The 144,179-nt window shown below is 37.6% G+C and overlaps 6 protein-coding genes across 7 annotated transcripts; 3 read left to right on the forward strand and 3 right to left on the reverse strand.

Annotated features, from left to right (window-relative positions):
* Positions 1–49,868: 49,868 nt before the first annotated feature.
* Positions 49,869–58,391, reverse strand: LOC134794370 (MMS19 nucleotide excision repair protein homolog). Its single transcript, XM_063766171.1, has 7 exons — positions 58,285–58,391; positions 56,933–57,316; positions 54,670–55,019; positions 52,876–54,330; positions 51,973–52,236; positions 51,228–51,395; positions 49,869–50,494 (listed from the first exon to the last, which is right to left on the reverse strand). The coding sequence occupies exons 1-7, from the start codon at positions 58,370–58,372 to the stop codon at positions 50,291–50,293; spliced, it is 2,913 nt and encodes a 970-aa protein (XP_063622241.1). The 5' UTR covers positions 58,373–58,391; the 3' UTR covers positions 49,869–50,290.
* An 11,682-nt stretch (positions 58,392–70,073) lies between these two features.
* Positions 70,074–70,755, forward strand: LOC134794371 (DNL-type zinc finger protein-like). The gene has a single exon (XM_063766172.1). The coding sequence runs from the start codon at positions 70,185–70,187 to the stop codon at positions 70,713–70,715; it is 531 nt and encodes a 176-aa protein (XP_063622242.1). The 5' UTR covers positions 70,074–70,184; the 3' UTR covers positions 70,716–70,755.
* A 2,172-nt stretch (positions 70,756–72,927) lies between these two features.
* On the reverse strand, positions 72,928–75,674 carry LOC134794372 (docking protein 2). The gene is made up of 2 exons (XM_063766173.1): positions 75,423–75,674; positions 72,928–74,913 (listed from the first exon to the last, which is right to left on the reverse strand). The coding sequence occupies exons 1-2, from the start codon at positions 75,504–75,506 to the stop codon at positions 73,363–73,365; spliced, it is 1,635 nt and encodes a 544-aa protein (XP_063622243.1). The 5' UTR covers positions 75,507–75,674; the 3' UTR covers positions 72,928–73,362.
* A 10,187-nt stretch (positions 75,675–85,861) lies between these two features.
* On the forward strand, positions 85,862–87,195 carry LOC134794614 (U6 snRNA-associated Sm-like protein LSm1). The gene is made up of 3 exons (XM_063766416.1): positions 85,862–86,029; positions 86,104–86,288; positions 86,949–87,195. Exons 1-3 carry the CDS (start codon positions 85,972–85,974, stop codon positions 87,120–87,122), a joined length of 417 nt encoding a protein of 138 aa, XP_063622486.1. The 5' UTR covers positions 85,862–85,971; the 3' UTR covers positions 87,123–87,195.
* A 776-nt stretch (positions 87,196–87,971) lies between these two features.
* Positions 87,972–104,821, forward strand: LOC134794382 (rho GTPase-activating protein 19). 2 transcript variants are annotated; one of them, XM_063766184.1, is made up of 10 exons: positions 87,973–88,371; positions 88,456–88,646; positions 88,915–89,124; positions 89,219–89,427; positions 93,107–93,273; positions 97,105–97,277; positions 98,282–98,427; positions 99,223–99,804; positions 100,601–100,821; positions 104,263–104,821. In XM_063766184.1, exons 1-10 carry the CDS (start codon positions 88,259–88,261, stop codon positions 104,798–104,800), a joined length of 2,550 nt encoding a protein of 849 aa, XP_063622254.1. In that variant the 5' UTR covers positions 87,973–88,258; the 3' UTR covers positions 104,801–104,821. The 2 variants fall into 2 exon arrangements, with proteins under 2 accessions (XP_063622255.1, XP_063622254.1); XM_063766185.1 differs by lacking the exon at positions 99,223–99,804 and having other exon boundaries at positions 87,972–88,371.
* Positions 104,822–142,425: 37,604 nt separating this feature from the next.
* LOC134794615 (uncharacterized) lies at positions 142,426–143,687 on the reverse strand. The gene is made up of 3 exons (XM_063766417.1): positions 143,571–143,687; positions 142,766–143,389; positions 142,426–142,585 (listed from the first exon to the last, which is right to left on the reverse strand). Exons 1-3 carry the CDS (start codon positions 143,585–143,587, stop codon positions 142,459–142,461), a joined length of 768 nt encoding a protein of 255 aa, XP_063622487.1. The 5' UTR covers positions 143,588–143,687; the 3' UTR covers positions 142,426–142,458.
* Positions 143,688–144,179: the final 492 nt, after the last annotated feature.

Consider the following 144,179-nt stretch of genomic DNA (forward strand, 5'->3'; position numbering starts at 1 on the left):
AAGAATAAACTAGACAAGCACAATGCAAACTCGACTCAACACTGAAAACTCGGTTGATGGCTCTGGATACAGGCATTATCAGTTATTTCAACTGCCTGCCTGCTTCACAAATAATAATAATAATAATAAATAAACCGATGTCGAAAATGTTATTGAAACTACTACCTTTTCTGAACTCAGGGTCTTTAAGCTCATAACATACCGCTCCGTATATGTCTTTACAAGCACGTTTGCTGAAAACGAAACATTAATATAAAGCTAAGTATATAAAATATGTTCCTCGCCCGGCTAGGGGATGAAATGGCTCTCGATACTCCAGCGGAAAATATAAATAACGTCGGCAACTGACCTGAGATCCTCGGTAGCCTCTCACACCGCAGGCCGCAGCCGTGTTTTATCAAAAATAATGATAGATTAACTACGTTTAAATATATCTAGGGATTTATATTATATAATATATAGTATATACGGTGTACCCTTATTTTACCGCCAAATTTTTTGCAGAGTTTTGTTATACAGAAAAATATTCATAGAATAATCGAATCGCACATTTTTGTTACAATTAATTCTGTTTCTTCGATTATTCATTTCAAAGAAACATATTTTGTAACTTGATTAAAATTCAGAATTCAAAGATTTTTAAATAAAATAAAAGACTGACTGTAGAATTATTATTCATTGAATATTATTTGTGCGACACTACAGTTCACAGAATATTAATTTCAACAATTATTATTTTACTAAATTACCTTTCACTTACTCGTAGTATTCCTTGAAATTACTAAAAAAGGAGTTTAGGTTACTTTAGAGCTGCAACCTCTAAGAAAATTGACCCTTGCTGGAAAAGTGGGTTAGGTTAGGTTAGAACTGCGACCCCCAAGAAAACAAACTTGCCAGAAAAGTGGGTTAGGTTAGGTTAGAACTGCGACCCCCAAGAAAACAAACTTGCCAGAAAAGTGGGTCAGGTTAGGTTAGAACTGCGACCCCCAAGAAAACGAACTGTTGCCAGAAAAGTGGGTTAGGTTAGATTAGAACTGCGACCCCTAAGAAATCGAACTGTTGCCCGAAAAGTGGGTTAGGTTAGGTTAGAACTGCGACCCCCAAGAAAACGAACTGTTGCCAGAAAAGTGGGTTAGGTTAGAACGGCAACCCCTAAAAACGACTTCCTTCCAGAGAAGCAGATTGCGTTAAATTAAAGACTAAATAAATAAAATTCGACTAAATGACTATTCTGTATATTAAATTTTGGTGAACCGTATTTATAAGAAGTGACTTTTCTACAGATCGATGATTCTGTGAAATTAAATTACATGAACAAATTATTGTTCTTGAAACAAAACTAATGTTTTAAATTTTTGGTGAAACGTAACTAATCCGAACTAAAATTATTTGAAGTAAATATTCTAGTAAAGATTATTTTGCGATTTGAAATTAATTGAAAATTTTTCTGTGAAACGAAAATCTGCAAAAAAATCTTTTGCAGCGCAATTCGGGCAACCAATGTCACTTTTACGTTAGATAGAGTAAGATATCTATTAGATGTGAATTGGATCTCTAAGTCATATCCTGTGGAAATCGTTCACCAGTATGTCCAGAATCGCGCAAATGTCAAATTTGACAGGTTAGATCTTAAACATATCGTTATCGTATCTTGGTGATGTCTAATAGATGTCTATTTCAAAATCCGAATCGGGCCCGAAGTCGCGGACAAAAGCTAGTAATATATATAGCATCGTTCACATTTGGGCTACTGGGGTCACTTTTGAAATAGTAAGATGGATATGGTGATATATAAAAAATCAAATACCTACATAAAAAAAATTTAGTGTGTAAATACGAACTATGTTACCTTAATTGAAATTATGTTTGTGAGATGTAAAAAATGTTAGAGATGGAATATAAAAATGTCAATACGGATAAGCCTTCACATTTCCCCGATTTGTTTATTATACAATGATTAGTGTTTACCTATTGCGAGTTCATACATTCACCATTAGATAAACGCAAGTAGCAAATATATGAATTCAATCAAAATAAACGCTAACTAGTTAATCTATGAAATCAGGCCCCTAATGTGAAGGCCAGCCACACTTATCCGTATTGACGGTGTAAAGACATTCTAGGTATAACACTGTAACACAACACACCTCACACCTGTGTACTGTACATTGTACGAAGTACACTTCCGGGGACGAACAGGGCACACGTTTTATTTCAGCTTCGGCGATGTGTTACCAATTGAAATACATATTGGAATTGAACCTGCTACTTATCTCTTGACTGCAGTGTTTCCAATTTGTGTAGCCCCTTGTCTTTATTTATTTTTTCATTCTGGTTAGGTCATATTCGAATGCGTTTTAGCTTTTATGTTTTTATCTTAATATTTGAGGGTTCAAAGCGTTAAGTTCTCTGTAAATTCCTACAGAAGGTTATTTATACAATTTAGTTATGTATGCAAAGACTCATTTTTATTACTTTTAGGTATATGTAGTTGCAAATACTTGTGTGCCGTTGCTGTATTCAGAATAAATATTTCTACTTTTTATGGGAAATATTTGTAGTTCAGGCCTTTAGCATCTTGACCTTTAGCATATTTAAAATCACTATGGTCCCTGCTTACTTATTTATGCTAAGCAGTAAAATATGAATAGATTCAGCAGAATAATTCCTAATATTAAGATTTTCATTTTCAGTTTTCAATCTAACAATATAATTCTATTCCCACAATCATGTTTTGGGCCTCAAGAATTTGTTTAAAATGGAAATAGGGAAATAACAAAACTTCCTAACGACGTTCGGCTACAACGTTCCGGTCCAAAGTTTGGAAAAATACAAAATCTAAATTGTCCTTGTGTTTGGGACCGTGAAACGTGATTTTGAGGATCAGATTAAAGCGATGAAAATAACGGCTCATCTACATAATGATTTCAGCTCAGGCGTTATTAAGACATAAATTATTTTTTTTATTAGAAATGCAATGAGGTTTATCAATTGAGACTAAATACTTTGAAAGTGGTATAGAATGGTAGAAAGACAAAGTATAGAATATTAGTCTATAATATAAAAAATATGTAACTTATAAGTGTATGGGTCTAATTAGAAGTAAAACTAGAGTAGAGTATGTTCGGAAAGAGAAGAGTCATGGAATGTATTGGGCCCCATACATTCCACGACTCTTCTCTTTCCGCACAGAGTCTATACAGTATACCAGTAGTGGTAGGCTATGCTACACGCAAACCCAATCGCGCAAGTTTTAGCGTAGAGAGAGAGAAAAAACACATTCCTTTCTCCCTCCACTATCCCACCCGGCGAAGAAGTCAATCCAACTATCAACGTCATTCTTTTTAGAGAACGAAGAAGTAGGTAACAAAAGATAACAACATTGATACCTAATCAGGGAAGAAGTGTACGGATTGCGACCTTCCCGGGTAAGGTGGGTAGTTAAATCTCTTCGGCGAAGACAGGATAATTATGATCGAACTTCAGTGAGGGTATTAGAATATTCTGGGACTGTTATTAGATAGACATTAATATACTAATCAAAATAAATGAGTTCGTCAATTCATTAAAATTATTTAGGGCTGTTTGATAGTCGCGTTTGTTTCATTGCTGGCCGTGACTGTTCTCGGAATGTATGTGATTTTATGACTTTTTAATGACTTCGTACTTTGTCAGAGTGTCAATCAATATGGAGCCGCTAGAGATCTCATATTATTGTTATTGTGACAGGTAGGTACGAAGATATAACACAATTTACAAACACTTTAATGTATAATAAAAAAGTGTAGAATGTTTGCCTAGTCACTTCTTTAAATCCGATAGGTACCTATTAGATATTTTTCATGGATTAGTTTTACTTTGTTGTTTGTTTACAATAACAACACGTGATTTAAACATCAAAAATTATTTAGCAACAAAGCAGATTACAGGCGCGCTCGAGAAGTTCCATTAATTTTTTACGTCCTTTGTCGTGTTCCACTAGAACAACAAATAAGAGGCTTACGGCGGATTTCATATTCCGCACCCGTGGCAAGAGTCGCCATGAGGCTGACAGAATATGAGACATTCTTAGTGCCTACAATTACAACTATTTTAATGTGATGGTTAGGTAAATATTTTAAGAAATAGATTTTGACTAAACCATCTTGAAACCTTCATTAATACCTGTATACATTTTACAAACACCCAAAAATATTTTGTTTTTAATTGAAATTGGTTCTATACGGAATCGGGATTACTATTTCATGACATCTCTAATATGTAGTACTAAACTGAGGTGGCTTCCGAATGTAGGAATAACTTTAAAAATTAGGTATTTCAGAATAATTATCGATATTTCTTTAGGTACATTTGGAAAAGCTTACCTACTAGAACAAATCATACGAACTTAATGTGTGGTAAATTTAATCTAACAGAATTGTTCCCCAACCCGTACCCCGAACCCGTTTATCTCAATCGTGATCAATATATTTTATTCCAATTCACTACCCTTTCTGCTAGTTAATCCATTAAGCATCCATCGATGTTGGTCTTCTGCCAAATTACCTTTATTTATTTTCATCTTTCTACAAAACCGTGGTCACCCCAGCAATGAAACACTCTCGTTTCTAATTCTTTCCTTCCACAGACGAAAGGGAAAATTAACCATTACACATTTACCTAAACAGGGTCTTAAAAATTCTTTTGAAACTTTAAAATTATGGTTGACATGTAAAGCGGTCTGGCACTGCACTTAGGTGTTATTAAATGCTTTGTGATGAAAATGAGTTACCGTCAAATTTAAGACTGTGTGCGAAATTTTTCATTTTCACCGTGAGGCAACGTTGAGTTGTATGTATCTGTGAATTCAATTGCTGTTGAGAAAATGTGTCCACTAAATAGATAGCGTATTATTTTTCGTTCCATAATATTACAAGTGAATATGCAAAACTTATTTAGGTACCTAAGTAGTGTTTATAACTTGCGTTGTGTCGGAAAAATAATGTTATACTTAATACGTTATAAATAGCAACTAAACTGTAGTTTTGTTAATATGTGATAATACTGGCATGTTATTAAGTAGGATAACTTTAGCGGTGTATACCTACTCATAACATACTGTCATAACGTCAAAACCAGAATACTTCGCAAGCCTCGAAACGTTTTCCTAAATCGGAAAAAATATAAAAGCATCGCTCTAAGGGTTATGTCAAACGCAGAGGGCTAATTGTGCGGCGAGTCTAAACGGGCGAAAAGGTTCCATTGATACGGGGCTCTTTGTAACTGTTGCAGTGACGTCATGCAGACAGATACAAGATATTTATGACAGTGCAGTGAATCAGGACATTCGTTTGATGTCTTGTGAGTGTGCAGTGTGTTGTTAGCGCTTTTCACAATTGTATAGGTACTATGACTCATCCGCTGTGTATCATCTCTAGTATTTCTACATGTAAAAGCAATAATGATAATGGTTTTGGTAACTAAGGCTAGGAGGCTGAGGAGAATACTATTTAAAGCTATTATTTTTATTAACCCTTTGTCATAAAAATAGTATTTTTTTCTATGCTAGTGAGCATACTACATGAAAAAATTAGTGGCATATTTATAAAATAATGAAAAAAATAAAAACATACGTAAAAAAATATTACCATTTCAACTATGTAGTTTGTCACTCAGCATCATATCATATCACATCAGCGTGTTTTTCGATGTTCTTCTTGGCCAATATTTCATATTTATTACACTTTTCAATAAACACCCACGAAACCTACCGAATATTTAGATAAGTAATATTCAAAACTTAAAATTTGTGCGATAAAATATTTTCCTAATAAGTATTCCTATGTATATAAGTGTTCCATCGTAGCTTTAACGCTAACACCCCGCTTTACATCTCCACAATAAAACAAAGAACGCAGTCAAATCCCTAAATACATATGGATCTAATAGCAAATGAGGGTATAAGGAAAAAAGTCAGTCAAGTGCGAGACGGCTTTATAAGACATGGGTTTCGTAAAAAGAGTGCGAAGCTAACATGACGTGAACCCATTGTCCTTTTTGAGGGACAAGAAGTACTCGTATGTATTGCTACGCGGCGTGACCGAAAATTTCATGTGAACGAATATACGATCTTTACGTTAAGTGAAACTGTCAGATGTCTTTATTGATACTTGTCACAATGACGCACTGGTCACTTGTTTAATTCTAGAGGCGACAACATTAAACAACATCACTACACCTTATAAAACAAAGTCCCCTGCCGCGTCTGTCTGTATGTGCGCGATAAACTCGAAAACTACTGGTCGGATATTCTTGCGGTTTTCACCTATCAATAGAGTGATTCTTGACGAAGGTTTAGGTATATAATTTGTTACGGTTTTGTGTAACCCGTGCGAAGCCGGGGCGGGACGCTAGTATCATATATATTCATATACCTATAATGTAATATTATCAATGGACCTCAGATTGTCACGCTTAATCGCTTATAATATCTTGTCTGTTATCGTGGCTGTCACTTTCTGGTAAACTAGGTACTAATAGTACATACGAGTAAGTACTAGTACCTATCGTGCAAAAGTGATGCCTGGCATTAGGCTTGTTCTTGTCGTACCTTTGTATAATTTTGTCGCATATTGTCGCTGATATAGTTATATCGCACTGTCGGTGACATTTTATCACGAGGCGAAGAAGGATAATCCCCAATCCGCATTGGGCCCAATCCGCATTGGGCTAGCGTGGGGACTATAGCCCAAGCCCTCTCGCGCATGAGAGGAGGCCTGTGCCCAGCAGTGGGACGTATATAGGCTGAAATGATGAAAAAATGATGAAGAAGGATATAATTAGGTAAATTGACAATAGAACCCTAACATAAAGGGAGATACGGTTCCGAATTTCAAAGGCAAACGGCTCAAAATCTCATGCCTCGGCAAGTAGGCTCACGCCTTATTTACAGATATTGAAAACGCGATGAGTTCAAACGTTCATTTGCTGCCTATTGGGCTTATCTATCCTCGTAAGTCCCCGCGTACTTGGCCAAGTACAAATTAAATTCGAGTTATGAACTCTGATAGAAATAAAAGAAAGTTCCAAATTCAAAAGCGCAAAAATTAAGGGCCCCACTGATTAACAGTCCGCCGGACGGTAGCGGCCTGTCAGTTAATTAGAACAACATTTTGACAGTTCCGAACAGCTGACAGGCCGATACCGTCCGGCGGACTGTTAATCAGTGGCCCCTTTAGCTTGGGTCTTACAAGGCTATGTTACACTGTACTTACTAGTTTTTTGTTGGTGATTCAGGAGACGTGAGCAGGACTAATACTGCGCATTTCGTAAATTATAAGCAACACTTTCGTATCAGTATTAGTGAGGTTAACGTTAATTATCTAATCGTGTTGAAAAAAAAAGTTATTAAATTATTTACGACTTGCGTGGTCACCCTAAAATTTAGGATACTAAACTAGCGATATTCTGTGTCAAATTGAATGTCATCACTACAGCATCGCGGTCTGGTTACTTTTGAAAACTCGTATCTCACTCAAGTTTGCCAGTTTATTTTCTTCGTAATCAAAAAGTTAAAGAGGTTTTATGCTTATTAATTAGGTCTTGTAGGGTGACCATGATTGTAGAGGATTAAATTTGCCCTCACCAAAAAGTTAAAAAATAGGAAAAAGTGTGGTTGTTTCACTTAAATACGACGGTGATCGCTGATCGATCAATTATCAGTTACTGGGTGTGCAGGATTAGTCCTGCTCACGTCTCATGAATCACCCTGTATAGTCAAGTCAAGATATGACGTCTTATATGTAGAACATTGGGTTTTGTAAGAAACAGAGTACAGAGCGCGTTTATATAAAAATAAATACCTACATGTCTAGTATAGTAAGTAGTCCTAGTAACAACGGGCAAAGACCAGACATATTGAGCGCAATATTTTAAACCAAATATAGCTTAACACAGTTATTTAATAATTTACCTAAGTAATATTTGCAGGTAAACAAACGCATAACCTTAATACCTTTTCAGTGCCACTAATTACTAATATAATACGTACTAGGCGGGAGCAATGCACCTTTATCTCCGTATTTCGTATCATTGTTTCACCTCCCCCGCTAAGAAGGTGGTAACTCATGAGTCACTCCAATAATTTACGCCGTTTCACTCAAGAAGCGCTCTCCCTTTTTCCCGGGATTCTCGATCCCTTTCCCGGGCCCCTCTCCGGGACTGTAAGCTGCCTTAAACAGAGATCTCGCTAGAAACAAACGTAAAATGGGAGCCAAGTTTATGACACTGATGTTATTTTTATAGGTGATTATGAATGTACCTTGTTCCCATTATTATATTTATTTTAATAGGTAACGAAATATAAAAATAGGTTATGCTTAGGTGCCTACCCTAAATAAACGACTTTAAAAGTACCTACTCCCCAAAGAGTATAGTAAGTATATTAGCTATTCCCACTGTGTTTTCACGAAAAGCATTGCTGATTTTAATGGGGACCTGACTGTCTCTAACTCTGATTGAGTTTTTGTTCATTAGAAGATTTATAAGTATTGTTACACAGTTAGATTTTACAGATTTTTTTAAGATATCAATTGTCATCATTACATGCCATGGTATCCAGCTTTTGATTATTTCAGTTTTGTTTTCTGAAGAAATTAATGTAAACAGTGATTACATTATGACTAGGCATGTTAAATCAGTACGACTTAATAAATTCACATTTACATATTTTATACTGTTCACTTTTCTGCCCTCCTAACGAAAAGTGCAATAACTAGAGTCAAGCTACTTTCGAGAAAAACGCGGTAAAAGATTTTAAATTTGTTTAGTTGATATCTCCATTATTCGTTATTCTTTTTTTAATTGGATGTATATGCGTACAGATTGGTCCCGTGTTTGTCAAAACCCAGTTCTGATGATGGAATCCATGAGGAATTGAGGGAACTCCTCAAATCAAGCATATACATTAAGAAAAGTGACATTTGATGAAGTGGAACTGCTGATGATGATCAGAAGGGAACTTGATCTGTATGTAGTTTTGTGATCTACCTACAAGTCAGTAATAAATCAGTTGTCAATGCAAACGGTCGTTTTACTTGCTATCGCTCCCGGTTCCATATGTATCATCTGGCGACGAGGATGGGATAGATGGTATATTGATAGAAAAGAAAGTTGGGTAAAACACAAAAGTACATACAGATCAGAACTCCTCAACGACGCATATAGTTCACGTTTGACGATTGGTCCTCTTCGTTATGATTGTTAAGCAAGTTAAGTTTTTAAGCCATATTTTTGTCAGGCTCGAGTTCTGATGATGGGTTCCACGAGGAATCGAGGGAACTCCTCAAATCTTAAAGGCATGCGTATAGAGATTTTTTGTATTTTCATCAGAAAATCAAGTATTTTCATTTGAAAACTGTCGCATTTGATGAAGTGGAACTGCTGATGATGATCAGAACAGAACTCTTCAACGACGCATAGTTCATTGTGGTGATTTATCCTCTTCGTTATGTTTATTAAGCAAGTTAAGTTTTTAAGCCACATTTATGTCAAGCTCGAGTTCTGCACATGGGATCCATGAGGTGGAGGGAACTCCCCAAATCTTAAAGGCATACGTATAGAGATTTTTGTATTTTCAACAGAAAATCAAGCGTTTACATTAAAAACTGTCGCATTTGATGAAGTGGAACTGCTGATGATGATTAGAACAGAACTCTTCAACGATGCATAGTTTGGCGATTTCGATTTTGTGGGTTAGGTTAGGATAGAACTGCTACCCTTAGAGAAACGAAGTGCTACTAGAAAAGTGGGTAAGGTTAGGTTAGAACTGCGACCCTTACAGAAACGAAATATGCTACGAGAAAAAGGTGACGAAGTGGATTACTATATCAGTTAAATACCAGCCAATAATGTATATATGGCATTTCAAACTATTTTGAGCAGTCGGTTTTTTTCTATTAAAGATTATATGACATAACATTACAATAACACAAGTAATAAAAAAAATTAACATTTTTTTTTTATTACTTCTGGTAAATAATACTAGTTTTTCATGTCTCACTATTGCAATTATATTATTCGGTAAAAAAATCTAACAAAAATAGGCGACTGATGGATGCTCATGGCACAAAATGGAAACTTATTCCGTACCCTTCGCCCGCAGTGAACATTTTACTACTCATAAATGCGACAACTTGCCATCATATTGCACCGTTATTGGTAAAACTATACTGTCTGTGCCCCATCGTCCTAAACATAAATGCAATAACTTAGTTGTATTGCCTTGTTATTAAATAAACTTATCTTTAAAATATCGACAATCCTAAACATAAGTGTAACAACTTCACTTATTGCGTTTATGATTAGTTATTGGACTAACATTTGTTATCACAATTTTACTAAGCATAAGAGCGATAACTACAGTTATGTCGTTCTTTATAAGTAAATCACAAATTGCCTCAGATATTGCAGTTTTGATAAATAAAAAACATGTTTACGTTACAGATACCTTAAATCTGTCTAAGAAGAAAATATAGAACTCGTTATGCTCAACGCGAATATGTATATAACTCAACTTGACCCAAAACTCGAGTTATTGCACTTTTCGTTAGGAGGGCAGTTTTACTGTATTTACAACTAACATTTTAGCACGTATTACCATGACGAGACCCATAATTTCCATAATTTCTATCCAACGGCTTGGCTGCTGCTCTTCCGAGCACAGATATGAGCGGGCAATCCAAAATGGGTTTACGATGATCTCCACTAATGTGAATGCGTACGAAATTGTTTGCACGCGATTGAGTGGCTCGGAAAACGTTTGTATACCTACATCACTTACATGCCATGTTTACTCGTACCAAAATACAAGTAGGTATTTTATGGTTTTAGAATTGTATTTTCACACACAGACAAACTCAGTCTAAATTTTTCATAAAGGAAAGTAACTGAGGATACTCATAGTATTGTTCTTAATAATAAGTTTATTCAAGCTTAGAGCATTTAGAAAGATCGTAGCTGTCATTTTCTTTACGAAACAGTCTGCCGATTTTTGCGGGGGAGGGGACGTCAAATGTATTGCTATTTCTACATGATTTGTACGTAACGTACAAATAGCCATGTCAGTCCATACAAAAGTTTGCACAATTGTGCAAGTTTTTCGGCAGAGGGGTAAGCTCTTAATGGCCACTCCAGTTACTAAATGCTCTAAGAATTCAAGACAATTATATGTCGCGTGTTCAAAGTCGAAAATGTATTAAAGTACCTATTATATATTTCCAACTCATTTTGGGAAATAATACGGATAATATGGGATTTTTTAGTCGTCAATATTCTTATAATAATAAAGAACTAAACAAACAACACAAACGTAAAAGTAATAATTATTTATATTTCTTCCAGTTAAAATATAAATATCACAGATATTTTCAAAACCGAACAAACGCTGCCAAACATTCCCACTTTACACTGAAAGTTTTTATGTTAACACGCAAGAATTTATGTCGGTATGTCGCTCGAAACTTTTCCCATATTTTCGACTGTGCCGACCTTTGTCCCTTTTGAGAGCTGCGCGCGGAATTCAACCATGAGGGTAATGATGCAACCTCAAACAAGCATAGCCGGGGTCATATCCAGACGAAATAGGAATATCAGTTCGTCGCACTCATAAACATTATATGGGCAGTAGGTACCTACTTGAGCTAACACCGCAACTATGTAATAAGGTTTTGAAGATTATTTTTATTTAAAGTCAGATTGACATTAAGTATACATATACTAGCGTAGCGACCCACCCCGGCTTCGCACGGGTTAACAAATTATACACCTAAACCTTCCTCAAGAATCACTCTATTGATAGGTGAAAACCGCATGAAAATCCGTTCAGTAGTTTTTGAGTTTATCGCGAACAAACATACAAACAAACAAACAGACAGTGATTTTGCATAGTAGTAAGAGTATTTTGCTTGACCCAAATGTTAGTTAATCATTTCGTGTGTTTGTTTGGACTCAAAACACACGCATATTTTGGATCAACGTTAACTGTTTTATGACCATTCATAAAACCAAAAAACTTATTGCAGAGACGTAAGAACGTAAGATCCACCAATGATCATTTATGAGTACACTGAGAGAAAAAACTAACAAAAACACACTTAGAATTACAAAAATAAAACTTAATCCGGGGACAAGGAGAGTCAACTAATAGGAACAAATTGACTTTTGCAATTTCCATTTAGTAGGAAATACAACTTCTATATTTGTAATTTGAAGTATGCTAGAGTAATTTCAGAAATTTGGTTTTGTTATTCCGAGAGGTGCTTTAGCAATATCGGAGGTGATGACGTCATGGGTGAAAACTAACCGTTTTGTAATTCTAAGCGTGCTTTAGCAATATCGGAGACGATGACGTCATAGGTTTTACTAAACTGTACTGCGATTCCAAGCTAGCTGTTGTTATTCTAGAGATAATGACGTCACAGGCAAAAACTAAACTGTTTGCAATTCCTCCGCCCCTAGCAAACGGGCGCCGCGAGAGCATGTCGCGCGCGTGGTAGCTACCCGTCTCTATTTCTGTCTGTATGAATAAAAAAGCATTTGGTAGTATATCTCTGTACTAAAGAGGCACTATAAAAGCCTGTCGAGATATTCTACCCATTCCTTTCTTATTCATACAGTCAGAAAGAGACTAGTAGTTATTACGCGCGCAACATGCTCTCGCGGCGCACCTGTGCTAGGGAGGTTGGAATTGCAAACAGTTTAGATTTACCTTTGATGTCATTATCACTAGAATAACAACAGCTAGCTCGAAGTTGCAGAACAATATATTCCTGTAGACCCCAACTACACAGTAGGTCGCGGGTTAATATGTCCATGGCCCACAATATATCCTAAATTTATTATTTAACTTAAGTATGTTTTAAACAAAGAAGACACGAGACACGCCCGCCCGACATCCGACACAATACTAACTCTAACCAAATGAACGTAGCAAGTAGCTGTGTTGGTATTACAAAACTCGTTTAGTGATTGGTACAACAATGAACATAAACACAACAAGTCTATCTACTAAATACCAGTAAACTTTGTAATGTCGCTATAGTAACAACTGAATTGTTATTTTAAATGGGGTAATGTTATTCCCGCGAACTCGTTTTTTAGATATTACAAAACTATGTAAGTGAGACATTTACTAAAATCATAACTTGAAATCACAGATGCTTTTTTCCAAGTATCACAAACTTTACTAGTAAAAATCGGAGAATTTTAGTAGTAATAAAAATGGATTGTAACAAATACTGAACTTTGTTTAATGCTCCATTTACTAAAGTCTGTTTGCTGAAATTAGATTTAGTATTACTGAGCTGTTTGTAGAAATAAATAAATTTTACAGAAATAGTGAAACTTCCATGATTACTACTAAAACTTCATTTTTTCCCCCAGTACAGAACTGTTTATTAATTCCTGGTGGTGATTTTTCTCTCAGTGTAGGTATTGCTGTTAGTAAATACCTAGGTCTATTAATGGTCTGTAGACCGGGGAGGTGAAAGCGAAGACGAAAAAGCAGGGCGTCAAAACGTAAGGCGTATATTTATGCGGAGGGAGATCCTACAGCGGTACAAACTTTTACTCGCCGAGAAAGACCTAACTTAAGTAGGCGTAAGCTAGGCTAGTAATTACTAACGCACGCTCGGATCTTGCTGGCAACATGCCGGCAGCGGCAGCAGCATGAACATTGAGCAAAGTGTGAACATTCGCTGCTCCAAGGCATGATTTGAATCAACTTTTTCTTGTCACTAGTTGCCATGGTTACGGTCTCCTGGTTCACTCTTAAAATACTAGTTATTTCGTATTTAAATGAACCAAACTTGAATTTTTTGGTAGTTATAAGGCCTTTCCATAATGGGACATCTACTAAGCACGTTTGTAGAACATGGTACAACAGCTCTTCTAAGAAACTATGCTACTAATGTCTCCTGGCTGATGGGACAGAATAACAACAAGAAATAGTTGATCGATCCGGGTACTAAGCCCACGCCACTTTCTGAAACCACAGTAAGAGACGGCTGCTGTGAAATATATCATGTCATGCTGTGCGCAAATAAACGCAACTATACCTAAATAATACCTACCCAGCTGATTGCTGAAACTTCAAGTATTCATCTCGGTTCAAAATAATGACTTCTGAAGATTTTAGTATTTTTTATTACTCATAAATACAATATTAATTTTCATAACTTCTCAAATAATACTGGGACCCTAATTGCAGGGCGGCCGTGTGTTGGGGCCTTATTATTTGATATTTAAGCCGATCAAAGAGATGTCAAGTAGGCTTAAGGTTGGGGGCCTTTTACGGCCTCGGAAAAAAGCACTTGACGTTTTTAAAGCAAATAGCAATCGATCAAAGTACTGTTGGAATCTAGTAGATTAAAAGGATTTTAAATATTACGATATAAACGGACCCTTATTTACAATTGACATTCCAGTCTGAAGGCAGATTTTTGAAGCGTCCGAGTGGTTGAGTTGACGGATTTTCAATCACTTTTAGGTGGGTTTGAATGCTAGTTCACATTAACGAGTTTTTCGTAACTTATGTATTACGTAGTGTACCTCCTAAAATAACTTTTCCCACTAACCTTTAGGTAAAGGAATAAAACATCGTGAGGAAATTTGCGGATAGGTAAATATATAAACTAATGTAATATACCTACATATTCATTTAGACAAACGTTATGAGAGAATATGAGATATAATCAATTGCACGTTCCGAATACAGCAATCGACAGATTGACTGCTTTTACGCAAATTAAAGGCTACCTATAGCTAATAGCGTTCATAGTTACACGGAATCAATTTGCATATTACACCGTACGTCTGCATATTGTCCTAACTTCCTTGCCTTTAACTTAAATTACTTTTCGGTGAAGATCAAATGCAAATTAGGAGCGAGTTCCATGGAATGCATAATGGCATGTGCATCAAAGGAGAGTATAAATGTCTTGAGAAGTGTTTGCCAGATGTAAGCCCCGGAGCGAATATCGTTGAAGGTAGGTACCTAAGCCACGGAGCGGATACCTTTTCAGCTAAATATATAGTACATGTTTGGTGAAGTATATGAAGGATAGGTGTTCGTAATACGAAAAACGAAATAGTATTATATTAGAAGCTGGAGATAATTATGAGATAAATGGCTGTGACATACGGACAAATAGACGGACAGACGCCAGACGGACATGACTAAAGTATAAGGGTTCCTTTTTTATCATTTTGGCTACGGAACACTAAAGACTTTTTAGTGTTTTTAGTAAAAAGTACCTAACGGTAACCCAGTATAATATCATCGTTTCAAATTATTTTATGACGCGTGATATAATATATGGCTCTTTAGCTAAATATTTATTGCACACTAAGTAGATATTACTGCAGGTAATTTTACTGAACCTACGCACGATACTATTACGAATAGAGTTCACGCCACTGTATCTAAACAACACTAAACTTTACTAACTTGCTCATCAAAAATACACTTAGTTGATTGGGTAGTAAAAGGTCAAAGTTTAATAAGCCTCCCACTGCCTGGAATCAAGCCTAATGCCTAAACTGAGGCTATCGCCAATAGATCCGGAATTTCTGATTAGCCCTCGGTCAACTTAGACAAACTTGCCGACACAACTTCTTACATAAATTAGCACTAGAAGCTTCTAAATGCAAGCAACTTAGGGAGATGGCGATGGAATTGCGTGCGATCTAACTTATTCTTAGGCTAACTTCTCTATTAGGTAAAAGAAAAGTGTACCTATGTTAAAGAAAATACGCTCAAGAAAGAGCAATAAGTGATTTAATAAGTTACGGTGGTTTGGATTTTGGATTTCTCCACCATCGTCGATTATCGGATCGCATCAATTACTTTCTAAGATATGACAAAGGTGACATTCGGGTGGCGACTGCAGCAGCATTACTCTGTTGCTACGTTACTGCTGCAGCACTGTCAATTTTCGTGATAAAATGATGTGACTGATTTCCATACTAAAAGTAAAAATGTACAACTGTCTATCAAATTGCGCTTTTTACATCGAAAAATTTTCGCGCTCGCTTCGCTCGCGTTTTCAATTACTTTCTAAGATATGACAAAGGTGACTGTCGGGTGGCGACTGCAGCAGCATTACTCTGTTGCTACGTTGCTGCTGCAGCACTGTCAATTTTCGTGATAAAATTATGTGACTGATTTCCATACTAAAAAGTAAAAATGTACAACTGTCTATCAAATTGCGTTTTTATATCGAAAAATTTTCGCGCTCGCTCCGCTCGCGTTTTCAATTACATTCTAAAATATGGCGACTACAGCAGCATTAAGTACTCTCGGTATTGAGTTACTGCTACGGCACTGTCAATTTTCGTGATAAAATGATATGACTGATTTCCATTCTCAGCTGTAATGCGGCAATGAACGTCACTCAATTTACCAAAAAAATTCAATGTAATCTTGATGACCCTAGGGAGAGGGGGCACCATGGTCTAGAAATGCTTAGGGCATCAAAATATCTTAATCCGGCACTGGTCGTTTGCGGAGTCAAAACGATTTGGGACTCGCATTTTATACACATTTCCATGCCTTCCCGAAAAAAATCGAATCATTCGCGAAAGTCTCGCAACGCATTGAGGTTACAAACGGCACGCGCTCTTCCTCAGGAGTCTGAAGAAGACCACGGTGAGTGGCGCTCTAGCCAGGCAGGCCGCTTCGCTTTCGCTCGCGCGCGTATACCTTACTGTATCGTCCGATATACACCTACTCTGTCGTTAAAATCACGTGTAAAATTATAATAAGGGCGAAAAAGACTATTGATTTTGGAGTGTAGTTTTATTTAGTGGTACCTCAAATATTTTATCTGGTCTACTGTCCTCTAGCATATCCATCTGTAAACTTTACTTCAAGTTCCGCCTCCAGGGGAGAGGGAGAGAAATTAGGATTAGAAATTAGCCGCTTACTGACACAGACAGAATTCCACGCGGGCGGAACCGCGGGCACAGCTAGCCTCTAATATTTTTCTTGTGTAAGGGTTATTTTATGTACTTTTAGTCGTTTTATTTTCACAGACAATAAAATATGACATTGATGCATCAAGGCGGTTTGTTAACAAGGGTCTACCGGTAAACGCGAAAATCGAAATTTAGTTATCTGCCTCTTTATTTATCGCTCGAATATGCAAGAGTGATATAGAGATTAGATAACGAAATTTCGATTTTCTTGTTTCGCGGTAGGCCATGTGATTGACGTGACGTGTGATGCGTCAATGTGGTTTGTTTACTGTATGTGCCACAGAGGTGCCACCTACGCAGAGCTTTGCCTAGTATTCCTTATTACTATCAAAGTCCAAACGTACTTAATGGTCAACAAGAGACGATTTATACCTACTCCCTTTATTATGGTCAGACTAAAGAATCAATCAACATATAAGACACTCGAAAACGTTAGTTGCATAACACCAAGCGGCTGATCTGAATCAAAATCGCGCGCACCCGAGCTGCATACAACGCTGTCATCGCATTGTTCGGTACACGTCAAAGGCCGTCCGACCACTGTTACTTTTTATACTATGCCTGTGTTATCTAAGGGATAATGATGTCATTTGGATGGCAACTGTAGCTGCATTACTGTTGCGATATTAGGATAACATTCCTTTTCTGACCGCAGCTGCACTACTAGTACGAACGCGTCGGTGTTATTGTCAATTTCCATAGTAAAATGAATGGTAGTGCCGCTGTCGTTGGAAATGGACTGTCACCTTTGCTCCAGCGACTTTAGTATCGCCGCGCTATCTGTCAATTTACTTAATAACATGAGTGACGTTCACCGGCGAAGCCGCTTGTTAGGAAACTGACAGATACAGCGCCCGCGTCAAGGCCAAGCAGTAATGACGCAACAGTAATGCGTTACCATGCAGTTACCATCCGAACGTCACCATAAAACATTAAATGTTTACTGCATCTAAGCATTAGTAGGTACCGACAAGAAAATACAACAATACAATTTCTGATAGGTACTGTTTGCTGCTGCCTGCTTAGGTACCTATATCTCAGCTATATGTACCGTGAATATAGCCAACTTTGCCCGCTTTTTTCGAAAAAACACGAATTTCTCAAAAAAAAAAATGACATCGTATGACTTTTTTTTGCTCAGCACGTCCATTGTAATCAACCGCGTCAGTTTACTTGAAGAAAAAATTTTTAAATCCTGTTTTTACCCACTTTTTTGGCGTTTTAGAGGGCGGGCAAAGATATCCGGGGTTGTGGCCAACATTGCCCACGTCAATTTGGTGCTGAAATACAGCTCTTATGATGATGATGTCTAAGAATCACAAAAAGTTTTTGGGAAATCCTACCTTTCCCTGTTAATAACTTCATCATCATATCAGCCCTTTATCGCCCACTGCTGAGCATAGGCCTCTCTTCTAGTACGCCACTTGTCCCGGTCCTGAGCTAATCTCATCCAGAAGTGACCCGCAATTTTCCGGATGTCGTCCACCCAACGAGCCAACGGACGCCAGGCGCTTCTTTCATTTGAAAGCGGCCACCATTAACATTTTAGTCCACCTGCCATCACTCTGCCTAGCAACATGTCCCGCCCAATTCCATTTTAGTTTGGTAATGACGAAACCCACGTCATGCACCTTGGTGCGGCGACGGATCTCGACATTCCTTACTCGATCTTGAAGCTTGATACCGAGCATAGCGCGCTCCAAGGCTCTCTGTGCTACGCGGATTTTATGCACAGCTCCCTTAGTGAGCGTCCATGTCTCGGCACCATAGGTCATGGTGGGCAGGACACATTGGTTAAAGAGGCGAGTCTTCAGGCATTGTGGGATGTTAGCAGGTTTCAGGATGTCCGCTAATTTATTGAATGCCACCCAGCCGAGTTAATAACTTATCGATAAGTATGTAAACTTTTGAATAAATCGGGTGGGCAATGTTGCCTACCCGTTTTTGCCCTTTTCCATACAAGACTCCCCTAAGCATTTTACAAAGGCTAGGGTTGTCACTTGTCATGAATTTGACGTTGTCATTGAACATTTTCCTATCGTTTTGTTTTAGCGTAATATAGCCTAAGATTCAGGTTTATTATTTACTCTCACTAATCTCGTACCATGTCGTCACTTTAGAGAAAACGTGTTACAATAGTTTAATGGCCTAAAATATGAGTTTTGCTGTATTTTTCATGCGTAAAAGGGATAAAACATCTAAATAAAGGATAATAAGACCAATCAAATACAGTATATATTTCAAAACTTACTTGAGTGTACAAACATAACCTTCTTTTACTTGCGAAGTTGGGTAAATTTGTCAAAAGTGACAACCCTAAGCCGTTTTTGGTGGTGGGCAATGTTGGCATCCATAGGTCTGTAAATTACCGAATTACATTGCCCACCGCCAAAACTTTTGTGTGTTTAGGCCTTTTTAGATTAAACCTCAATGGACATAATCTATGCTTCATGTTTTACAACTGAAACCCGGAAATATTTGTCAAAGGGTTCTCAATTTTTTCTACATGCATTCATTTTTTAACAATTTTTTGCCTGCCGAAATATACCCTATATTTGACAACTCGCTGAAAATTCCCAAGTCAAGTTGTGCACATGTTGGGTGTATAGTTTTGTCACAAATTTAACCTATTTTCTGCTAAAAATAGCAGGGTGGCCATAAGTATTTTAAATTTTTCTACATTAACGAATTTGCTTAAAATTGTCGTTTTGGGCAAAGTTTCCCCTGGTGGCAAAGTTGGCTATATTCACTAGTCGAAACAATCTCTAAGAGGAGATTTCTAGCGAGTTTCTAACTAGCCGAGCTGTGTCAAGCCGAGGCTGAGCTCTTCTATAACAACGTATCAAATTGAACGGAAAAGGCCAGCAAAATCTCACAAACGCAGCCGCTTTAGCACGTAAGCTCTTAGACAGATTCCTACCAAAGAAGCCGTATTTCGAAAATTCCGCTGAAATAGTTTTAAACAACAATGAAAACAACTTTCAACCGGCCGACGTACGAAATCCGACGCTACCTGACACCAGTGGAAATGGCTTTTGTTTTCTGAATAAATTCCACTTTACGCGTTTAGTTTGCAACTGGCAAATATCTGACGCTCAAAGGAAAATCGGCTGAAGTGCCGTAAAAAAAGCAAATGAGACTTTTGTTTATTTTTTAATACTAACTATTTTTATAGCTGCCAGTTTGCATGTGCGCTCCTAGTTTTATTGAATACTTTATGCCGTTTAATGCGTTTTTCTCTGTGCTAAAATTGCTGCGCCACAGATGAAATTATTATGGTACAAAGGCACTTCTGTTCTGCAATTTCCCGAACGCTTTCTTAGAATCTTGGTGCATTCCAACTCGAAAAGCACAAAATGGAGCAAGCAACGCGAAATGTAAGGAATGCCGAGTGGGACTGCTTTTACATAATGGCGCTTTTAGAATTTATACTTGGATAAATGTTGCGTTTGTTTCTGTTTCTCTTATTTACAATGGCGGAGAATTATTTTATTAAGTATTTAAAATACAAACAAAAATAATAAATATTTAGAAGAACGTACATGTAGGCATAAAGTTTTATATAACACTAGCTGTGCCCGCGGCTCCGCCCGCGTGTAATTCGGTCTGTGACAGTAAGCGGCTAATTTCTAATCCTAATTTCTCTCCCCTGGAGGCGGAACTTGAAGTAAAGTTGACATATGGATATGCTAGAGGACTGAAGTCCAGTTACAATATTTTACAATTAGGTATGTACCACTAAATAAAACTACACTCCAAAATCAATAGTTTTATTCGCCCTTATTCAAATTTTACACGTGATTTAAACTTAGAGAATATAACCAAACGGAGTGGTTATTAACAGGCGTTCCCCTCTGTCGAAAATAGGCGGCCAATGGTCAACCGACGTTTATCTGAAATGGCTATGTTTACGTTACGTAGGTACACATTTGATGTGCCCCTCCCCCGCAAAAAACGCCAGACTATTTTGTACCGAAAATTATAGACATGGCGTTTATTACTTGGCGTCTTAGTACTTATGGCGTCTCCGTTGGTTATATTCTCTAAGGATTTAAACGACAGAGTAGTAGGTGTATATCGGACGATACAGTAAGGTATACGCGCGCGTGCGAAAGCGAAGCGGCCTGCCTGGCTAGAGCGCCACCCACTCACCGTGGTCTTCTTCAGACTCCTGAGGAAGACCACGTGCCCCTTGTAACCTCAATGCGTTGCGAAACTTTCGCGAATGATTCGATTTTTTTCGGGAAGGCATGGTAAATGCGTATAAAATGCGAGTCCCAAATCGTTTGACTCCGCAAACGACCAGTGCCGGATTAAGATATTTTGATGCCCTAAGTATTTCTAGACCATGGTGCCCCCTCTCTAGAGATGTGCCGCGGAGAATGTTCTCGCTCTCGGAAATTCCTTCTCTTGAGAATTTCCGCACTTTCTCGGGAATGTTCTCCCAGACGAGAAAGTGCGAGAAAGTTCAATTTTTTTGTTAACATTTAAAAAAAAATACTCATAGCCTACTTTCTCATGAAATAAACAGGTACCATTATTATTTAAGTGCATGGAGAACACTTTTTCTTAAACAAATACCTATTTAAAGTTACAGTCTAGGTATTTTTGATTGTATTGATGCAACGTGCAACTCGTTCAAGATATTTACCATGTTTTCAACAACACTTAAGACAGTAATTAACATTCTTATCTTATCTTGCACGTGCAAAGCTACCTGCACCATCAGGGTGTTTTAGAAATTTTTATAACAATGTAACCCTTTGACCACACGTGTGATTTTGCGGAATAGATAAGGATAACCACCCACTCCAGCAATTTCCCCACTCTATTTATCTCATAAAAATTAGTTTACTAATTGTTTACTCAGTGTCGTCAAAGCTAATACACCGAGTAGTTGAAGTTTCGCGACAGTGTTGTTAGGTACATATTCAAAATGAAGAAAAGTAAAGTTTTTGAATATTTCAGAACTATAACGGACGATGGCCGTGTTAAATATGTGTGTTTGTTTTGCGATGCAATGTATACTTGCAAAAATGCGACGAGATTCGTGCGGCATATTGTTTTTAACTGTAGCAAATGTCCAGTCGATGTTAAACGAGATTTTGAAAAAAAGGAAGATAAAGAAACGTACCAAAACAACCACCCAGGATTCTCAGGAGGTCCCGAAAAATGTATAGAAGAGAACTGTGTTAACAATGTTAACATTGAAATGAACAACACATTCAATGAGGTAAGTTATTTTTAAGCTTTCTTGTTTTAAACTAGCTCTTTTAAAAGTTGTAGTTGTAGGTAGTTTCGAATAATATGAAACCAAAAAAATTTAAGTCTCTTATCAATAATACCACTTGTTGTGTTGCGTTATGTAGTTATCTCTCTCTCTCTCTCATCTTATCAATAAAAATAATTCAAATTTGATTAGTCTTCGACTCTTCGTATCTACTCCTCATATAAATTTTGGGTATGATTGTATTTTGGTTGATGAAAGTTTCTAGTTGATTTTATTCCTTTTTTTAATGTGAAATGAATAATTTCCTTTGTGTATTCAAATACATGAGAGAACACATCCTGAAATAAATATTATATTTACTTATCGATTATATATATTGTTTCAGAAAGAAGCCCACAAAGCTCTAGCTAGAGCAGTTTACGTGACTGGTCAACCGCTGTCTTTATTTGAACATCCTTTGTGGAAGCACGCCCTTCAACTGTTAAGGCCAGATTTTAATCCGCCTTCTCGTAAAATGCTTTCAACTGTTCTTCTAGAGGAGGAATACGAAGATGTAAAACGAGAAGTCACAGCAAAAATTGAAGCGGCCAATGTGTTACATATAGCTGCCGATGGCTGGACAAATGTGAGGAAAGACTCCGTCCTTAATGTCATAATTTACACACCGAAACCATATTTTCATTCGTCGATTGATACCCAGAATAACCGACATACGGCAGAATATTTGAGTGAAAAGATAGGTCAAACTATGGAGGAAATCGGTTCTCAAAAGTTTCTTAGCATCATAACGGACAATGCTGCTAACATGAAGAAATGCGGAAAGTTATTGACTGAACAGTATGAAAATACTACGTGGGTTGGATGCCTTGCACACACTTTAAATTTATTAATAGGAGATGTGCTAAAAATTGACTCCATACAAGAAAGTTTCAAAGCAGTCATAGGAGTTGTAAAATCCATTTTGCATTCAAACATCTACAGTGCAGAATTTAAAAAGATAGCAGCCGAAAAATCATTGAACGTCACACTGTTGTTCCCCGTCAAGACAAGATGGGGAAGTTATTTGCATTGCTTAGAAAACTTCATGAAGTCGAAAAGTATATTGCAAGCAATGGTAGTTAATGAAGATAACCGAGACCTGCAAAAACATAAATTACATATATTAAACGAAACCACGTGGCAAAATGTCAAAAACCAGATAACCTTTTTGAAACCGATTGTCAAATGGATCATGATATTAGAGGGAGACAGCTGCTCAATTCACCTGGTGCATCGAGATCTTACAGAAATTGAAAATGAACTGGAAAGCGACAACTCTCAAAATGTTTTTGAAGAAAGATCTTTAACAGATCTGAAAATGAAGTTTAAAGCCAGAAAAGAAAACTGCGTGAAACCTGTTCACCTTGCTGCAGTTATCCTCGATCCGAAAAATCAGGGTGCCACTCTTAATGACGACGAAAACCTAGATGAATGATAATGAATATTGCCCAGAATGACGCAATTCTTATTCGAGAATTATCGAACTACAAGTGCCGAACAGGTCTTTTTGAAAGGTCATTTATTTGGCAAACGGCAGTGAATGTTGAACCGATCTCTTGGTGGCAAACCTTTTTTCCCAAATCCGTTTTGGCAAAAACGGCCCAGAAAATCCTATCAGTACCTTCAACTTCAGCGTCGGTAGAAAGGTCCTTTTCTACACACGGAAACATTCACACAAAGAAAAGAAACAAGCTCAAAACTGAAAGAGCAGCTAAAATATGCCACATATCCCACAACTGGAAACTGATGAATAAACCACAGAAGATAAATCCTGGAGAGCCAGTCAGAACTCATTCAGGTAGCGATATCGCGGAGGATTTCAGTCAAAATGTCGACGCCGAAGCTTCTTGGGACTTATCGTTCGAATTAGAAAATTTTGATTTTAGATCCGTGACAGACCTGGCTGAAGAAACAGGTTCCTTCGAATAGACTGATTTTTATTTCTGTTTCTATTTTAAATTACATAGATAGGTTTATATTTCTAGTTATTGCTGATTCAAATAAAATAATGAATGACCATGCTGAAACTATACTTCGTGCTAAAATTATTGTAGTACTATTTATTTGAACTGTTGATTTTGTTAAATATATATGACATTACGTCTGCTTACATTATTCCAGATTTTTGTGCCTGTAGTTGATTTTTGTGTTATATAATTGTATTTTCCTGTGTTTTTTCACTTTTTATTTTATTGTTGATTTTTTTAATACTAACTTTGATTGTTTTGTATACCTTCTGTACTTTTTGATGATTAAATTATTAAAAAATATGTATATTGAAAGTTATTTTATTAGTATAAAACACCTTCCCCCACCTTGTTATCGTATAGTATAGTTATAAAAAGTAGGGGAGAATGTTCCCGGGAATATTCTCGTGGACAAGCGGAATTTGATATGGTAACGCTCAGACTATTACTTCAAGACAAAGTTACTTTACCGGAACCAATAATACTATATACAGGCGACAATCATTTATGCAAGAAAAGTCACAAAATGTACTTAGTCAATGTGCATTCTAAATAAAACGGATGAAAGAATATGCGAGCAAGTTCTCGAGAACCTTCTCGTGAGAACGTTCTCAAGAACATGCTTGGAAATTTCCCAAGATAGTAGAGAATTTTACCCTTAGAATATGTTGTTCCCTTTTAAATGCGTGTCAATGTATTTTAAAGCCATATAAGAAGAAATACAAATAAACAAATATCAAAATATGTGCAGAATGTATGTACTTTCTCGGATATTCTCGTTGCGGAGAAGGTTCCCGAGAATGTTCTCGCTATGTTCTCCCGTTCGCGAATGTTCTCGAGAACGGCCCATCTCTACCCCTCTCCCTAGGGTCATCAAGATTACATTGAATTTTTTTGGTAAATTGAGTGACGTTCATTGCTGCATTTCAGCTGAGAATGGAAATCAATCACATAATTTTATCACGAAAATTGACAGTGCGGCAGCAGTAACGTTGCAACAGAGTACCTAATGCTGCTGCAGTCGCCACCCGGATGTCACCTTTATCATAAACATCTTAGAATGTTATTGAAAACGCGAGCGAAGCGAGCGTGAAAAAATTTCGATATAAAAATGCAATTTGATAAACAATTGTACATTTTTACTTTTAGTATGGAAATCAGTCACATCATTTTATCACGAAAATTGACAGTGCTGCAGCAGCAACGTTGCAACAGATTACCTAATACTGCTACAGTCGCCATCCGAATGTCACCTTTATCACATCTTAGAAAGTTATTGAAAACGCGAGCGAAGCGAGCGCGACAATTTTTCGATATAAAAAAAACGCAATTCGATAGACAGTTGTACATTTTTACTTTTAGTATGGAAATCAGTCACATCATTATATCACGAAAATTGAATGTCACCTTTATCATATGTTAGAAAGTAATTGAAAACGCGAGCGAAGCGAGCTCGAAAATGTTTCGATATAAAAAACGCATTTTGATAGACAGTCGTACATATTTACTTTTAGTATGGAAATCAGTCACGTCATTTTATCACGAAAATTGACAGTGCCGCAGCAGTAACGTTACAACAGAGTACCTAATGCTGCTGCAATCGCCACCCGAATTTCACCTTTATCATAAGCATCTTAGAATGTTATTGAAAACGCGAGCGAAGCGAGCGCGAAAATATTTCGATAATTTTGGTGCCCCATAGACATGGTGCCCTAAGCAAGTGCTTATTTTGCTTAAAAGGGTTAATCCAGCACTGCAAATGACAGAGGTCAATGTTTTTTTTTTCAAAGTACCCACTTTCGTGGCCATTATTAAGTGCTTAAGGAGGCGATACGTATGAATATGGATTTGATATGGATGCGATTTAATTCATGACGGAGAAAATAAATAATTTTATGCAATTATACGCGTGTTGATATGTGTGTTTATTTTAGCACTACGTAACTATGTAAACCCATTTTTAGTTTTCTTGGTTACTTAATGTTTACTCAGCTCCCCAAAAGATGGCACTGTGCAATGAGGGGCAATTAATTTACTGTCGTTTAATTTTGTTGTATTATTAAATCAACACAATTATTCAATTAAACTTGTTGATATCCGTACGATTGATTGAAATTTTAGAAGAGGGGTCTTCTAAACTGAGAGTTAATTTGGCAAAATTCTTCCTTGGTGGCTTATTTATGTCACATCGTATTAAATTCAGCGCCATACATCATTCAGCGGTTAGTTTACCAGGGTACTCTATAGTATTAGCACATATTTGAAAAAAGTTTGCCCCTCCTTCCTAAGTAGCGCCATACGATTCAGGGGCAAACTTAAGTCAATCGAGTGTTGTGGCTAGGCTAGGCTAGGCTAGGGGGGGGCCCCTTTTAGGGGTTGAATTTTTATAGCCTATAACCTGGCCGAGGATTTTCTCGACAGATTAGTAAAGTTTTCATCAAAATCCGTTCAGCCGTTTTCACGTGATGCGCGTTCAAATAAACAGACAAACAGATAAACAGATAAACAGACAAACAGACAAAAATTCTAAAAACTGTTGGAACGTGTTCTGTTATCAATTCTAAGTATCCCCGGCCAACTTTTTTTCAAATATCTTCCATGTACAGACTTTCGACCCTCTTCAGCTTTATTATATGTATAGATATTTATGTATACGATAGTCTGTATCTTTAGGTACCTATCTAAATAAAAGTAAACAAACAATTCGGTGTACACTTTCGGGTAGTTAATAATATTAATTGGTTGACCAACCAAATACAAAACAGCCTGGATCTGTCATTGAACGACCTGACTTTAACCTACATTATTTGATCATATATCATCCACCCTCAACTGGCGGAGTCATTTGAGGGTAGATTTTGTTTACTTTTATTTAAATACCTACGTAAAGATACAGAGTATAGCTATACCAGTCAGTGATCTTCATTAATGTATTATTTATACACTTTTACCTCAAACGCCTCAATAACCCAGTTTATTAAAATCTAGCATCAAAATATGAAAGAATTTCTCGAAAATTACGTAGGTATTTAATTTTACTCACGAAATATAATATCATATTGACCGGTTGATTTTCGGTACCTAATGGTAAACAACTTGAATAAATAAGAATAATATTATTTTTTTGTCTACAGACACCTCTAAATAACAGCTTTTGGTGATATTTCTCTTTCTCTCTTCTTCCTCAGCGACTGTACACACACTATTCGGCATACGCCTCTCCAAATCGCCTCCAAGCAGCCCTATTTGCTGCTTCTCTCCACTAGTTAGCCTGTAATTTTTTTAATGTCATCCCCGCATCTTGTCGGAGGTCTGTGATCTGGTGTTTTTCACCGAGGTCTCCACGCTAAGCCACGCTTGCTCCGTCTCCTCTCATCTCTACGATATACGTGTCCGGCCCAAAGGGCCGATTTTTGAATTTCGATCGCTCGATTTCGTGTACCTATTTTACAACTAGGCATTTAAATTCTACTAATAGAATTGAAATCGAGTTGTCAATACCACTAGGTTCCAATTTTCGATCGCTCGTATTTCAAAAATTAGCATTTCGCCGTTTTCTACCGTTTTTCGAGTGACGAAATCAAGCGGTCGAAATTCAAATATCGGCCCCCAGGCTTATTTCAGAGTAGCAATCCAATGTTTACTACTTTGGTCCGTCGCCGGATGGCCTCGTTTCGGATTATATCGCAGAAAGATATTGCTCTTTCAATTCAATTCAACAGCGGCTCGATTCGGAAAATGAATTAGATTTTTACTAGACTTCAACAAGTTACGATACGGATAATTTAAAGATATTTGTAAGATAGATATGTCAAATTTGACGTTTCCGCGATTCTGGAGGTCCTCTTGAACGATTTCGACAAGTTATGACTTAGATATCCAAGTCACATCTAGTCGATATCTAATGTAGATCTAGTTGATCTCTAAATCGTCTCAAGATCTTGTGATTATCTCGAAATCCGAATAGGCTTGTAAGCCTTTATTTAACAATCTTATCAACTAGTTTTACAAACTAGAATAGAAACATCTTATTTCTCTTTTAACTTAAAAAAAAAAAAACTATTACTATATTTTCGCTGTCAGACATCGGAGTCAAGATTGTCTAGCTTTCCAGCATATTGCTCTTTATTAGGTCTTAACTTAACATTACCTACAAAGAAAGTATTAACAACCTCTTGAGAATACTGACCTTATCTCCTCCACATGTCCTACAGCTATCAAATAACGATTTAGCCTTGTAACAAAATTGCTCTATCAAACTAACAAGAACCTAAGCACTAATAAAAATTGTCTCCTTCAACGCAATCACACAAATCCGGTCATTGTTTTTCCAAACTCGTACGAAGCCTCTGAAATTTGCACGCGATTCCAACCTATGCAGCTTGATATAAGTCTTAGTTTCCAATGACAACGATTTGAAAATTACAACCTTGTCAAAGTTAACGCTAGAGTTGCCTGCTGTAACAGAGCGTGCTGAGTCCACCAAATGGTCTATAAAAGCCTCTTTGTTCGAATGGAATCGAGCAAATAAGGTTAATTACTAAATAGGTGAAACGGCTTACAGTGTTTGCTACGTTACGGGCGTTCCAATTGCTTTTATAGGGCAGACATGTAAATCTTAACTATCATTAAGGGTAATAAAGAGTGTCTGATAGTACTTTGAAAGGCAGGGCAGGTTTTAAAAGGTGTCTATAGCCACTTCCGTACCGTAAAATGGGGTGAGTAGGGACAAAACTGACGTTCAAACCTCGATAAAACTTTATTTTGACATGTGGCAATCTGATTTTTATACATAATAAATGTTCCAGTCGTTTGAATTTTAGCTTTTTTATGATTTTGTGTAGTTCCAGTTCATAACTTTAAAGATAAATACGAAATAGTAGGAAATCCCAGCTCACTCCGTAGTAGGGGTGAGGCGGGATTTCCTACTAAGGTGACTTTGAAAATTGTTGGATTGACACTAGGATTATGAACATTATAATAGCTTGATTTGTTATTAGAATATATAATTTCTGTCATCCCTCCTCACCCCATTCATAACCCAACTGCCCTCGTAATCCCTACTCACCCCATTTTACCAACGCGGCCTTAAAGGCCGCCAACGCACTTGCATACCCTCTGGTGTTGCAGGTTATGGGCTACGGTAATTGCTTACCGTCAGGCGTGTAGCCTATTTAAAAAAAATGTATGTAGAAATAAAAAAACTGCTAAACGCGTGTCATAATTATAATTATTTCATGATATAAAAAAGGCGAGGGCTAGTAAGCATTGTTGGCCGAAAGTTAATGCAAATTGAAAATGCTGGCCATTAACCATTATAAATTGAATCGTAAACTGTAATCGTCCGTTACGGTTTAAGGTTCAATTTATAATGGTTAATGGCCAACATTTTCAATTCGCATTAACTTTCGGCCAACACTGCTAGTAAGTATATTAGCAATGCAGTCCCAGTGGGTGGTAAGTAGGTACATAGCAATCGCAAGAGTGCAGTTTCTAATAGCTCCTAATTTATAGGCAAATATATCCTGGCATTCCTGGCAAGAGCTATTGTAGACGAAAGCAAATGATTTTTACTAATCAAAATATCCTGCCAAATCTCATTATACCAATAATTTCCGTATCAGAACGCTGCAGTCGATGTAAATTCACGAGAAGTCCCGATATTCGAAACTAAATTGCTCTCATTGACTAAACAAAAGACGTTCTCGGTCCTAGAGGCAATACTGCGTAGGGATGTGGAAGTTTCGTACTCAAAGCTAAAACCAGGTACCTTCGCTGTTAAACTAGCCTTAAGACTTTTATAATCTAATTTTTTCCCTTGGCTCGTTAGGTGGACGACATCCGGAAAATTGCGGATCACTTCTGGATGAGATTAGCTCAGGACCGGGACAAGTGGCGTGGTAGAAGAGAGACCTATGCTCAGCAGTGGGCTATAAAGGGCTGATATGATGATGATGATGATGATTCTTTGCCTTCGCTGAGAAATACGCTGTTAATTTCAGTGTATCTAGTAAAACTAAACTAAAACAACTCTAAATACCTTTCTTCTTCCTCGCGTTATCCCGGCATTTTGCCACGGTTTATGGGAACCTGGGGTCCGCTTGACAACTAATCCAAAGAATTGCCGTACGCACCAGTTTTAACGAAGGCGACTGCCATCTGACCTTCAAACCTAGAGGGGATACTAGGCCTTATTGGGATTAGTCCGGTTAAAATATATTTAGTTACTTGTGTCTAGGTAGGTACTGTACAATTGACTACATTTCTAATTTTCTACTACCACCTTCTGTTTCTTTTTCAAAGTCAAACAGTCCCATATGTTGTAGTCGGAAATAATTAAATCCGTGCAGCTAACTACTTATTTACCTCCTGTAGTTTTAGCCGTTCTGTTCCTCCTATAACATTAACAGATCTCTGATACCTCTTATTTTACAGAAAGTTTACAGAAATAACGTAACAAATATCTCAATCGGATCCTTTTGTTTGACATAATTTTATTGAAAACCAATAAAATTATGATTATGAGGATAATGTAATGATTGTCAGATTATCATTCTGAAACCGTTATTTTCAGGATTTTCGTAAGGTTTTTCTATAGCCATAAAACAAACCTAACCTAACCTAGTATGTTAGGTTAGGTTTGTTTTATGGCAATCCTAAAAAATTACGAGTTTTTGAAAAAAAACAAAATATGACATTTATGACTAACGAAAATGCATGCAAATAATATATTATGACTTAAAACTTTATATGAAATAATAGAGACCCGTATTTCAATACCAAGTATTTTAGTAACGAGTATTTTTTCGCCTCAGGACTAAAGAACCTGCAATCCGGGAAGTCCGGAAGACAAACGTCTCCCCTAATGAGATCTTGCCAGGGTTTCTACATTATTTTTCCTAGAAAAGGAAATCTGCATTAACTAAACAAACTAAAGTATCTTATTTTACAATAGCTACTACGAGTAATACTAAAAATGGACATTTTAAAACAAAGAGTTTTGTTTAAGTATATATTATATACGTATATTCAAGGAAACATCTGTATCTATGCATGTTTGTTCAATGACTGTTTCTTGTATGATTGTTTCTGTGTTATCTCCGAAATATATTAAAAAAAGTAATTAATTGGTGGTTAAGCAAGTAATTATAACATCAGTCTAGCCTAGTAGTGGTATATAATGGCCAAATATTAGTAACGCGATATGCAAAAAAGTTTCTGTACATAATTTAAATAGAGAAAAACTAAAGGGTTTAATTTGCCTCTGTTAATTTGAAAATGTTATGTAGGTATACTTTGTGACTAACCTGTTTTAGGTCTGCAATATTATAAATACAAAAGTAACTCTGTCTTTATGTCTGTATGTTACCTCTTCACGCTTAAACTACTGAACCGAACTGAAATTTGGTATGGAAATAGTTTGGAGCCCGGGTAAGGATCATCATTCCTCGCAGAAGACGCGGGCGAAGCCAGCCACTCGTATATAGGTATCCCGCCTATTCCACTTTTTTATTTATATTCATCAATATGCTATTGTAGTCCCCTAAGAACACAATGTATTATTGTTATAGAAATAAATGAAATGAAATGAATAAGTCATCAGTATCACTATGTTAATGTATTCATAGCGTTCGGAAGTCGCAATCCGACGCAATCCAGTCGGATCCGGTTCGAGGCAGACCTCAAAATTAAGGCGCCTTATCGGCCGGGGACCCGGGATTTATGGCGACCCGAAGTAATATCTTAATTACTTGCGTAAGCCTAGGATGGAATGCTTTGAAAAGTATTAGTGAATTGATAAATATAACTTTTAGATAAAGTTTGTAATGAAAAATTGAATTGCTCTTTGACAAATAGAAGAAAACTTGTGCGGTAACAGTAACAGAAAATTTTGAATTTTTGAAGTTATTTTATAGGTAAACTACTGTACGCTTTAAATATGCAAGATTATTTTAGTAACTACGAGTCATCACGTTTTTTTTTATATTACAGATGTATATTATAAGTGTAATACATATACTGACTTAGGTATACCTAACAACGATAATTTAACCTTCATTTTCTCTTGTGGGTTCTTTTTACTAAATAGCAAATCTATGCGACCCCTAACTAAAAACTAATTTTGATTCGAAATAAATAAATAATATTTGCAACAACCTTTTTTTTCACTGATTGTATAGGTATGGGTACCTACCTATGTTAATTTTATTGGGAAGCCACCCAAATTTGACCTTTAATAAACCTACATAATTAACATATGTACAATGTTAATTTTTCGTACTACTATTTCATCAGAATTTGTTGATAGCAAACACAGCTAATGCATGACTATTGTTCTATTAGAGTTACGGAGAAGATAAAATATTTTCAAGGAAAAACAATATGACAATCAGTCGCATACCATAATAATATAAGGGGTCAACTAATGAACGCCTCACAACACCTATTTGTATCGGCTTACAAATACCAAAGTTTAATATCACACCACAATAGAATAGAATACAATGGGAGTTCGCACCGTTAGGTACGTTAGTTGCACAAGATTTATCCGAACTCATTTAGGGGTAAGTTACTGCTCATCCTGCTGTCGCTACCACGTGGGCAGTGGGCCGGTAAAATGGCACTTCAGTGTGGAATGTGATGGATTTTTGGAGTGATAAAAGTACCGGCGGCCGCGAAAGTTGTTGGAGATTTTATAGCTTTAGCGTTACGGCGACAAGTTATTGAAGTTAAACTATTAAAGTGTGTACAGAAGCTTTCAATTTTTACAAATTACTTAGGTATCAGATATCAAATCGATAACAGAGAAACTTTAAATATGATTTTAAGACAAACTTCACATAGGAAGTGTGCGACAACGATCGACGAAGCCGAAATTAACTAAATTATAGTAAGTATCCTAATAAAAATAAAATTAGCTAATGTAAGCCTTTAGTTATCGTGCGTCTCACCCGCGCCAATAGATGTATGGACTAGTATCTTAGGTAAGTATTCAAATATCATTCTGATGTCAGTGTACGTTCGAATTGGCCTGTATGCCCCACAGTTAAGTAAGTTAAATAATTTTCTTAAAGCTAATTATAAAACAAGCACACACTCATAACTAACACAAAAGAACTAGCATCGGAAAGTTTAGCGCCCATCGCCAGCGGCATTTTACCCCTCACGTCCTAACCACGTGTGCCGTGCAGTCTTTATTAGAACTCTCAACAAATAGCTCGGTTTCGTCTGCCAACGTTTATGACGTGCATATGACACCCTTTGTTCTACTAGTCCTTCTTGCTCGGCTTAATTTAAATTAAGTCAGGAAATGTTGGGGTTTGTCGCTGTTTACTTGGCGCGCGATTGTTTTCTGTTTTGGGGGTAAATCTTTATTTAGCGGGTTGGTTGTTAAAATGGGTAGAATAGAAACAGGGGTTGTCTTACGTTTATTTATTACAGTCTTTTGAATTCGTTGTTACATTGTGCATATACTACTTCAGTCAGGTAAGCTATTAAGCAGGTAAGGGATATATTTCTTGACAAATCCCAGAAAAGAATAGTTGACTGGTTGTCTAGACTCTAGAGCCTTGGTATGAGAGTGAATTGAAAAAATATACCTCATACATTTTGACGTCCAGTCTGGCCTAGTGGTTAGTGACCCTGCCTGTGAAGCCGATGGTCCTGGGTTCGAATCCCAGTAAGGGCATTTATTTGTGTGATGACACAGATATTTGTTCCTGAGTCATGGTTGTTTTCTATGTATTTATTTAAGTACATATTTATATATTATATATATCGTTGTCTGAGTACCCACAACACAAGCCTTCTTGAGCTTACTGTGGGACTTAGTCACTCTGTGTAAGAATGTCCTATAATATTTATTTATTTATTTTATTTATTTATTTATACATCATAGTTAAATAGTTAAATTGATTCCGTCATGTTATTTAATCCGTTTGCATTGCATGTAAGTATGTTGGCGTAACCTGTTACTCGGTCCTACTATTAAAGGTATACATATATGTGTAGAAACAGTAAGTACAATACATTTGATATCATAACACAACATTACCAATTAATTAAGACTCAATTATGGCCTTAACTAATATGTACAACATTATTGTAAACCATCCATTAGAGAATTTATTACATATTTTAACTTACAAACATTAAACTAGGTGCAAACGAGCACTACCAAAACATCAAGTGCACACGCAAGGAAGTCGTTACCGCGAGCGTTTGTCGGCCGGCGGCCATTTTGTTAACATCCCGCAATCCACAAAATGGCGTCTTTGTCCGCGGAACGAGCGCCATTCGCGGCATCCCCGTTATAATGCCTGACTATTCCTTTCAGCTCAAATTGAACGAAAACTGGATATGAGACGAAAGTGAATTCCTTGCGCGAGATGTTTTGTGGAAGAATGGCGGCATTAGGAGTTTCTGCGATTTTTATTTGGTACTAAAGTAGCTTATCTACTTACAGTAAAGTGTTTTCGTAAAATAAAATAAACGGTGCTTCAGACGTAAGTGTAAGCATAAGAGTCAGTGCTTGTGTTACTTTGTGGACCAAAATGTTTAGACATGGCCAATTTGTGACATCAAATCACCTAAAAGCTTATTTTTTCTTCAGGTGCTATGATATGTTATGATAGGTACCTACTATGTTACGTTCCTAGCCCGTATAGGATACATCGAAATCCAAATGCATTTAAGCATTAGCAAGATACAATAAAATTATATTAGTGCGTGCATAGATTTTGAAAATAAACATGTATGTACCTACCTAGCTACTAGTAGGTACATAATTGATTTTCTTCTATGTATTATCGCGTTTAGAATCGAAAACGTGGAAGTCATACTGCCGTATTCAAACTTCAAGTTATTCACAAGAGACGACACGTACTAGATCCATTCTAGATACGTTATAGTTTAGATATCAACTAGTGTGTCGGAGGCATTGAGGTGTATCTGATGAGGCGGCAGCTGCGGTGGTGTGGGCACGTGTCTCGGATGTCAGAAGACAGAGTGGCGAAGCGTATCTTCTTTTCAGAACTCCAGAATGGTAAGCGTAAAAGCGGTGGCCAGTACTTACGATATAAGGATGTTCTGAAAAGACATATGAAGAGATGCCAACTAGAGCCCTCTGACTGGGAGCGGAAGGCAGCGCAGCGGCCCGAATGGCGGCGCCTCATTAATGATAGAGTTAACATTTTTGAGACGGAACGCCGCAGTGAGCTCGACAAAAAACGTGATGAGCTTAAGGCTCGGCCGCCAACCTCAATTTCCTACAACTATGTAGGTGGTGTGCTGACGTGCCCAAAATGCGCTCGAGTATTTAGCAAGAAGATAGGGTACGTGAGCCACCTAAGAGCGCATCAGAGAGTGGATCAGCTACACTCTAATAATACGAGCTAAAAATTGCCTAGTCCAGAGCACACAGTCGCTGGGGCCGAAATCGGTCAGGAAAAGCATCATCATCATCAACTAGTTCTCTTTTGCAGCGCAATTCGGGCAACCAATCTCACTTTTACGTTAGATAGAGTAAGATATCTATTAGATGTGAATTGGATCTCTAAGTCATATCCTGTGGAAATCGTTCAACAGTATCTCCAGAATCGCGCAATTGTCAAATTTGACAGGTTAGATCTTAAACATATCGTTATCGTATCTTGGTGATGTCTAAAAGATGTCTATTTCAAAATCCGAATCGGGCCCATAATTTACTTTACCCTTGGCTTGTGTTCGTAGCTCGAGTCTCGTAGCGCTCGTAGCCGCGTCTACGACGTAGCAAATTCATTGTGTTCTTCCTTTATACTAGGCTGCACCGTTTTGTAAATTAAATACACTTTCTTGGAATATGGTGTACAATTTCTGCAACTTATAGAGAGTAGGTATGTAGGTATATTTTATGCAGTTTGTATAATAAAAAAATTGTTTGGTTGTTCTCTAGAATACACTTCTGTAACGCATCGTACCTTAGAGGTCTTACCTATGTCAAATTTGATCTAAGGTTGAGTAAATATGAAAAACTTCCTGACATTTTTTTTACTGTAGGTATACATATTACATTTTAGTAAAGAACCTACAACTAAGAATGTCTGTGACAGTTTATTGATTATTCCATTCACCGCACAATCCTCAGTTAAATTTGATACCCCCTCACAAAATCAAAACTTTACGACACAGCCGACTTAAGACTGAAGAATACCTTATCACTGCGAATTAGCCGCCACGTGGAACAAACACCCCCCTCTGCGGACTAAAGATAATAGGTAACTGTATCTGATACGGCTCCTAGGGAGGCTTATACGACTCCATTTGCGTTCCCCTGGAGCGCCAGAGAGGGGACGAGAGCGTTTGGTCTGAACATTTTAAGAAACGATAAATGTTACTCGGTTACTCGAAATCTCTTTGTCAGAAGTTTATTTAACCGTTGATCCTGATTTAACAACTTGTTACAGCTTTGATCTTATATTCATACAACCTTGAAGATCGCTCACTTTGATTGGTGCATGCGAAATTAAGTGAAAGACTATCGTCAAGATCATGTCAAAACCAGTTCAAAACGATAACTAATTGTTATATTAGAACCTTCCTAAATAATATTTTACAGTACTTTACCGCACTAGTGCAATAATTAGCACATTATGCAACTATGTCGAAAATGTAAAGGGCCATGTGTACTGTAAAACGTTGTACGATACATGTGCGTTTCCTATTTTTCGCACTTGTATCGTAATGTACTATTAGAAACTGATCATCATAACAGATATTTCAGAGATTTCGACACTGTTATAAGTGTCATCGTCTCGAGGTAAATTATGTGCTGCGAGTTTTTACGTTTAGTATAGTTTTCGACCTTAGCGAACTCGGCGCCGTCGACTGGACAGAAACGGCTTTGGACAGAGTAGCATGGCGGTCTTTGGTGTGGGAGGCCAAGATCCACTTCGGGTCGTTGCGCCACAGCAGTAAGTAAGTAAGTAAGTATAGTTTTCGCATATCAGCCTATCAGACGTATTCAAATTTTAGATATTCGATCTGTTTCCGATATGATACTGTTCTACCCGTATCCAAAATGACGTTTCTGGTTAAAGAAGCAGATGAATGACTAAAATGCGAAGACGCCTGTATATCTAATAAAAGGGCCTAGCCTAATGACAATCTTTTATAATTTATAGCAAACGGCAAACGTTATTAGTTAAAATAAATAATGTTTGGAAATGATCACGTCACTTTACGTTGCATAAATCCCGATAAATTTTTACTTTTTGGCGTTGGTCGATTGTAATCACGTCTAGGCCGATTGTTAAATTAGAACTTTATTTATTTTAGTTCTAATTTAACAGTCACAGTACTCACAACCATACACAACATACAGGGTAAAAGGTACGACAGCTGAGTATAGAAAATTCTCAGTTTTGTCGCTGACTGTACTCTCTCGTTTGATCTCCCGCCGCGCTACGCTAACTACTTGCGGCGCGTAGGCGCAAGATAATGCCAGGATTTCAGGGGTTAGCGTGTGCGCCGATCACTCACTCACGTCTGCCGGCGATACTGTCACTTACAGACATCACTCATACCTAGTTGTGTTGTGAGCAGGACAGCAGCAGCACTGTAACTTTGAGCGATTTGGGATATTTTACGTTGTTAGTACAAACAAGTGCCTTAAGATTTGGTACCTAGGTACTCTAGAGTCAGTCCATGAAAATTCTGCAGCGGATTTGATAGCCCACGCAGTGCACGTGTTATTTTAAACGTCAAACTTCTATGAAATTATGACGTATAAATGAAACTTGCACTGCGTGGGCTATCAAATCCGCTGCAAACTTTTCTTGGTCCGACTCTAATTACATTTACTCTGAAAGTTCAATGCACAATGATAGATGTCATTCGGGGTCCCTTTGTTTGACATAATTGAAAGTCATAATGTAATGATTGCCAGATTATCATTAGTCATAATTCTGAAACTGTTAACTCTTCAGGATTTTCGTAGGGTTATCCTATAGATAAGTTAGGTTAGGTTAGGTTTGTTTTATGGCAATCCTGAAAAGTTACGCGTTTCTGAGAAAAACCAAATTATGACTAACGAAAATGTGGACAAACAATACATTTTGACTTAAAACTTTATGGGAAACAATAGAGAACCATATCTTTCGTTTGGTGAATTTAATTCACGGCTAGCATGGTCAAAGTTTTTTTTGGTTACCAGTTATAGGTGACAGTGTTAACATGCCTTAAGAATGGCCGGTGCGGTGTGGGCTGCGCGCTAAACCGCGCTAACAGCTGGTCGCCATAAAGAGGATCCCTCCTACATTGTTCTTTATGCGTCTGCCGACACGCAATATTGTTAATGTCGCTTTACTCCGTCTGTGTCTCCGGTCCGGAAAATCAGGATAAAGGATGACTCATGCTAGACCGGGCCGGAGCTTCCGGCGCTTCGTTTACTATGGAAAGCACCACGTGATACCGTCATAGAAAATTACATGTCGACGCTTCGGCCCGGGCCCGGGCTAGCCTGAGTCATACTTAAGGCTCTATTTTAGGTACGGTGTAGCGACTAAATTGTGAATGAATGCTATGAATTTTGATTTAATTATTCTCTTACCAAATGAACTAAATACTAGTGGCTCTGTGAGCTGTAGACCTCGCGAGCAGAGCTTTAAATAACATGGTGCTAAGAGCTTTAAATATAGTCAATTAAAATAAAACAATACGAAATTTATGTTAAAAAAATACAATACCTAAGTTATAATATCCCACAGCATACAATTACTGGGGATCGAACCCAGACCCTCTGTGCAAACAGAAAAAGCGAACGTTTACAAACTGAGCCAAATAGTTTTTAGATGGGTTGACGAAATTTAGCTACTCCTTCTCAAATTAAAATTAGTTAAAATTAAATATCTCAATACCTCCGAAACCAGCGAAATAAATTTTCTGAATTTTTGGCCATTTAATCTATAAACATATCTCAAAAAGAAAACACTCGTATGGTACCGATACCACTATTTGTTTAGGCGCGAGCTATCACGACTCCGCCATTTTATAAAAATTCAAAAAACCGGACAGACAAAAAAAAATTATTTAGACATAGAATCCAGTCACAAAATTTCACGAGATTCGGTTAAGAATTGCGACCTGTAGAGGAGAACATCCGGACATACAAAAGCAAAATGCTCCAATCGAAACGTAGACCTTCGCTACGCTCCGGTCAATTAATTATCGAGAGGTTGCCAGTGTTGATTCTAATTTAATAGTACTTACCTAATTAGGGCGAATATTTGAACCTCAATAAAACAAACCAAATACTTTATACCAATATTGTAACAAGAAAGAAACGTAAACTATTCAGTACCGTAAAAGTATAATTTTTTTTATAGGCAGGGGCGTATTTACCCTAGGGCCAGCCTGGCGGACTACATTTTGTTTTTCATCCTTGACTTTTGGGGCGGCGAAACGTATTAGCCCGGGGCGCCAAATATTAAAATACGCCCCTGTTTATAGGGCAAAGCTTTATACTTTTACTGTACTGAATAGTTTACGTTTCGTAATGTTCCTTCAACTAGTTTCAGTTAAAGTAATAGACGCAGTTAGGCAAAAAGAGCCTGATGACATCTTACACGGCAAAATCCATCAAACCATTTGTTTATTATTGCAGCAGGCAAATGAAATAGAAGTTCACAATATACACGTACATTTTTACATTCTTACACCACATCTTAAAGATACAGGATGATTCATGAGACGTGAGCAGGACTAATCCTGCACACTCAGTAACTGATAATTGATCGATCACCGTCGTATTTAGGAGAAACAACAACACTTTTTCCTATTTTTTTTACTTTTTGGTGAGGGCAAATTTAATTCTCAACAATCATGGTCACCCTACAGGACCTAATTAATCAACATAAAACCTCTTTAACCGTAATGGCATTTTGATTACGAAGAAAATAAAATGTCAAACTTGAGTGAGATACGAGTTTTCAAAAGTAACCAGACCGTGATGACAGTAATGACATTCAATTTGACACAGAATATCGGTCGTTTAGTATTCTAATTTTATGGTGACCATGCATGTCGTAAAAAAATTAATAACTTTTTTTTTTAAACGAGACGAAAATTAACGTTAACCTCACTAATACTGATAAGAAACAGTTGCTTATAATTAACGATATGCGCAGTGTTAGTCCTGCTCACGTCTCCTGAATCACCCTGTATATTGCTTATAGGTAATTAACCAAATGCTACTGCAGATAGAGTTGTAAAAAAAACACGCATTGCAAAGTAAAAGATGCGATTGTTTTTTTAGTTTGAAGATATTCGAAGACAAAGACCTAGGTCAGCCTTCCGCACAATCTCGCCGGCCATTGTCTACCGTCGCATGCTACTCGCAGAACTAGATCCACAGATAGCCGCGCAGTAGATGCAGAACAGAATTTTATAATACCTTAAGGGAAAGGGGACAACCGCTTTCCATAAAAACGTAGGAAGTCCTTATTTGCCTCTCTAGATAATTATTTATATATTGTGTGTATAAATATATAAAGGTACCTATCATATTATAATTCGACGTCTAGTAATTAATACCCACAACACAAGCCTTACTGAGCTTATTTTGGGACTAGGTCGATCTGTGTAAAATTGACATATATTTTTTACTGCACACATCAATACAGAAAAAGAATACTAATAATACAGCAATTCAAGTCTCTACTTGAATTGCTGTATTATGCACCTAAAACTTGCGAATGTAATCAATTCATTACTTGATTACATTTGCAAGTTTTTTGATCAATTTAACTTTACAACCCAGTAAGCGTAACGCAGGAGACACAATGGGAACTAGTGAGTGGGTAAGTTGATTAACCTCAAATGAATTCGACTCGCCTCTACACTACTCAGTAGGTACTACGTAAGCAAAGGCAATACAGTCAGCATCAAAAAAGGCTATCCTCTAGTTTACAACGCGTCAAAAGTATTTTCCCCCTCTAATACTTTTAAAAATAGAGATAGTTATATTTATTGGATGCTGTCTTACTTTGGCCATGTTATGCGTAGAGATGATGTTGGTGAAAAGTGGTCGTGCTCGGAAAAGTGGCAGGACTGGCAGGGGAAAGGCCTAAGGGCCCCCCACCAACTAGATGGTCTGACCAAATTAAGAAGGCCACCTCAGGCAAACTCTATCAAGCGGTGAGACTACGGCTGAGAGTACGGGAGACCGATACCGTTGGAGACAAATCACAGGAACTGCAAAACCAAGGGATCACGATCCTCAGTAATGAGGGACTTACAAGGAAGAAGAAGAAGATATCTTAAAAATTTGCGGTCATAACCCTCTGCCATACTTTAATTGTTTTAAGGTGCGTCCAGATTTGAATCATGATCGCGTCCAGGTGAATGCATCGTGAGTGCGTAGATTGCTCCATAGTTCATGGAGCCTTGCATGAATCGTGCGCCTAATTAGTAACTGCAAGTCAAACCTGGCTGTTCACTGCAAAAATTAAATCAAAAATAACTACATGCCAACGAGCAATGGAGAGAAGCTTGCTAAACATAAAAAGAGTTCAAAAAATACCACATATAAATATAAGAGCTGTAACAAAACTAATAGACGCTCTCGAACACGCCAAAACACAAAAATGGAGATGGGCTGGACATGTTGCCAGGCTGTCAGACTCGCGCTGGACCTTGAAAGCTACCACCTGGAAAGGACCTGCAGGCAAACGACGCTCCGGGAAACCAAACAGCCGTTGGACTGATGACATAAATAAAACAGCTGGTATAAACTGGAAATATATAGCTACACACAGGGATAGATGGAAGTCCTTGGAGGAGGCCTTCACCCGATGAGGGGTTCTTGTCCACCACATACTTATAATACTTTGTATATTTGTAATATGTAAAAAATGACTTAACAATAACTAATTCAAAATGACATTATACTTACCTAAAATAAATGCTGACTATATAATTGAATGAAATGTAACGAAATTGGACTTGAATAAAAGGCTTTTTTATTTTTATTTTTATTTATTTATTATAATTAGTAACTAGACTTATCCTCTAGCCGCCTAGGCCAATAAAAAGGTCTCCCGTTCCATCCTTATCATATCATTGACAAATCAAAATTGCATTTGTTTTGGCAAGTTTTGGTTCGTGAGCGGCTGGAGGTTAAAATGCGGATTTTCATCGGATTTGATGTCTATTTGATGTCGACTGTACACGGCCTTCTAACTATTCCAGTGAAACAATTGATTAATTCAGTCGAAATTACCCCTTTGACTATCACGATGCCGTCAAAGTGTACGCGGCAGGCACACGCACGCTTTCAAGGGATAAAGGTGTTAGTATTGAGTACATTTGATCTCTAATTTTACTTTAGCCCGTTACGCTACTAATGCAGAGTTTGTAGTGTTACCTTGGTGTGTATACCTTGGTAGGTATATGTGTTAACAGATATATGAATTTGTTTTTCTAGCAATCTATGTAAGTAATGCAAAAAGACCTAACCATCATGCAGGGTGTATTTTTATTTTAATAATTTGAAAGGTACCTACTTAATAACTTAGTACCTTTCGGAATGGTACTTAATAACTTCCGTTCCGTTGTGTGAACGTCCGTCTGTCAGCAACCAGTAAAAGATAGACATTTGAAATTATTACTCAGTTTTCTTTTCTATTTAGTTCATATAGAAGTGACTGTATAGTTAATCACCAATTTACAATGTACCTACAATAAAATAATTGTAATACAAGTTATAAACCTTCAGTAATTACAAAATAAAACAGCAGACATGTTTTTGATGCGTAGCGATTAAAAGGTTAATTAACAATGTCAAAAACGAATATTCAGAAAATAATAACAGCAGACAGATTTCGCTTTAATTATCCAATTACCTGATGACTCATGTGAGCTTCGCATTGCGATTTCATTTTGATTTAAATGAATTCAATAGGTAGGTATGTATTTTTAAGTTATAGGTAACTCAGAAGTACCTCCCCACTGGAACATTAATAATAGGTACTTTTTGTATCGTTATATATAATCGTCAGGGTACAATTGGGCAAAGTCGTAAAACGTGACCACTATAATGTGCTAATGTGACGCGGTGGCCAAAGCTATATTCAAAAGCCTAAGTTGCTTATCAGATCTATATCAGTTTAATAAAAATAAATTATATTTCTTTTCAGCCACTATAAACAAATAAATCATGGTCAACATATATTTTTTTAGAACATTGCCAAAGATGGTGTAGATGTGACGAAGTTGTTGTAGGTAAAGTACCTAACTTTAAACTGTAAATTTCAAATATAAATTGTTTCAGAAAAATAAGTACCTAATCGTTTAAAGATCTGAATGTTATAACATGGAAAATTGGAATTAAAACTTACGATACTAAATCATAAATATTTTATTTGATATCCATTCAGTGGCAACATAATGAAACCTTACAATTACAAAGACCTTTCACGATGCCTGTTCAAATACTCACATTGAAACCATTTTCCTGAGCAATTCATTAGCTGTGTAACATTTCGTAACATTAATGACGTATCACAAACCCGTTGGTCGTCTCAAACACGGTCATTAAATACTGTCAACGTCACATATATATAAACATTTATCAACTGTGACACATTGGAATAAGGTCGGAAAATGTATACTGTGTCTAAGACTTAGCGCCGGACATGCGCTGTATTGGTTCGGAGCTAGGACATACATTAGTGAGTCCCGTGAGACATCAAAGTCTCATCATTTCTCTATTAGAGAAGCACTCGAATGTTGTAATTAATGCCTCCAATTATGTTTTGAAAACCTTCAATGCTGACTGCATTCAATTTTCTGTGGGAAGCTGGGAAGTACCTAATGAAATTGTTGGTAGAATACTTCTCGTTGGAAGACTTCGTTTTATTGCGGGATGTGGGAGAGTTGTTGTTTGGCTTGGTATAATTATGGCTGTAAACATATTTAATACTTATTTTTGTTTCCGCGAAAACTAAATGCTTTTAAAATAAATCAAGCTGTTTTAATGGGCTGAAATAATAATAATTTTAGGCTAGTAAATATACATGGACGTGAGATTTATCTCGACCACGAAAAAGGTTAAGTTTATACGGGCATTTCTCGGAAGGGCCATTTTTACGTATACAATGCCAAAAAATGGTTGAATTTACTGTTCAATAAATCTGAATTAATTGAGGCATGATCTTCAGCCTATATCCTGTCTGGGACACTATCAAACTACATATTTATTTATTGCATATTTATGTAATTCAAGAAAAAAAAAACACAAATGCGAAAAATGATGTTCGGTGGGAGTGTCCACACCCAGATTTTTGGAAACAAAAAATTATTACTCAAGATGTGGCCTTAGATCGGAGTTATTATGGGTATTCACGCAAAAGGTATTAGTTAGCTTATCATATTCTTTATATCAAAACAATGTGTTTCTGGTTTGCTCAACTCATTAAATAAAACCAAATTTAAGATGTGTCCCGTACTACCGGGCTAGTGACTGATTTTGGTGTCATTTGCAAAACATGTCGGTACTCTTACAAAGTTATAGACCAGGAACTCAGTAGCTCAAAGAGTAGAAGTACGGTCACAATATAATAAGGTGATTTTTTTACATAGATCAATCAAAGCATTATTACATTAGCTGTTAACAGTCTGACAGGCCTATTCGGATTTCGAGATAATCACAAGATCTTGAGACGATTTAGAGATCAACTAGATCTACATTAGATATCGACTAGATGTGACTTGGATATCTAAGTCATAACTTGTCGAAATCGTTCAAGAGGACCTCCAGAATCGCGGAAACGTCAAATTTGACATATCTATCTTACAAATATCTTTAAATTATCCGTATCTTAACTTGTTGAAGTCTAGTAGAAATCTGATTCATTTTCCGAATCGAGCCGTAAGTATGTATGTTTGTATTCTCATTACGTATGTTCTACCTTAGCGTCAAAAGTACTACTCTGATTTTGATAAAACTGACATCGACTATAATTATTTATCTGACTTTCAAAAAAGTTTGAGTTCTGCTGTCTTTAAGCAAAGTATAGTTATAGTTTCAAAGTTTTTAGCACCTTAATGACAAGCAGGAAAGTCATAGTAGAAAATACCTGAGTGTTGTAATTTAATAGGTTGTGTAAACGATCATTAATCATCTTGCATTGCATTACGAAAAACAATTGAACTTTCACGATATTTTTACGAAAGTGATTTATCAAGGGTTAATCTAAATGACCAACCATTGAAACTACTAACACATACTCGTAAATCACGTAAGGCAACTGAACCTGAAGCCTTTGCTCACTGACTCAGCAAAAATGTGCGCACTGTGAGTATATTTTGACCTACCCGTTCAGCATCCATATTTCCTCCCACCTTCTCTTTCTAAATTGATCTTAATGAGTTGACTAATAAGGTTGACTTTTGAAAGGTTACTGTATTTGTTACGCACTTTAGTAATGTAAGTAGAACTATATTTGCCCGTTAACCCATCTGTTCGGTGAGCCGAGGAACTCGGTCGCTACGGCCCTGCGAATGGATAATTTCTAAAGCTATAACTACACGGGCCCTATGATAATGTTTACAGGACCTAGCGCACATTCATTAAGGGTGCTTATACAATGTTAACTGTTACCTACCTTAAGTCCGGGGCTAATTGTTGGAACAAAGGTTAATTGTTGTATAAAGATAACAGGCAGCCACGTCACATTAAGCCGAATATGGGCAATCAGCGGAAATAATTCGTATAGTTTTGAATATTGGTATAGTTATACCTTGTGGTATACAGATAAACATACTAAAAGTCCTTGAGGGTGGGGGGTGCGCTGAGTGAGTGGGGGGGGGTCGAAGGTACCTTTTTCATACTTTTGCTCATATTATCTCGAATATCTGTACCTACAATTAGCATTATAATTACGTCGGACACAAGTTTTAACACAAAATTTCCTACAATTTTGGTTATGTTTACCTACTTACTCTATAGCCACCTCCTATCTCCATCATCAGATCAGCTCGATGGTACCATAATATTATATTGTCACCCGACTTACATAGGTATGCAACGTAAACATTGATAAATTAGTATAGGTAGAGGTATCTTACAGTAAGAATCGAGTCGTACTTACCTATACATATATGTACTACTATACCTATACATCGCCCTGCATCGTCAATTGTTATCAAAATCCAACCGAGGGAGGCTTAGGTACAGCAACCGGGATAGAACGCCGTAGATACAGATAAAGGTAGCTAGACAGGGGGAGAGTTGGGTAATGACGATCACGCCAAATTTGCTAAGTTTGAAAAAGATAGGGGAAACCATTAAGTATAAGGTAAGACTGAACATCCTATTGCCATTGTATTGATTGATAGCAACTATATTTATGTAGGTATCTTGTTTTTAATTAAAATTAAATTTATTTTCCATATTTCATCACGTATTTTGTTTCATCTGTTTGTTAAAAAGGTTTATTTTTCACGCCTCCCAGAGGTTAAATTATGTGCACTTTATCGGTGTTTCTGTACTTATATTGCTTGTTGTATGTATTGTTTTTCTTTTATCATAGTGTACAATAATGAATATCTGAGTTTAGTTTTGAATTACATTCCCAAATTGCAATAGGGTATTTTCCTACTAGTCAAATCAGTTACTTTTTTAGAACTGTCAAAACGATTTGCTAATATGGAATTTATATGAAACATTACATCCTGACGTCACGGTCAACTCACCTACCTACTTTTTATATCCGATTTAGGTATTAAATAGAACTTGTGTTTAAAAATAACTCCTACCTATCCGTGTTTTTCTAATAATTCATAATTATCTGGTGCTTTATTTCATGCATGGTGTAAAATAATTTATTTTAAATACATACAGTATAATACCCTATTGCCCCAATCTCCCCTAGACATGTCTCTGAGACTAGTGCCTGGACCCTTCGCGGGATTACGCGGACAAATCCTGCCCACTGATGATTCAATTTGAATTTGCATAGCGTCGGCGTTTAGCGGATGGACGTGTTTACGCAAAAACGGAATGTTTTTGTAAGCGGGTTTGGGCTTAGAGCGCTAATGGATGTTATAGTAGCTTAGGAATATTTGGGTTTGGTTAATACAGTTACGTACTGAATTTGAATTAAACATTATACAATTCATTAATTATACGTAGCGCAGGACCGAGAAAAGTAGCGCTATCTGGTGTGAAAGCCAAAAAAGTCTATTTAAACGTTCCGATAATTTATATTTAACACAAAATATCTACGTACCTAATTACCTAGGTATAGAAATTTATAAATTCACCATTTAATTATTTCAATTAATATTAGATATCCTAAATCTAGAAAACGTTATCGCATTTTAAACCTTTAATTAAATCTCAGCTGAGAATAGAATGCTTTGACCCAACAGTAGGGTGATTCACTTTTGTATGGAGAAAAAAAAGTTGTAATATTTTTCCTGACTTTGCTCACCAATGGAGTCTCCCCAGACTAAAAACTATCTATTTCAATTTTCAAAAGAATCGAATAACGTTTAGAGGTTGCACAAGTCGAAAAGGTAGAGTGAGAACCCCATACATTGCGTGAAAATGAACTATGTTCTAAAATGACAAAATATAATGAACTGCATGATACTAAAATCGAATGAGAAAACTGAATTTTGCGTCTAAAACACGATAAAAGCACTTTTCCTTTGGAAACAGGTGGAAAAACTGAAAAATCTTAATTAGAACATTTATCGAGTAACCAAAATCCAAGTTTACTACTAATTTTAAAATATATTTATATGTAGAAGGTTCAGTATCACACTACTGTCCGCTTTGATGGTAGCCGCTTAAACCATTTTCTACCCTCCGATGTAGAGTCGTTGGTTATTTGAAAAATCTTTGTTTATGATGTGCAACCTCTTAATGTTGACCGATTTTAATTTTTTTTAACGTATAATATTTTTTTATCAGTTAGAACAAGAATTCGAGCAAAGTCAGATGAAAATCGAAAATTCGGAAAAATGAAACACCCTACCCAACAGATTAAAAACCTAGCCCTTCATTAACATGATGAAAAGAGCGCGAACCCCACGGCAATATCAGCTTATGCAAATTTATATCAAATGGTTAGCGGGCAGAGATTTGTCCAACTAATCCTAGGGAGCTCAGTACGGTTACCATCAGTTTGTCACTGACATAAACGCCGTCGAGAACGTAATTTACTTTCTATACATCTCGCTCGCACTCGCATATTAGTGCAAACGGGATGTATAGAAAGTAAATTACGTTCTCGACGGCGTTTATGTCAGTGACAAACTGATGGTAACCGTATAGATCCGAATGCGTAATGACGGTTACGACGCGTAGCTTTTTGTTAAGTTTTGTTATAGTAGTTTTCACATAAGTAGTATGGTACTCATGATCAAAGAGAATTTGAAATAGAGGAATATTATCAAAGTAAATTATATAGTCAGTACATTTACTGCCATCTTTCGACACAAATGATGAACACTTTTAGAACGCCATTAACTGCGATCCTTATTTTTTCAAAGATATGTGTTAAATTTGTAAAATGTCAAAAAGTATCGCCATCTAGTCGAGGATAGGCCAAAGGTATGGTGCCATATTTTCGAGAGATGGCGCCATACCTTTGGCCTACTCTCGAGTAGATGGCGATACTTTTTGATGATGCATGCATGAAAAAATAAGGATCAAAGTCAAATGGCGTTCTAAAAGTGTTAATCAATTGTGTCGAAAGATGGCAGCAAATGTACTGACTACATAATTTACTTTGACAATATTCCTCTAGTCTAAATTCTCTGTCATGAAGAAAGTTATCGTCCTCATACAATTTATTGCTCGTAAATTGCCAGCGTGCTGAGACAGGGAGTTGAAAAATGTTTCACGTAGACTTTGAATACAGAAGTTACATATGTCTTTGATACAGGTGACCTAAGGTGTACTGCCTACTCGATGGTAATATATAGGTATTTAACACATTCAATACCACTAAGTGCTACGGGTTACGCTCGTAGCGCGTAGCCACGGTTTCGTCGTATGTAGCGCGTAGTCGCTACGAACAGTGTACCCGACAGTCGGGTTCTTGGTGTTGAATGTGTTAAAAAAATACGTACTACAAATCATACTACTTATATAAGAACAATAGTTAGATTTATCGTGTTTACTCCAGTCCTCCCGGCTCTTCACGTCATTCCTATTATTTCAATTCGCTTTCGCCTCGGAATCATTACGGACCAGTCGCTTCTTTTCGTCAAGAGATGGCGCTAGGTCCAATAACACGTCGTCACAGAATAAAGAATAGTACTCTGGTACTAGGGTACTATAGCGTACTAGGTACATACAGAAGACTCACTCTCTTAACAAAACGCGTCTGTTACGATCATGACAGATATTGCCGCTAGGTGGCGACAATACCACGCGCGGCTTATGGCTGGCCACCAAAATTGGTGTGGAACGAATGTAGTTTTAGATGTACCTGTTACAATACGACGAAATCGCGGAGTGAGCCACGCCTGACGTCGTTTGAATGTAAGCCGGAGCATGGTAGGGTAGGTGGTGCGCTATGTCGAATACAACTTGTCTATCCAGATTAGTAAGGAAAAAAAATACTGTGCCGTGATAAAATTTTATTTATTTCTGTATATTGCTGTAACAGTATTATATAACATTTTTGTTTTTTGTAGGTACATTGCTACTATTCATACATTACAATAATGAAAAGCCCAGGCTATAAACGGTACAGTATATTTGCCATAAGGTACACACTCATCACATATATAGGAGATTCGGAGCGGCAAATGTACTTCAAATATCTGAACGTGCATTTTAACAATAATGTTTCAAATAAGAGAATAGTTAAATACCTAACTATTAAAACTTTTAACTGAGAAAAGAGTTAAAGTAACATTAAAACTTAACTGAATTCCAGGTGCAGTGCTGGATAAGAATTAAAAAAAAAATCAAAGAATAAATTTTAAAAATACTCTTATCGTTTTTACTCTGGCCTCATCACATCATTTCTATTATATTATTAATTCAATTCGGCTTATCCTCCCCTGGCGCGCCAACGAGGAACCATCTTGTGCGAGCTTTAACGGCCATATGACGGACGAGTCGCTTCTTGTCGTCCAGAGATGGCGCCAGGTCCAACAACACGTCTTGTTTGAACGGAAGCAGGAGCATGGTGGGGTAGGTGTGCGCTATGTCGAATAGGCATTGGAGACTTTTTATTCTGACGTCCTGAAAATAGTTGAAAATATTGTTAGGTTAGTTTAGTCTTAGGGTTTGTAAATATTTTGGTATAAGGTTTTTTCTCGTGCAAAGGCAGTAATAGAGACGCATAAAATAGGTAGCCGCTTTGATTATCATTATCAACCCGGGTTGTCAACTGTTACAGCATTTACGAGGCGCCGTCATATATTTTAGCGCCTGATAGAGGCCTCGGGTGACCAGAGGGCTGGCCAGTATTTCGCGCAGCGCATTAGCTAGCTATACAGCGAGGAAATGCGGCTTGCCTTCTGGGCACCCTGCCCGTTGACGGCGATTTAGGCCAATTTTTTTACCTATAGGTAGGTTAAGTATTAACTTAAGTAGGTTTTTGTTTATTTCATTTAGTTTTAATAAATAAATAATTTGTTTTAGCGGTTAAAATGAAGACTTCAATGTTACACTAATTTATGTCTTTTGTCTATGTTTTTTGTGAATTCTATAAATCTTTCTTGTGTACTATTAACCCTTTGAACGCCACCGAGCGAACGATCGGGCGCGGCGCGTTATAATAAACCTTGTTAGAATGCACGAAGGTTTATATTGGGCTGTAGAGTGTAGCCGCACGTGTCAGTAGACCGCTTTGGCGGTCAAACGGTTAATCTTTCCCTAAAATCAATGTCTATTTTCATGAAAAAAAATCTTATGTACTTTTATCACTGACTGCACACATACCATCAATTTCCTAACAAACAAAATATCTCACCATAGACTTAGCATATTTGGACAAGTTCACCAGCCGTGGCAAAATGGTCTGTATGCTATCAGCCACAATAATATGTTTCGCTTGCACCAGATCCGACAATACATCAGTCATGACGAGCAACAGATCCTTGTTGTCGTATTGTAGGGAATCGATCACTAGGGGTACGACCTGCAAACAGTAAGGTAAGTGGTAAGGTAAACAACCTGAAAATCGGAATGTATTATGTGATATTTGAAATTCGCAGCAGTTTAATAGTAGTTTATGCGATTGGTACACAATGAAAGGCATTAAAATACAAGTGTGGGTTTATGAAATGAACGAAGTGAGTTTTATAATAGGATCACACAAATATGTTAATGCCTAATTATATATCGTTACATATACTGCTTCTATATATTATAAGCTCTCCATGATGTGTTCAGAAACCGTATGTTATAACCGCCATAGCGGCATTTGATCACACACTATACAAAACAGATTATCTTTATTGTCGTAATTTGCGGTTTTTGAAAGAAAGGGTTATATTATTAATTTATTATATACCGAAATTTATTTCATTGAAAAAGTCAGTAAAAAGACAAATAAATAACTAATGAACTAAATACATCTATGAATAATACTAAATTAAAACTAAAAACCCTAAATATATCTAAAATAAAACAAGGAATATAAAAACTACTGAAAGAGGCCTCCCCGCGCTCCTATTTATTATATGTGTGTAGATAAAAGTATAAAAGAGCCTTACCTTATCCACGTCACTATTAAGTACACTCTTAGGCGCCTTCGCCAACACATAGGCCCAGCTAAGTAATACATTTTCCTTCATACCCTCCGTCACTTTTATCTTACTCGCCAAAGCAGAGAAGCTCTGGTACATCCGCTGTTTGTATAGTAAGCTTATTCGGCAATGCTGCTTAGGGGTCAAACGGTCGGGGCCGTCGGTCATTATAAGATGGATCGCTTCGGCGCTGGTTAGGCTGTAGTCTGGTATTGATAGGACTTTTGTTATCTGTAAATGAGCATTAAAATTTTGATTAAGTTATGATAGTGACAATAAAGATGATAAAGTTACGATACTTATATGCTGTGCATCTTGATGTTTTACATTCAATTCTACATCTCAACTTCATAAAACGAATTGTGTACATGTAACATAATTATCCACTTTTTATACAGTTAGTATGGCGACATGAGTACTTAAATTGGGGCTTACTGTACATGGTATAATACTGGAAAAAAAACCGGACAAGTGCGAGTCTGACTCGCCCACCGAGGGTTCCGTACTTTTTAGTATTTGTTGTTATAGCGGCAACAGAAATACATCATCTGTGAAAATTTCAACTGTCTAGCTATGACGGTTCGTGAGATACAGCCTGGTGACAGACGGACGGACGGACGGACGGATAGGGTCCCGGTTTACCCTTTATAAAGTGTAATTATAAAGTAACCCTAATTATAAAGTGTGCATTCTTCATTCTACAGCTCTACACTAAGTTAATTCTTGAGTACTATGAGGGCTATTAGACTATGATGCACTGGACGTAGCAAGAGATGGCCCCCAACTAAGCATAATGACACTCAAGATCGCAAGAAACCGTTGTAGAGATCCTTGGGAAGCTATTTTCCTGAAGACATGATCAAAACTTACCTTTTCTAACCAAAACTGGAACAAGTTACTTCCTCTCAATACCAATGCTTTAGTTATCCATCCATACAGCATTATAAGTCTTGGGCACAATTTCTCGCTATCTCTATTACAAGTTGCCAAGTGATTCTTCAATTGATCATATAAAATATCGAATTTTTGACCATATTCTGCTTTGTTCATAAAATGAGCTACCAAACTGCATGCTTTTCTTCTAATCTGTTCGTCATCAGAAGATAACGACAATTTCAAACTTAACAACATTATCTCAGTAAAGTTAGTCTCAAAAACTGTTAGATGTAAAGAGTTATACAAAGATTCTAAGGTGAGGAAGTAACATTCTTCGTTTTTACATTTCTCTAAAACCGTTTGTGCGTGTTTCGCCAGTATATTACATTGTTTCTCTGCTGGCAAACTGGCTACCGTCGTAGAAATCAAGTTATATCCATGGGTTAAGGAGTCTACTCTGTTTAAAGGCTCATTCATAATCCAGGAAAGTATGGAGTCTATGAGACCGTGGTCACTCTCGATTTGCGTCAACTTCTGGTCACTGTACAAACTTGCATTGGACATCGACTCACTTAGCGCCTCTACAACATTTAAGGCCTCCTGGTCTTTTGATGTGATCAATTTCAACATTTCCTCTATGATTACTTTCGTAAAGTCATCTATACTTGCCAAGTTTGAGAGTAAATTCAGTCGTTTTCTCAAAGCAGTTTTGTCTTGAGTCAAATTTTCTAAGTCACATTTCCCTTTGACCACCAATGCCATGATAGTTTCTGGGTATTTTCTAGCTAAAGCATGAACTGCCTCCACACTTACGCTTAGAACATCATTCTCTTGACTATATTGGATATTATGAATCAATACTTCCACAAATGGCACAATTAGTTCTGTTTCTATGACTTTTTTTACTCTTATCATTGTTTTGAAACCCACTATTTGGTATTCCTTATCAGGCTGGCTAACTGCAGTCAAGCATAACTGAGGTATTTCAATGACCTGCTTTTCAATAACATCTAGCACCTCCCAATGTACCGCCAGATCATATAGATCGCCTAGAAACTCTAATGTTGCTATTTGTAGTTTCCGAGTTTGGTTTAATTCGTAAAATGCCAGAGCAGCGGGTATCATCGATTTGGTTATAAGAACACAAGATTCTTTTGAAGCATTCGCAGTTGTTAGTAGTACTCTAGTAGCTTGAACAAACTGTGCGACTGTGGTTGCCTCAGCTATGGCAGTTTGCATGGAGATAAGTATTCCTTTAACAAAATTCTCGAATGATTGACTTGTGTTAGAAGAAGTTGCCAATTTAGCAACTAAGGCTGATAATGCTTGGTGGGCAGCCATTTTTAGTTCCTCGTCAGTTTTGTGAGATATTTCCCTGTTCAGAGAAGACCATAAGGCTTTTAGGAAGGGGTCATAAGCTTCTGAGTGGAATATCTTACAGCTTTTCTCCTGGAAAATAGGAAAATAAATTTTAACCTTGACATAAAATGATGAAATTCACTGCATTTACACAAGAAAAACGGTACAAAATTGGATGAAATGCAGAATGAACATAAGTCATGTTATAAAATTGAGAACATGTTTACATCTTCATGTATTTGTTAAATAGCTGCCAAAACGCGAAAAAATTCTTACATCATTGATACCTATATCACTAAATATACATACTTGTTTATCCACATGGCTCAGCTTGGGCAACCAATGCGTCCAGAATCGAGCTTATTTTTATGCACAATTTTTCTTGTTTAACAGTTGCATTTAATATCAAATTAAACAAAATAAACTAACCAATAGCTTCAATGAATCAAGTTTGGCCAACCTTAAGCCGGAATCCAATTTTTCTATCAACAAAACCAAACAATGCTCCCCGAACTGTGGTATAGCACACAAACATGGACATAGTTCATCCGCTAAGTCCTGTCTGGATACAGCTGCCGGATCATCCGGTGACGGATGAAAATCTATCGGATAATAGCATGAGATCACTTCAAACATTTCTTCCACTAAATGTCCAAGTGGTATATGTCTCAGGAACGTCGGCAGAAATCCAAATAGGAACAGTAAATTACGTGGGTCCCTCTCTCCATCCATTGCTGATATGAATCCATAGACAAAGTCTGGCCCCAATGTTTTCATGTCTGAAAAATAAATTTACATTTGACATTAATTGATAACTGGGGCCCATTTGTCAAATGGTATTTAGGCTAATATTATTAGTCCACAAACTGTTCAATTGTACCATTCGAGAAATGGGCCCCTGGTTTTCTCATCCTTCTTGTAAATTATACTGATGTGCATTATCAGATTTAGAATAAGTAAAAGAATACACAATTATCATTAGGTACAGTTTCTGATGAGTATATGGTATATTGTAATACAACTGTATCAAATCCTTTGCTGACTATTATTGACATTGTGAACTACAAAAGTTAGTAAGCAGGCATTAGTTTATAGTAGTGTCCGACCGAAGGTTCGGTTTCGGTTTCGGTTTCGGCCAGTTTCGGCCAAAAAATCATGTTTCGGCTGTAGTTTCGGTTTTGGCCAAAAAACGGCCGAACCTTTCGGCCGGGCCGAAACTTACGAAATGGTACTTAGTACTATGAAACTAAACTATGTGACAAAGACCAAAAGTTGGGGAATAAGTAGGACAACAATATTAATATGTACCTACATATACTGATTCATGTATAGGTACAGAAATTAATTGGTTTATTATCAAAACACAATTCCACTTATGAGGGCGCCACTAGACGCAGTCTTAAGAGGCTGTTAATACCTATAACGCGCATATTGTCTAATTGTATCGGAGTAAATGAGATAGCACTGTCGCATGTTACTGGGCCTGGGCAAAGGAATAATAAGAAAACTCATCATCTTCCTCGCGTAATCCCGGAAATTTTGCCACGGCTCATGGGAGCTTGGGGTCCAATTGACAACTAATCCCAATAATTGGCGTAGTCATTAGTTTTTACGAAAGCGACTGCCATCAGTCAGACTAACCTTCGAACCCAGAGAGTAAACTAGGCCCTATCGGGACTAGTCCGGCTTCCTCACGATGTTTTTCCTTCACCGAAAAGCAAATAGTAAATATCAAATGATATTTCGTATACCTATAAGTTCCGGAAAACTCATTGGTACGAGCCGGGGCTTATACCTGCGACCTTCGGATTGAAAGTCGCACGCTCTTACCGCTAGGCCACCAGCGCCCAACGAAATATCTCGCTTTTTAATACAATGGACATTGGTTGGAGTCTGTGCTCAACTACTTATCCTGAAGCCTGAAGCACGGCTTTGACTTCGCATGAAAGTTCGCCTCACTGGGGCACTTCGGACTTTTAGGCCCAGGTGAAGATCGGTACCCGGCCTTGCTATATTTCAACAAAAAATTTCGCGCTCGCTGCGCTCGCGTTTTTGCTTGACCCTGTATCTACATGTTAGCTTGACTGGTGAATGAATAGAGTTAGACTAAGAAAATTCCGCAATTATTTTGATAGCATACGCAGTACAACTAGTGCAAATGATATTTATACGTCATAATTTCATAGAAGTTTTAACGTTTAAAATAACACTTGCACTCCGTGTGTTATCAAAATCGTTGCAGAATTATCTTGGTCTAACTCTAGTAATTTTCTTAAAAAACTGCTTAAGCAACATCAATTTCAAGGACATTGGGTGTTGAGTTGACAGCCCCATAATATGTGTGTAAAAGCAGTTTTATGACATTTTTTCAACGATTTCAACAAGTCTACAAAAGGTTCGGTTTCGGTTTCGGTTTCGGCCGAAACTAGAGCCAAAGCCGAACATTCGGTTTCGGTTTCGGTTTCGGCAAAAAAACATGTTTCGGTCGGACACTAGTTTATAGATGTTTTTGATGTAACTTGTTGCAGAAATTATGGTTTGTTTTAGTATTAACGTAAAGTATGTTTGTGACGATGCTTGGGATTGCATATATGTTTTAAAGTATTAAAATTAGAAGTTATCCTCATCAGCACAACATAAATTGATTGGATGTATAAAAATAATTAAAGTTAAAACAAATTGTAATACTTACATTCAATATCTTTCTCTAGTAACCTCCTTATAATCAAATAGATATTCTGCCTGTCTTGTCTCACTTGTGACTGGCATGGCACTTCTCTAAACAGTACAGTAAAGAATTCACCACTACTCTGCACATCATAGTTCTTCATATCAATGATAGCCAAAAATCCTTCCAAAACTGATGGTATAACTCTATGGTTATCCTTTAAACGGTCTATATAAAATTTTGTTATATATTTAACTTGATTTTCCGATAAGAAATCTCTTGGTAATTCTTTTAAGATCTTGGTATAGAATCTCATTCCTTTTTCGCGATTTTCCGGTTCTTTGTTTGTGAGGATTCCAGCCATATTTTCAACAAGGCGTGTTATGTCTATGTGAGAGGACAATATGTCTAAAAAAAAGTTATTATTAAATACATAAAGTTCATGGTATAATAATATACTCCGCCAGATACTCTCTTCCCGTATTTTCGTGGTCACGTGACTGACACAAGCCTACGTCATCATGCGACAGCACTATATGATAATATGCGATAGCGCTATATAAAGTGGCAATGTTATTGTGACATAGGCTTGTGTCACTCTGGGAAGAGAAGACCATGTTTTATTAGACTATGCATAAAATTCAAACATGCAGTTAATGCTTATAAGAGATTTAAGTAACTGGAGAGCAGACAGGATTCTAGAAAATGTATATATCTTACAACAATTGACGTAATTGAATTATTAAATCATAATACATACTATGATCCAATATAAAAAGTTTGTTAGGAAAATATTTAACCAATAGTCGAATATTATAATTATGATAAGGAACTGTTTATATCTGCCAGGTCATGAGGCCAAGGATTGTGTAAACAGAATACCCCCTGTTAGCAAACAACAATGATAAAATAAATAAACCAAAACAAATAGAATTATAACTGTAGGATTCTTCATATTACTTTGATTTTTAACCGACGAAAAAAACGGAGGATGTTCTCAAGTCGACACGTATATATATATTTTTTTTTATGTATGACCACGCATAACTTTTTATTACTAACATTAACGTTTATTTTTATAGTTTTATTTTTCTTTGTACCTACTAATACTTAATTTTGTAGACAAAAATATGGATACCTGCGGGCTCAGCACGGTTCCATTTTTATCGACTATCACTATGCGCGTCCCTTTCGCACTTACATACTTGTTAGAACGTGACAGGCATGGTGACAAGGGATAAAAACGCGACCGTGCTAAGCCGCCTGGTGTCTGAAATAAAAATATTTCATTTCATTTCATTCATTCATAGTAGAAAATTAGGTACTTACTACTTTAGATATCAAAGACGGAAGCATATCGTAATATTTAAACTTACCAGTAATAATGCTCGATGTTTTAGAAAATATGTCCTCATTCTTTATTATTTCATCAGACAAATCAGCTCTAAACCACACAGAATCCATATTGCTGAAAGGAAAGCAAGCAGCAGTGTTTGCAATAGTTACTTTTTTTAGGCACCTATTGTGTTTTTATTACACTGCTTTTCACATTTTCTGGTTGGAATTTCATAACGTTGAAAATCGTAAAGAATATATAAACTTATTTAATTTTTCATGATATGAATCTTCAATTAGTTCAATTTTTAGGTTATGTTAGATTTGACCGATGTTGCTAGAGCATTTCTCGCTAAATATACGAAATACAGAAGAAAATGTAAACTTCACAGCAAGGCCAGCTCAGCCCATCGACACCCCATACTATGATAAATTAGGAACGTACTTGTTACCAACATTGAGACATAGAAATAATCTTATCGAATTAAAATGACTGCTGTTGCATTTTGGTAGCACATACCATACTTGCTTTTAACTAGGGCTCCCGGTATCCGTGTTACACGCCGAAACGAATACCCGTGTTCTTAAGACCGGCGGTGCTAAGAACACGGTTTACACGGAACCGCCGGGATCCGGATACGTATCCAAGAACCGTTCCCAAGAAACGTTTCTCAGATACGTATCTCCGTTTACACGGGTACTTAAGACCGCCCGAACGGATCCGAAACAGTTTGAGCCAATCAATGCTCTAGCTCTGGGTATGCAAGGTCTAGTATTGAATGTTGACTTCAGATGAACTCGTTTAGCGTACGAATTTTTTTTTTAATTATTTATAACAGTTTTAACACATGTGTTAATATAACATATTTAACCAACTATACAATACAGGGTTATTTTTGGACCGTTAGCCATATTGTGCGAGGTGATTAGGTAGGCCATACTGAACAACTTTTTGTATGGGACCAACTCCGAAATCACAAAAATTTTTTTGGCCGTTTCCTACATTTTGGTCGAGTGGATGTCGATGTCGACGTTTTCCATGGGAAGGCCAAATTTTTTTGGGATTTCGAGGTTGGTCCCATAGAAAAAGTTGTTCAGTATGACCTACCTAATCACCTCGCACAATATGGCTAACGGTCCAAAAATGACTGTATATGAATGGAAGTAGGTGTCCCTATTCTATATAGTCTACTATTTTTAATTTTGAACTAACTCGTCCCTAGTTTAGAACCTTAATTAGGGTTCCGTACCCAAAGGGTAAAACGGGACCCTATTACTAAGACTCCGCTGTCCGTCCGTCCGTCCGTCCGTCCGTCCGTCCGTCTGTCACCAGGCTGTATCTCGTGATCTGTGATAGCTAGACAGCTGAAATTTTCACAGATGATGTATTTCCGTTGCCGCTATAACAACAAATACTAAAAACAGAATAAAATAAAGACTTAAGTGGGGTTCCCATACAACAAACGTGATTTTTGACCGAAGTTAAGCAACGTCGGGCGGGGTCAGTACTTGGATGGGTGACCGTTTTTATAGATAATGGTACGGAACCCTTCGTGTGCGAGTCCGACTCGCACTTGGCCAATTTTTTTTTACTATTATTGCTTTTAAGTTAATTTCATTACATATTACATTTCAATCAAAGAAACACATTTTATATATAATGGTGTAAGTTATATAGTTTCGCGAAGAATAGGTATGCAGACAAATACTACCTACTACTACTTTGTGGTTATTTGTTATTTTTATCAATTACCTAACTGTTAGATTAGTTACTAATCTATACCAACGAAGCAAAAAAGTACAGCGGCATTTGAAACGCAGGATTTCACGCGAGAACCATAAAAACCCATGCTACCTTGGTTACCTTGCAATTATATTGCTAAATACATTAAGATAGATCTCAAAATTGGTAATCATTCATGTTGACTGGAGTCACTTTCACACTAGTGCTCAGGTAATAAATGCCGGCCGGTGGCGTTCCATTCATTAGAACGTGTTGTTTTTCAATACCCTTTTGTCTGATATCCCCGAAAACATGTAGTCCCAAACCATTATCAGAACTGCCATAGCTAATTATAAGCTTTATGTCGGTGTAATAAGGAGAACCTGTCTACACATATATGAAATTGTAACAAATGCAGCGGCTAAAATTAAAGAAGCATATGTATCTAAGCAAATGAACACGAAATAAATATGACTTTTAAGATATTGTGTTTAGGTAAGTAGGTATGACTCCAGTTCGCCACTTAGTCGGCCAATTCGTAAAATACAGTCTTTCCAAGTTACTTTAATTTAAAATCGTTTTGTTGTTTTGTTGCTAAAATTGTAAATAATATTTATTAGTACAGTCTTAAAGTTCATTTTATATGATAATAAGATAATGAATTTAAGAAAAGTCTTACTTTTCATAAATTCATACTAAATTATATTAAAAGTTGTAAATACATTACTTATTGGCAGATACACATGATTACAGTGTAAACTCTTTATAACGTCACTCGTTTTAATGACAAACTCCTTAAAATGTCGAAATTGCTTGACTTTGGTTGGTTTACCTTGTTTTCTATACAGTAATACACTCTATATATCGTCACGCTCACTCTATTTAACGACAACAATACGGCATAATACATCATTAAGAAATACTTTCTAAGTTGCCGAAATTGATAAAAACTGCAGCTGTGTACGTTTTTTTGTTTGCTGTTTTGTTGTTTTATTATCTAGCACGTGTTTACTTCGACTGACGTACCGGAGATTCTAAGAAAATTTGTCTTTTGTTTTTGTATGATCAACTTGCACATGTTTACCTCGGGCACTAGACTTTTGACAAGATGTTACACGTTATAAATTAATAGGCGTTGTTATTTGTATGAAATGAATGTTCTTCTTGTGCAAAATGTGTCCTAAGTATATTATAAACAGATACATTAGAATATTTAGAATAGTAAGATGACCTTTTTATTTCACTCCATTTAACAACCGCTCTCTATACTTAACGTCGAAAAATCCGCAGTCCCTTCAGTGTCGTTAATGTCGCTATATAGAGTTACACTGTATTTATTAATTTTTACATGGTTTACTATAATAATACTAAGATGTCTGGCTTACGTAACTTAAAAAATATACATTTCTTATTGACAGAATATATTCGTAAAAACTCACCCATACAATATACAGAATACAAATAATTAAAAATATAAGAACTGTTTAAAAATATGCAATTGGTAAGAATATTGTATACTTACCTACCACCACCTACCAGATCATGCATGGCCAGATTTTAACGTAAAGTCTTTATACTCTTTATTGCTTTTAATTTTTTTTAAGCACTTTAATTTTATTGCTATCAAGTTATATTAATAAACCATAAAGTATTAGTATTTGAAGTCTTATATAAAATACTATTTTGATAAGTAGCATAGGTATACTGTATTTCTAATTTTCTACTCGTATTGCAACATTGCAAGCAAAAACTACCTGCTCAGAAACCGTTTATTGAATTTCGACTCTATGAACCACGGAATAAGGTTAAATATGACAGAAACTCGTCATGAATCTTGCGTCTACTTGTTTCTATCTCTTGAGTACGCCGCGCCGGTTCGTTCCTTCGCTACTCGTCAAGGACGTGTCCGGAGCCACGGGTAAATAAGATCCGTTTCTCCGAATACCCGTTTATCCGTGGAGACGGATCTTAATTACACGTTTCTTAATTACACGTGCGGAACGGGCCAGAAAACCGTGTACGTGTTATTCGGAAACGGGTATTCGAAACGTGTAAACGAAACACGGACTCGACCGCGAGCCCTACTTTAACATAGACGTATTATACTTACTTTTCTTTAGGTTGGTATGATCGGTAGTAAAACGTCAATAACGTCATTTTAAATTGTCGTGAACGTGGAAATACGTAGTTATTTTTTATTGTAATTTTGGTAAAATAACTTTAGCTGTTATTTAAATGGAGGCCAAATATTTAAGGAAATTTGTGTTGGGCGTGTAAGAAGACTAACTACTGACGTATTTTTGGCCAGATTTCCACTTGATCCGAACAGGTCGGTAAAATTTTCATTTTTTACTTTGAGTCGTTAACAGTTACTAATTTAATTAGTTCCAATTAGTTTTAGTCGTGTACAATCCATGATTAAAACGAAAATATTTTGTGAATGAAGTCTTTTTAAGTAAAAAACTAAGTAACCTAAGACACGAATAGTGTACGACTAATTTATCGATAATCTCTTTATTTCAGATGTCCATTATGGGCAAAGCTAACAGGAAATGAGGATTTGGCGTATTTATTTACCTATTCAAAAGCTGAATGGAAACAAGTTCATTTGTGGAAATCATTCTCCATCCAGTGCCTTCAATAAAAAGGGACCAGATTAAAAAAGAATGCGCGCGAATTCAGCATATTGTAATATGCCTACTTGAATAATAAACTATGTTATTTTTATCATGTAAAATAAAATTGTTTATATAATGTTTTTTTTTAATCCACGTGATTCTCAGAATGTACTGTTACAGTAGTAGTACAGTAAATACAGCAGCACCTATCGCAATTTATCGATATCGATAAACAGTAGGTACTGGAAGTGTCGAGCCCTAACGTAGTTTTTTTTTGTGTTGGTAGTATTAACATGTATTTGGTGTGTTTTTTTTTAACAATTATGGCCTGGATGCGAGTTATTTAAGCCTGTATTTGGTGTGTTGGCACAATGTACGTTCATAATTTGATTCAAGGCTTGTTCGAGAGTGCCGACTCTTAAAACGTAGTGATTTAATTCTCTTTGGGCCTGCTCACTTAATAAGAAAGTTATGTCCTCTTATAATTGCGCATGTGTGCGCTTGAAGCTTCTACGTGTGCTTTGGCCTCCTAGAAAAAGTTGCCAGTAATAAAAATAAAAACATTTTTCTACAGCAACATTGCTCCCAACTCTGATTTAAATTTTCACGAATTTTTTTACATTATTAATCATAAAACGGAACTTAAAACACTTAAAACTTAATTACACGCGATTAAGTTTTATAATGAATATTTGCTTCCAACTATCTTTATCAATGTCCATAAAATATATGGAGGGTAGACTTGTACGTCTACCCACCATAATAAAACAATATATTTGTCAATTACTCTGTCCAACAACTGCTGTGGTTAAAGTTCATAACGAAAATTTTATTTATTAAATCTTTATATAATAAATACAACGTAGCGGTACTACCACTTAGGACTCTATAAGTCTGTACAGTCTATCTCTACTTAGATTACAGCAATGCATATAGAAAATGTGCTAAATGCGGAGCAACGGCTGTTGAAGATACATATTTGAGTGAAATTTACCGCTTTAGTGGGTTCAGAAGGAACCGCGTCATAATGCATCTGGAAAGCGTATTAATTAACCGTGAAGAAATGTATGAATACAAGTTGGAAATCTGTGTAAAATGCCGTGTCCGTGTGTAAAGTTTAGTGTATCTGTGTGTGTAAAGTGCAATAGGTAGGCATGCCTAAAGTTATTTGTATTATATTAAAAACTTTGTGAATGCGCTTTATTAATGTCTATTTTTTTATTAAGTTTTCAGGTTTAATTTTCAGTGTATATTTCTATTATGTAAAACATTTTTTAATAAATAAAATAATACAATGTTATAAGTACGAGGCTCTGCACATGACTGGTTTTCCAGCTACCTAACAAATAGACAGCAATCGGTTAAGATTGGGGATTCAACAAGCAGCAGATCTCACATCTACTTCGGCGTCCTACAGGGCAGTATCCTCGGTCCCTCGCTTTTCATTACATACATTAATGATCTTCTTCAAACCACTATCCCAAACTCTGAATTCATCTGCTATGCTGATGACACTGTAGCTCTTTTTAGTGGTAATACTTGGGAGGAAACATACTTGTCAGCTGAGACAGGACTATCATTAGTATCGAAATGGTTGGATCACAATCTTCTCACTCTGAACATGAACAAAAGCTATCACATCCCATTCTCAAAGACTTCAGTCTCCTCTGCTCCGCTCACATACCACCTAAAGTTACATTCCTGCGATACAAATAACTTAAACTGCTCGTGTGGGTCCATAAGCAGATGCAGCACCGTCAAGTATCTGGGCCTTATCGTTGATGAACACCTTTCTTTTAAACAACACTTGACTGGTCTATCGAAAAAAGTGAGAAAACTGATTTATTTAGTGAAACGGCTGCGGGACTCTTCACATCGAAATGTCCTTCGCGTTGTCTACCAAGCCCTGTGCCAATCTGTTTGTATTGCAGTTTGGGGCAGCGCAGGTAAGACGGCACTCCTCGAACAAGAGCGTGCGCAGCGTGCTGTCATCAAAGTCATGCTAAGAAAACCTTTTAGATTTCCTATCGACTTGCTGTATAATGAAACGAGGATCCTCAGAGTCAGACAATTATTTATTTTCAGCGCAGTGTGTAGAGTTCATAAAAGTATCACAAATTTACCGACAAGAGATCTCATAATGAGCATACGTATATATAGAGTCCCGGTACCTGCTGTCCATACATCTCACGCCAAGAGGTTTGCTTCTCATATGCACCCATTTGTGACGTCCCACGGTCAAAGGTACCTTATGGCGGGTATGGAGTTATGCATATCCCAGTAATCTACAATAAATAAGCTATCGATAACACAAAAGATCAACCTTCTAGGTTGCGTAGTTACAGAGATATGATTTTTTGAAAATAATGTTGTGAAATGAGCAACTTTATGATAGAGAAGTTTTAAGTTTAGCCGCCTAAAAAACTATGTTCCTGAAGTAAGTTACATAGTTGAGTACAAATAATAATACCTTATATATCTGAGATTAAAAAAATATTGCGACTTGTTCTGTAATGGAAATAGAAACTTTTGATATCGACTGATTTATGTGTATACTAACCAATCTCTTGAAAATAAAGTTTTATTTCATTTTCACGATTGATTGCAATGAGCTCTCAAGATTTAAATTTTATCTATTAGAAAACGACACTGACAGACAGTTTAAGCAAAAAACAATACCGATTTAGAGGTGAAAATGTATTTTCTGACTTTTTCATATAAAATCACAAAATTGAATATTTTTACTTTTAATGTGACACACAATCAATTTTTCTGAGCACATATGAAAGAAATTCTGTCATTCAAATGAAATAAATCCTAAAACCCCAACTAAATACTATATTTAACCCCTTATGCCACTTTAAACTTACATAACAATAACAGTATTTGCTCCATACATTTACGAAAAGGTACCTTATGGAAATAAATCTAATAATACATCACTACAAAATATCAATCATATTACAGTTTATCTTTTATGAATAGAAAATATTAATTTACATTAAACTGCCCCAAATTTAATTAGTTCTTCGTCATAATAATCTTAAAAAGTCCAATAATTTGTATGTAATGAAAAGGTACCTTGTGATTAAGTTACATGATGAGGCATGATGATGATGGAACAGTTAGGATAAACTAATAATATTTTGGGGTTAAGATGGTATAAATCGTCTATTTCTTATCAATAATATATTTCGGTTGCTATTGAAGATAAGCGGCATTGAGGTTCAATGACCTCAGATATTCCATAAGGTAATGCGTCGGGTATTGGCATATTTCAGCAAACCAATGGCTGATTTACTGCATGCGACCAAACCAAATGAAGATTATTCTAGTTAAGAAAGACTTGATGAGAGTAACTTTGGTATAATAGCAGGCTACTTGGATTTGTGATGTCGGTCTATGTACGGTTATAATATTTGCGAGGCGCCCCAACCAGAACTGAAATTATCAAATTAGTTTTGCAGAATGCTAATACAGTTCTCTACCAAACTTCTTTTCCCGTATTGACTAGTTTTTTTGGGAATTTTCAATCTTTTTTCCATAAGGTACCTTTTCTACTAAACTCTGAGACGACATTACTAGGCTTATAACTAACTTATAACAAAAATAAAAACAGGTAAACAAACGTTACGCATTAAGGTTTCAGATCACACAATAAAAAAAAATTGAGCATTTTTTCACCTCTTTACAAAACATTTCATATCTCCGAAACTAGAAACCCTCATAAGGTACCTTTTCCTGTGGAACGTCACATTTATATATAACTCTGTTTGCAAAATTATCGATCTAAAAACATGTACCTTATCAAATGGTAAATCTAAACTCAAAAAATGGCTTGTGACCCTATCCTACAATGATACGGAAAATATAATACGTTCTTATGTTTAGGTCTGTCATCATCTAGCCCTGACTCAATCGCTCTCCTACACCTTTCACACACACACACCCACACACACAAACACATAATATACACACCCTAAAAGCATACACCTTATCACCCTCTCCCACACATCATTTTAATTAGGTTTAGTTACTGTTACCCACTCTTTTGTAAGCCCCAAGATACAGGCTCAGCCTAGTTTGGGGCTTACCGGACACCTTTGTGCATGCGTATTTTATTATTATAAATAAAAATGATTCTTATTCTTATGTTTATTCTTATTCTTTATTCTTACATAAATATACCTTTTATTTAAGTCAATTGATAATACCACAAACAAGGGGTAATATTTGCATCTTTCATATATTTCGTGATATGAAGATAACAAATATGTTTATCAACAAAATTATTACCTACCAATACCCGCCAGGCTAAATTGGTTGTCAACTTTAGTTCCATTGGTACACAACGAAGGCGCCACTAGTATAAACGTATAAACGGAAGGGGACATTTTTTTGTATGGAGTTACCGTTCTTCTCCTAGTGAGTATTATATTCTTTGCTTTACAGTATGACTAAAAAAACTTAAGTGCGTATTTATTAAATTGTTACAAATTAAACCTTTAATAGTTAGTATACAGCAGAAATTACAAAAAGATATAAAATCTTTATTAATCCTGATATTGACATCTTTTTGAGTAATTTAATTAGTAATATAAAGAGTGGTCTAAGTCTAAACTGCTTTTTTATACTGAAAAATGATATATAAGTAAATATTGGCAGTAAGTATGACTAACATACCGAATGTTTGTCAAATTTTATCAATAAGCTAGCTTTAAAACTATCTGAATAGAATAAAATAAACCCAAAAAACTCGAAATATAATCACCTGGCAACACTCTTATTTTTTGTATCATTTATTTCAGAATTAATAAATTATTCCATATATGTACACTTAAATAAAACTTAAACTCTATATACATTTACAACTAAATACACTTAAAAACTAGGTGGACAACATGTGCATCTGGTTCCAATAGTAATGGAAGGGACTATCATCCCGTCCTGCCACTGTTTCCAGGAGACTGTTGGGGCTACCGGCGATACGTCTCAGCAGGGACGCGACACGTTTTCGCATTATCGCGTGAAAGCCATCCGTGCGCGCCTCCGCGAACATGCCTGACGCACTGCAATGCCGCGGGAGCCCCAACAGCATCCTGAAAGCGTTGTTATATTGGACGCGCAAGGCGCTGTAGGTTTTTTGAGTATAGTTGATCCATAGACAGCAGGTGTAAAATGACTGACAGTATGCCCTAAATAGGGTAATTTTAACGTTTTTGTTACACCTAGCAAATCTGCGGATCAACATGTTACTCCTCACCGCCAGCGCCCTGCGTTCCCTTTCAATGTCCTTGTTGTCTGTGAGGGATGAAGTAACCCAGTGCCCCAGGTATTTAAATTCTTCAACTATCTTGAGAGGAGTGTCGCCAAGTTTAACCTGAGGGGTACGCGAGTAGCTCTTAGTACCCGCTTTAAAAACTAACAACTCACTCTTCGAGGCATTGTACCTGAGGCCATGAGAATCCGCATACCGCTCACATATCGTCAACAGGTCTTGTATGCCACTGATTGATGGACTCAGCAACACCATATCGTCTGCGTAGCTTATGTTATTTATAAATTTACCGCCCACTGAGCATCCGACCATGGCATTGCTGAGCTCACCAATCAGGCGATCTACATACAAGCTGAAGAGCTTAGGTGACGTGAGCCCCCCCTGCCTCACCCCGCACTCCAACCTGTAAGCATCAGACAATGAATCTGCCCACTTGACAGCATTATATTGATGATCATACCAGTACTTGAACATTTCAATTAGCTGACCTGGCAATGTCGTGTCCTCATGCAGTTTTTGCCATAACTTTTCATAGGACACCAAATCGAAGGCCTTGCTTAGATCAAGAAAACACCCGTAAACGGGAGTTTTCCTGTCCGTGTAGTATCGGACAGTATGCTTGAGACAGAGAACTGCCGCCTCCGTGGACAGTCCGCTCCTGAAACCAAACTGTGCATCATTGAGGCTTATGTGCTTATCCAGTTGTTTGTCAAGCATACTGTCCAACACTTTTGCAACAATAGTGGCCAACGAAATGGGTCTGTAGTTCTTAATATCAGAGGCGTCTCCTGCACGATTCTTAATAATAGGGACTACTACTGTCCTTAACATTTCGTCCGGTAAATAGGTGTGGCTTACACAAAGAGAGTATAACATGGCGAGTACCCTAGGTAAATGAACACCAGCATATTGCAGATGTTCAATACTCAGGGAATCGTGCCCCGGCGACTTGCCCCGCGTCATGTCCCCTACCACTTTCGCTACTTCTTGAGCAGTGAAAACAATAGGTGACCCGACCGACGCCTTCCCTCTCTTAGGCACAACCCCTACACTCCCGAGTGTGGCCTCGACCTTGAAATGGTTTTTAAAAAGGTTCGCGATCTTGCCCGGCTCACTAATTCCCTCTACACTCGCCGGAAGACTCGACCTAGGCTTCAATTTACTAGTGGTTTTCCAGAAGCTAGAAAAGTCCTTACTTGCATGGTGTGTTGCTAATATATCCATTTTTATTTGCTCAGCGTTATCTTGACACCATTTAAGCTTTTGTTTGAAGATTTTTCTAGTTTCCGTCATTTCATTAAAGGAAGGTCCGTACTTGGGCTTTCCGCTTGAAACCCAGGATTGAAACGCAAGTCGAGCCCTCGTGTGAGCGTGTCGCACATGCTTATTCCACCCGACCACACACTTCTTTTTATTATTTTTACCTACATTACAGGTACTAGTTGCTGCACCTCTAAGAATGTTAACAATATTACTATACAACTTATCAATTATTATTCTATGTCCCATGTCATTACATAATTCATTGCTACATTTTATAAATTCATTTGGAAAGTCAATACATTTTAAGTGTTCATTACAATAATTTTCATACAATTTAATTTGGTGCATATTGCGTTTGCCCCATAAAACATCATTAGATTTTTTGTTAAAAATTAAACTCTGTGTACTAATCCGTTTAATATTACATAATACTTCTAGTGGATAATGGTCTGACCAAAACACGTTATAGTTCACTTTTACCTCTCGAACACACTTCAAGGCCGCTTCCGAAACTAAACAATGGTCTAGCCAACTTTTAGTGCCATTAATATCACTTAAGTAAGTATAAGTTTCCGACGATCGGCCTAAAAATTCAATGTCTGCACATTTCCACTTTAGGTCACTACAAAAGTTTTCAAGTTCTATACCAAATCTCCTACCGGGGTGAGCGTTAAAATCGCCCAGCACGAACACATCATTAATTTGGCAATCCTCCGCTATTGCAGCTATCTCCCCTAAGCACTCTGCGAATTCTGATAGGCAGTCTGGCGAGTCCGTAGGCATATATACCGAGAACACTAAAACTTATATTTAAATATTAAAGCTCATGAAAAAAACGCCAAAAATCCAAAGTGTCACTTAGCTTCCGAGCGGGTTCTTATGTAACTGAAACAGATTACATGATAAGTTTGATAGTGACAGCTGTCAATGTCAATAGTGTCACGAGAACGAACGACGTGTTTGTCGCACGCAGGCAGCATTTAATATATTTTGTAATTTTATTGGTAGTGATGCAATACTAATATTCCTATCAAAGAGTGAAAATTAATTCTATTAAATATGTCGCACAAAACTTTAATAGATTTCGTAGTGAAATACCACACGCCGCGGTTATTAAACAACATAGTGTTCTTTCCGAGCAATGGGAATTCATATTTTGGAAGACGTCTGGTTGTCCCTGCGAAAACGATAGCTTCAACAGCGGTATCTCCAAGGAACTTCAGCACAACTAGCACCAAGTTCACAGATGTACAAGCCGCCGAACAGATACAGATACAAGGCAAATTCCAATTAATGTATACCTGCACAAAATGTAATACCAGAAGCACAAAGTTCATCACAAAACTTGCCTACTACAAGGGAGTGGTGATCGTGAATTGTGATGGTTGTGAGCACAGACACCTGATTGCTGATAACTTAAATTGGTTCAGTGATATGAATGGAAAGAAAAACATAGAAGATATCATGGCGGAGAAGGGAGAAACGGTTCAGAAGATATTGTCAGAAGATCTTGAGTTTATTGCAAACGAAATGGTCAAGAATATAGAGAAACCTGAAGCTGAAGAGTTAGCCACATTACCAAAACTATGAAGAGATAATAAAATTATGTAATCTGCAGTTTTCTTTTCCAACATAAAAAAATGACAATATGATATATTGTATTGCAAGTGATTTGTAATAAAGTTTTTATTTAGTATTTCGGAATAAAACAAATATTAGAATACTGTTGTAATTAAATTTATTTCAGTTAAATTAATATGCTGGTCTACATGTATTCTTTACTATTGTGGTTTAGCAACTAACTAGCCAACAAACTGTTTTACAGTTTGGCGAAACTTTAATTATAGGTAACACTGTACATTGTTCTGTTAAAAAAAAAAAAAGATCCAATTAACTCAATACTAAAACTTATAACTAGTATCAGAGCATAAGTTGGTTATTAAATGAAAATGGTGTGTTATTTATGTTCTTAGTTATGTAATTTAGAAAGACACATGCTTTTTAATTAAGGGAAATAAATAATACAACCGAGAAACTGGATTATGATTTTATTTATCAATATTTTCAGTTTATAAAATAAGTCACAATAATATGGCTTTAATAAAATTATACATAGACTATAATGTGGTAATGTACTTGTAAAGATAATCCTAATAAAATATTGGTAACACTGCATTTTAAGATTTTTAAGGAAACTTATATGAGATTATGTAAAAAATTTAAATTAATGATGAGCAATGATTTTTATCACATTGATTTTGGCATCAGGTCTGTGACGTCTTTAACTATTGGAAGTAGTTGTGTTGTCCGTAGGTTGAATGGCTTGTGTTTGTTTGTAGGGTGGATGGATACTCTACCGAACACCGTCTATACATCACCGACGATCTTTACCATACTGGCCGTGTGTTATCCAACCTCGACACTGGCTGAATCATCAAGCCCTGATGGAGCCATAATACACAAAAATTGATTGAGGTGTAATGAAAATACTGATTATTAACTGAATTTTTTAAAACCGGTCTGAGCCTAGCAGTGTGTTGATAACAGCCACAGATGATATTAATAATCCAATGGTAAATTGGAAAGGATGCTTCTAACTTGCTTGGATGTTGTACAGTCGCCATCAGATATATCGGAGCGGCCAAGGTGTTCACAATATCTGAACACGCGCTCTAACGCCCTGACAATAGAGGCGTGTTCCGATATTTGTGAGCACCTTGGCCGCTCCGATATATCTGATGGCGACTGTACTTGTTGCAAAAATGTCAATATAAAGCCGGGTATTCATTAGGCAACATTTGTTAATAAACTGTTTATGAATTTGATCACCATGTTTTGCAACAAGTTTACCGTAAACACTGTTTCTGAAACTTAATGCCGGGTATTCATTAGGCAACATTTGTTAATAAACTGTTTATGAATTTGATCACCATGTTTTGCAACAAGTTTACCGTAAACACTGTTTCTGAAACTTAGCAGTCCACACTAGTTTAGTTGTTGCTAGGATGTCGCCCGAAGAGGTAGTACTATTTCCATGTTTCTAAACTTGCGTCACACACGTCCACACTCGATGACATCTGTTTATAAACGTTTATAAACTGAATGTTTCGTCTTGCTCTCCACCTAGAGTCGGGAACACAGCAACATGTTTATGCAACAATATTTCATCATCCTTGTTTATAAACATGTTTACAGAGGTGATGAAACATCGTGCAACACTGTTTATAAACAGTCATTAAACAGTGTTTATTAACAAAAGTTGCCTAATGAATACCCGGCTTAACAGTCCACACTAGTTTAGTTGTTGCTAGGATGTCGCCCGAGGTGGTATTACTATTTCCATGTTTCTAAACTTGCGTCACACACGTCCACACTCGATGACATCTGTTTATAAACGTTTATAAACTGAATGTTTCGTCTTGCTCTCGACCTAGAGTGGGGAACACAGCAACATGTTTATGCAACAATATTAAATTTCATCATCCTTGTTTATAAACATGTTTACAGAGGTGATGAAACATCGTGCAACTCTGTTTATAAACAGTCATTAAACAGTGTTTATCAACAAAAGTTGCCTAATGAATACCCGGCTTAACACACAGCATCCATCCATCTCTTTTATTTCAAAATGAGATAACTGATCTGACTCAGTGTTACCAATAATCTGATCTCTTGACATTTATCCTTAATTGCTCAATATAGATCTTTTATGACACATTTAACATTAATGATTTCAGTGAAACCTAAATTAAATACTGAAACGGGTAATTAAATACTTTTTAAGTGCATGATCTTTATAATAATATGCATATAGAAAAATATGGTAAACTAATACTACATTTAAACATAAAGTATATTGGCACCAACTGGTAGACTTGTCACTGTAGAATTCTAGAAATAGTCCTTATACTAAGAGCAATAAGGCACTGTCTAATCACATGGTCTGTAAATCAATATCTTATAAGGAAAATAAACATGGTGTGTCATAACACTTACAGTTATATACATTGACCTATAAAATGTATAAGCACTTAACTAAATTGTGGAAAGTACAAATTGGAATGCAAATAGTAATTTCTCGTCATTTTAACTACAATTCGTAACATATACATTATTGAATATTTTCATCTAAAAGTTTACCCACAATAATCTCTTCCTATTCGAATTTCTGGTATAAAAATTTTCAGTCTTAGTGTATAATATTCGCTGTAATAATAATAACATTTTAAGAGTAACCTTACACCCTTTTTGGACGGCTAATAACTGCATAGTCAGTCCCATTACATGTGTTATGGTTGATCTCTTCCAAACTGACCTGATTCTGCAGTGCCTGGGCTTGTGCAGCAGTGGGTACTTGAGGCCCTGGAGCATTCGGTTTCCGTATCATACCATATCCTAGATGAGAATCATCAGCCAGTCTTGCAGTCTGCATCACATTCTCCACTTCATCATAATCATTCCAAGTATCTTTACTTTTTTGATCCCCAGGAATCAATGTCGTTGGACGGGCTTCAACCTTCTTATACTTAGCAGACTTATTCAACTTACTTGTAGAACCAAAATACTGTAGTCTGTCATAGTTCTCATCCTCCGGATCAACCATTGGACTTGGTAACAGTATAATTCTTGAACCTTCTGGCCCAGAAGTGTTCAAATTATCTTGTGATCTTGATATAAGTTTCATGCAGTTAGGGTTGTCACCCAAATTAGGTGTGAACTCAGTGTGGTCAGGGTCTTCAATACCAAGAGTTTTCCAAGCTTCACTACGAACTTCCACCTTATCATATGGCACAGAAGGAGGACTTGGGTCTCTTTTCACTTGTTCAATCGGCTCATAATTCTCAAGTTTTTTATATCTGCCGAAATCTATGCTCTCATCTGTTGAACTACATAACTCTTTCACAAGTGCCTTGGGCATGTTGATAATTTTCCTTGGGGGTTTTTGTGGCTTAGGCTTCAATGCTGGCTTAGGCATTAAGAGAGGCGCACTATCTCTTTCGGAGAATGAGCTTTGCTGGCTTGAAGGTGCAGTTTTGAATGAAAGAGAACTCAAGCTTAAATCATCAGGCCTGGCAGCCACTAAAGGACTCCTAGATCCAGGGAACAAATTTGCACCGGCCTGTAAGTTAAATTCACTGTGTTCTGGACTATTCAAGTCACTGCCTATCATCTGCTTCATGGTTTTCATCTTCAATGAAACACACTTAAATATCTCCGATTGGTTAGGATGCTCCAGATGGAAGATACCTTCACCAGTGTCACATTTTCTTCCTGCCTCAAATGTGAATTTACCCTGTCTATAACCATAACGTCTTATATATCTATATGGCCAAGTAGCATACAGCTTGTTATCGTTTACATCTCTTAAATCAATGGCAGTCGTAGTGAGGAGTAGCAGGTACCGCATCGGCTCCAGACCACACCTTATTGATGCATCTGAAGGGCACAATTTGACTGAGAATACTCCTTCTCCTGACGAACAGTAGAGGTCATTGTCCTCATCGCAGCGAACAGGGCTTGTGTCTCGGCCTTTAAATGCTACAGACTGCAGTGCTTTCACCCATTCTAATGTTTCCAATTCTGATTGAGCACAGAATTGCTGGGTATGTGACTTAGTAAGTACAGTGATAATGTTTGGACTAGAATGTGTTATCTTAATACAATTCTCAAGGGTAATAATCTTGGGGATGGCACCTGTGTTTATGTCATCCTTATTATCATATATCTCTAATCGCTCAATACCCTGCTTGCTGGAGTTTAGCAGCAAACAGTACTTTTGTTGTTGTTTCTGAAAACAAATGAAATCATATGACAATTTAATATCTACAATTGACCGTAGTTATGCAGAAAACGACCAACTCAATTTTTTTATCAATGCAGAAAGCGACTAAAGCTACTGAGTTAGGGTGTAAGTCACTTTGACAAAAATAAAAAGTTGGTCGCTTTCTACAGAACTACGGTCAATTAGTTATTAAGGAAAATACAACACCAAATTAATATCTATTATTTCCTTTTGATAATAAAGGAAAACTCAATAACTAATCAATTCAAATACTTAGAAATATATTAAAATCGGTGAACTTCTGAACAACATTTGAGATTCGAGTCGAACAATATTTAGAACAGGTAATCGAAGTCTGAAACTACAAGGCACATTGCGAGCCACCTGTGACTCACAACCCAGTGTCGTAACGTAGCACACTATAGATTCCGCGTGATTCACTCACGCAACTTACTTCGTAACTTCTGCATTATTAAACACACCGTAACCGCAAAAAAAAAACAAAAGTTTATTACCTTCTTAGGAAATTTACTAAACACATTCCCTCCGGCGGGAGGGAACAACAAACAACCGGATTTAATTTCGTCGTGCTGGTCCATTTTATACGTCACTCAAGCTGTTTTGCAAATTCGTCGCAAATCGGCGGGTATAGTAAAACATATCAATACTATTCAAAGGCTTGTCTTTATTGGTATCTCAACGAAAATAAAACCCGTGCGCGCAAATACCGTTCTGTTGTATGACAGCCAGAGCCAGCTGCAGTTCTGTCAAAAATGTGTCGCCATTGTTCCTGTTTGAGATACTGATTTTTTGTTGAAAGTTAGTAATAGTTTTGTTAAAAGTTTTTAATAATTTGTAGTTAAATTAGCCAGAACAATTATTTCTCGCTTTTATATCCTTTTTTTTCATCACAACATTCAAACAAATATCGCAGCAATTATATCAAGTCCTTAAACATACCTAAAAAAAACCATTAAGGCGTTTTTAGGGTTCCGTAACCAAAAGGTAAAACGGGACCCTATTACTAAGACTTCGCTGTCCGTCCGTCCGTCCGTCCGTCCGTCCGTCCGTCTGTCTGTCACCAGGCTGTATCTCACGAACCGTGATAGCAAGACAGTTGAAATTTTCACAGATGATCTATTTCTGAGGGGCTACCGCGAAAACCGAAATTCGCAAATTGCGGGGATCTTACTCTTTTACTCCAATGAAGGCGTAATTAGAGTGACAGAGAAAAATGCCCGCAATTGACGATTTTCGGTATTGGCGGTAGCCCTACTGTTGCCGCTATAACAACAAATACTAAAAACAGAATAAAATGAAGATTTAAATGGGGCTCCCATACAACAAACGTGATTTTTGACCAAAGTTAAGCAACGTCGGGCGTGGTCAGTACTTGGATGGGTGACCGTTTTTTTTTTGCATTTTTTTTCCGTTTTTTTTTCATTATGGTACGGAACCCTTCGTGCGCGAGTCCGACTCGCACTTGCCCGGTTTTTTAGTTTTCTCAAGGGCCCAACGTTTTCTGTTCTCTTTCACGGCGCAGCAACTAGTATCATTTCACTCATCGCTCTTTTAAAAATGCCGTTTGTCAAAAAAGGACAACCATACTGTTGACAAGATGGACTTCAAATCAAGTGTTGCCTTTTTTGATGCGCCCAGGCTGTGTATGTGTGCGTAAAAGCGTATATGTGTGCTCATGATAACCCTTCAAGTGGCGCCAGCGAAAACGCGAAAAGTAGTCAAGTGGCGGGGCCCCGGTGGATGGTCAGTGCAGATTAAGAAAATTTTACAAAATTGACGATTTAAGCTTTTCTATGTTTGAAAGTATATTAAATCACATATTGTTAGAATCAGCGTTATATAGGCTATTTGAATATAGCAATTAAATTATTCTAATGTTTATACATTTGGCCAGACCTAATCAAACTCCGGAAGAATGACAGTTTTACAGCTTCCTTGTTAAAAATGACTAACACCATAAAACTAATTGATTATTGGAGGTAATTGCTATTTAATTATCAAAGGAAGACTTTTATCTTTAAGATTTAATAAATAAAAGAGACCTAAGATATAATTTCTTTTACAAAACAACCTCTTAAAAAACCGGGCAAGTGCGAGCCGGACTCGCGTACGAAGGGTTCCGTACCATAATGCAAAAAAAACGAAAAAAAAAAGCAAACAAAACGGTCACTCATCCAAGTACTGACCACTCCCGACGTTGCTTAACTTTGGTCAAAAATAACGTTTGTTGTATGGGAGCCCCATTTAAATCTTTATTTTATTCTGTTTTTAGTATTTGTTGTTATAGCGGCAACAGAAATACATCATCTGTGAAAATTTCAACTGTCTAGCTATCACGGTTCGTGAGATACAGCCTGGTGACAGACAGACGGACGGACGGACGGACGGACGGACGGACGGACGGACGGACGGACGGACGGACGTACGGACGGACGGACAGCGAAGTCTTAGTAATAGGGTCCCGTTTTACCCTTTGGGTACGGAACCCTAAAAACGATACTGACCTCGGACTAGGCGGTGGCTCCCGAACCAATGGTCCTCACCTACAAATTTTATACCAAGTGTTTTTGTGTTTCTTATGGTATGCTACCCTTCTCTAACTCGCTACCTAATTTTGGGCGCTAGAAGAGCGTAACTATACTTAAATGCGTTCAATTTCACCTCTAAATACGTCAACACCTCATTAACCACTCACTGGTGGATGACAGTTTACTGGTTTTCACATCGACCATTCACGGGTTGACCGCCACTTGAAGGGATAATGAATATATTATAATATAATAAAATAATTCAATTAATGCGAAACACCTATTTTAGTAGGTATTTATGTATTTTAATTAAATATCTGAACTTTCCCTTGGTTCTCTGCTGGGGCGTGATTATAAAATTGTGATCTGATAACCACAATAAAGAATAAAAGCGTTTTTGTTCATTTTAGGTATCGTTAAACCTTTGAGGTAAAATTAAAATTGCAAGAAATGTCGATAGTTTATCGATATGACTTTATCGACATGGCTACAGCAAGGTGGGCCTCATTGCTATAGTGTAAATAACATTATTTGCGGTATTTGACACATTATGACTGACGTATATAGAGATGTAACCACAGATTAATAATATGTAACTAACGCAAATCGATTGTCACAGCAAGCGATTACGATTGGATGGCACGTAGACTGAGGTATCGAATTGTGACGTATAATGAATTTTTATTTGAGATTTAAATAAAGCTAGAATTATATGGTTTTCCCGCAAGCTACCGGTCGGTCGGTGTATTTAATACACCGACCGAGTAGGTCGCACCCATTGTCAAAATTGAAACTAACTGGGGATCTATTTTAAAGTTTATTTATGTTATTTCTGTGTCAAATTTGTTGTCTGTTAAGTGTCGATAAATATATCCATATTTACAGTTAATTATCCACCTTTTCCTTATTTTTATTAAAAGAAAAATGAAAAATTCATATCGATTTACTTAGACGACTACCGATTCATAACGGTGGTGTCCGGCCAACCCTAACATTAAAAAAAAAAAGACGTAGAACGTAAACGTTCGCAGTGCAGTTGTTTTTCTTTGTGATTTCGATGTGCAAAACATTTTACGTAGTATTGCTGTTGTGAGTGACAGACGTCAAATACCGCAAATAATGTTATTTACACTATAATCGTACACTAAACAAAAGTGGCAACAGTGACAGCTCGCTGAGACGGGATCTCTATATTATATTAAATCTATGAGTTTTCTTATTCACTGTTAATAAAATTTGAAGTATTGTAATCTCTACAGAAATATGGAGTGTAGAAGTACACTCTACCTTCCATATACAGAAACTTGATTTTGAACCATGAATCTAGGATATACCTGGATCTGGCATGAGTGGTGGGGGTAACTGACAGAACGGGATAGTCTTATGTATCTTTCAGTAGGAGTAGCAGCGAAAGAGCTATTATTGTTTGTCCTTGTCACAGTCTCACATTTTATTTGTTCCCCACCTTTTTTTTAGTATGGATAATGGTGGGCAACAAATGAATTTGACCAATCACAGTGTCGCATTTGCGTATGTTTTGTCCCTCACGGAGGCACGCGTATATCACTTCTATACGATCCTACCTTCTAACATACGTTTCGATGCTTCGAGCAACACCGGCTTCCGACACGTTTCAATGACAGTAAATTATAACGTATATGTAACGTATTCTTTTCGTTTCTTATTTGCCACATGTTATTGCTAAATATGGTTCATTAACAAACAATAAAATAAAGGCGTTTTACCTTACAATAAAACGCTTATTAAATACTTACCTTATTCGAAGCCTACAAACATAATGAGAGAAGCATTTCCGTTTCCAAATAGTATCAGACATAATTTGACTACATTTTCCGGTATCCCTACCACCCCCTCCACTGCCAGCCTGGCGAGCCAGACATCTTGGATGGAGCTGCTCGTCCCTTGCCTCATTGCGGCTCAGTATGCGCCAGGCAGGACTTATTTTGTAGGCTTCGAATAAGGTAAGTATTTAATAAGCGTTTTATTGTAAGGTAAAACGCCTTTATTAAATCCTGTACCTGTATTCGAAGCCTACAAACATAATGAGACGTGTTTGTTATCGCCTGGCAGTGAAGGTAAAACGCTAATGTGATGACAAGTTAGCTAGAAGGACACTGGTTTGCGAAACCCATTACAATCATTATATACCAATGGGTATATAAAATTGCAAGCTCTAGGTAGTGGTAGGGTGACATAATTTAAACCATTGTGTAATCAATAGAACATTTTTATTTATTTAATTATTGTAATTTAATAGGCACAAATTACTTTTCACACATAAATAATTTCCTGTGGATATAAATCATAAAGCGTTATGATATGATCATGAACAATTAAACAAATTGCTTAAATTGACAATATTTTCGTCACGTGATGGATGATTTGATTTCATTATTTCTCGACGATAAAACAATCTAAATGTGTCTCCTGAACGCCAATTTCCTTGTTCTAGAATTTTATCTATTGGAAAATTCTCTAACCAATTCTTGGAGGCTACTGCTGCGCGAACACTCCCTGGTGTAGCCTTAATGCCGGCGTCACGTAATAAACTCTTTACCCAACCGGCTATTACAGTCCGTGAAGCGGCCTTTGGAGCATTATTTACAGTAAGAAACAGATTTTGACTCTTACAAGCAAGACGTCTTTGTTGTGACAGTTCTATTAGTCGTTTTATCCAAAAAACTGGGTTGACGGCAGAGCACTGTGTGTTACTAAGAAGCTTCCAACCTGACTGTCTATGATCTGCAGAGTCAGTCTTAGACCCGAACCGAGGCCAGAAGGTGATGCAGTCTTCGGATTCAATCATGTGTTCGGGGTCTATTGATAAGAGTGTAAGGTCATGGACCCTTCTACCCGAGCATAATAACAACAAAGTGGCCGTCTGTCTAGCCACATCGAAAAAATTATCGGATTTGATATGCCTAGAAGCCATAAAGGACACTAAATTTGAAACATCCCATATGGGTGGTTTTGGATCTCTAGGCTTTTGCAGGGCTATAGCTTTCAGAACTTGCTTAACAAGTTTGTGCGAACTTAGTGCTTCCGAGCTATTAACGTTACATAGCGACGACACCACTGACTTATGCACTAAAATCGTACTGTATGCAAGGCCCTCTTTTTGAAACAAGTCCGATAAATAGCGGGCTAGCTGTGACCCAGAAGGTGCGGAATAATCGATATTATTTTCTTGAGCCCAGCGGCACCATCTATTCCAAGCAACCGAATATGTTTTTATAGTTGAAGGACGCCAACCCGACAATAGCAAGGACTTTTGATCTCTAGACCAGCTTTCTAGGTCCCTCGACCACCCCCACACTTCCAGACCTCCAGAGTCATTTGATCTACTTTCGGCGGAGGAAGACCGGTGGCGACATCGACTAGCACGTCTTTCAGGTTCCATATCGTGTGTGGGGGGCCCACGGCTCGACTCTTCAGATCCGCGCGCCAAAAGACTCTCTCCCACCTGGGGACTACCATTAGGTACACTCCTTTGGCCTGATTTAGGTGGTGTAGGATTTTGGGTATCAAACATGGGGGTGGAAAGACCCATGCTAGTTTGAAACTCCACGTTAGGCTCAGAGCGTCGCAAAATAGCGCCTGATTGTCGGTCTGATCCAGTGAACAGTACGCCGCTACAACATGCGCCGTCCGGGACGCAAACAGGTCGATTTGAGGAGTTCCCCACTTGCGGAAGATTGGTGACGTGGCTTTTGGTAGCAGATGCCACTCGGGGAGTACCTTGAGCCTTGAAAGGTGGTCGGCTTCGACATTGTATATTCCTGGAAGATGATAGATACGTAACTGAATGCGAAACATATCCAGAAACTGGTATATCTTGTAGGTTAAGGTCATAAGCATGTCCGACCGAGTACCGCCTTCGTTTCTCAGATATGCTACCACAGTCCGGTTGTCGCTCTGAATCAAAAGTGAAGCGTCGTATAGATCTTGACACTGATTTAGCTGCAGAATTTTGAGAATAGTCAGTAGTTCTTTTTGGTTGCAGTGTAATTTCTTCTCGGCTGCAGTCCAAAGACCCGAGAAGTGCGCATTGTTCAATTTTCCTCCCCATGCGACATCCGATGCGTCGGTTGTCAAATAATGCGTTGGTGGAGGGATCTGCATAGGTGATGTGTTCCGACAATTGGCCTTCCACCAGTCCAATTCGGACAATATTTCGCTGGGGAGCAAAACCCGCTTCTTCGGGTTTTGACACAGAAGCTGGTTGACTCTCTTCTGTATGAGACGAAAGTTTAGGCGACCTCTCGGTACTACGAAGCTTGCAAAGTTCAGCATCCCTGCTAAGGATTGCAGTTCTTTGAGATTCGCAGCCTGTTGGTGAACAAGTTTTGTTATGAACCTCAATATTTTGAGAACTTTCTTTTCGGGAAGACTCTTCTGGTCTGTCCATGGATCCCATATTATACCCAAGTACTCGAGGCGTGTCCTGGGACTTAAGATGGATTTTTCCCAATTGATCTGCCATCCTAGTTCTTGTAGCAGTTGCGTCGCCATGTTTATGTGGATCTGGAGAGTATGTGGATCCTGGTGAGCTATTAAAAAATCGTCCAGATAAACTAGGATTCTCAATCCACGCTCTCTCAGTACTTGAGCGATCCAATTTGTAACTGAAGCGAAAACTTTTGGTGCCGAACTCAAGCCAAATGCGAGACACGTCATCTGCAGCAGCTGGTTTTGGTAAACAAGGCGCAAGAACCTCCGATGACTCTTCACAATCGGGATATGAAAATATGCTTGAGACAGGTCTATCTTTGCAAGCCAGTCCCTGCTTTGTACAAAATCCTGTATTTTGACAACATTTATCAGGCGGAACGATTCGGTTCGGACGTAGAAATTCAGGGCCCGAAGGTTGAAAATGGGCCTCTTGGAGCCATCCCCCTTTTCCACCAGAAACATTGTTGATAAAAAGCTTGGACTCGTGGTGGCTGCCTCCAAGGCGCCCTGATCTTTCAATTCCTGAATCACCGCAGACATTTCCGGCGATGCCTGTGTTGCATAGTTCTCGTTTTGAAGCGGTGCTATGAGAGGCGGTTTTGTTAAAAAGGGTATGCGATAACCCTGAATTATTTTTAAAATGAAAGGCGGTGCTTGTAGATCTTTCCATTTTTTGTAAAAACGTTGGAGCTGTCCTGCTTGGAAGGGCCTCGAGTCAAAAGCGCCTTCGCTTATTAGATTTATCCTTGTACGAAGGGGATGCGCTCCGCTTATTGCCACGGGTGTCGCGCCCGTTCCTATTAGGTCGCCAGTTTCGGGGACGATAAGTGGTGTTATCGCGGCGTTGATTTGCCCTCTGATCCCCACCATTGTTTGTTCCTTGCGCAGGACAATGTTGGCAGTTGCTGGGACCTGGTCCCTGCGTGGGATAATGACTGCACATACCCTGCGCGGGTGTGTATTGAGGAGGGCCACGCCTCTTACTTGAATATTGATAGCCTTGCGCAGGCATATTAGCAGCAAAGGACCCCTGCGCGGGGCGATGCACATTTCCACTGCTACCTGCTTGCGCAGCAGGGGCACTGGTGGATGACCTTGGTTTAGGCCAAAAAGCCTTGCGAACGCCTCCAGCCTTCTCGAGTGCGGCTGCGAAAGGTTGAGGATCAAACAGGTTGGTAGCAGCAGGTGGAATTTTCCGTAAATTGGACTTGTCGAGCGGGTCCCGCACTGCCCGCAGTATCAAGTCCCTTCTCTGTTCAACTATATCAGCTCGGTGACCGCACACAAGTTGTAAAGCATCAACGGACACCTTATGAAACTCACCTGTATCGAAAAGTCCTTCTAGTTTTTCTTTGATTGATGCAAACGTCAATTGACTATAGCCCTGTGCCCAGTCAAGGAATTCACGAATATTGTTCTCAATCGTTTCTTTTTGCTTTAACAACGCAAAAGTAAGCGCAGCGTACGATCGCTCTGTATGTGACAATGATTTAGATGTATCATAAGCTAGCACTTCCTCATTGGTTTCTAACTCCACAAAACCGGGAGAATGCGTGTACAGTTTTTGAACATCCAGATAACGCACATCGGTCCACGTTTTATTAGTAAAACGATTTAATTTTTGCAAAGCTTCGAGATAACTATCGGGTGTTTTTGGAATTGCAGGTGCTTTTACGCTAGTTTCTAAATTTATAGAAAACTTTGACTGGGCAGGGGCGTCCGCGGCAACTTGTTGATCGACAACAATATCATTACCAACATTAGCATCGGCCAACACGTCGTCATACAAATCGCCAAAAACATCATGATCGATAAAATTTAAATTATCGGCTGGCGGGTAGTTTGGAGTGCTGCTAACAGGACGGCAAAACAATTTACGCAACTCGCTTACCTCCTTTGCCAGTTTTTTCACCTCATTGTTTGAATATTGATTCCGCCTTTTATGACGACGTCTTTTCTTTGCAGACGAATCACTGCTCGAACTTGATGACGAACTCGAGCTTTCCGAATCATTCCTTTGTCTTGATCGATTTCTCACGGGGTCCTTACCTTGACCACTCATTGTTGCTGCAAGCAAATCAAATTAAAACAAAAAGCACAATCTTAAAATTTCGTTAGACCGGAAATGTAACCGTTAAAATTTTACTTTTTTAAATATCGAACGGCAATAACCGTTATACAATACAATACAATACAATACAATACCATTTATTTCTCTCATATAAGCTTACAGTAGTTTACCAATTCGCTTACACGGTAAAATAGAACTTATGACACATTAACAAATTATAAATTTAAAGAAGTAAAACTCAAATACAGTGACAACAAAACAAATAGAAATATAGAGCAGATAGGAAAACAAATACAAATAGCGGCATAGCCTTAAACAAAGGTAAAAATTTAATATTAACTATCAAGTTCAGTATGGTTTAGAGCAGACATGGTGGCTTTGATAAATTTCCCCAACCTGTCAGTGAATAAGTCGGCATCCGGGACCTGGGTGAGTATATTATTTATTAGAGAGATGGCTCGAGCGGTGGGCGCGTTTGCGGCATGCACAGTGCGTGTCTCAGGGCTCGCCAGGAGGCGCCGGCAACGCCGTGCGGGGCGCGCGCCGCCAGTACTCGCACCTTCCAAACGGAAGCTCGGCGTGGGAACTGCTAGACCCACACGGCCCAAAATAGTGGGATTGTCGATCCCGCCATGGATCAGGGTATGGTAATGCACTATTAACATCAGTTTTCGTCTGAGCTCCAAAGTATCGAGGCCTACCATTCCCAGGACAAAGCGGGATGGAAAGAGGTATGGATAGTATCCATAAGTCCGTTTATAAATGTACCTAGCGAATTTTCGTTGAACTCGCTCAAGCATGAGCCCATACTTTGTTTCGTGCGGGTCCCACACGATGGCTGCGTACTCTAATCGGCTCCTAACATATGCGTAATAAAGTGTTAAGGCTATTCTGGTGCTAGAGAATTGAGAAGCTATCCTTATAACGAACCCCAAAGCTTTACAGGCATTCTTACACGTCATCGTCATGTGTAATCTGAAGTCGAGTTGTGTGTCTAATGTCAGTCCTAGGTCGCGTATCTCATGTACCCTGTGCAGCTCCGTGTTACTGAGGTAGTAAGTCGCAAAAATAGGGTTTTTGGCTCTAGTGAAAGTAATCACCTTACACTTTGAAGTATTAAATGGAAGCCGGTTGTCTTCGCTCCATTTTGCCACTGCGTCAATATCACGTTGTAAAAGTTTGGAGTCCTCATTGCATTTGATGTCGAGAAACAATTTCATATCGTCTGCAAACATTAGACATTTAGCGGCACTGACGACCTTCGGCAAGTCATTAATCATTATTAGAAATTGTGTAGGACCTAAAGTACTTCCCTGGCTAACTCCTGAGCGAGTGAAATAAGGTTGAGAGTCATATCCTGCTAGACGTACAAACTGACTACGATTATGCAGATAACTAGCGAAAAAGGTGGTTAAATGCGGTGTGAACCCTATTGCAGTGAATTTTTGGAGTAGAATATCATATAAATTATAGAACACAATAGAACTAAAGATTAAATTAAGAAATTTAATGATACTATACGTTATGAACGGTTTATATTCAAAAAGACTTTGTTCTCTGGGTCAAGACGGGCACGTCTTAGACCACGACCGTTCACGTTGGGAAACAAAACGCTAATGAGGCAAGGGACGAGCAGCTCCATCCAAGATGTCTGGCTCGCCAGGCTGGCAGTGGAGGGGGTGGTAGGGATACCGGAAAATGTAGTCAAATTATGTCTGATACTATTTGGAAACGGAAATGCTTCTCTCATTATGTTTGTAGGCTTCGAATACAGGTACAGGATTTAATAAACAACATAATAATACGTCTCTTAAATGTCAAAGTGACACTGACGTTGCACCGCATCGCGAATATCATTGCGAATATCCCGATCCGGATTCCGGTTTTTAGAAGTGAAACATTATTAGAGGACTGCAAAAGTTTAATAATTAGTATTTAGTATTATTAGACAAACAAGCATTTTCAACGAATATGTCGAGTAACGTTAACCCCTTAGCGGGAACGGCGCATTTGTTAGACGAACTGGACAGTACGTTCTTTGACTACTATTTTGTACTATTATTTTTGCACATTGTTTGTAATCAATTTTCTTGTTCCATGAAGAGAAACTTATGGTCCTTCTTCGGGATGGTCGCACACTGATTGGATATCTGCGCTGCGTGGACCAGTTCGCGAATCTAGTTCTACATAAAACGATAGAACGAATTCATGTGGGCAAAGAGTATGGTGACATACCCCGAGGAATATTCATCGTAAGGGGGGAAAATGTGGTTCTTCTGGGTGAAATTGTAAGTTGCAATAGGAGTTGACTCAATACCCTGGATATTTTTACATTCAAGAATCTTATTTTCTAATTACTTGACACTTTCTTCAATGATACTTCAGTGAAAGTCACATCAAGTTATTCTCTTATATTAAAAATCAGACCATTATTACATTTTTGGTTGCTTTCTCTACATACTAAAATACAAAGTTTGACAAACTAAGGTAGTATTTAGAATTTGAAAAAAGGAAACTTACATGAATTTGAATAAACATTTAGTTGATTAAGAAATGTCGTAATTTAAATAAGTATGAGTAAAACTATTTATAAATGTAGGTAATCTAATGTTACTTTAAAGGTTCCGTCACACAGGCACGTTTTCCGAGCGGGGTGTGAGCGTTTTATATGTAAAAGCGGCCCGCCCCGCTCACGCCTAGCCCAGAAAACGCACCTGTGTGACGAAGCCTTAAATTTCTAGGTTCTAGTTGTACCTACATATTCTTTATCTTACCTTAGTAATATAAAATGTGTCTGATAGCACTAAATTAAATCAGGATGTGGGGAATTAATTAGGTATAAGGAAAAAGTGCAAATATTTCATTCTTGCCAACATTTTCTCCTTAATCAGCTCCTTTTCAGCTTTAATCCTTGCCTCATTTTCAGAAATATCTTTTTTAATTTTCAGGATAAAGACAAAGAAGACAACCTCCCGCTAACAGAAGTGTCGGTAGACGACATCCTAGATGCTCAAAGAAAGGAACAAGATGCCAAAATAGAACAGCAAAAGTTGCTCTCTAAAGCACTAAAGGAGCGAGGACTGAATCTACTTGCGGATCTTGGACATGATGATATGTTTTAACTGTCCATTCCTTTATACCTCTATACTTTAATAAGACTTATCGTTTATAAAATAAATTCGTTATCTTTATTTACTTGTTTTGTTTTTTTTTTGTCCTCATTTTTTTAGTTGCAGTTTACAAACTGAATAAAACAGGATGACAAAATGGGCACGGTTTATCTGTATAATGAAGCAATTTTACTCTAGAAAATTTCAATACTTTGAGAAAATTGAGATGCCTATAGTCTGTATCTTTAGGTATTTAAATAAAAGGAAACAATTTGTAAATTTTCAGGTAGTTGTAAGATTTATTGGTTAACCGACCAATTACAAAACCGCCTGGATCAGTCACTGAACGTCCAGACTTTAACCTACATTATTTGATCATGTAATGTTTTCACCTACCCTCAACTGGCATAAGGAGCCTAATACCTAAAGATACAGACTATAGTGGTAGTGTCTACTTAAAAAAATACGGGCAAAATATAAAAATTGCCCGTTTCACGTCAGCTGTTAGGGTGATATTCCACCTGTCCAATGTCTAAATTTGTATTTGTATCTCATATTTTGCTTAGTGAGAGAGAGAGACGCAATTGGATATTGGATTAGGTGGAATACCAACCTTAGACAGATATTACAAGATTAGACTGGCAACATATAGCGTTTGACAACAGCTTGACCAATCACAAGATACGTGTTGACCAATGTTGCCAGTAAAGCATTGAAAACCGCAAAAATGTGCAAAATGGGATACCAATTTCCCTGGATATTATTATGATACAGGTATTTCAAATTGAAAATAGAATTTTGAATGGCTATCTTATTATTTTGGTTACATTTATTTAGATTTTATATATATTTGTTTTAATTTTACATATTTGGAGATAAAAATGATAGTACGTAATAGTTTCAGAACGTCGTTTGGCCGTTGTGACAAACTTGACGTTTGAAAACAATGAAAACGGGCGCAAACAGAAAGGAAAATACAATAAAATAATAGCGTATTTATTATAGTATATGTTTGTTATACATAAACAATTCTTATACAAAAGTATCCTTTGTAAAATATAAGTGATATTGCGTAAAACATGTGTCAATTTACGATTTTACCGAACTGAGTAGTCTTGTAGACCATGTGCAAAGTTTAATAAAATAAAATGGGGTCCCCAGACGAATTACTGATAGAAAGACTGCGAAAAGAGAACTTAGATCAATTCCTTACTTTAGTGCGCATGCATCTATCCTTTGTGGTAGACATAAATACAGACGAGTAAGTAGTTAAAAGAAAATATTTTCAACGTGTTTTCATCTGAATAATAGCAATTTTTACATTGCACTTTTATGTTTATTCCAGTGTTGATTGTTCAACTGATAAACCAAAGCAATTTAGATGGAATTTTCATAAGAGGATTAAGAATTCGGCGCCCAGTTCTAGTCAACAGAGCAATGGCAGTGGTGCAAAGATTGGTGCAGAACCAAGCTCCATTACTGAGGATGGTATCCTGAGGCTCAACGAATTGATTGATTTCTTGTCATTGCCAGAGAGTAAGCATATTTCATTTATAACTATAGTTTTGTATGCATAACGTAATATTATTAAATTGCACCATGACTACTGAATGCCCAACTTATTTTAAATTTCAACCAAATTATGGATTCTTTGAAAATAAGTTGTAATTGCAGAATATTATTAACTTATGTTTTTAAATGCAAATTTAAAACATCCTAAACTTACTAGTTCAGTGTTTCTATTTCTAAATCTAAATAGACCCCTGTAGATATTATTTCCAGATCAAAACTTATCAAATTCTAGATGTAACACAAGAAGGCATATTCCGCCGCACGGGCTCCCTCACGAGACAGCAAGAGCTGAAGCAGCTCCTGCTCACTGGCTCAAGCCTCGGGCTGGAAGAAGGCAGGTTCACGGTGCATGACTGTGCGTCAGTACTGAAGGGCTTCCTTGCTGAGCTGCCGCAGCCGTTACTGATGGATCAGTATTACCAGACTTATTGTACTTTAGCTGGTATGTTCTTTTGTTGTGCAGTTGAGGTTTTAAGAGTCTCATGAGTTTGGCAAAAAAACACAATTTTTAATTATGATTACCATTCTGTCCACAGCCCAATATCCCCCAAACCTGGAATCATCAGAGCCCAAGCTCCTCACAGCCCTACAGCTCTTACTTCTACTCCTGGCCCCACTGCACCGCAACTTTCTACAACGGCTTCTTACCTTGCTCACACTGGTGGCGGACAATGAGGCTTCAAACAGAATGTCGCCAGACACACTGGCTACTATGTTCACACCGCACTTACTGTGCCCAAGAAAGGTGAGTAGGGATAACTACCTGATCATTGACAGGTGTCATTCTGAATCCCTAACAACGTTTGTCCTAAAGTCACTTGCCCTAACTGGTTTGTCGTAATGGACACATGCCCTAACGATCAATTGTCATAATGATTATTTTCCATAATATAAGGTTCTGAAAAATGGTTAGGTTTTGGAACTTGCTGCCACAAAAGTAGGTTAGTTTAGGGTTAGAACTGCGACCCTTGCAAAAAAGGTAATATGCTTAATAACATTAGGATAAGTAATCAATAATAGGGAAACCAAAATTAGGGTTTTTAGTGTTAGGACGACTGATCATATTAGGGACTGCAAAGATAGGAGAAAAGACTTTAGGGATTCAAATATAGATCCATCATTGACCCTTTAAAAGTATAAACTTGGCCTAAGCTTGTTACAGCATTATAGGTCTTGCTTCATTGCACAATATTTTTTTTACAACAGAAATAGAAATAGAAATGGTTTATTTGGTGTTGAAATACATGCTTAACCTATAATACATCTTATTCTAGTACAAGACACCAAAATGGATGCCACTCAGCATATGCCGATGACTAATGTCCTTAGCCATGGCGCTGGTTTTCAGGGCAACCAATTTAAATACACATAACAAATATAAAATAAAGCAAAACAAAACTTAATGCAACATATGGGAGAAGAGATGACAGTTGAGTTAATTAAATGACAACAGTACATAATTCCGTGCTTGAACAATTTGGAAGTAGAAGTATGTGTTTGTAAACATGAAACGAGCTTAATAGCTAAAAAAAACAGCTTCCTACCCTGCTCACACTGGTAGCAGACAAGGAGATTTCAAACAGCTACTATGTTATGTGAGTAGGGCAAACTACCTTGGCCCTTTAAAGTACAGCCATTTTTAGTGTACCGCCAGGCGTGGCTCACTCCGCGATTTCGTCGCTTTGCTACAGGTAGCTAAAAGTACATCCATGGGTTTTTACCAAAGCGCTCAACTACATCTAACCTACTTAATATTGTATCTTTGTTAGCGAGTAATCTGGATCAGAAGAGACAAGTAGATGTAGCTTATTTTGATTTCTGCAAGGCATTCGACCGAGTTGACGGCGATATCCTACTGAGGAAGCTCTGTATGAGCGGGTTTTCAACCGATTTGCTCCAGTTTTTGGCGAATTACCTCTCAAGCAGACAACAATATGTTTGCTACGAGGGTTCTAGGTCCACTCCTTTTTTGGTTACTTCGGGCATTGGACAGGGGAGTAATCTCGGGCCTCTCTTATTTCTCATACTTGTTAATGATCTTCCGGCAGCAATTAAATTCTCAACGTGCTTGCTTTTTGCAGACGATTTAAAATTAGCTCTACCCATCGAAACTGGTAACGATAACAGAATGCTACAGTCAGATATAGACGCCGTTCACACCTGGGCCCAAAAGAACAGCCTCGGCCTCAATGAGGACAAATGCACTGTGATGTCTTATACGCGAGCGCGCCAACCTATACACTGCATATACAAAATGGAGGGAAAACCACTGAAACAAGTCAGTGAAATAAAAGATCTAGGTACATGGTTTCATCCTCAGCTCACTTTTAACCAACATATTGTAAAGGTCTGTAATGAAGCCAGGAGATGTCTGGGATTCGTTATACGGCAGGCAAAAATGTTTACAAACAGGCACGCTATCAGCATTTTGTACAACGCGTTCGTGCGTAGTAAGCTGGAAACTAATGCTTTAATCTGGAATCCCCATGAGCAGCAGTATAAACTTCTTCTGGAAAGGGTACAAAAACCATATGCACGTTTCCTATATAAAAAGTTATATGGTTACTACCCATACTTATATCCAACTCTTTTTATACTTGGAATGGTGGACTACACATCGCTGGAGGCTCGGAGGAATACCTATCTAATTAAATATTTCCTTCGGCTTATACGGGGAACACTAACTAATCCTGCCTTACTCTCCCTGGTAGCAATTCGGGTACCCCAGGCCTCCACCAAGCTATTACGCGCTCGCAGCCGCGGCTTCTTTGCCGTCCCGCCGGCCAAGACGCGTGCTCTCTCTTTCTCCCCGCTACATCAAGCGATGACGCAATTAAATAGCATCTTAAACAGCGATAGCCAACTTGACATATTTTACACCTCTGAGAACCAATTTCTGACAGCATCCAACCGTTAACTTGAGTCAATAGTGGCGAAAAGCTCCATAATACTGTAAATCGACATAACATTATAGAATTAGAATTTTTGACATTTTGCTCGTGTACCTGTTTTTTATTTAATTTATAGTAATTTATGGCAGGGATGTAACGGATGTGGTTTTATCGGAACCGAAAACGAAAACAGATGTTTTCAATTTAGTTTAACGGAACCGAAAACGGAAACGGAACCGAAAACGGAAACGGAACCGAAAACGGAACCGGAACCAGAATCGGAGCCTGACTTTTTAACGATGTAGCCGTTTTCCCCTTTCTAGAATAAACCTTCAGACAAAGTTTACACTTAGCCGTGTCCCCACTAACTTCATCAAAATAGTTCCAAATCGAACTTGATTTCGGCTTCATTGTGCGTTTTTTTACGAACTAACATTCACCACACACACTACATACAGTCACTAGTCAGTACACAACAGAAGACATCCGATTTTAATTTTAATAACACGAATAAACCAAAATATACAAACATAATACAACAAATTAGCGTAGCCCGTGGCAAGCGGGGCGATGAGTGAATGACTGGTATGAACCTGTTTGTTTTTGATGTACGCCGCAGCGGCGCGAAGCATTGACATCCGTTATAACTTCCGTTTCAAACATAACGGAACCGGAACAGAAACGGATGTGTAATACCAAACGGAAGTTCCGCCTTAACGGAAACGGAACCGGAGCTCCGTAACATCCCTGATTTATGGTAATTTATTTTTATTGCAATTGTAATTAATTTTATCCCCCATGTAATATTGTAATTTAATCCATCTTAATTGTACCTGTCTGCATGTTAGACATAAGTAACACAACACCGATTAGTACGTAAGGTTTAACTGTTAGTGCTAATTGTAAAATAAAATAAACAAATAAACAAATCCATTCCGCCCCAATGTTAAGGAAAGCCATAGCCGCGCGTGGCGCTGTCGCCACCTAGCGGCCATATCTGTGCTGATCGTAACAGACGCGTTTTGTTAGAGAGTGAGTCTTCTGTACCTAGTACTATTATTATTTATTCTGTGGTACCGCACAAAACTTTGTTCGCGGTACACTTATGGCATCACTTCAGTCTTGCAAATCAGTTATTTTTTATTCAAGTCAAAGAAAAATACATTTCATAACATCTATAAAACTCGCTTAACTGTGACGTTTAGATTTACATTATATTTAATTTAATAATTGATTATTGGGCCCTGTTATGCTAGATTATGTTTTTCAGTGGTATAAGAACCTCAGAACGTCAAGTAAATTTGTCGAGTGACTTGAAAAGAGAGTCGCGTATAGCTCGCAAGCCACGGTTTGCTGGCGTCTGTACAGTCACCTACAATAATATTTTACTCTAAAGGCCGCAGAAATATGTGACACGCTCTTATGGCTCTACAAATAAGATAGTGTCAGATATTTTTGCGGCCTTCGTCGTGTAAATATTATTGCCGGTGACTGTATTAAATTAAGGTTTTAAACCTATATTTCTGTTTCCAGTTATCGCCCTCGACGTTCCACACGGACGCGATAGCGCTGTCTCCCTTGATCAGCTTCATGGTGCGGCGCTCGGGCGTGGTGTTCCTGGCGCCGCGGCAGCTGGCCACGGACGCGCGCGCATACTTCACGGCGAGGGAGGCCCGGCTCGACGAGAGCGTGTCCGATAAGTAACTACATTTTTCTCAAAAATGGACGGCAAAGTTGACTTTGCCGTTTAAAAAATAGGTTGCGAAGCGCGTAGTTTATGGTCAGTCAAAAATTAAAAAGTTAAAAACATTGCAGTCTCGATTTTGGGACTGCAATGTTGCATACAAATTCCATTATTTGTCGAGTTCCAAACTTTTTAAAAGTTGAAATGGCCATATCAAATGAAGGCACAGGCCCATTAAACAGCCAAACAGATGATTAGTACCGCGACTATTTAGCTGTCTCAAATAGGTTGGCGTATTTTCGGCAGAAAAATACACTTCTATTTTTTTATTAAAAAAATAAAAAGGCGGCAAAGCTAATTTTTTCAATTCTTTCTACTTTTTTCTGTGAAAATATATACGTAAGAAAGTTGCTTTTGTAAAATATTTCTATGATATTTATATTTCTTGCACCATTTTTGAGAAAAGCACTATATATGACTCGGCTGGAAGGCTACTTGCTGGCTTCGGATTCAATTAAACGGACTCCCAAGGTCGTCCGTTTAAAACGAATCCTCAGCCTGCAAGTAGCTACTTCCGAGCCTCGACAATAATGTACTATTAAAGGTTCCGTCCCACAGGCGCGTTTCCGGGCGGGGCGTGGGCGTTTTATATGTAAAACGCTCACGCGCCGCCCGGAAAACGCGCTTGTGTGACGAAGCCTTTAGGATTCCATTCATGTATGGTCACCCCCATCCTAAACCTATTATTGAGCCTTCATCATCCATCTTACGAGAACAGTTGAACACCTAAGGCTGGTATTCCACATCCAATTTCTTGGTGCAATGTGTATTTGCGTCTCACATTTTGTTTAATAAGAGAGTGAGACGCAATGCACATTGTACAAAGAAATTTTACAGGTGGAATACCACCATAATTGATGAATATTAACAATTTCAGTATTGCTCTATTGACTCTATAATGACAAATTAATATAGTAATAAAATTAAGGTTGTCTCTATAATGATTAAAACACAAAACTCTTACCTAACCTGTGTGATGGTATGGTGCTCTTAGGCCCACTTGCACCACCCCACTAACCCGGGTTAAGCGGTTAAACCATTAACCCAGTGTCATATTGTACTGGTAACCAAGGTAACTCCAGGTTTAAGCGGTTAACCCCGAGTCAGTTGAATGCTGCAAGTGGGCCTTAGAGCGTAAGTTTGATTCGCATTTTTCGCAAGTTAAGGCTAAAATGTGGAAATTGAGTGTGAAAGTACAATCTTACAAAATCGACAAGTTTTGGAAACAAATGAAACAATCCACTAAACGCATTGTGCATTACGTTAGGTGCTCAGTGATAAAATAGTTATTTACGATACAAGTGCGGAAAAGAGGAAATTCGAAACGAGTGGCGATAAATTAAAACACGACCGAAGGGAGTGTTTTAAATCGACCCGAGTTGAGAATTACTGTTTCGCACGTGTATCGTACAACGTTTTACAGTACATTAATGCCCCTTTAAACTTTTGACATACGCACGGAAAGTTCTGTTTCCCGCACTAGTGCGGGAAAGTAGGACCATATGTACTGTAATAGTATTTTATACAATCGTGATATAATAAAGAGCTTTTCAGTCGAGTACCGTGTTTAGGCAACGAAGCTTGGTGAGTTGCCTAAGGTACGAGATTGAAAAGCTAGGCTATATCACTATTGTATACAATACTTTTTCTACGAATCAACAATAATAATACTTTAAACTAGCTAGTAGAATCATATAGGTAAACAAACCAAAAGTATACAGCTAAGATACGCGACCAGCCGCGATACCTTCATACTCGTACGCTCCCCGGCCGCGGCCCGGCGGGTTGGTCAACGACACCTTCTCGTAACTCATGACGCCCTGGTACTTGCTCCTTGCAAAATTCAATTTTTAAACAGTTTTTTTCTCGATTTTAGCCACCGTAGCCTATGGAGACTAACAAGTAACGCTAAGTGGTTTTCGTAGTGTATGGATGTTCCTATATTAAGGGTGTCACATGCGCGTTTCTGACTTATGCAGCAATTGTTTCTACAATACAACCTAAAATAAATACACTACCTTAAACTAGTAACCACAAAGCATAAAACAAATATCGCGAAAAACTTCATTGCAAACCGGATAGTAAATGCTTGGAACAAATTACCCTCTGAAGTTGTGAACTCTACAAGCGTGAATCAATTTAAAAATAGACTGGATAAACTATCTAAACAGTGAAATCGTGCTAAGTGAACTATGATTTAGACGCACCAGCATCAGCTGCCTGTCTAAAACGAAATAATAATAATAATAACCCCGAGGGGGCAGCTTGTGGCGAGCTGACGGTGAGTGGCGACACCGCGGACCCCTATTCCAGAGGGCACTTTCATCTGGCCCTCGCCTCTGTGCTTGCCTTGACTGGCCGGCCAGAGTGGAGTCGCAAGAGCGGGACCTATGCTCCAGGTTGGAAGTGTAAAATGTCATAACGCCGGCGGCCTGCTGAACGGATTACCGGGATCTGGCTACCGCAGACTCACCTCTCGACAACCTCACAGCCACTCCAAAGTGTTGTCTTGTTGTCGCACTGTGCGTGCGGCCATTGCGGGGCCCACTCAATGAGTTGGCGAGTCACCACCTGTCTTATACAATTTTGAGACTGATTGTCACGGCAGGTGTCCGCTAGTCTCCTCCCATAGCCCGATATCCAGTCCATCCAACATTCAAATCAATAGCCTATGACCTTGGTTTCCATCGCAGCACAAAAGTGCTGCACTGCAATAGTCTTTGCACCTGGCCGGGAACATCTCCGGATGTATCACATTGTGCGTTCGGAGATGATATCCGCCACGTGTATCCCTTGCTTTTAGATTAAAGTGTCTTAAAGGGCCTCTTCGCTGTTGGCTTCGGCCGGGACCCCATGGTCCCGAGATATGGAAAAGACATACAAATAATAATAATAAGCCCGCAGGGCAGCTTGTGACGAGCTGTTGGGAAGTAACGACCCCACGGACCCGAGTGCTCCCGAGAGTCGGTCAGGGTCTCCGTCTCCGGCGTGTCTTCGTCGGTCGGAGTGGACCCTAAGGGGACCCGTAGCACTCAGCTCTGGCTTGCATTCATTGGCCGTCCAGAGAGGAGTCGTTAGAGCTATATGCTCCAGGGGTGGAAGTGTTAAGGGGCATAACGCCGCGAGTAACTTCGGAGAAAGCGCAGCACCACCTCTCGACACCCCTGAGCCGCTCACTCCGGTGTTGCGCCTGGCCGTCTTTACGATGGCGCATCAGGTGCCCATCTAACGAGTGGCGAGTCACCGCCTGCCTCGATAACACTGTATAACACAATGTTATGGCAGGTGTCCGGAACTCTTAGCAATAGCCCAGACTTATTTTCCACCCAAATTTAAACCATAGACCAGGACTCTTTCCATTTTTCTATAATAGCTCCCAATGCCTGCTGAAACCGGTTTACGGGTATCTATTTATGTACCCGTGAACGGGTTCCAGCAGGCGTTCTACATGACATCAAAGCTCTCCAAACGGCCTCTACGTGTTGGATCTATATCCCCACGCACGCCTAATAAATGACCGGGCTTAAAAACCCGAGAGTTTGCAACGGAGATACAAATAATAATAATAATAAATAATTAATTTGAGCTATGGTTTTGTTTTGTCCTCTTGACCGCGGCGAGCTGTGATTGGTTAATTTCATTATAGTTGACTAAACTGTATCGAAATGAATATTATAGTTGAGTTGCAAAGCCATACATTAAAAGTACCCAAATGCAGTTTGGTATACGAAATCTTAATTCAAGAATTACAGTCGACGAGTAGAAAAATATTATATTAACCTTTCAGAACGGCAGCAAATACGGTGTACACATTCGTGGACCGAGGTCGAACGGCAGCAGAGAACTCGTCCAACCCTACCGACACAGCCTTAGCACAGTTATACGCGCACATACAAGCCCTACCCGAGTCTACACACAAACGACGGCTCATCAAACACTTCAACCGGCAGAATGGATATGGTAAGTTAAACTTATTTATTTATACCATATTCACATTCGTATCTTCTTCTTTATTTGTCATGCCCTAACGGTAGTCGGTGACCACCTTTGCCATCCTTTGCCTTTGCCACCTCTCTCCTGCTTAAGAGTAGGAGAGTGATGGCAAAGGCGATTCTTGCCAGTATGGCTGCGTTATCAGCCGGGTCCACACAGAGCGAGCTTACGCTAGGCAATTTCCTCGCGCACAAAACGGCCAGTGTAGACGTGCCTCGGCCGCGCGTGGCACGTCTATTTTATAATAAGACATTCGTATGAATATTTGTAAATTGTGCGTATATTTGCAGGCGCTTTATAAACAGTTGGTGTATGATTGCGTGAATGTGTAGGAGGTTATGCGAAGGTTCAAGGTTCGCATCCTTTTATGTATGTAATTTTAAACTGACAAGACTTGGAAAATAACTTTTCATGTGGCGGTGTGGTCTGGGATGCTGGGATGTGCCCCCCATTTCTCGTTAAATCTGCCAGAGGAATTTGTGCCCCGTACACTTTTGCTCACCCAAGTAGGTACTTGTAACTGTTAGATAAGGTCAGCGCAGGACCGGTAAAGTTGTGGGAGGTCCTTGTGCGCATAAAATAATGTACCCCAATTATTGCCCAACCAGTCGGATCAACCAATTTAGATGATTATTGAGCAATTCTCAAAAAGTTTCACATCACATCTTAGATTTCTATAAAAATTGGTACGCTGGTAAAGTATATGAAGCTGAACAACAGAAACATTCCTTTTTGTTACCAGATTTCCTTACACATTTGGTAACAAAAAAGGAATGTTTGTTAGAAACTTTCTGGGACATTTTGGGAAATGTGGTGGAAGTTGTTCAGCTTCATGTACTTTACCAGCATACCAATTTTTATAGAAATCTAAGATGTGATCGAAATGTACAAACTTTTTAAGAATTGCTCTATTGCACCTCACCAGATTGCACCACCAGAGTTTTGTACCAGACTTATATCTCTATTTACAGGCACACCAATACAGATCCAAAGGACGGGCAAAGCCGCGGGCTCTAGGAGTTTCGGCGACTCCATCAAGAGGCACATTTTCAACAAGGGGCTCCTAAACAAAACGCCGAAGAAAGGATCCGGCTCCACTATCAATTCCATTGAAGAGGTATGTTTAAATCGTAGTAAATATCGATCTACTAAGTTAATAAATGAGACGTCACTATGACATTCATACTTGTAAACTGCGAAACCGTATGTATACTGAGCGCTATACTACACAGTGCACAGTGGCATTGATCGCCGGCATCATCGGCGGGGGAGGAATATAATTATGCGAGTGCGATAGAGATAGAAAACGGCGGGTCAAAGTACGACAGTCTTCGTGCTTAGCGTCCTTTACAACAGACTATGTTATGACTAAAGGAGTCATAATAAACTTGCACGCAACTGAATATGCGGTGGCACTCTCATAATTTGCCGCGACGTACGAGTATATGTTCTATCTATTAGTTGAGGTGATCTGGGGGCCTACCGCGAACCACGTTCGACGTGTTGCCTCTTTGTCGCACTTGTAAATTCGTACAGTAAGTGTGACAGGAAGGCAACACATCGAACGCGGTTCGCGGTAGGCTCTCTGTACATTTGCAACATGGCAATTCGAAATGCCACGGATATTTCGGTCTCTGATTATTATCTAGTAGGCACCAAAAGATAAGCAATGCTTATACGTACTATGCACTTGTATCATCAGCATCCTTTGCTTTTGTTTTGTCAATAATAACTGTTTAAATTGATATTCAAAAAAGTAAAATGAATAATTAGTGTTGAAATAAACTAAATATCATACAACATTTTTGAATATCAACTACTAACATTGTGTGTTCGCATTGTGATTCATCCCTCTATCTCTCTCTTTAACTTTCCGCCCATAACCCGCATCTAACGCATGCCTTATTTCCAGAAAAAGAAACGCCTTGATGACAAAAACGAAATGCTACATAAGAACATCGTTCTCAAAAACCTGGCCCATAAAATCGCAAGTTCCGAATCGTTGGATGATGATGATTACGATTCAGACGCTAGCAACGAAAGTACGTTATCCGAAGGAGCGATTAGTAGAAGAAAGAAAACTAGTCCCAAATTCGTATCGGAACCAAATTTAAGCATGATAGATTGCGAAGAAACGCCTAAAAATGCTAAGAAAGCCTCTAGACTATTCCGTTCAAAACTACTATCGGCATCACAGAATATAAACAAGAAATACCAAAAGCGGAACACAGTTATAAAAGGCACACCAACTTCATGTGTCTCATGTTTCGATGAGCAAGATTCAGAAAATGATTTGTCATATGACAGTCCGATCAAAGAGACTCCAAAGAAAAGGCCCAATGAAGAATATCGGTTGCACTATTTGACGAGCACACCAGGCATAGCGGAGGCACCTATTATAGAAGACTGTGCCACGCCTTATACAGTTAACTTTAGACGGGCCTCGATGTCTCCTATAACGAAATCTACGCAGAAACTGTCAAAGGCTATGCAGGTTTGTTTGCATGACTAACAACATTGTTTAATGTTTAGTGCAGCGAGGAATAATGACATTTTTAACCTGTTTGAGAATACTACTTGAAAATTAAACCTTATGCCAATGTGAGAAAGACTGACGTTTGCTTGCTATTTTATACTTTATTCCTCGCTGTTTCATAACCATTGTGTGTCCGTGTTTGTTACTGACTTCTCAATATTCTCAAAGTTATCATCTTTCTATTCTTTCTTTGTCTTTCATAACATCATAATTATTTTTGCCTTTTGTTACTTTCAATATTATTTTTTGCAGCCATGCCTTATAGAAAAAAAGCTAGAATATAACACAAAATTCGAAGCTTAGATTATGATTTGTTGGATACTTGTTGACAGCTGAAGTAGATGACATAACTGAAAGTTTTGTCAACTTTTGACAACCAGAGTAACCGTAAATTCAAAACATGAATTTGTCCTAGATTTTACACAATTTTACACATCTAAGGGTGGTAGAGTTAGACCAAGAAAAGTCTGCAGCGATTTTGATAGGCCACGCAATGCAAGTGTTATTTCTCACTCTCACTCTCTCATTAAAGCAAAATGTGAGACGCAATACACATTGGACAAAGAAATTGGATTGGATTGGATCACCCTTATCTAATACACTCTATGAATCTTTAAAGCTAGGCAGATTACTCGTTTCGAGCGTCCAGATCAAGTCAACCGTAGCTAGCTTAATGTAACGAGATCGCCACGAACGAAGCGTTACAGACCAGTCGTCTACACCATCATCTGACAGCATCACTGACATGTTGCAGGAGTCCATAATGACGCCGCGGTCGCGCAAGCCGCTCATCATCACGTGCGAGCAGCGCGACGCGGCGTGCGAGCGGGACGCCGCGTGCGAGCGAGACGACAGCGGGCCGGCGACGGCGGAACGCGACGCGGCGAGTGAGAGCGCGCTGGGGTTGGCGCGGGACAATGACAGCGATTTTGTGTCGTCGGACGATGACACGAGGTCTACGTTCTCTTGTGAAAGGTAAGACATTTCGGTTGCACGGTTTGTGGTTTAACTGACTGTGCCATGTGTGCATTCTTATAGTCTGACAAAAAAGAGTAGAAATTAAAAAGTGGCAACACTGTAGTGTCGTCCCGTTTTCTTATACAGGGTGGAAAGGCACGACGATCCTTCCCGGAAGTATTAGGTCGTTTAAGTGATACAGAGACTATTGGTAATGGTAAGAATCGTTAATTGAGTAAAAAATAAAAATTGCAAAAATACTACTTTTTAACTGTGGTGATAACCCTATAGCATGTGCACATGACGGCTAGATTAAGGATCTCCGTCGGGAAAGCTCGGGACTTTACACTTTTTTCCGATCGTTGACAGTATCGCAATGATGTATGAATGACGCATAAATGTCAAATAAATCAAATGCATGCAAAAATATTACAAACAATTTTATTACTTTCTTAGATAATTACTTTTTTCCAATATTTAATACTATCTTCTTTTCACATACGGTGTTCAAATGTACCTCCGTGTATTACAACGCCGCCGCAGCCCGTACCCGAGTATGTCGATGCACATGCGATATAGTGTATGCTCTTCGTCATTTATCCTCCGCAGAAAGCACCAATTAGCCTTTGTCTCATTTCGTCCGCAGTTTCACATTCCGTTTGGTTTGGTACACCATATCTTTTACACAGCCCCACAAATTTAAATAGCCACGAGCATCTAACATTTTTATTTGAAGAATATGACATTCAATAAGTATAGTTCAATGAAAATTTAATTTCAAACATCAGACGTCTTGTCTATTTCCTACCACGCAAGAAGGTTTGTTAGTTTGGTATTGAAGAAGTATTTATTCTTGATTTATTCTTAGTATTTCATTTTTGCAAGTTCATTTGGTGCAACTAACACAACCTACATGTATTTTTTTATTATTTTAAATAGTTTCCAATTATTCGAAAATAATTTTGTGAAACGTGTTAAGAAACTAAAACCTTTTTATCAGTCAAGGAAACCAGAGATATTTATTTTGAAAGAGGTTGTTGTTGTTGTTATTATCATAACTACTTTATTTACAACTGAATAAATTCACATTCTATGTTCAAAGTGGCCTCCGTGCATAATAATGCAGGCTGCAGCCCGTGCGCGAGTATGTCGGTGTACCTTTGCTAATATTCGCTCTCGAACGTTTCTACGGCGCAGGCTGGCGAAAGCAATGGTTAACCTTTGCCTCATTTCTTCGGCGTTGTCACACTCCGTTTTGTACACTATATCCTTGATAGTCCCCCAAAGAAAAAAGTCTAGAGGCGTCAGATCCGGAGATCGTGGTGGCCAACGATGCGGTCCGAACCGGCCGATCCATCTATCTCCGAATTCGTCGTTCAGGGCTAGCCGCACTTCGTTAACAGAATGGGCCGGTGCACCATCTTGCTGGAACCATACTTCTCTACGCTCGGCCACTGGTAAATCGTCAAGGTAATTCTGCAACTCCGTATTCAACAGTTCCAAGTATCCAGCTCTGTTCAAAGTTGGAGGCAAAAAAACAGGTCCAATCAGTGTATCCCCGTGTATTGCAGCCCAGACGTTAACGGACCACCGATATTGGTGACCCGAATGTCGGTATTCGAACGGATTTTCTACTGCATACATATGTTCATTTCGCCTATTCCACATGCCGTTACGGGAAAACAAACTTTCATCGCTCCAAATAATGCGGCGGATGAACAGGCGATCTTCCTCCAGTTTATTTAAAAGCCAACGGCAGTATGCTGCTCGTACAGGGCAGTCCCTGGGCAGCAGAGCTTGAACTCGCTGAATGCTGTAAGGGTGAAGACGTGCACGTTTCAAGATTTTGAGTACTGCGGTATGAGTTAGGCGGAAATGTCGGGCTGCCTGCCTCGAACTAGCCCTTGGATTTTGCTCGAAATACCGCAGCACTCGCTCTTCAAGTCTTGGTGCAATGTGAACTACACCTCCTCCCCGTTGGTCGTTTTGGCCCGTTCGTGGTACTATGGGCTCATTATTTGCCACGCGATCAATGGCCCGTAAAATTGACATACGGCTAGTTGGGTGTGGTGGAGGATATCTTTGTCTGTAGCGTCGTAACGTCTCGGCGGCATTATAATTACACTCCCCGTATAACATAAGCAAATTTAGGTAATCGCGGGCTCCCAAGGGCATTTTGGAACTAGGTTTTATCGCGTAATTTGCAATTTGTGGCACATTTAATTTCAAACATCAGACGGTCTGTCTATTTCCTACCACGCAAGAAGGTTTGTTAGTTAGGTATTTAAGAAGTATTTATTCTTGATTTATTCTTAGTATTTAATTTTTGCAAGTTCATTTGGTGCGACTAACACAACCTACTTGTTATTTTTAATTATTTTAGATAGTTTCCAATTATTCGAAAATAATTTTGTGAAACGTGTTAAGAAACTAAAACCTTTTTATCAGTCAAGGAAACCAGAGATATTTATAAGACGATTGCGTACTTTTGAGTGGTTGTCAATGTCACCATTTGAACTGTCGTTGTAAACAATGTTGTGGTTAGTATTATTAATATTAAGGAATAACATAACTATTTCATTCAAGTATTGAACAAGTGGAACCACTAAGAAAGCGAAAATCCTGCAATGATTCTTACCGTGCTGTAAGCAGACCTAAAAATGGTTAGATGGCAACAAATTAGCATAATTTCCTGTCGAATACTGATTGTTTACAAGTAAGTTCATTGACCCTGTCACCTGTTAGGGTTAGAACAAAGTAGTTTTTTGCGTGGATGTTTAAAAGGTCATAATTTAGAAACGGTTGCCCATATTAACATAGTTTCTATGGAGAAAATATAGAGCTTAGGCTAAACTATCTCCCATTTCCGGAAAGGATCGTCGTGCCTTTCCACCCTGTATAGATTGATTTGAAAGGGACGACACTACAGTATTGCCACTTTTTAATTTCTACTCTTTTTTTGTCAGACTGTACCTATGGCCTCTTTGTCCTTTAAATATAGCGATTTACATATAATATGTACTGTCTACTATAGTTTGAAATTCACCTCGTGTTAGATTCATCATCCAAATCTGTTTTAGGTTTTGCTTCTTGCTACTCTAAACTCATATCAGATCAGAATTAGAATTTTAACAGATTTTGAACTTGAAAACTTTTTAATTTTTGGGTCAGCCAGAAGGAGCAATTAAGTATTCATAGGTGTCCTGGGCTGGGCCCTGACCTGTGTCAACAATAAATTAGTTTCACTGTTACATTTGCGAAAAAATAACTAGAATTTGACCAAATATGACCTCCCCCAGCCCTAACCAAGCTGAGCCCACATCCACATTTGTAAGAGTCCAGCAATTTATTTAAGTTTCTGTCATGGATTCAGTGACACACATGACACAAACACTCTGCACAATGAGACAGGGCCCAAAAAACCGTTGTTTATAAACATATTTACTTATATCTTTGCAGATCATTGACATCAATACCCCGTTCCCGAACGTTCGACGGGCGCTCCCTGTCCGCCGGCGACATCAGCCCGCTGCGCTCACACGCCACCCGCTTCATCCTGCGCCACCCCCGACCCGCCATCGACGACCTCAACGCCACGCTAGAGCCCCCAAGGATAACACTCACTCAAGAGCGTGCCCGGTCACTCACGGAACCTTTCCGTGAGTACCTCCTCGGCAGATCCGTACTAACCGCTACCCCCATCGACTTATCCATACTGAACACTTCCAAAGATAAAGAAGAAATATCCGATTCTCTCCTATACTGCCTCGATGGCAACGTTCCGTCGGATCTGACGTCATCGATCGGGAATCTGGCCGTGAATAATGAATCGCTACGATCTCCACTGAAAAGTGTGAACGTAGTTGCCGAGAGTCCGAATAGAAAACGGGCCGGTTCGCTAGTTTATAAAGATGAAGAGGTCGGTGTAAAGAAAGCGCTGGTTGAAAAGGAGAATGTCGGCGAAGCGGTTTATGAAATCAGAGAGACTGATCTTTAGATAATTTTAAATGTATCCGCCTCCTAATGTTGGCATTGTGATAAAACAGAGTTAGTTTTGCTAACTAAGATTCAGAATACCGAAAGTGCCTTTTATTATAGAGGCGCTGGTTTTTCTTAAGTCTCCACGAGGCTGACGGTCGTGGACGTATATATAAATACGACAGTATTTTAGCGCTGCTTTTTAAAATGCGTTTATTTTACTTTTCACTTTACCTGATTCAGGGACCATACTTTTATATCCACAACGCAGGCTTCGTCAGGTAACCATCAAAGCCTCATCAATTCATGAATGACTAGATATGATATGACAAGGTAAGAACATTTTGTGTAAGTACTTCAAGGATTTTTAGGAGGTTATATTTTTGAAATCCGGTATAACAGGAATCTGATAAATAGGTAAAGCTGTAAAATCTTACATCTAGTAGCCATTTACACAATGGGGTATTTTGGAAACGAGCGATTTTTTTTTGCATTCAGCTGTATATTTTTGTATTCACCTTTAGCTATGTGAATATAAACTTTCTTATAAAACTACTTTCATCACTATATTCTATTTGTTTATAATTTTATACTTTAAAAAAATATCGTTCTGTTTCTTCTCTAATTTCGTTATATGGATATCCGTATATTTGTATGTTCTTATGAATCGTTACTGATGACAATTCCAAATTATTATTTTAGTTATTACTATAACTTTTTTTTACCTACACATGCGAGAGTGAGATATACAAAATTGGTCGAAGTTTGAAAACATAATAAAATTCAAAATGTAGTTTCAAAAATTCCTGATTTACGTATTACCTCATCGTCATCGTGCTTAGGGCCCGATTCGGATTTTGAAATAGACATCTATTAGACATCACCAAGATACGATAAGGATATGTTTAAGATCTAAACTGTCAAATTTGACATTTGCGCGATTCTGGAGATACTATTGAACGATTTCCACAGGATATGACTTAGAGATCCAATTCACATCTAATAGATATCTTACTCTATCTAACGTAAAAGTAACTAACAGGCCTATTCGGATTTCGAGATAATCACAAGATCTAGAGACGATTTAGAGATCAACTAGATCTACATTAGATATCGACTAGATGTGACTTGGATATCTAAGTCATAACTTGTCGAAATCGTTCAAGAGGACCTCCAGAATCGCGGAAACGTCAAATTTTACATATCTATCTTACACATATCTTTAAATTATCCATATCGTAACTTGTTGAAGTCTAGTAGAAATCTAATTCATTTTCCGAATCGAGCCGATTGGTCGCCCGAATTACGCTGCAAAAGAGAACTAGTTGATATCTAAACTATAACGTATCCGGAATGGATCTAGTACGTGTCGTCTCTTGTGAATATCTTGAAGTTCGAATACGGCAGTTATTAACTAGCACATTTTCATATTACCATTTTATAAAATCCGAAATTCATCAAGGTGGCTTTGTTAAGCGTTTTTTTTCGGAATTCAAGTAGATATTTGAGAATCAGGTAAAACGTAAATCTGCTGTTTTTGAAAAATCTTTTCACCGGTGCATAGTTGTTGCGTCTGAAGAAAAATTTTTTCATCAGACGCAACAACTATGCTAGAGTTTCCGCACAGACTCTACATGACATTTTGCAATAAACTCGTATAAGTTTTGATATATTAGTTATTGTAAATAAATATTTAAAAATAATTATAAATATTGACCTGGTTTGCATCTCACTCTTTTTAAGAAATGTTATTATTTATTAATCAGCCTTTAGATTAAAAACAATAAACATAAGACATTTTTCTATAAAAATGTAGAAAGGTATGTATTTAAACATACAAATTGAACATTGTAAGTCAATATAACATGTATATTTTAGTTAAATTGTTGTTTTATTAGCTATTTATGAAATTAATACTTAGCATAATAATGTGATAACTGATAACAAAGAATTGGCTATGTCCGAAGTTGGTGGTGAGCGAAATGCCAGCGTCGACAACGCATGACGCGGACGTGGTGAAAATATGAACTTTCGTGGGACGACATCTGCCAAGTGCCAACTTTACTGTCAATAAGCTATTGCTTGCTTATAGCTTAGACTCTAGAGGGTATGAGCCACACCCAGTACACCCACTAGGGCGGCGCCGCAGTCATGCACGGAGCGATTAGTCTAGGAATTCTAAAAATAGCCAGTATAGACGAATAGGGTAATTAGCCAGTAACTGGCTGCCCGAAACTAAACATGAATTCTATTCACCTATAAATAGAATTCATTTTAGTATAAGGTGGCCAGTTATTGAAACCTTATACTAAAATGAATTCTGTTTATAGGTGAATAGAATTCACATTTTAGGTTAGGGCGGCAGTTACTGGTGAATACCCTAATAATTTAAACATCTATAGACCGAGTGGACCGACCGCTTAAATGAGTCCTCGCCTGCGCGGTACGGGGGCGACGGGGTAGGACGACTAAGGGTAGCGGGGAAGGTGCGGGCGGCAGGCGTACGGCGCTCATCATTTAATTTAAGCGGTCGGTCTATTAGACCAGCGGTGGAACAAAAATGGGTTTTGATAACATTAAAGTTTTTTCTTTTTTGATATGTTATTGCATGCATGTTAAATAACATTTATGTAAAATATTAGAAAATTATAGGTGGAGCGTTCGGCCATATTTAAATATTTCAATTTTGCTAAATAACTATGTAAATATAAAATTAAAGTTACAAAAAACTGTAAAATGTTCAATAACACTTTAATTTATTCACAATATTCGGTTTTTAGAAATCTGGAACAGCTGCTTTCTGGTGAACGTAAAAACACGAATTACTTTGTCAATAAAGAATTAAAGTAGCTGATATTGTAAAATTACGATATTATCTATCAACTTAGTATACTTGTAAAAAATTAGAAATGTAGACAATGTGCTTGTCTAGATATTGATTTCTGGTTAAGCAGTATAGCCAATATTGAATTAAAGTTTGTAGAGTTAATATTACACGGTCATAATAAAGATCTTAGTTCCCACACAAAATATTAGAAATATAAAATCACGGCGACACTAAATACTGATACGTAAGTATGCATTCCGCGCTTATATTGAGTTACATTTCAAACGCGCGGCGTTTTCGCGCGCCGCGCTGTGCGCCGTGACAGGAGGCAGCGATCGACGGTGGCGGGCTAGCGATTAGCGCGGTGCCCGTAAAAAATACGCAAAACGTTTATAAAATTATTATCAATGGTAAATAGTTATATTGTTAATAGTAGGTACACTAATGGAAACTTACCTACACTTATTTATTTCTATATGTACTAGGGATTGCCCGCGGTTTGGTTTACGTAGAATTCGTTATCGTGTTAAGTATAGAAATAATAGATACATTTGAAAATTATTTTAGGTGCATTGTCATACAGATAACCACCCTTGTTAAAGTATTCTTCAAATTCAATAGACAGGTGTCATTTCAATATAATTTTGCGTAATTTGGCGCTTTTAGGTTATAAATGACTAGTGACATATATTTTTTGTTTAAGAGCGATATCCGATATATATATCTCCGATAATATTTACTTTATCATTTAAATCAATTTCAAACTAACGTTATTCAATATTTATCATTTTAAAGTCAATTTTACCAACCAACTGAGCTTTACGAGTATACCTACGGAAACAACTCAAAATTTGCATCAAATTAAATGCCACTCTTCTTATCCGTTTCGAACAATCAAGAGGGCCTTTACGAGCTGATGTAGTGAAAATTTTATTTAACCCTCGTCCCTTGAAACCTTCACTACGCTCGAGGTTCAACTTTACGAACCACTCGCTACGCTTGTGGTTCAATTTTAGAATGTTTCGCTTGTTTGGGTATCAATATTAGCATGATTAATCAACAAATTTTCCCCTTGTAAAACAAATAAATAAGGTAGGTGAGGTGCAGGCATATGAGGCCCGGCGGGTAACAAGGCCCAGCATTCAAAAATAGCAGTTGCTCCCTATTATTCTGAATTTGTACTTGTTGCTAAGAAGATCCACTGTCAGTGCAGGTAAAAAGGTCCAGTCCCGGGCCTTATTGAACGTATGAGATGAAATAATAGATTAAAATATTTTTAGATAATTTTGAATATTTTTAATCTCTCATTAATAAGGCCGATTTGAAGAAACTTCTATGAAATTATGACTTATAAATAACACCTTCACTGCGTGGGCTGTCCAAATCGCTGCAGACTTTTCTTGGTCTAACTCTAATAATTTTTCACTTGCTTTATTGACCTAAAGACGTTTTAAAGAATCAAAAAGTCTAATAACATTTAGACACTTATACTTTTTAAAGGCAGTAACTACTTACTTATATAGGTAACTTTTTTTATTAATACATAGGTAGTTATTTACGATAGAAGTGCGAAAAATTGAAATTTTGCAACGAATGACGAATTTTAAAACACGGCCAAAGGGAGTGTTTTAATGTGCTTATTATAGCACCGGTGTCGTAATGTAGCACCAGGGCCCTATTTCACCAACGTGACATTGTTGCTGACGTCACAGGCATCCATGGGCTACGGTTATAGCTTACCATCGGACGGGCCTTATTCCTGTTTGTCACTATCATTGTATTATTAAAAAAAACTTTATTATATCGGCAAAAAACAGGTATCTTTCTTGTTTATGATGATAATGATGACAATTGACACAAGATTTCAAAGAACTTTCGGTAATTCATGACAGTAAATGAGTTCTGTGTCGGAATTTCGTGACAACTGTCGTATTTCTTGTGACAATTGTCCAAGTCCCAGCCCCCCCTTTGCTACAGTCCAACCCGAAAGGCACCTTAGGTCGGCGCTTACGTCATTATTACCGGCGCCCTATTAACTAATGAAATGAAAATGAAATGAAAAATATTTATTTCGAGCAACTATGGACTCATACAGATTTGTTAGTAGACTTACGTTCCTAATGTTAGTACCTAATTAACTATTACAATATATATACACTGCTGGAAACATGCATTTCGCAGCAGTGTCTCATATACGGGCAGTCAAGTCTGTCCGCTATCACACACAGGATAGGGTTGGGGCTGGCCCGCACCCGGCGCACCAGGGATGTGCATCGTGCAAACTAATGCGGTGCTACGCGACGTAAGCGCCGACCGCCATATTCAACGTGGTTTGTCACATAGTACCCTGTAAAGGTATGATTCCAGGGATAAAAAAGATGTTATAACGTTATCCAGCGTATAATGGAATTCATAAAAGTTTTTCTTTATAATTACTACAAGTAAATTTGTTCATATTTGCATATTATTAAAAAGGTAAATGAAAAGTAATTGAGTAATTTAATTACTAATTAATGTAATCACAATTGCAAATTACACAGAAAAATCAATTACATGTAATTAAATTTTATGTAATTAAATTACAAACATTTTAATTACATGTAATTAAATTACACGAGTAATTAATTACATGTAATTAAATTACACGAGTAATTAATTACATGTAATTAAATTACACGAGTAATTAATTACATGTAATTAAATTACACGAGTAATTAATTACATGTAATTAAATTACACGAGTAATTAATAACATGTAATTAAATTACACGAGTAATTAATTACGCCCAACACTGGTTGGTGGCAAACAACCACACCGCTCGTCTGATGGTAAGCGGTTACCGTAGCCTATAAAGGCCTGTGACGTCAGTAACAATGATGTCGACAAATGTCGCACCTGTCACGTTGGTGAAATAGGGCCCAGATGTACAGTAAAAATCATGTTAAAAGATAATACTAACTGTTACGAAGAAATATTTATACTGTAAAAAATTATCCCACCAAAACATTTTCATGTAAAATGTTGCTAAGACGAAACCATAAGCCTAAGACTCGCACTGTTAAAAAGTTATCAGATCTCTTGTCGAGCCAAGCTTCAAACTCCTTTAGTCAAAATATGTGGCTTGGCTGTTTTGCTACCGCCACATGGGCATAAGGTGAAAAACTTATTATAATCATTATTTTTAGGGTTCCGTACCTCAAAAGGAATAAACCCTTATAGGATCACTCGTGTGTCTGGCTGTCCGTCTGTCACAGCCTATTTGCTCCGAAACTACTGGACTAATAAGTTGAAATTTGTCTATAACCCAAAGACATACATGTAAAGTAAATATGTAATATAAATTTAAATAAAGGGGTCACTTTTGAGATGAATGATAAATAGAAGAAAAAAAACTATATCTTTGTTATATATCAAATGAAGGGGCTCATTTTAGAATTAGAATCTCAAATATTTTTTTTTCATAATTTTAAAATAAATAGTTTAGAAGTTATTTAAGAAAACAGGCAAAAAATTAACATTACCCTTATCTCCGAAACTACTGGGTCTTTTTATTATGAAAAAAATACACATATTAGCTCTTTACCTATAGATGACAGGAAAACCTATTAGAAATGTGGAGCTAAGCGTGAGCAGGCCTATGGAACTCTCTGCGCGAGCTCGGATTAATACCTACGAATCTGCTCCCGTTCACGGTAGAAAAGCAAGCCAGTTGGTTGCCACACGCGCTCACGTACGCACGTCACCGCGCGCCGCACTGTCAATTTTTACGATAGTTACACGGACGGCGGGATTCGGGAAATGAATTAGAGATGCACTAGATAAGAAATAGTAAAGATATGTAACGTTCCACGGCAAAAGGTACCATTGCCCCGACTGAATATTGGAGTGGCGATAATAATAAGCGTAAGCGCCAGCCGCCATAAGGTACCTTTTGCCGTGGAACGTCACATATCTTTACTATTTCATATCTAGTGAAGTCTAACGGCGCGATATCTTAAAGTTCGAATCGCGCGGGTAGTAGGTACCTACCTACTATTGAATTTCTTTAATTAAACATGTAATGTTTAATATGTGTGACAAATGTATAGATTTAGATATCTATCTATTTGAAATAGGTAGTAAATTTTTAATTTATTTTGGTAAATGTTTATTTTAACGACAGTAAGTTTACACCGGAAAGTGCCTACTCATTTTTGCTCTGGTTAACTTATAATTAATTACCTTTATTCATGGGGTTTCTATTATTTTTCTTTACTACGTAACATTAATCTCTATCTGGTTTTAAATTACACGAAGTTTTAAAACTAATTCTTGCTGGGATTATTGCGCGGTTTATAAAACGGCGTAAACACTGCGGTTACTGCAGGGACATATGACCTTTTAAAATGACTATTTCGCAAACACTAAAGCATAATCGGAATATTAGGTATAATTTAAGATTTAGCTTTCCTTTTATTTCACTCCTCTGTTTAAGTGGGTATTTATTTATCATTTCTAAGCGTCAGCAACCCTAGCGTTGTGCCGGTGCGCGCGGTGCGGGGAGCGGCGCGTTGAAGGTCACTCCATTGTATTTTTGTGTAGGTATCAAAACGGTAGGTACTTGCGTTTTGTTTGAGAGATAAGTATCAGTTCGTAAGAACTATTGTATAATCTGTGGCGTGAGTCGGACTTAAGTACTTAGTTTTTGATCCGATCCCTACGGGTTTTTAAAAGACATTTTACTCACTTTTCACTAAAAAAACATATTGTTAAAAATTGTGTAATGTACGGAACCCTTGGAACGCGAGTCCGACTTGCACTTGGGCGGTTTTTTTATTATACATACAATAGTTCTTGTAGAAACGAAACGGCCGAGCTACATACTTTGACTAAGGTGTAGAGCTAGTGAAGTTAGGGTTTGTAGAGTTAGAAGCTTGGCAAGAGATCTGATAACTTTTTGACAGTGCGAGCCTTATGGTTTCGTCTGGGCAACATTTTACATCAAAATGTTTTTGGTGGGATTTCACTTCTTTTTGTAAGTTGCTTATGACAATCTTCCATCCCCTAATTTAAAGGGTTGGGGGTGATTTACTATTAAAAATCCTGAAATAAGTATCTGGGGGCATCTGTTACACAATGTACTTCTTACTGATTCCCCATATAAACCCTTCACCCCGTAAGGGTAAACTTTGGGGTTGAAATCTGCCTTCAGCCCGTAAGGGTAAACTTTGAGATTGAAATCTATTCTATATCCTTCCCCATAACAATACCTATCTACATACCAAATTTCAACTAAATCGGTTCAGCGATTATTGATTCCCCATACAAGATTAAACTCCCCCATCATCCCCTTAAGGATTAAAAAATTCAAGTTTTTGAATTTATTTGTTGTTTGTGTACTAAAACTATCTTACATATCAAATTTCAGCTTCTTAGAGGACTTCAGGAAGTACCCTAAAGGTATTGATAATCATCAAGTGAGTGAGTCAGTGACGAAATCGAAGTTTTTAGATATGAATAAAATCTAAAGTATAAGAGCTATGCAATTGATATGCTAAATAAGTCCGAGAACTTTGTTTATCTAGTATAATCCAACCCCAAGTTATGAGGGTTCCAAAAAACGACGAAGCGCTTCGAGAAAAGGTAGATAGTGCCCTTGCGCTTTGCTCGTCTTGGCGGGGGCACTGCCGTGCCCCCAGATGTTAAAACATAATAATAATAAAGCTTTATGTTTAGTGACTTTAGTTACCTACTATTTTCGCGTAAACTAGACAATTTTTATATATTTAGTTAATAAGGCCCAAAAGAATTATTTTTAACTTATTATAAATATCCTCTTGTTGTGAAGTACCAAATATTGTTATTTGTATATGTATAACTCTTAAGTTAAAAACAATAAAATCTGTTATTGTCTACTGTCAAAATTTTTATTTTTTGCCGGATTAAGTAATACCCTGCTAGTGTTCAATAAGGCCCACAATAGGACTTTTATAAAAGGTATATTTTCCAAGAGTATCGTAATATTTTTATAACTATTTTGGTATAATGAAGAAACTTCAATAAATAAGATACCTATTTGAGTGAGTTTTTCATACTTAATATCCAGTTTATTAAAAAAAAAAACATTTTAATTTAAGGTGGGCCGTATATAGGCATATACGGCCGACACGGAATATACAATAAGGTGAGGTCACTTACCTTATTGTATATTCAATATGTATACGTGTAATATTGAGCAGTTGGTTTATAATATACATAATATGATATTGACGTTGAATAGGACAGGACATGACAATAGGAACCAGAAATAGGTATAGTCGGTCAAACCAATTTGTCAGTAAATAAAAACAAAAAACTATATTCATCCTTTTCTTTTGGGTGCTAGTACTAGTGTAAGTCAAAGATAGTATGATGATTCTCTCTATGTTTGAAATGAGACAGTCCTTTGACAAACTATGGTAAAAAATAGTTGTGAATATCATGTACATTTTTATTACAATTTCGAAATTCAAATGTTCTTCCTAATCAACTCGGCCACTAAACTAACTGATAACTTGGTATCCGATCCGCTAACTCGGCGAATGAATCGCCAATTCGCCAACTCTCCGAGCCGAGTCAACGCTATCAAACTGCTACTAAGGCCATTCAAAAATAAACCTTAATTCGAGAGCCCGAAGGTTCTTATATGACAAACAATACATTATGACTTAAAACTTTATGGGAAACAAAGGGACCCCTTTAATTTCACGTAATGTCCGCATCTAATTTATATATGTCCACAGTAAACAAACAAATGAATGATAAGAAAAGACAGACAGTGCTGTGAGCGGCAGGTGGGGCGAGGCGAGGGGCGAGGTATAGGTAGGCTATGATAGGGTCTCGGGCGCCGCGCCGGCGACACTGACGGACCAGCGCGGCGTATGTATGAATTTCGCGCCTTTTTAAATATATTTTACTATTACAATGCAAGCTACACACCGAAATTTCTTATTTTCCATAATATGGCTGCGTATATTATTTTATAGTAATAGACTTATTTTTACAGACTCTAATTCAATATTAGATATTATAGGACAAAAAACGCATATTAATTCTAAAGCATATATCTTATTCTTCTAAATTTTTAGCTTGCCTATTAACTTAAGAATTTAGATATGTTGTTGTGGATTTATTAAACTTTAATTCAATATCGACAAAATAATAAGCTAATTTGTAGTTTGACTAAGAAGCACGTTAAAAAAATTTCTAATAATTTTACATTATAAAGCGTCATACATATTATAAACGATGGAACTTAAACATTGCACTTTAATTCAATATTAAAAAATCATTACTAAAAATATATAAATACCTAATTTATATCTAACGCTCGTTCTAACTTTTCGTCATATTTTACAAATATGCTTAAAAATATGTCCCATGTCAGATAAGTATCACTTTTTCATCTTTAGAATTATCAAAACTTTTAGTGCAAAAATCCGGTCCCACTATTGGTCTATATATAGACCAGCGGTGGAACAAAAATGGGTTTTGATAACATTAAAGTTTTTTCTTTTTTGATATGTTATTGCATGCATGTTAAATAACATTTATGTAAAATATTAGAAAATTATAGGTGGAGCGTTCGGCCATATTTAAATATTTCAATTTTGCTAAATAACTATGTAAATATAAAATTAAAGTTACAAAAAACTGTAACATGTTCAATAACACTTTAATTTATTCACAATATTCGGTTTTTAGAAATCTGGAACAGCTGCTTTCTGGTGAACGTAAAAACACGAATTACTTTGTCAATAAAGAATTAAAGTAGCTGATATTGTAAAATTACGATATTATCTAGCAACTTAGTATACTTGTAAAAAATTAGAAATGTAGACAATGTGCTTGTCTAGATATTGATTTCTGGTTAAGCAGTATAGCCAATATTGAATTAAAGTTTGTAGAGTTAATATTACACGGTCATAATAAAGATCTTAGTTCCCACACAAAATATTAGAAATATAAAATCACGGCGACACTAAATACTGATACGTAAGTATGCATTCCGCGCTTATATTGAGTTACATTTCAAACGCGCGGCGTTTTCGCGCGTGGCAGGAGGCAGCGATCGACGGTGGCGGGCTAGCGATTAGCGCGGTGCCCGTAAAAAATACGCAAAACGTTTATAAAATTATTATCAATGGTAAATAGTTATATTGTTAATAGTAGGTACACTAATGGAAACTTACCTACACTTATTTATTTCTATATGTACTAGGGATTGCCCGCGGTTTGGTTTACGTAGAATTCGTTATCGTGTTAAGTATAGAAATAATAGATACATTTGAAAATTATTTTAGGTGCATTGTCATACAGATAACCAGCCTTGTTAAAGTATTCTTCAAATTCAATAGACAGGTGTCATTTCAATATAATTTTGCGTAATTTGGCGCTTTTAGGTTATAAATGACTAGCGACATATATTTTTTGTTTAAGAGCGATATCCGATATATATATCTCCGATAATATTTACTTTATCATTTAAATCAATTTCAAAGTAACGTTATTCAATATTTATCATTTTAAAGTCAATTTTACCAACCAACTGAGCTTTACGAGTATACCTACGGAAACAACTCAAAATTTGCATCAAATTAAATGCCACTCTTCTTATCCGTTTCGAACAATCAAGAGGGCCTTTACGAGCTGATGTAGTGAACATTTTATTTAACCCTCGTCCCTTGAAACCTTCACTACGCTCGAGGTTCAACTTTACGAACCACTCGCTACGCTTGTGGTTCAATTTTAGAATGTTTCGCTTGTTTGGGTATCAATATTAGCATGATTAATCAACAAATTTTCCCCTTGTAAAACAAATAAATAAGGTAGGTGAGGTGCAGGCATATGAGGCCCGGCGGGTAACAAGGCCCAGCATTCAAAAATAGCAGTTGCTCCCTATTATTCTGAATGTGTACTTGTTGCTAAGAAGATCCACTGTCAGTGCAGGTAAAAAGGTCCAGTCCCGGGCCTTATTGAACGTATGAGATGAAATAATAGATTAAAATATTTTTAGATAATTTAGAATATTTTTAATCTCTCATTAATAAGGCCAATTTGAAGAAACTTCTGTGAAATTATGACTTATAAATAACACCTTCACTGCGTGGGCTGTCCAAATCGCTGCAGACTTTTCTTGGTCTAACTCTAATAATTTTTCACTTGCTTTATTGACCTAAAGACGTTTTAAAGAATCAAAAAGTCTAATAACATTTAGACACTTATACTTTTTAAAGGCAGTAACTACTTACTTATATAGGTAACTTTTTTTATTAATACATAGGTAGTTATTTACGATAGAAGTGCGAAAAATTGAAATTTTGCAACGAATGACGAATTTTAAAACACGGCCAAAGGGAGTGTTTTAATGTGCTTATTATAGCACCGGTGTCGTAATGTAGCACCAGGGCCCTATTTCACCAACGTGACATTGTTGCTGACGTCACAGGCATCCATGGGCTACGGTTATAGCTTACCATCGGACGGGCCTTATTCCTGTTTGTCACTATCATTGTATTATTAAAAAAAAACTTTATTATATCGGCAAAAAACAGGTATCTTTCTTGTGATGTTTATGATGATAATGATGACAATTGACACAAGATTTCAAAGAACTTTCGGTAATTCATGACAGTAAATGAGTTCTGTGTCGGAATTTCGTGACAACTGTCGTATTTCTTGTGACAATTGTCCAAGTCCCAGCCCCCCTTTGCTACAGTCCAACCCGAAAGGCACCTTAGGTCGGCACTTACGTCATTATTACCGGCGCCCTAATACTAATGAAATGAAAATGAAATGAAAAATATTTATTTCGAGCAACTATGGACTCATACAGATTTGTTAGTAGACTTACGTTCCTAATGTTAGTACCTAATTAACTATTACAATATATATACACTGCTGGAAACATGCATTTCGCAGCAGTGTCTCATATACGGGCAGTCAAGTCTGTCCGCTATCACACACAGGATAGGGTTGGGGTTGGCCCGCACCCGGCGCACCAGGGATGTGCATCGTGCAAACTAATGCGGTGCTACGCGACGTAAGCGCCGACCGCCATATTCAACGTGGTTTGTCACATAGTACCCTGTAAAGGTATGATTCCAGGGATAAAAAATATGTTATAACGTTATCCAGCGTATAATGGAATTCTTAAAAGTTTTTCTTTATAATTACTACAAGTAAATTTGTTCATATTTGCATATTATTAAAAAGGTAAATGAAAAGTAATTGAATAATTTAATTACTAATTAATGTAATCACAATTGCAAATTACACAGAAAAATTAATTACATGTAATTAAATTTTATGTAATTAAATTACAAACATTTTGATTACATGTAATTAAATTACACGAGTAATTAATTACATGTAATTAAATTACACGAGTAATTAGTTACGCCCAACACTGGTTGGTGGCAAACAACCACACCGCTCGTCTGATGGTAAGCGGTTACCGTAGCCTATAAAGGCCTGTGACGTCAGTAACAGTGATGTCGACAAATGTCGCACCTGTCACGTTGGTGAAATAGGGCCCAGATGTACAGTAAAAATCATGTTAAAAGATAATACTAACTGTTACGAATAAATATTTATACTGTAAAAAATTATCCCACCAAAAACATTTTCATGTAAAATGTTGCTAAGACGAAACCATAAGCCTAAGACTCGCACTGTTAAAAAGTTATTTCAAATTTCAAAATTATTTATTTCATGTGATTTAGGTACACACATAGCAATACACAACAATAAACAATAAACTTACAAGAATTACACATAAACACAACATCTCTCTGTGGTCGCTCCCTCATGACTGAGGATCGTGGTCATCGGTGGATGTGGATGCTCCACACCTGGTCTTTATGATCTGCCTCCAACGGTGCCTGTTCATCGCGTCTCTGACAACCGAGCAAAAGTTGGTTGAGGATGGAGCCCCTTTTAATTGATCGCTCCATCTTGTTGGAGATCGTCCTCGGCTTCGTTTGCCCTCCGTGTTTCCAACAATGATCAGCTTTTCAAGGCTTTCATCTCCCCTCCTCATTATGTGGCCGAAGTAGGACAGTATGCGCTGCTGGCAGACTGTGGATAGGCGAGTCCGGACACGAAGCTGTGAAAGGATCGATACATTGGTGCGCATGGCGGTCCAAGGTATCCTCAACATACGCCTCCAGCACCATTCATGTGATTTAGGTACACACATAGCAATACACAACAATAAACAATAAACTTACAAGAATTACACATAAACACAACATATACACATTAAAATTGACACAACATATACAGTGCTAGCCAAACTCTCAATTTTTGCTACCACTGTATCACACTTGTAGGGGAATGTAGTCCCTCACAGTGGAGCATTATGGGACAGTCTGGTTTTTCCGCTATCATTCTCAAGATGGTGTTGGGACTGTCCCGCACCCGGCGCACCAGGGATGCGGCGCGCACACGCAAGGTCGCCTGAAAACAATCGACGCCCGCCTCAGCAAACATCCCTGATGCGCTACAGAAGCGAGGCAGTCCCATCATCACCCGGAACGCGTTATTATATTGGACTCGAAGGGCCCTATAAGCCCGTTGCGAATACTGAACCCAAAGGCTGCAGGTATACAGGGAAGTACAGAACGCTCTAAAGAGAGTGATCTTTACCCCCCTGGAGCAACCCGCAAACCTTCGTGCTATCATATTTGCCCGCACCGACAAGGCCCTTCGTTCCCTTTCAATATCTATGTCGTCCTTGAGGTCGGCCGCAACAACATGACCTAGATATTTAAATTGGGTTACTCGGTCCATTGGACTGCCATTAAGATATATTGCGGGAAACTCTGAAGACCTGTTGCGGCCGCTCTCAAAGACTACATATTGGCTCTTCTTCTCATTTATCAGATCTCTTGTCGAGCCAAGCTTCAAACTCTACAAGCCCCTTCACTAACTCTACACCTTAGTCAAAATATGTGGCTTGGCTGTTTTGCGACCGCCACATGGGCATAAGGTGAAAAACTTATTATAATCATTATTTTTAGGGTTCCGTACCTCAAAAGGAATAAAACTGAACCCTTATAGGATCACTCGTGTGTCTGGCTGTCCGTCTGTCACAGCCTATTTGCTCCGAAACTACTGGACTAATAAGTTGAAACTTGTCTATAACCCAAAGACATACATGTAAAGTAAATATGTAATATAAATTTAAATAAAGGGGTCACTTTTGAGATGAATGATAAATAGAAGAAAAAAAACTATATCTTTGTTATACAGGGTGGAAAGGCACGACGATCCTTCCCGGAAGTATTAGGTCGTTTAAGTGATACAGAGACTATTGGTAATGGTAAGAATCGTTAATTGAGTAAAAAATAAAAATTGCAAAAATACTACTTTTTAACTGTGGTGATAACCCTATAGCATGTGCACATGACGGCTAGATTAAGGATCTCCGTCGGGAAAGCTCGGGACTTTACACTTTTTTCCGATCGTTGACAGTATCGCAATGATGTATGAATGACGCATAAATGTCAAATAAATCAAATGCATGCAAAAATATTACAAACAATTTTATTACTTTCTTAGATAATTACTTTTTTCCAATATTTAATACTATCTTCTTTTCACATACGGTGTTCAAATGTACCTCCGTGTATTACAACGCCGCCGCAGCCCGTACCCGAGTATGTCGATGCACATGCGATATAGTGTATGCTCTTCGTCATTTATCCTCCGCAGAAAGCACCAATTAGCCTTTGTCTCATTTCGTCCGCAGTTTCACGTTCCGTTTGGTTTGGTACACCATATCTTTTACACAGCCCCACAAATTTAAATAGCCACGAGCATCTAACATTTTTATTTGAAGAATATGACATTCAATAAGTATAGTTCAATGAAAATTTAATTTCAAACATCAGACGTCTTGTCTATTTCCTACCACGCAAGAAGGTTTGTTAGTTTGGTATTGAAGAAGTATTTATTCTTGATTTATTCTTAGTATTTCATTTTTGCAAGTTCATTTGGTGCAACTAACACAACCTACTTGTTATTTTTAATTATTTTAGATAGTTTCCAATTATTCGAAAATAATTTTGTGAAACGTGTTAAGAAACTAAAACCTTTTTATCAGTCAAGGAAACCAGAGATATTTATAAGACGATTGCGTACTTTTGAGTGGTTGTCAATGTCACCATTTGAACTGTCGTTGTAAACAATGTTGTGGTTAGTATTATTAATATTAAGGAATAACATAACTATTTCATTCAAGTATTGAACAAGTGGAACCACTAAGAAAGCGAAAATCCTGCAATGATTCTTACCGTGCTGTAAGCAGACCTAAAAATGGTTAGATGGCAACAAATTAGCATAATTTCCTGTCGAATACTGATTGTTTACAAGTAAGTTCATTGACCCTGTCACCTGTTAGGGTTAGAACAAAGTAGTTTTTTGCGTGGATGTTTAAAAGGTCATAATTTAGAAACGGTTGCCCATATTAACATAGTTTCTATGGAGAAAATATAGAGCTTAGGCTAAACTATCTCCCATTTCCGGAAAGGATCGTCGTGCCTTTCCACCCTGTATATCAAATGAAGGGGCTCATTTTAGAATTAGAATCTCAAATATATTTTTTTCATAATTTTAAAATAAATAGTTTAGAAGTTATTTAAGAAAACAGGCAAAAAATTAACATTACCCTTATCTCCGAAACTACTGGGTCTTTTTATTATGAAAAAAATACACATATTAGCTCTTTACCTATAGATGACAGGAAAACCTATTAGAAATGTGGAGCTAAGCGTGAGCAGGCCTATGGAACTCTCTGCGCGAGCTCGGATTAATACCTACGAATCTGCTCTCGTTCACGGTAGAAAAGCAAGCCAGTTGGTTGCCACACGCGCTCACGTACGCACGTCACCGCGCGCCGCACTGTCAATTTTTACGATAGTTACACGGACGGCGGGATTCGGGAAATGAATTAGAGATGCACTAGATAAGAAATAGTAAAGATACGTACGTACGTACGTACGGTGGGTGACGTTCCACGGCAAAAGGTACCATTGCCCCGACTGAATATTGGAGTGGCGATAATAATAAGCGTAAGCGCCAGCCGCCATAAGGTACCTTTTGCCGTGGAACGTCACATATCTTTACTATTTCATATCTAGTGAAAACTAACGGCGCGATATCTTAAAGTTCGAATCGCGCGGGTAGTAGGTACCTACCTACTATTGAATTTCTTTAATTAAACATGTAATGTTTAATATGTGTGACAAATGTATAGATTTAGATATCTATCTATTTGAAATAGGTAGTCAATTTTTAATTTATTTTGGTAAATGTTTATTTTAACGACAGTAAGTTTACACCGGAAAGTGCCTACTCATTACCTTTATTCATGGGGTTTCTATTATTTTTCTTTACTATGTAACATTAATCTCTATCTGGTTTTAAATTACACGAAGTTTTAAAACTAATTCTTGCTGGGATTATTGCGCGGTTTATAAAACGGCGTAAACACTGCGGTTACTGCAGGGACATATGACCTTTTAAAATGACTATTTCGCAAACACTAAAGCATAATCGGAATATTAGGTATAATTTAAGATTTAGCTTTCCTTTTATTTCACTCCTCTGTTTAAGTGGTTATTTATTTATCATTTCTAAGCGTCAGCAACCCTAGCGTTGTGCCGGTGCGCGCGGTGCGGGGAGCGGCGCGTTGAAGGTCACTCCATTGTATTTTTGTGTAGGTATCAAAACGTACCTACTTGCGTTTTGTTTGAGAGATAAGTATCTGTTCGTAAGAACTATTGTATAATCTGTGGCGTGAGTCGGACTTAAGTACTTAGTTTTTGATCCGATTCCTACGGGTTTTTAAAAGACATTTTACTCACTTTTCACTAAAAAAACATATTGTTAAAAATTGTGTAATGAAATGAAATGAAATGAAAATCTTTATTTCAGGCAACTAATGGCCCATACATAAATACCTTAAAACTAGCATACATATTATATAAAAATATATTTTATAACTAAACTTTAAAAAACTAAACACCACATATCACATTATGGCTGCGATGCATTACGCAACCCCGCAGTGTCAGGGAGCCGGCCGCGGAACCGCCGAAACTTGACACCCTTCGGCCAAAACTCCTCCTAATGTACGGAACCCTTGGAACGCGAGTCCGACTTGCACTTGGGCGGTTTTTTTATTATACATACAATAGTTCTTGTAGAAACGAAACGGCCGAGCTACATACTTTGACTAAGGTGTAGAGCTAGTGAAGTTAGGGCTTGTAGAGTTAGAACCTTGGCAAGAGATCTGATAACTTTTTGACAGTGCGAGCCTTATGGTTTCGTCTGGGCAACATTTTACATCAAAATGTTTTTGGTGGGATTTCACTTCTTTTTGTAAGTTGCTTATGACAATCTTCCATCCCCTAATTTAAAGGGTTGGGGGTGATTTACTATTAAAAATCCTGAAATAAGTATCTGGGGGCATCTGTTACACAATGTACTTCTTACTGATTCCCCATATAAACCCTTCACCCCGTAAGGGTAAACTTTGGGGTTGAAATCTGCCTTCAGCCCGTAAGGGTAAACTTTAAGGTTGAAATCTATTCTATATCCTTCCCCATAACAATACCTATCTACATACCAAATTTCAACTAAATCGGTTCAGCGATTATTGATTCCCCATACAAGATTAAACCCCCTCATCATCCCCTTAGGGATTAAAAAATTCAAGTTTTTGAATTTATTTGTTGTTTGTGTACTAAAACTATCTTACATATCAAATTTCAGCTTCTTAGAGGACTTCAGGAAGTACCCTAAAGGTATTGATAATCATCAAGTGAGTGAGTCAGTGACGAAATCGAAGTTTTTAGATATGAATAAAATCTAAAGTATAAGAGCTATGCAATTGATATGCTTAATAAGTCCGAGAACTTTGTTTATCTAGTATAATCCAACCCCAAGTTATGAGGGTTCCAAAAAACGACGAAGCGCTTCGAGAAAAGGTAGATAGTGCCCTTACGCTTTGCTCGTCTTGGCGGGGGCACTGCCGTGCCCCCAGATGTTAAAACATAATAATAATAAAGCTTTATGTTTAGTGACTTTAGTTACCTACTATTTTCGCGTAAACTAGACAATTTTTATATATTTAGTTAATAAGGCCCAAAATAATTATTTTTAACTTATTATAAATATCCTCTTGTTGTGAAGTACCAAATATTGTTATTTGTATATGTATAACTCTTAAGTTAAAAACAATAAAATCTGTTATTGTCTACTGTCAAAATTATTATTTTTTGCGGGATTAAGTAATACCCTGCTAGTGTTCAATAAGGCCCACAATAGGACTTTTATAAAAGGTATATTTTCCAAGAGTATCGTAATATTTTTATAACTATTTTGGTATAATGAAGAAACTTCAATAAATAAGATACCTATTTGAGTGAGTTTTTCATACTTAATATCCTGTTTATTAAAATAAAAAAACATTTTAATTTAAGGTGGGCCGTATATAGGCATACACGGCCGACACGGAATATACAATAAGGTGAGGTCACTTACCTTATTGTATATTCAATATGTATACGTGTAATATTGAGCAGTTGGTTTATAATATACATAATATGATATTGACGTTGAATAGGACAGGACATGACAATAGGAACCAGAAATAGGTATAGTCGGTCAAACCAATTTGTCAGTAAATAAAAACAAAAAACTATATTCATCCTTTTCTTTTGGGTGCTAGTACTAGTGTAAGTCAAAGATAGTATGATGATTCTCTCTATGTTTGAAATGAGACAGTCCTTTGACAAACTATGGTAAAAAATAGTTGTGAATATCATGTACATTTTTATTACAATTTCGAAATTCAAATGTTCTTCCTAATCAACTCGGCCACTAAACTAACTGATACCTTGGTATCCGATCCGCTAACTCGGCGAATGAATCGCCAATTCGCCAACTCTCCGAGCCGAGTCAACGCTATCACACTGCTACTAAGGCCATTCAAAAATAAACCTTAATTCGAGAGCCCGAAGGTTCTTATATGACAAATAATTATGACTTAAAACTTTATGGGAAACAAAGGGACCCCTTTAATTTCTCGTAATGTCCGCATCTAATTTATATATGTCCACAGTGACCACAGTAAACAAACAAATGAATGATAAGAAAAGACAGACAGTGCTGTGAGCGGCAGGTGGGGCGAGGCGAGGGGCGAGGTATAGGTAGGCTATGATAGGGTCTCGGGCGGCGCACCGGCGACACTGACGGACCAGCGCGGCGTATGTATGAATTTCGCGCCTTTTTAAATATATTTTACTATTACAATGCAAGCTACACACCGAAATTTCTTATTTTCCATAATATGGCTGCGTATATTATTTTATAATAATAGACTTATTTTTACAGACTCTAATTCAATATTAGATATTATAGCACAAAAAACGCATATTAATTCTAAAGCATATATCTTATTCTTCTAAATTTTTAGCTTGCCTATTAACTTAAGAATTTAGATATGTTGTTGTGGATTTATTAAAATTTAATTCAATATCGACAAAATAATAAGCTAATTTGTAGTTTGACTAAGAAGCACGTTAAAAAAATTTCTAATAATTTTACATTATAAAGCGTCATACATATTATAAACGATGGAACTTAAACATTGCACTTTAATTCAATATTAAAAAATCATTACTAAAAATATATAAATACCTAATTTATATCTAACGCTCGTTCTAACTTTTCGTCATATTTTACAAATATGCTTAAAAATATGTCCCATGTCAGATAAGTATCACTTTTTCATCTTTAGAATTATCAAAACTTTTAGTGCAAAAATCCGGTCCCACTATTGGTCTATATAACCGTGATTAGTGATTACATCCGACAATAATGTGAACGTACCTATTTTTAAACTTATGCAAATACCTACATTTACGAGTATACATTGTCGCTAGTAGCGTAGTATGCGGATAAATAAAATAACTTATTTCAGTGCAATGACGTTTTAAAATTACAAACAAACCATCATAATAGGTACATAAATACAAATGACATGATATAATTCACACAACCGAAAATTAATCACTCTTATGCTGGGGCCACACTAACGGGAAACGCCGTTGATTCGTTACGGTCAGGATCACCACAATCCGTCACCTATAACAACAAAACACATATTATAGGTACATTATGCAACTAGGGGGGTACGTAAGTGAAATATTGTAAACGAGAGTCTATACCTAGATTCACGACAGCCGCAAGCTGGATTGAATTGGACTCGAGTTTGCAATATTATGACCCGCGGAGTTGCACACAATGTTTTTCGTCACACTTCCGAACTAAATTTTTAAGCGAAATAATTCATAAATGCGGTGACATTTCAAACATTTGTCCGCCATATTGTCATTTTGTGACAGATTAAGTAGGCATCGAAGAAACAGACCCATCCGGCACTCGGCCACGATTTTAAATTGTGTAAAAATATTTTAAACGGCTATTTAATTCAGTAATCTAATTAAATATATTTAAACATAAACATAAAAAACCGTCCAGGTGCGAGTCGCAGTCCGACTGTCGGGCTCACCCACCGAGGGTTCCGTACGTTAACTAATTTTTTAATTTTTTTTAAATTTACAGTTTTCAGATTTTTCCCTGTATTTGTAGTGTAAGGCCATATTACTTGCCTAATTTCATTGTTCTAGGTCAACGAGAAGTACCCTATCAATTTAGATTCCATTGAGAGTGTCGAAATATACGTTTTTTGCGGCATAAACGGCCGTATCTTTTTTTTTAAGGTCAACTTAGTAGTTTGATTTTTTCACAGCTTCAAGGGACCGTAGACCAGGTCTACGGTCTACTAGACCTGAGTATATTAGTGTACTTACCTTGACTTTAAACAAATACCTATTTTATTTTTATCCTACTTGGTTTGTATGATTTAGTGGCAAAAAAAAGCTAGGATGGGGCGACGAGAGTTAGGTACCTATAGGTTTTTTTTTGCACAATCCGCGGGAACAATATAGGTCTTTGTCCTATAGTACTTACACCTGCATGAAATAAGATCTTTTTCGAGCAAGTGTGATGAATATATTAAATAGTATTAAGATAGTTAGCTAGTAGAAATAGTATTAAGATAGTTAGCTAGTAGAAATAGTATTAAGATAGTTAGCTAGTAGAAATAGTATTAAGATAGTTACCTAGTAGAAATAGTATTAAGATAGTTAGCTAGTAGAAATAGTATTAAGATAGTTAGCTAGTAGAAATAGTATTAAGATAGTTACCTAGTAGAAATAGTATTAAGATAGTTAGCTAGTAGAAATAGTATTAAGATAGTTAGCTAGTAGAAATAGTATTAAGATAGTTAGCTAGTAGAAATAGTATTAAGATAGTTAGCTAGTAGAAGTTAGGTACGTTCTCACTCTCAAAAACGTTGGCAGTGAATGCGTTAATATTCATGCCAAGTTTCATGGAATTTCAGCATGGCATGCCGTTTTAAAATGAGAGCGTAACGTCGATTGTATGGGAGCGGCGTTTTGGCGGCGGGTTAGTGTGATTCTCAAAGGAGTGTAGGAGAAAGAAGTTTGAAGTGTTACGGATATATAATTAATATTATTGCTGTGCTAACGATACTTTTTTTTTGTTTTTTTTTTTATATTATAGGACATTTCTTACACAAATTGACTAAGCCCCACGGTAAGCTCAAGAAGGCCTGTGTTGTGGGTACTCAGACAACGATATATATAATATATAAATACTTAAATACATAGAAAACAACCATGACTCAGGAACAAATATCTGTATCATCATACAAATAAATGCCACGGGCGTAGCCAGGTTTTAGTATCGGGGGGGGGGTTCAAGAAAATAAAACGACTAAAAGTACATAAAATATTCTATGAATGTTAATATTCTGAACTTTTCGGGGGGGGGGGGGGGGGGGGGGGTTTGAACCCCCAAAACCACCCCCTGGCTACGCCCGTGATAAATGCCCTTACCAGGATTCGAACCCGGGACCATCGGCTTCATAGGCAGGGTCACTACCCACTGGGCCAGACCGGTCGTCAACTTTTGAATCCCCTTTCTCATTGCGGTCGAACAATATCTACACTGACAGTACATCAGTCATACCTGTGCAAAGTATCTAAAGCCTGGCTGACCAGAAATATATATGATCACGCGCCATGTTGAGAAATTTCACTGGAACAATTTTTTTTCATACTATACTGAACTGTCACCTAATAACTGAGAATAACAGCGCCCTCTGGACAATGATCATTTAAAACTTCCGCGTTTTGAACACATATTAACTCACATTTATTTTATAGACGGGTCTAACGCGAAATTTATTCAATTACCTTTATTTACCGACATTTCGACACAGGTTTCACTGGTAAATAAAGGTAATTGAATAAATTTCGCGTTACACCCGTCTATAAATGTGAGTTAAAATGACCATAATGTTATATTACTGGTCAGACTTTACATAAATGGTATTTTGCTGCAGGATATTACCAAAATTCCCAACGAAGTAATATACTCCAAAACCTATGGCGAAACCAAGGATGTAAAACCAGACGCAGAATTTAAAACATTTCTTTTTAAATTTGTGGAAACATCTCTCTCGGAGACTGCACCCACTAAAACAGAGAAAAATAAATTGGTTAGAAATATGGTATGGACACTATCACAGAATAAATAATAGTACTAGGTTCAGAAGACTCACTCTCTTAACAAAACGCGTCTGTTACGATCAGGACTAGGGATTGCAAACCGGATTGATTTTCAATCCGGCCGGATCCGGCCGGATTTTGGCCTCAATCCGGCCGGATCCGGCCGGACCGGATCCGGTTAGGTATAAGGATATTAAAGTTAATTAAATGACATATTTTTCAAGTTTTATGCGTTATATGAGAAACAAAGGGTATTTTTACAAATGTATTCATAAAACAACAATTTGACATTAATAAGAAATATTTTTTTAACAATAAAATAACACTAAGTTTTAAAAAGTGTCACATAGTCAATCTCAATTTAAAAATAAAATTTGAAATCTAAGTCATTTATTAATTTTATTATATTTAATCATTCACATTCTGCTCAAATTTATACGTTTACAAAAAAAAAATATAAATTTGATTAGATTCCAAAGCCTGTTAATGGGATAATTATGGGATGGGAAATGGAACTCCTTGAAAGGACAAGTTTTCGTAACTGTTCTTTGATGGAATTATTTGTAAAGCTGACATCCATTCTAGTAACAAGATATTTTACTTTTAACCAAAATTGTATGAAATGCGCTCCAATATTATCTTGCTTTCATTTTTTATCCGTGAAAATAGTGTTATAGCCTAAATCACAAATAAATAAATAATTCATGAATAAATATTTGGGGACAATTTTATACAGATCGACCTACTCGTAGCAGCAAAGCTTGTAATATGGGTACTAGCTAGCTCTAGGTAGTACTACTAGGCGACGATATATATACGTATAGTATATTGATAAATACATGCTTATATACGTAGAAAACACCCATAACTCAGGAACAAATATCTGTGTTCATCACACAAATAAATGTCCTTACCGGTATTCAAACCCAGGACCATCGGCTTCATAGGCAGGGTCACTGAATGGTCACTACTCACTAGGCCAGACCGGTAGTTACAAATGCCTTCCATGGCATCTCCATCCTTTAATTTTTACTTCTAATTATTTAAGTAATCGTCGTATCGTGCCGATTCGTGCCACCAACATGAAAGGAGAGGAAATCCTCTTCTGTTCTCAATCATCGTCATATTAAATATCTTCTTATTTTACTAAATTTGGATTTTTTCATTCGTTCTTTATTCTGTTTAACTTCTTTCTTCTATCCGTCGCCTTTATCTCACCTAAAACGCGCAGTGGGTGCTGCGTGCGGTCTTTTTTTCTATTTTCCCGGATCCGGTCCGGATCCGGTGATTTCAACCGGATCCGGTAGCTCCTAAAAAGTGCCGGATCCGGCCGGATTACCGGATCCGCCGGACTGGATTGCAATCCCTAGATCAGGACAGATATGGCCGCTAGGTGGCGACTAGTGATCCAAAAGACTCGAGCCTTTGGAGCTCTTTTTTTAGGGCTCGCCTCATCTCTTGAAGCCTAAAAGCCTATTTAGCTCTTTAGCCCCCAAGCCTAGTTCTATTTAAGAGCCTAGACTCTTGGGGCTAATAACCTTATTAAGCCCCTAAAAAAAAAGACTATTTAGCTCTTTAGCCCCCGAGCCTAGTTCTATTTAAGATCCTAAACTCTTGGGGCTAATAACCTTATTAAGCCCCAAGAGTCTAGGCCCTTAAATAGAATTAGGCTCGGGGGCTAAAGAGCTAAATAGCCTTTTAGGCGTCAAGAGATGAGGCGAGCCCTAAATAAAGAGCTAAAAGGCTCGAGTCCTTTGGATCACTTGTGGCGACAGCGCCACGCGCGGCTTATTGGTGTGGAACGGATGTACTTTTAGCTACCTGTAGCAAAGCGACGAAATCGCGGAGTGAGCCTCGCCTGACACTATCCATGTCCTAACAATGTCCAGATTTAGTAAATACGCTGTTAGCGTGCGATTCGTTATAGACGGAGAGCTAGCTACGGAAATAGGTTTGCAATTTATAGAGCAACGAAACCCCTCTAGTACTATAATTCTTAATTCGGGCGCCTGGCAGTTGTTCAGCGGTGGGTGCGAGAGATGTCAAATAAATTGAAGGTGTACAATTTATAGAGCTCTGAGTTTGGTGTGATATAATAGCTAATTATGTATTTAATTCGAATACCTATAACATTGCCAGGCATTTTAATTGGGGGAAAAGTAGTGCCAGGTGACGTCCAAGTTGCGTAAAAAAGTGCCAAGTCATCTCATTTACAGGGTCAAAAATTTTTACAACCCCTTTGTTGCCCAACGACTGTCACACCCACCGCTGAACAGCTGCCCGGCTCCCGGATTTATTAATAATGATAGTATGACATACTAACTAGAGGGATTTCGTTGCTCTATAAATTACAAACCTATCTCCGTAGTAGCCTATAGTTCGTTTTTTTTTAGCATTAGAAAGAACTTGAAAGAAGGTAAGCGATCTTGACACGTCTTTTATTTGAAAAACGCTTTATAAAAATCAGTAACTATTACTTATGAAAGCAGAAGAATATAAATGATCGTATTAGATTCATAATTGTTACATATTTGCCTTAACTTTTATTTTTAAAATGTGTTTTTCAATTAAAAGACACATCAAGATTGTTTACCTTATTTCTAATGCTAAAAAAAACGAACTATAGCTCTTAGTCCATTTAGCTGGTTTGTTAGTGCACGACACCTTGCATTTTGTGACTATCGCTGAAACTTGGCATAGTTGATTGTTAGTTGGTCTTGAGCAGATACAGACCGGGAGCCGTCGAGAGCCACCTCTCATTTAGTGGGGAGGAGGGGGGAAGTTCGACGCTGCGGCGCTTCAGTTGGAGCAACATTTCTCTAAAACTATACCTATTAGGGCATGTAATATATCATTTTCGGATAAATTGAGGATGAGGAATCTATTTTTAGATTCCTTTTTTTAATATTGAACCTAGCGAAAAAAAGTAGCACTTATTTTATATGATATCTGAAACAGATTATTTACGTAAAAGATATATTTTTGCTGTGGGCTACCGTTTACGAGTTATTTACGAAAAACAAAAAAAACGATTGTAGAACAAATTATAAGTAACTTTCCCACCTTTATAATAATATTTTGCATTGAGACCACTCGGCCCGTTTTTTTGAAAGAAAGAGAAAGTGCATTGTTTTTGTTTTAAAAATAGACTCCTCATCCTTAATTTATCCGAAAATGATATATCACATGCTCTAATAGGTATAGTTTTAGAGAAATGTTGCTCCAAGTGAAGCGCGGCAGCGTCGAACTTTCCCCTGCCCCCACTAAATGAGAGGTGGCTCTCGATGTCTCCCGGTCTGTATCTGCTCAAGACCAGCTAAGAATCAACTGTGCCAAGTTTCAGCGCATTGTCTCAAAGTGCAAGGTCCCCATACAACGGTGTGCACTAACAACCAGCTAATTATAGTATTTAAAATGATCATCCCTGTGACAGTTCCTTCAATCTTCTTTTAGTAGGACTAATTAAAAAAAAATGTTCAAGAAATATGTTTTTACTGTATTGTCATTTATTAATTAAATGTTACATTCCCAAAATCGATAGTCCATAGTCACTAGTCATTGACATATATCTAAGGACTGGCCTTTCATGTTATAAGAATGGGGCATGAACGGGGCCAGTACAGCGGTCTGACACCGCTACAACGCGATTGGTTGATGAGTTCACATCACGCGCGCGATTGGTCGCAACTAGATGCGTTAGACTGCACGATTGGCTCGAATTTGTGAGTGACACCGCTGAGCTAGTACCATTTTTAGTGCCCGTAAGACCCGTCCGTCGTACACGTCAATGTCACTAGTACTGTTGTCATCATTCAACGCGTTAGGTGCCAAGGTATTAAATCGACACGGACAAATTAGCAAATGTATTACACAAAACCACAGAATAAATAATAGTACTGCCGTACAGAACGGAAACTTCCTACAAAACCGAAGTTTGACAGCGGTTCAGGGTCGAATCATGCTATCCCTTTCTTATATATGGCACTACCCCTTTCGGCTATTTAGGGTTGTCAAAATTCAAGTGATTATCTTATCTGTGGTCGTGCACGCAAAAGGAAGTCAAGTGGTGTCAACCCTAATAATTGCTCGGAGCAATGCTGAGCCGAGCGGAGCCGAGTTTAGCCGAAGTTGTGGTTAGTGATGGTGGGAAAGTGAGGTCTGATCCACAGGGAGGACGTATGGGCGTGGCGCAGGGATAATCAGTTTCAAATTTGCTCTTTTCACTGCTTTTAAACGACCTGCCCGAGGCCATAAAAGCCGGTGAGGTACTAATGTATGCTGATGACGTTGCTGCGATTGTTACTGCTCCGAATGGAGATGGCGTTGAAAAGGCGTTGAATAAGGCAGCGGCGCAGCTTGCTTATTGGTTCAGAACCAATGGCTTAGCTCTCAACCTTAAGAAAACGCACTTCATGCAATTTAATTTATCTGGTCGCCAAGCAGCGCCGCTGGCTGTTGAAATCGATGGAACGCTGCTGGAACAAACCACTGCTACAGCTTTTCTGGGTTTTGAGATAGACTCGGGCTTGAAATGGGATGGGCATGTAGACAAACTGTGCAGCAGAGTAGCAAGCGCGTGCTTTGCCCTTAGTAGAGTTGTTGGGTCTGTGACTCCGGAGGTTGCCCGCGCGTGTTATTTTGCCACAGTTCACTCCCTAATACAGTACGGGGCGGAACTCTGGGGACGCTGTGCCGAGTGGGAAAGAGTTTTTCGCCTCCAGAAACGCGCCATACGAACCATCTCACAAGTATACCGCTAGATACTCCGGCAAAGCAACTGTTCACTAAACTGGGCATTCTCACTTTACCCGCAGTAGTAATAATGCAGGTGGCGGTGTACGTGCGTGAACACCTTACGTACTACAAAACGAACGCAATGGTACACGAGTACAATACGCGAAACGCTAACAAGCTTGTAGGTATTAGCCGCAAACTTGTGAAGTCGTCCAAGTTAACTCACGTTATGGGCCCCACGGTCTACAACAAGTTACCAAGCATTGTAACTGAGGCCACAAGTCTGCATATGTTTAAGTGCCGCCTAAAACACTGGCTTATTGAGCGCTCGTTCTATAACTACGATGAATTTTTAATGTATAAAGACAGTTAGTCCATATACCAACATCCTTAAGTGTAATTATGTATGGCTGCTATTTAACTGATCACCAGATTTAGTAAAATTTAATACCAAAAAAATATATTTTACCACCCTAAAATAATAAATGATCACCAAAATTATAACCCCATTCTAATGTGAAATGATTACCAATTTGATTACATTTTGCTATCCTATTAAAGGAAATGACACCAAACTAATCATTATTAACCCAAAAATAGTAAATGATTATCAAATTTCAAACCCCATTTTAATGTGAAATGATAACCAAATTTTTACATCTTGCTATCCTATTAAAGAAAATGAGACCAAAATAATCATTGTAAACCCAAAAATAGTAAATGTCCACCAAAATTGTAACCACATTTTAACTAAAACTGTGCAAATATTTAATATATCGTTATCCAATTAAATTAAATAATCTACTTCGTCACCTTTTTCTAGTAGCATTTCATTTCTGTAACAGTCGCAGTTCTAACCTAACCTAACCTAACGGGTTATTTCCACTAGTTACCACCAAGTTCTTACCAGTGGTAACTACTGGGAATTTTTTTCCCACCTTTTACCACTGGTGACTACTGGGAAAAAAAATTCCCACTAGTTTCCACTGGTAAAAGGTGGGAATATTTTTTCCCAGTAGTTACCACCAAAATATTGTTAGAATTCAATACTAATAAAAACAGTATAAATAGTATAGTATAAATGTAGCGTGCTGTAATAAATAATTATGTGTCAGTTAGTGATTCAGTAAACTGCTTTAAAAGTGATCAAAAATATTAAAACAGTGTTACCGGTATAAGTGTAAAAACTAAAATAGAAGAGTCTCATTCTAGTTAAGTAGAAATTAACTTAGTATCCGGATTAAATTTATCTTATTAACTGTAAATACCTGATGCCCCTCTGGTAGAGTGTTATTACCATCCCGCTAGCGTGGGTGTTTAGGCATTCGAGCCAACCAGCGTAACATGACCGAGCGATGTACTACCCGAGCGTAATTAGAATGCGAGCCTATGCTGGTTAGTCCGAGCAGTCAGCCCATCCGAAGGGCGCTCTAAGCGGTTTTAATAACAACCATGCCTTTTACTTATTTAGCTTGACTACAAATTATGAAGACCTACATATTCCAGCTCTGCGTCGTGTTATAATAGAACGAAATGAAGTAGCTGTAAAAAATAAAACGAAATCAGTTCTGTCGGTTTTAGACTGATTTGTTTGTTCATTTGTATAAATATGTAATTCAATTTACAGTTAATAAGATAAATTTAATCCGGATAATAAGTTAATTTCTACTTAACTGCAATGAGACTCTTCTATTTTAGTTTTTACACTTATACCGGTAAAACTGTTTTATATATTTTTGATCACTTTTAAAGCAGTTTACTGAATCACTAATTGACACATAATTATTTATTACAGCACGCTACATTTATACTATACTATTTATACTGTTTTTATTAGTATTGAATTCTAACAATATTTTGGTGGTAACTACTGGGAAAAAATATTCCCACCTTTTACCAGTGGTAACTACTGGGAATAAAAATTCCCAGTAGTTACCACCAAGCCGAGTTGGTGGTAACTAGTGGGAATTTTTTTTCCCAGTAGTTACCAGTGGTAAAAGGTGGGAAAAAAATTGCCAGTAGTTACCACTGGTAAGAACTTGGTGGTAACTAGTGGGAATAACCCAACCTAACCCACTTTTCTAGTAGCATTTCGTTTCTGTAAGGGTCGCAGTTCAAACCTAACCTAACCCACTTTTCTAAGTGGTAGCATTTCTTTTCTGTAAGGGTCGCAGTTCAAACCTAACCTAACCCTAGGACTCCTAGGAGCATTTCGTTTCTGTAAGGGTCGCAGTTCAAACCTAACCTAACCCAGTTTTCTAGTAGCATTTCTTTTCTGTAAGGGTCGCAGTTCAAATTTAACCTAACCCACTTTTCTAGTAGCATTTCGTTTCTGTAAGGGTCGCAGTTCAAACCTAACCTAACCCACTTTTCTAGTAGCATTTCGTTTCTGTATGGGTCGCAGTTCAAACCTAACCTAACCCCCTTTTCTAGTAGCATTTCGTTTCTGTAAGGGTCGCAGTTAAAACCTAACCTAACCCACTTTTCTAGTAGCATTTATTTTCTGTAAGGGTCGCAGTTCAAACCTAACCTAACCCACTTTTCTAGTAGCATTTCGTTTCTGTGAGGGACGCAGCTCCAACCTAACCTAACCCACTTTTTGTCAGCATTTCGTTTCTGTAAGGGTCGCAGTTCAAACCTAACCTAACCCACTTTTTTATCAGCATTTCGTTTCTGTAAGGGTCGCAGTTCTAACCTAACCTTGACCACTTATCTGATAGCAGTTCGATTCTGTGAGGATCGCAGTTCAAACCTAACCCACTTTTATAGTAGCATCTTGTTTCTGTAAAGGTCGCAGTTCAAACCTAACCTAACCTAAATTTAAAAGTGGAAAAATTACTGTCTTGGGTGAGACTTGAACTCACGGCCCACTGGTGAATTTCCAATATGACTTGGAACTCCGGTAGCCATTTCAGAAATGTAACGCTCTTGCGGTAGATGTCGCTAAGGTCCCCTTGACCTATAATATGGTGGAAAGATTTGCTGGCTATAGATGAGGTCTTGGTGGCGCTGGAGTATCGATCCAGAGGCCGTGAGTTCAAGTCTCACCCAAGACAGTAATTTTTCCACTTTTAAATTTATTCTAAGCTTAATAGCATCGTTCGCAGACGTTTCTGCTTGTTAAAAATTAAAATTAACCTAACCTACTTTTCTAGTACCATTTCGATTTTGTAAGGGTCGCAGTGCTAACATAACCTAACCCACATAACTGATAGCAGTTCAAACTGATAGCGGTTTAATCTACTTTTCTAGTAGCATAACGAAATGCTACTAGAAAAGTAGGTTAGGTTAGATAGGTATGCGGTGCGGGGTACGGGGGGTTGAGCGGGAGGGGCTACTAAATTTTGGCATCATTTTACTATATTTGGTAATATGTATACATTTTTTGGTAATCATAGTGGTTTATTTAGGTGAAAATATCGCATTAATTTGGTCTTCAAGATTTGGTGATCATTAATGATTTTTGGTGATCATTCAATATATTTGGTATCTGAATACAATTTGAAGTGCAGTCGTAATTAAAACGGTGGTACCTACTTTTGTATTTTTAGGCCTTATTTTTTTGGTGTTCAGTAATTTTTTTTGGTAAGCATGATTTTTTTATTTAGGGTACCTAAGTATTTTTTTTGGTCATTATATTTGTAGCCATTATTTATTTATTATTTACGGTACTGACTTCAATAGTAGGTACTATTATTAGGTATGTGTTATAATTTATTCGGATGAATTCGTGAAGTGACTAATTATGGTTGTATAATTGCATATTTTTACTAATATTTTATTTTTATCATATTGTGATCTAATGTTAACTCAATCATTTTACAATACTGTAATCTGTTGGGAATCATTATAATTATCATCTTTGACATGTAAACCGGTTTTTTCAAATAAATGACTATGACTATGACTATGAAGTCAGGAGTTTCGCACCCCTGACAAAACTTACTTTAACGTATGGGCAAGAAGGTCGTGTTTACATATTTTTGTCAATTTATCCGTGTCGATATTTTAATACCTTGACGGTACTATACCTCTAGTATTTTTCAAACACCAAGGATACGGCGACAGGTAGTCATATCCTATCCATAGGTATAATTTATAACCTTAAAACGCCAAATCTCGCATAATTGTACGACAATGAGATGACATCTGTCTGCGTACCCTCCCTGTTTGAAAAAAAAAACTATAGGTAGAGAACGCGAGCTTTTTGCATACAGACGTTTGCCAAATTTGGACCACTCTCTGACGAAGCACACTAATTTGATGGCAGTTGGTGCAAAGTTGGTAGGTAGATACCTACCCAAACTGGATTTAGTTCCTAACTGTTTGCTTTACGGCACGTAGAAAGGCGCTAACATTTAGGTATGTTTGCGAATTATCAAAGTTAAAATTGTAGATGTAGACACTCACCAATCACCCGGATCCATATGTAAAAACACGCTAAACGTCTCGTCCCCTTGATTTATCTTTACAGTTTTGTCGCCCATCCCGTACTGTTTATCTATGGCCTCTTGTAAGTAATCGCATTTCCTAAAAGCCTTCTTTCGTGCCTTCTCATACTTGCGTTGAGCCCTTAAATTGTTTTTCTCAAACTTTCTCTGTTCCCGTTCCAGGCTCCTTACAAATTTCTTACGTTTACGTTCTTCCTTTATTATCTTTTTGTAGCATATACATTTGTCTGTGTCGAATGGTGCTTTGATGTTGGGAGGTTTTACTGAAGGGATAGAGGGTGGTGTAACTGGTTGCGGGGCTGCTTGCCTCTTTTTTCTTCCTCCCCTCCGCCCTCTTGGTTCATCATCATCATCGTCGTCATCATCATCAAATGCTATTCTTTTCTCCGATGCTTCTATCCTCTTTACTAAAGCCTTTTGGAACTGGATATTTCTCGCGTGCCGCTCTCTTTCTTCATCTACTAGTTTGTCTATACACGTGCAGGCCTTTTGAGGCCTTAATAATTTGTTTGCACATTTTGGAGGTTGCATAGAAAATTCGGCACTACCCGAGGTCGATAACATCCTACAAAAATTAAGTGAGTAAATAATACTAGAATAATGTTGAAATACTAATTTATTAAATAAATGTTGGTTACCAACCGTTCACTTTTATCCATTTGAGCCATTTCTTCAGATAGTCAATTTCGCTAAATATGTACCTACTTAATTATGAACACACATCCGTTATTAGTCTGATCTTATTTATAGGGATTGCTTAAGTTAATTCCTCATTTCTGGTGGATTTATTTATCCTTTACAATTCATTAAGTTTCTGTACCTAGTATGTAAAAAGCTTTACGTCTTTTCATAATTTTGTCTTTTTTAATCAGGCCTTGTCTTACTTTATAGCATTTGAGCATCTAATGTTTTCATTTAGTGCTTGAACAACATCTGCTTACAAAAGCTCACTTAGCTGTTATTTAATACAAATATGTGACGTCCCACGGTCAAAGGTACCTTATGGCGGGTATGGAGTTATGCATACCCCAGTAATCTACAATAAATAAGCTATCGATAACACAAAAGATCAACCTTCTAGGTTGCGTAGTTACAGAGATATGATTTTTTGAAAATAATGTTGTGAAATGAGCAACTTTACGATAAAGAAGTTTTAAGTTTAGCCGCCTAAAAAACTATGTTCCTGAAGTAAGTTACATAGTTGACTACAAATAATAATGCCTTATATATCTGAGATTAAAAAAATATTGCGACTTGTTCTGTAATGCAAATAGAAACTTTTGATATCGACTGATTTATGTGTATACTAACCAATCTCTTGAAAATAAAGTTTTATTTCATTTTCACGATTGATTGCAATGAGCTCTCAAGATTTAAATTTTATCTATTAGAAAACGACACTGACAGACAGTTTAAGCAAAAAACAATACCGATTTAGAGGTGAAAACGTATTTTCTGACTTTTTCATATAAAATCACAAAATTGAATATTTTTACTTTTAATGTGACACACAATCAATTTTTCTGAGCACATATGAAAGAAATTCTGTCATTCAAATGAAATAAATCCTAAAACCCCAACTAAATACTATATTTAACCCCTTATGCCACTTTAAACTTACATAACAATAACAGTATTTGCTCCATACATTTACGAAAAGGTACCTTATGGAAATAAATCTAATAATACATCACTACAAAATATCAATCATATTATAGTTTATCTTTTATGAATAGAAAATATTAATTTACATTAAACTGCCCCCAATTTAATTAGTTCTTCGTCATAATAATCTTAAAAAAGACCAATAATTTGTATGTAATGAAAAGGTACCTTGTGGTCAAGTTACATGATGAGGCATGATGATGATGGAACAGTTAGGATAAACTAATAATATTTTGGGGTTAAGATGGTATAAATCGTCTATTTCTTATCAATAATATATTTCGGTTGCTATTGAAGATAAGCGGCATTGAGGTTCAATGACCTCAGATATTCCATAAGGTAATGCGTCGGGTATTGGCATTTTTCAGCAAACCAATGGCTGATTTACTGCATGCGACCAAACCAAATGAAGATTATTCTAGTTAAGAAAGACTTGACGAGAGTAACTTTGGTATAATAGCAGTCTACTTGGATTTGTGATGTCGGTCTATGTACGGTTATAATATTTGCGAGGCGCCCCAACCAGAACTGAAATTATCAAATTAGTTTTGCAGAATGCTAATACAGTTCTCTACCAAACTTCTTTTCCCGTATTGATTAGTTTTTTTGGGAATTTTCAATCTTTTTTCCATAAGGTACCTTTTCTACTAAACTCTGAGACGACATTACTAGGCTTATAACTAACTTATAACAAAAATAAAAACAGGTAAACAAACGTTACGCATTAAGGTTTCAGATCACACAATAAAAAAAAATTGAGCATTTTTTCACCTCTTTACAAAACATTTAATATCTCCGAAACTAGAAACCCTCATAAGGTACCTTTTCCCGTGGAACGTCACATATGTATGCAAATATGCAAAATTGTGAGCTTTTTATAGATTGATTCTGGTTTGATTTGTGTTCTTTATTGATGTTGTATGTGTAATAAGATATCAGAAACTACCACGAATTTTATTATTATTTCTGAAATCTAAGTTACTTTATTTAGGTTTATTCATGTCACTGTGTCACATGTTATGTCATTTGCGACCATAGTCAAGTCAACAAACTAGTAGATTTGTTAACTTCACAGAGTTTTTAGAGTTCCGTGGCAGATTGTAATGCTGCCTTTCCACCAAAGAATCTTTCCACTGAGGCGGAAATGCGCGGAGATCCATATCTCTTCTTCTTTCTTTTCGAGTGCCAGACTAAGCAATATGTATAAATATTATGTGACATTAAATTGATCTTTATAACAAATAAGTAGCAACTGATAAGTTAACCAAATAATTTGCAAATAACGAACATTGTAATAGATTTTAAGTACCTAGTATTAAGATATGTAACATGTAAAAATATTTTTTATCAATAAATGATCGTATCGTATCGTATCTTCACTCCGCAGGATTATAAACGCATGGATTAATTCCCGTATGTTACCTCTCATTTCCGCCTCAGTGGAAAGGCAGCCAGCCTCACGTTACGCACGGTCAAATGTGCGTAAAGCCTGACCAGGAATACAGGATCACGCGCCGTTTTGAGGAAATTCACTGGAACTATATTTTTCATACTATACTGAACTGTCATCCTATCAATCAATCAATCAAAGCATTTATTTTCAGGCTACTAAGGCCCATAGATACATACCTTACAAACTAACATATATGTATATACAATTATAAAAAACTTAAATACAAAAAAATCATTTTCGTGACGCAATTTTCTGTTGCGGCGTCACTTGCTCTGGTGTAGACTTCGGCAGATTCCCACGGAACCGCCGAAATATCACACCCTTCGGCCAGAAGTCCGTGCTCGCGATGGCTTCCAGCAGCGGCCGCGGCACGCGCACCACAAACGAGCTGAAGTGCATGAAATGACGCGATCGCAGCTGGAACACTTTCAACTCGTAACGGGTCTTCTTGCGCAGATATTCCACCATATCGTCAGCCGTGGGGGAAACATGCAGGCGCGATACGTATAGCGCTGTATTCGGCGTGGCAGCCCTCAGCCCAGATGCAATATCTGGCTCCGCTGTGCCACACTGGCTCTTGCGAGGCGCCTTGCGCGGCCGCCTCTCCTTCGACGCCTGCGTGAATCCTTTTTCGGCGCGGGGTAGCTTCTCATCTCGTGAAGCAGATTCGGGCACCTTCGGAGGTGCCTTTCTTTGTTTTGCAGCAGCAGCGTAATCGCGGCGAGGAGTCGCTGATGACGGCACGAAGGGGCGCAATGTGCGGGGTGCGGGGGGCGGGCCGGCGGCGGGGACTGGCGTCGCGTCGCTCGTTGCTGACCCAGCATTGCACATAATTGCACGCGCATCACTACACGAGCCCAAGTCAGTGGCCTCGTGTGACCTACATACCGAAACAGTGTCACGGAGTGTCACTACCTCAGTACGAAGTTCACAAATGGTGTTATTGGTCACCTCTAACTTAGACTGCACCTCTGCCAAACTTGTCTTCAGGAATGTTATGTCCTTCAGCAGCCTGGTGACGTCGACGTGATCGAAGGTAACCGGCAGTAACCGGTCCAGCCGCTTCGCAACGAAGGCAGGCACGTCGTCTGGATCGGTCTCCTTGAACAGTTTAATGATGTCCTGGAGACTCTTCACACCCCCATCCCTCCGACGGGATGGCATCTGGTCGGTTTTCCCGAGCGACTGGAAAAGCAGCGCCTTGCCACTGCAAATATCGTCTTCACTAAAACTAGATTTGCAGATCTGCCTGACGCTGACTTCATCCATGGTGTCTATGGCATTCTGTACGAACGCCAGTAACTCGTTCGCTATGAGTTGTTGCGAACCCATTACGAAAAAATACGGGGCAGCGACCTAAGTCGCGCCGATAGCGTATAAAAAGATAATTCAGTATTGTGCAGTAATGCGCGTCCGATTCCAAGCGTGCACAATTCTGCACTCAAGCTATACATAAGAATAATTAAATAGCGCCCTCTTGACAATGATCATTATGTTACTGGTCAGGCTTTAACTTCATATGTCATCGCCATTTTACTCGGTAACTAATATTAAGACATATGATAATGAAATTTCGATTGTAGGTATTTTGTCTGTCGGCAGAAGTTACCGACTACAGGGTAAATATTATCATCATCTTTCTCGCGTTATCCAGGCTTTTTGCCAGGGCTCATGGGAGCTCAGCTTGGTAAAAAATAACGCATCAGTCTAAAAACAGTTCTAACGCAGTATACCTATAATAAATGCAAGACAAACAACATTTTATGACAGACAAAGGTTAATCGGACAATTTAACAAATTATTCAGAAACTAACATTTTCAAAAAATTGGACATCACTCGGCTTCAGGCACACTTCAGGCTAAAGCCATGTTAGAACGTAGGTAACAATGGCGGCGATGATAAATCCGAAAATGTAGAACCAGACGAAGAAAATGTAGAAACATTTCTTGAATTTTGTCCAACATCTGTCTCGTGCATGGCAACCGCTGAAACAAAAATAACATGTTGAACAGCCTCAACATAATGTCAAGATAATGCCTTTTTTCAACACCATTTTGTAGAAAAGAAATATAGCCAGCTGTGGCCAGTTCTGTTGTAACTCGCCATATTATTGAACTTCGTTCTATTTTAATATCCATGGAAATGAGGCACAAAAATAATCTTACCATTCAGCTGGATCCATATGTATAAACACGCTATAAGTCTCTTCAGCTTTATCTACAACACCATCTTTGTTCCTTTTAAAGTATCCCTTTTCCATGGCGAGTTGCGTATTCTCACATTTTTTGTAAGCTTTCTGTCGATCTTTTTCGTATTTCTCTTGAGCTCTTATGCTTCGTCTTTCAAATCTTCTTTGTTCTCTTTCCATTATCTTTACAAATGTTTTTCGTTTTCGTTCTTCTATTCTTATTTTTCTTGAGCACCTGCATTTTTTCTCTTTGAATACTTCTTGAGGATCAGGGAATTTGGCCGCAACTTGTTCAGTTTTTACTGCTGGTGAAGCACTAGTTTGAGCTTCCTTCTTTCTCTTTCTCTTTCGTTTTCGTCCTCCTCTAGGTGAATCGTCATCATCATCGTCGTCCAAATAATCATCTAGCGTTAGTCTCCTCTCCGAAGCCTCCAATCTCTTTACTAAAGCCTTTTGAAAAGCGACATTCCACTCTTGATTTTCTCTTTCTTCTTGTATTAGTTTGTCTATGCCTAAGCAAGGCTTCTGACGTTCAAGATCTTTTCCACAGCGTCGAGGTGGTTCCAAAACAAAATCGCATTCACCGCAAGTCGACAGTGACCTGAAAAAACAATTATAAGTCAAATAGACGAAGATAGTGACCGTTAGGAAGTTGAGAAAGCAAATAGCTATTTACTAACAGCAACACTCTGAACTGACCTTAGGTCTTACGTCTTTTCAATATGATTTACGAATTGTTAGTTAATAAAGTATACGATGGTATGGTAACAAGAGATAAATACCATCTACGTGTGTCCATGGCGAATGCAGTGATTGACCACAGTTGCGAAAGAGATTAATCAGAACACAAGTCGACATGTACTCATTCCTATTAATTCGACTCGAAAACTTGAGGTGCTAGAAAATAGAAGTACTTATATTAAAAAAACTTAAATATAATATACAGATGTAAAATTATTTTCCATCGTATTTTCTCGGAAGCGATCGTATTTGTCGTGCTACTTCAGTCAACGCCAGTACTTTTTGTACCGAGACTGACTGAAATAGCAAGACACGTTCGTACGTTTCCATGAAATATGATGGAAAAAATTATACATGCATGTATCTGTACCTACATATTAATATTATTGGCATAATAGTTATTCGTGCATTTTCCGTAGCATTCACCGTGCCCTAGAATATCAAGAATATTTAATTCTATTTTCTATACTTTTCCCATTCTACTATCGGTTATTTTAAGTCAGTATTCTAATTCGTTTTCTTCCACGAAATTAGGTCTCAGCACTCTCAGTGCTTATGTTCTCTGAAACACACCGCAGCGGAAAAGTGGTAATTGTAGTTAGCAATGACAAAGTGTAATACTACACTGTGTCATTGCTAACTATAATTAC

The sequence above is a fragment of the Cydia splendana genome, chromosome 10, assembly GCF_910591565.1.
Source record: "Cydia splendana chromosome 10, ilCydSple1.2, whole genome shotgun sequence".
NCBI lineage: Eukaryota > Metazoa > Arthropoda > Insecta > Lepidoptera > Tortricidae > Cydia > Cydia splendana.

Excerpts from the sequence above, each read along its gene's own strand:
- LOC134794370 (XM_063766171.1), bottom strand. The coding sequence starts at position 58,372 with ATGGATTCTGTGTGGTTTAGAGCTGATTTGTCTGATGAAATAATAAAG. Across the intron at positions 51,396-51,972 it reads TTAATAGTGACGTGGATAAG|GTCGTACCCCTAGTGATCGA; the intron begins GTAAGGCTCTTT and ends TACTGTTTGCAG. Across the intron at positions 50,495-51,227 it reads CCAAATATGCTAAGTCTATG|GACGTCAGAATAAAAAGTCT; the intron begins GTGAGATATTTT and ends AACTATTTTCAG.
- LOC134794371 (XM_063766172.1), top strand. The coding sequence starts at position 70,185 with ATGTCGCACAAAACTTTAATAGATTTCGTAGTGAAATACCACACGCCG.
- LOC134794372 (XM_063766173.1), bottom strand. The coding sequence starts at position 75,506 with ATGGACCAGCACGACGAAATTAAATCCGGTTGTTTGTTGTTCCCTCCC. Across the intron at positions 74,914-75,422 it reads TTAGTAAATTTCCTAAGAAG|AAACAACAACAAAAGTACTG; the intron begins GTAATAAACTTT and ends ATTTGTTTTCAG.
- LOC134794614 (XM_063766416.1), top strand. The coding sequence starts at position 85,972 with ATGTCGAGTAACGTTAACCCCTTAGCGGGAACGGCGCATTTGTTAGAC. Across the intron at positions 86,030-86,103 it reads TTTGTTAGACGAACTGGACA|AGAAACTTATGGTCCTTCTT; the intron begins GTACGTTCTTTG and ends TGTTCCATGAAG. Across the intron at positions 86,289-86,948 it reads TGGTTCTTCTGGGTGAAATT|GATAAAGACAAAGAAGACAA; the intron begins GTAAGTTGCAAT and ends TTTAATTTTCAG.
- LOC134794382 (XM_063766184.1), top strand. The coding sequence starts at position 88,259 with ATGGGGTCCCCAGACGAATTACTGATAGAAAGACTGCGAAAAGAGAAC. Across the intron at positions 93,274-97,104 it reads GACGAGAGCGTGTCCGATAA|AACGGCAGCAAATACGGTGT; the intron begins GTAACTACATTT and ends TTAACCTTTCAG. Across the intron at positions 97,278-98,281 it reads CAACCGGCAGAATGGATATG|GCACACCAATACAGATCCAA; the intron begins GTAAGTTAAACT and ends CTCTATTTACAG.
- LOC134794615 (XM_063766417.1), bottom strand. Across the intron at positions 142,586-142,765 it reads CATATGGATCCAGCTGAATG|CGGTTGCCATGCACGAGACA; the intron begins GTAAGATTATTT and ends TTTTTGTTTCAG.